Below are 137963 nucleotides of genomic sequence, written 5' to 3' on the forward strand. Positions count from 1 at the left end.
TCATTTATATATAGCTCTTTGTCTCCCTTATAAGGGCAAGGAAGTGGGTGTATCTTTTGTGGGTGTATCTTTTGTGATTGGTTCTACCAAACAGCCAATAGGAATTTCAACCAGGCTGATTGGACAGAGGCAGCCACAGGAGGAGCAAAGGGGGCTGGATTAAGGGAATATAAGTGCTGGCCAGGATGGCAAGAGGCCAGGCCAGAGCTTGGTAACCATATACCACTGAGCCTCTCATTTATTTGTCTGACAAATAAATTATTATTTTAATTTCTCTATTGCTGCGTTGAATATTTCATTCCAGCTAAGCGTTAACCACAAGCAGGGTGCTACATTTTATGGTGCCACTGTGACTCGGATAAGTGGTCTGCTGGAACGCAGCCCCTTCGCCCTACTGGGCAGGGTACAAGAGAGAGGACAACTGCTTACCCAGCGCGCACTGGTAAATTTTTCCAGGGGGAACGCAGAAGACTCGTCTGTCTGATACCCTGCTCACTGGCGGCGACGGACCGGGGGAAACAGGGAACCAACCAAGGGTAAGTGCACAAAGGGATTTTTGGCCCTCCAATTAATTGGGAGGAAGAGAAGTCTTGATCAAACTTCTGCGTCTCAGTAAGGGGAAACTGAGTACGCTAGGTGGTTGGGTACATCAGATGTTGGTCTGGTGGAGGAAAAGGGAAAATTGACAAAGCGTGTGTGTGAGTGACTGAGTGGATACTTCACAGGGCCATACAATGGGAGTTGGGGGTTCAAAGGGGGAAAATACACCTCTTGAGTGTATGTTAAATAATTTTAAGAAAGCCTTCTCAGGGGCATATGGAGTCAAAATGACGCCAGAGCGCTTGAGAACGTTATGTGAACTAGAATGGCCGAAACAAAATACTGAATGGCCATCTCAGGGAACTTTTGATATAAATTTAGTAAGCAAACTTTGGTCTAATATCGCCAAAGAAACTGGAGGGTGCCCAGAACAATTTCCATATATAGATTCCTGGCTGAGCACATTAAATAAAAATCCTCCATGGATAAGGGAATGCAAAGTCAAACGATGCAAATTATTGGCTGTAAAAGCTGAAGCTAGGAAAGGAATCTTGCCAAATAAACTCAAACCCATTTTTGAGGGACCAGAGGAAGAGGTGCTTCCACCTCCACCCTATGCTCCACATCGAAGGGAGCTTAATTCAAACACTCCGCCAGTTGTAACCCCAAGGCAAGAAAGTGGAATGAATAATGGGAGTGGAGTCACAGAGCTTGATTCCTTGATAGATTATGATAAATATCTTCAGGAGGCATTGGAATCCTATAATAAAGCCCAAGCAGAAGTGGTTATTCCACCTGTGACTCCTAATAGACCTGCATCTACAGTCTCCTTTAGTGGAACAACTGATTGCCCACCCCAAACCCCTGTACATCCAAGTCCTAGAGAATTATTACAGAAGTTACAGGGAGACCTTAATCGGTCAGCAAGCAATACAGCCAGGCGTATAAAGCTGCTAAAAGAACGCCTTGGGACAAATACCATCCCCTATGATTTGAGGCCCCTAGAGCAAAGCGAAGAGAAAGATCACGTAGTAGCCCCTCTTAGAAGAGTATTTGATGCACTTGAGGAGCCTGCGCTGGTTAACGGGCAACCCGGACCACGGCCACCTCGAACTTCGACCCTGCAATATATTCCATTCACAACTACAGATTTGATGAATTGGAAAACACACACCCCATCTTTTGCAGAAAAACCTCAGGCTATGATGGACTTGGTGACTTCAATAGTAAATACTCATAGCCCTACTTGGACAGATTGTCGCCAGCTCCTAAATACTCTTTTCACCACTGAGGAAAGGAGAGACATAATTGAAAAGGCACAGATATATTTGCGTGAGCAGGCCAGAGTGGGAAATATTTTTAATATTGACCGTCATCTCCAAGATAACTTTCCCTTGGAAGATCCTAATTGGGATCCAAACAATGGAATTCACCTGGCCAGACTTACCACCTACCGCCAGACACTTGTGCAAGGTATCCGCAGGGCATGCCAGAAGCCCACTAATATGTCTAAAGTCTCAGAAGTAGAACAGAAACCAAAAGAGAGTCCAGGAGACTTTTTAGAGAGGCTGCAAGAAGCCTATCGTATATGGACTCCTTTTGACCCTGAAGCCCCTGAAAACAGCAGAATGATTACTGCTACATTTGTGGCCCAGTGCGCTTCTGATATTCGTAAGAAAATTCAGAAATCAGAAGGATGGGAAGGGATGCTGATGAGCCAAATTATGGCCATTGCACGCCGAGTTTATCGGAATAGGGATGAGGCTGAGAAGCAAGAGAAGAAGAAGTGGCAGAAGGAAAAGATGGTAATGCTAGCCACAGCAGTGAAGCAAGACCACCGCCCCTTAAATGGAGGGAGAGGGCGAGGAAGGAATCCACCACTGGGAAGGAATCAATGTGCAAATTGCAAGAAGGAGGGTCACTGGAAGCGGGAGTGTCCTGAACCCCTGAGGTTGGAAGAAGTACGCCCAGGCCCAGGCCCAGGCCCAGGCTCCGGCCCAAGAAACCAGGGACGGGGACGGGGAATGATCCGAAATGGAAGATATCAGAGACCAGGACAAGGACAGAATAGAGACAATTTCATTGGACTGGCAGAAGAGGATTTTACTCAAGACTAGGAACGACCGGACTCCATAAAGTTAGGCTTCCAGGAGCCCACGGTCACGATTCAATTAGGGAGCCATTTAATAGACTTTATGATTGATACTGGGGCTGAATACTCAGTACTCCCAGAACTATTGCAGAAAAAGGCATCCAAAAGTGTAGTCATTAAAAGTGCCACTGGACAGTCAGCTAAGAGGTCTTTCCTCCAACCTTTGGAATGCCAGATTGGGGGACATCGTTTAACCCATCAGTTTTTGTATATACCTGAGTGTCCAATACCTCTCTTAGGCAGAGATATGCTGTCCAAATTGCAGGCCCAAATCACCTTCACTCCTCGAGGTCCAGAAATGAAACTGCCATCAAAAGCAGCAGGAATAATTACCCTCTCAGTACCTAAGGAACAATCATGGCGCCTAATGTCAGCCCTGCAAGTCCAACCCACATTGGATACAGAATTAAACAAGCTCCTCCGAACTCTACAGGTGCCACCAGGAGTATGGGCCGAAAATAGCCCACCAGGAATGGCTAAGAATATAGCTCCAATTGTAGTAACCCTAAAACCTATGGCTACCCCCGTATCTGTAAAGCAATATCCCTTACCCCGGAGAGCAGCAGAGGGCATCCAGAAACATTTGGACCGCCTATTAAAATATGGTCTGCTTAAGCCTTGCCAATCAGAATGGAACACACCCCTTTTGCCTGTTCGAAAACCTGGGACAGATGAATACAGGCCAGTGCAGGACTTGAGGCTCGTAAACCAGGCTATCGAGACCTTGCACCCAAATGTACCAAACCCATATACCTTGTTGAGTTTGATCCCACCAGAAGCAACATTTTTTACTGTATTGGACTTGAAAGATGCATTCTTCTGTTGCCGGCTGGCACCACAGAGCCAACCTATATTTGCCTTCCAGTGGGAAGACCCTTTGACAGGAACAAAAGGCCAGCTAACCTGGACAAGATTGCCCCAGGGATTTAAAAATTCCCCAACTTTATTTGGCACTGCCTTGGCGAGGGATCTAACAAGTTACCCCTCAATACCGGGAGAAAAGGTGGTTCTGCAATATGTAGATGATCTTATACTAGCGGCAAAGGATTTTAATACCTGTAAAGAAGGGACAGAGGAACTGCTCCACTTGCTCTGGGAAGCTGGCTACCGAGTTTCCCAGAAAAAGGCACAGTTATGTTTAGAAAAGGTCAAATATTTGGGCTTTGACATCTCACACCAACAACGAGCATTGAGACCAGAGAGGAAAGAAGCTATTTGCCTTATCAAGGAACCTACCACAAGAAAACAACTTAGAGGATTCCTGGGAACAGCAGGGTTTTGTAGACTATGGATACCTGATTTCAGCAGTCTGGCCAAGCCCTTACATGAAAGCACTCGAGGTGCAGAAAAGGACCCATTCGTATGGGGACCTGAGCAGAAACAAGCCTTTTTAGTTATCAAACAACGACTTATGGAGGCCCCAGCCCTTGGATTGTCTAATTCGGAAAAACCCTTTCAGCTGTATGTACATGAACAGAATGGGATTGCAGCTGCAGTCCTGACCCAGAGATTAGGAAGTTGGAACCGCCCAGTAGCTTATTTGTCTAAACAATTGGACTCAGTAGCAAAAGGATGGCCTCCATGCCTAAGGGCAGTAGCGGCCACTGCAAGCCTTGTCAAAGAAGCTGATAAATTTACCTTCGGCCAGACGATGTATGTGAATGTACCTCATGCTGTTCTGACACTCATGGAATATAAGGGTAGTTATTGGCTAACGAACCCAAGGATGGCTAGATACCAAGGCCTATTGTGTGAAAATCCCAGGATTCATCTACGAGTAGTGAATATGCTCAATCCAGCGACTTTGCTGCCCCTACCAGAGGTAGATGATGAGGAATCACATGATTGTCTCCAAATAATGGATGAAGTTTATTCCAGTAGACCTGATCTGAAAGATGAACCATTGAAAAATCCAGATGTTGTATATTATACGGATGGTAGCAGTTACCTTCATGAAGGTGCCAGACGAGCAGGATATGCTGTGGTCACCAATGAGGAAGTTGTGGAAGCTGAAGCTTTGCCTGCTGGCACATCAGCACAAAAGGCTGAACTTATAGGCTTAACTAGAGCTCTGCAATTGGCAGCTGGATGTAAGGCAAACATCTATACTGATTCTAAATATGCCTTCTTAACCCTGCATGCACATGGAGCTCTATGGAAAGAAAGAGGTCTAATAGGAGCCCACGGGAAGGCCTTGAAATATGGACCTGAAGTAGAAATCCTGTTAGAAGCAGTATGGGCTCCAGAACAGATTGCTGTAATGCACTGCAAAGGTCATGGACGAGGAAGGGATCCAATAACCAGAGGAAATCATGCTGCTGACAAAGCAGCCCGAGAGGCAGCCCAAAAGCCTGTGGGAGGATTTATAGCAGCCCTCATACCAGAGGTAGTTCCAGAAGAAGTTAAACCTCACTATACCCCAGAAGAGAGGAAGTGGGCTGAACAGGAAGGAGCGGTTATGAAGGACGGTTGGATGATCCTGCCGGACAATAGGATTTATGTACCTCATCATCTAGCAGGCACAATTGTAAGAAATTATCATGAATCTACTCACCTTGGCGGTACTGCAACCAGAGAGAGTCTCAGTCGGAAGTTGTATATTATTAATCTATCACAATTAGCAACTTGCATTTCACAGAAATGTGTTCTTTGTGCTAAAAACAATCCCAGGCAGGGACCGGTACAACCTCCTGGAATTCAACATGTGGGATATGTCCCCATGGAAAGTCTAATTGTGGACTTCACAGAGCTGGTCCCTTCTAAGGGATTCAAGTATCTCCTTGTGTTTGTAGATACTCTTACCGGATGGGTTGAAGCTTTTCCCACCCAAACTGAAAAGGCACGAGAGGTAACTAAGAGACTCCTCACTGAATTGATCCCAAGGTTTGGATTACCTAGATGCATTGGAAGTGATAATGGGCCAGCGTTCATTGATCAAGTAGTACAAGATGTATGTCGAGTCCTACAAGTAAAATGGAGACTGCATGCAGCATATAGGCCTCAGAGTTCAGGGAAAACTGAAAGAATGAATCGGACTCTGAAAACCCAATTGGCAAAATTAACCCAGGAAACGGGATTGGGATGGGTAGATGTGTTACCCATAACACTGTTTCGTGTTCGGTGTGCACCCACAAAAAGACTTAAGTTGTCACCTTTTGAGCTCCTGTATGGGAGACCGCCCTCCTTTGTTCAGGATATTCCAGCTGACCTTAAACAAATAGGAGACTATGTGACACAGGGACAAGTGCAATCTCTCTCCCGTGTTTTTGTTTCTCTTAACAGGTGGGCCCTCGAACGCACGCCGTGCAGCATTGCCGAGCCGATTCATCAGTTCCAGGCTGGCGATAGCGTATGGGTGAAAGAGTGGAAACGTGATCCACTTGCACCTAAATGGCGTGGACCTTACACCGTCTTGCTCTCTACTCCAACAGCGGTGAAGGTAGCTGAGGTGACCCCCTGGATTCATCACTCTCGTTTGAAGAAGTCCGAAGGCAGTTGGACGTGCAAAGGTGACCCCTCTAATCCTTTAAAACTAACTCTCTCCAAAAACCCCTGTATCTAGCCCTACCGGGAACGGGCTAGGTCACGGGCAACATTTGACGACCGGCCTGCTGCAGCCACAACCTGGAAGCTGGCTGACCTGCGCACGCCTGAAGCTTGAGGAGCGTCTGAACCAGCGACTGTGAACGGAAAGATTCTCTAATACAATTGATTGACTGCCCCCTTGTGGAACAATTATCAGAGATATTACTCATTGGGGATCCTCGGGATATATGTTTTGGTCTTGGTGGTACCCCATTTCTGTCACTGGGGGAATTATATTGGGGCTAATAATTATTTGCTATCACAATAAGGTAATCTTTTGTGGAAGGAATGCATATACTAGACATCAACATGATTTTATTATTAATCCTGATCCCTTGGGAAGGGGAAGGGTCCTTGAATCTGACCAAATTGGCTAAATATGGATTCAGCCATGACCACAATATGTGGGTAGGTTTAGCTGAAATGGTAGCCAATGTTGCAAATAGGACCAATTGCCTTGTTTGCTCTCTTGGGCCAGATGATTCAGAGGGAGGTATGCCCTTATTACCGATACCATTAGATGCCATTGGTATGGTAAGCGAAATGCCACACCAAACAGAAATACAGAATTTCCCCGGATGGAACTCAACTAAACCATTACGAGTTATACCTGTACAAGGGGAATTCTGTGTACATAAATCATCAGATGCAGCTGATTCTCCCATGATAGGCTCTTCTCATTGTCACTATACTTGGGATTATATTAAGAATAGTCATACCTGGGCACACGGTACTACCTATCGAACTCGGAATACCTTGCCCTGTGCACCTCCTTTTATTCACGCATGGAAAGTGGTGTGGAACATAACTGTGACAGAAAAAGGCAATCTAACATACTGCACTGTGAACTCTCTACCTCTTTTGGTATTTCGCCTTCTGTACTCCACGTACCAAAAACCTCAGACCCGATGGTTGTGGTGGATATGTGGAGAATGGGCATACAAAAAGCTCCCTTCCAAATGGAGTGGGACTTGTTTCTTGGGTTGGGTATTACCACCAATGTGGATTATGCCCACTAGTTCGGCCAGGCGAACACGAAGGAATGCTGATATTTCTCATATAGCAGGAGGAAGTACCCAAAGTTGGAGCGGTACTGATGATTGGCCGCCAGAGCGCATTATAGCCTATTATGATCCTGCCTCCTGGAATCCAGGTGAGCTCATACAAGGGGCACGGGATCCTATTTATAATCTAAACAGAATAATTCGATTGCAAGCAGTAGTGGAACTTGTAACCAATGCAACGGCCCAGAGTTTGAGACTTATTGCACAACAGTTGGATGAAAGTAGAGCCGCCATTTTGCAGCTGAAAATGGGAATGGATTATGTACTTGCCAGGCAGGGAGGCCTATGTGGAGTCTTGAACTTGACAGGGAATGCCTGTTGCTTTAACATTTCAGATAATGGTGAGGCAATCCGTGTGTTGGCCACAAAGATGGAGAATATAGCACATGTCCCAGTACAAACATGGGAAGGATGGGATATGGGATGGCTCACCAATTGGTTACCTAATATCGCAGGACTCAAAGGGATACTATTGTCTTGCTTGTTTTTCTTGACAGTAGTGGTAATGGTTTTGTGTATGATGCCATGTATCATTTCATGTTTTAGAAGTACAATTAGCAAGATGGTTTCAAATGAAACTCTACCTCATATCATGGCCCTATACAGAGCTTTACCTCAGGAATATGATGAAGGTCAAGCTATCAAGGACACTTGGGATGAAGGTCCTTGAGCTTGAAAGGGGGGAATGAGGCATCTAGTCATAAGCCTGCATTTTTTATCAGAGCTTCTATATTTTATCAAGGCTTGTATTTAAAAATGAGCTTAAAAAGATTTTCAAATGTTTCATGCCAGGCAGAAAGAACCTTGGCAAGAGGTTTTTCTCCTAAGACAAGGGGGCCCCATTGATTTATAGTAGAAAAACAATTCTCAAAGTCATAAAAAAGGGAGAATTACATATGCTGCCCTTGCAGACTGAGAAAACACAATTAAAGGCAAGGGTAAATAGTAAAATAATACCAATGTGCCTCTCAGTAAAATGAGCCAGATCTTCTTTCCAAGGTTAAAAAGGCCAAGAGCAATGGAGAGGCATCTAGCTGGCAGAAAAAGAGAGCATTTTAAAGAAATCTTTAAAAGCTGTTTCTTTTTCTTAAACTGAGAGAGTTAAAAGGTTAAATGTTGGGAAAGGCAACTGGCTTGGCTGGAGAAGAAGCATCTAGCTGGCTGGGAAAGGAGGGGGAAAGGGGGGAGGTGTAAACTGAAGAGGCTTCTTTTTAAAAGCTGTTTTTTACTGAGTTCCTTTTTACTTTACAAAGGCTTTATTCTTTTAAAAGGCTACCTATGATAAGTGAATGAAATATATTAGCTTAAATATATTGGCTTAAATGTAATTATGCAAAGGATTTAAGGAATGCTAGATTCTTATTTCATATGGTTGTAAGAGTTGTATTTATCCTGAAATTAAGTCAGCCACCAGCCTAGCCCCCCTGCTAGACAGAAGACGCCATCCAAGCACTCTCGATATATATGGTTGTCAGGCATTTGTTTAGAAACTTTCAAATGAAGGAAATCTTTCAATATTGATGTGAAACTCGAGATCCTTGACATCTGTTGAACATAAAAATGTAAGATTAAACATTTGTTTTAGAAGGCAATAGGGCAAGGAGGGCAAAGAGGTGAGCTGGTAATTAAGATTCCATGTAAGATATATTATTACTTATTTGTCATTTATATATAGCTCTTTGTCTCCCTTATAAGGGCAAGGAAGTGGGTGTATCTTTTGTGGGTGTATCTTTTGTGATTGGTTCTACCAAACAGCCAATAGGAATTTCAACCAGGCTGATTGGACAGAGGCAGCCACAGGAGGAGCAAAGGGGGCTGGATTAAGGGAATATAAGTGCTGGCCAGGATGGCAAGAGGCCAGGCCAGAGCTTGGTAACCATATACCACTGAGCCTCTCATTTATTTGTCTGACAAATAAATTATTATTTTAATTTCTCTATTGCTGCGTTGAATATTTCATTCCAGCTAAGCGTTAACCACAAGCAGGGTGCTACATTTTAATATTTGGAAAGTACAAAATAAGGTATGAAACAAGGTAATAATTTGCTGACATTCTTATTATAAATAATGCAGGGTAAGGAGATGTGAGGAAGTCCAATCAGTTATATAAGAAAAGTTGTACTGAATGGTTGGTTATATTTTTCTCTTTTTTCTTTTTTCTTTCTTTCTTTCTATATGGCTCTTTGGTATTTTGGTTCTGGCTTTTTGGTGTAGGGATCTTGTATTATGTATTTGAAAATTTAATAAAATATTTATTTTAAAAAAATGAATATTTTTATGGGTGTGGACAATGAGGAGCGTTTCTTATGCTTAATATCTGCAACACATTGAGTGCTCGTCCAGAAAAGTTGAGACTCACCCTCCAGTGCTATGCTCATGAGGCGCTTTCCTTCTCGTTGCTTAGGACTTCGTAGCAGCGGGGGAACCGCCAAAAAAGCCCCTTCGGGCGCGCGGGAGGAGCGAGCCGCCCGCTTTCCCGCCCTCACCGGCCTCCTGGGGCGCACGCAGCGCTCGCGCCCTCCGCAGCCCGCCCAAACGCTCGCCAATGCCGGGCGACTCGCCCCCTCCGGGAAGCGCGACGTAGGCGCCGCTCCTGCACCCGACGGCCTTTTCTGCAGGGCTTCTAGCGGCAAGCGAGTGTGCGCGCAGAAGGCGGCGCCTGAGGCGAGGTGGCGCGGGGCGGCGTCCTGCTCTCCCGCCCCGTTTCTGGGCTGCCTCCTCCGAGCCGGCAGGGCGACTTCCTGCTCTTAGTGCTCGGACGGGATTGGGGAAGCACCTGCAGCGCGCCGCCGCCGAGAGGGTGCAGCTTGCCGGGGCTTGAAGCGTCGCAAGGAGCCTGGGCTGGGGAGCTCACAGCCTCGTCCCTTCCTTCCTATCCATCCGCGGGGCAAAAGAAGAGAGAGGGGAAAGTCCGCGCACCGGACAAATTCTAAGTGTGCAATTTTCTTAAATTATTGGGGGGGCTGAGCCCCCCCAAACGAATTTTTGAGGGGGCTCGGGCCCCCTCAGGCCCCATGGAGTCGGCGCCTATGGGGAAGAGCACCAGTGACTGAGTTGTTAGGCATAAAATTTTACAGGAAAAGCACTAGGTTTATGCCTCTTCTCCCAAAGACTGGACCTCCCTTTTAGACTTAGCATCCTGTGTCTTGGGCAATTTCCAGATCACCAGGTCCTCCCTTCGCCCTCAAACATGCATCCCAATTTGTTTGCAGGAGGAATATAAAATGTTGCGTCATTCCACACTCCCCCAGTGCATGTTAGTGCAAAAGTCTCACCTTTGTTGTGTAAGAGCTGTGCAAACAGCTGCTGTTGCACAACCTGAATTGGCCAAAGTGCAATTATTATTATTTGTTGAATTGCTGCCAGGTATGCTGCAATATAGATATATTATTACAGATATATTATTACGGATATATTATTACATATATCTATATCTATCTATCTATATGAGAAAACATCCAGACATCCCTCTGTGGCTTCTTTATGAAGAAGGAGGGGAGATCCGATCACAATTCTTTGCACGGCATTTGCACTGGCTCTGCTATTAGGAGCTTTTTCTATGGAAGGGCCTGTTTGTTTAGGTTTACATCCCCGTTTCTTGGGGCAGTTTTATAATCTGCGCGAACATACATTGACCCTTATTTATTATTATTTTTTTAAAAAAGGTAAACAGAACGCAACGTGTTAACGCGTCGGTAAACTTGATGCGCATATCCGGATGATGCATTCGTACATTTGACGCCCAAACCTCACCGTTTCCAGGAGGCGTTGGAAATGGCCAACCTTTCCCTTGCCCAGCGGCGAAGGAAACGGGGGGGGGGGAGATGGGGAGGCGCCACTGCTTGGAGGCGCCACTGCGATGTACGACTGCTGTGTCACCTCACGAAGGCGGAGGCGGCGGAGGCCGCGCGGTGGAGGCCCTCGCCTCTGCCCTTCTGCCTTTGAGCCGAGAAAGAGCCGGGGAAAACCCGACGGGCGAGAGACGTTGAGCACAACCTCTCCGACCATCTCGGAGGAAGGGGCCGGAGCCAGGCCCTCAGCCGCCGACCAAGGGCCGCAGGCAAAGCGGCGCCTCAGCAGCCCCCCCCCCCCACGGCCAACCGTCGCCTCATGTTCAAATCAAGCGCTCGCGAGAGAGCGAGCAACGGCCGCTCCTGGAAGGGCCAGGGCTGGATGTCATCTGAAAATAGTTCCCACCTGAAAGCTCCCTTAGCTTCTGCATGAGCTTCCTCCCTTTTGCTGATGTCTCCTCATCGCTATACGCACACACTATTTGAATGGCAATGCCCATCAACTTGGGGTGTGGGGCTCAAATATGCCTCCCTGTGCCTCCCACTCCCTGGTTTGAGCACTCTTTGGACTTTGCTGAGGACATAGCTGTCAACTTTCAGATTTGAAAATAAGGGATCAGCAGCCTCACCTGTCCCGGGGACACTCTACGGCAGTGTTTTTCAACCTTTTTTGAGCAAAGGCACACTTGTTTCATGAAAAAAATCACGAGGCACACCACCATTAGAAAATGTTAAAAAAATTAACTCTGTGCCTATAGTGACTATATATATAAAGTAATTCTCTTGAATAGGAATCACATAAACAAAGTATTTTATAATTACTTTATTATGAAATAGTAAGTAAACAGAAATATGAAAAATTATAAAATACTTTATTTTTAAATCTTTCAAATTTTTCAATTTTTCCCATGGGACACCAGGCAACATCTCGCGGCACACTAGTGTGCCGCGGAACAGTGGTTGAAAAACACTGCTCTACGGGATATCTAACAATACGGGATAGAAGCGGGAAGCAGCGGGAAACGGCGCTGGAATAAGGGAATTTCCCGCAAAAAAAGGGAAGGTTGACAGCTATGGCTGAGGATGGCCGTGACGTTGGTCACCGAGCACAGGACCACCGTGCACATGACCAAGTCCATGGAGCCTTTGGGAACGGCACACAGATCCTCTCCGGGGGTGACAATGAAGCCCTCAAAGCGCAGGCGCTGGTTCTTGGGGATGCTCTTCAGGAGATGCCTCCCAAAGTTGGGTTTGGGGTCGCTGCAGGTGATAGTCTGGCAGCCCGGTGGGTAGAACAATGGTTTTAGACAGTGGTTTTCAACCAGAGTGCCGGGGCACCCTGGGCTGCTTTGAATGATAGGGGTAAAGGTAAAGGGACCCCTGACCATTAGGTCCAGTCGTGGTCGACTCTGGGGTTGCGGCGCTCATCTCGCTTTATTCGCCGAGGGAGCCGGCATACAGCTTCCAGGTCATGTGGCCAGCATGACTAAGCCACTTCTGGCGAACCAGCAGCACACGGAAACGCTGATTGCCTTCCCGCCAGAGCGGTACCTAGTTATCTACTTGCACTTTGATGTTCTTTCGAACTGCTAGGTTGGCAGGAGCAGGGACCGAGCAATGGGGGCTCATCCCGTCGTGGGGATTCAAACTGCCATCCTTCTGATCAGCAAGTCCTAGGCTCTGTAGTTTAACCCACAGCGCCACCCGCGTCCCTAATGATAGGGGTACTGTGCACAATACTTGCCTCTGTCCCTTTCCTTCCTTCTTTCCCTCCTCTGATGCCTTATGTACCTCCCAAAGGCTTGTGTGACACACACACCCCACCCTATACCCGGAGGTCTCAGGGTGGTTCACAGAACAAAATCAAAATATAAAACCACAATATATGTAATCAAAATAAAAACAACAACCCAATAACACCCCCCCCACAAGAACCATGTTTCAAAAGGGCATAGGATGTCAGTCAAAACAACAAAAGGCCTGGTTAAAAAGGAACGTTTTTGCCTGGCCCCTAGGCAAACTTCCCTGGGGGGAGCATTCCACAGATGGGGTGCCACTGCAGAGAAGGCCTGTTCTCAGGTCGCCACCCTCTGCACCTCTTGAAGAGGAGGCACACAAAGGAGAGCCTCAGAAGATGATAACAGGGTCCTGGTAGGTTCATGTGGAAAGAGACGGTCCCTGAGGTATTGCGGTCCTGAGCCATTTAAGGCTTTACAGTACAGTGGTACCTCGGGTTAAGAACTTAATTCGTTCTGGAGGTCCGTTCTTAACCTGAAACTGTTCTCATCCTGAAGCAAAGTTCTTAACCCGAGGTACTATTTCTGTAACCTGAAGCGTCTGTAACCTGAAGCGTCTTTAACCTGAAGTACCACTGTATAGGTTAAAACCAGCACTTTGAATTGAGCCCAGAAACTAATTGGTAGCCAGTGCTACCAATTTGTGTAATATGCTCAAACAGCCAGTGCTACCAATTTGTGTAATATGCTCAAATAATACACCAGGATTTGTGTAATATGCTCAAACAGTCTTGCCCCGGTTGGCAACCTGGCCCCAGAATTCTGCACTGGCTGAAGTTTCCAAACTGTCCTCAGAGACAACCCTACATATAAGGCATTGCAGTAATCTAACCTTAAGGTTACGAGAGCCTAGACAACAGTAGTTAGGCTATCCCTGTCCAGATAGGGATGTAGCTGGGCCACCAGCCAAAGCTGATGGAAGGCACTTTGGGCCACAGGCCACCTGAGCCTCGAGCGACAGCAAGGATCCAGGAGTACCCCCAAGCTACAAACCTGCTCCTTCAGAGGAAGTGTAACTCCATCAAGAGCAGGTGACATCCCACCCATCTGATTTAGGGAACCACCAACTCACAGTGCCTCAAGTCTTATCTGGATTGAGCTTCAGTCTGCTCTTACTGTCACTAGGCTAATCTGTTAGGTTCTTTTCCTACAGTCACTTGATTGGTTTATTGGGTTTCTTGGAACATTGCAGCAGACTATAATGGGTGCAACCATTGTTGTGCTTTTTATTTTATTTTTCACCTTCCAGCTGTTGCAAAACTACAATTCCCATCAGTCCCAGCAAGCATAGCCAGGTGACAAGGGGTGATGTGGAGTTGAAGCTCAGCAATGTGAAGGGCCTATAGCATGTTTTTGTCTAAAGACCCTTCTCTAAATAACTTTGATGCTTGGAGCAATTTCTGTAGATTCCTTCAAAGTGTGCCCATGCTATGGATGGAAATAATGCACAAGCAAAGGAAGAGAAAAGCAGGAAGGAGCCATTTCTGAGCAGCATGCGCTAATGTTGTGTGCAGCTTCCATGCAAAGCAACAGGAGGCAGTGTCGGCATCCGAGTTTTTCCCAGTCAAACCGTCTGAGCTCTGCCCGGTACTGTTTTACCAATTACCAGCAATTAGAACAATCCATGTTAACAGACTGGTGTGTCCGGTGATGTTGCTGGGCCTCTCCTTTTTTGCTCAGTGCGCCGTATGTGAGCAGCACCATCAGAAGAAAATGTGCCCCTAACTGATGTGGCAATCCTCGGAGAGGCTGAAGAATTGCGTCATCCTTGCGCAATGGAGAAGGGACCAAGGCTCAGGCTGACTTGCATGTGCCCATTAGCAGCATTTCCACTGCAGTGCTGCACTGCCCGCAAATGTTGAAGCTCTCCTGAATGTAAAAGGCAGCATGCAATGCATGTGGAAGCAGATTCTACAGGAGAAATTGGACAGGATGCTCTTAAAAGCAAAAAGCTTTGTTGGACACCGTGAATTTGCAGCTCTCTGGAATTTCAAACTATTACTTTAATTGAGGGCCAGCATGATGTTGGGGTTAGAATCCTGGAGACCAAGGCTGGGGAAACTTTGATTCAACACCCCCCCACCAGAAACTCAGAAGAGTAAAGAAGCCACTTTCTCTAGTCACCCAGTCCCATATTGTAGTCATCAGGCTGCTTTGTTTGAGACTAGTGAATTTATTGGAATCTGCTGATTTTTTTTGGATGGTGGGAGGGGTCAGTTTTTGGATCCAGGCTTAGCTAAATGCAGTCAAGTCCCGTTGAAGCCACTGTGAAAACGTGGTCCCGATTTCGGGCTTCCATTGCAAGTGTGGCACTGAAGTTGAACTAATGGAGCCCAGAGCCAACCCTTCAGAATTGCTTGCTGCCTTGGGGATTACCGTGAACACGGATGGGAAGGAAAGCTAGGATGACAGCAAGGAATGGCGCTGACCGCTAAGTAAGAGGGACAGATGACATTTCATCCAAGAGAAGAGGTTAAAACAAGATGGACATACCTTTTTATTGCAAATTCCAAAGTAAAAAGATGTACAGTACAAAGGAAATCAAATAAGTCAGATGGTATTCATCTTTCATCCCAGCTATTTTGTTGAAGTAGGTATTTTTTAATATAAAAAAACCACACACATGCTCTTTCTCCCCTCCCCAAAACTCCTCCTTTTCCTCATTTGCTTTGTTTTGTTTGTTTATTTGTGTGTGTCTTAAAGCAGAATAAAATCTACTGGGTTAGGGTCTAAAGGGGCTGAAAATAAAGACATTATTGAGGGGTAGGGTGGGGAACAAGCAAAGTGCAGCAAGAAAATAGTTGCCCTGATATCTGCTGGGGGGGGGGAGGGAGGGAAGAAGCGATAGCAGTGACTTTCTTAATTAGCAGCATTAATGGCACCATCTCATTATGCTTTCCCCTTAGTCCATGCTCTGCCCTATACACACTTAAACAGCACTTGCAGTTGTGAATCTCAGAAAAGCATTTGAACAGACGTGAATTAAATTAAGCCTCACAACACCCCTGTGAGGTAGGTAATTACCCGTTTTACAGATGGGTAAAACTGAGGCACATAGAGAGGTTAGGTGACTCTCCCAAGTTTGGGGACACACACGCACGCACACACACCAGATCAGCCGTGGAGCTGAAAACAGTAATCACAATAGTTCTGTTTTTCAATATTCAGCTCTTAACACCTGAAAAGCATCAGTTTCTATCCCCCCCTCTACAAAATGCACTTTCTAGAGACATTCACACCCTCACACCCCTCTATATACAAATGCAACATGCATCAACCTACAGCAAAATTTGGATATATATGGTATGTATCTGCAACAACACATAATTCCAAGCCAATTTCAGCCACTTTGGATATTTGGTGAAATTTTCCTTGTTGAATTACTCTATATGTGCTTCCAGATAGGGACTTACTATTGCAGATGGGATGTTGGCAACAGATTTGTTTTTTAACATCACATTTTCCTTGGAAAGGATACACCAGAATGAAAAGGGGGTGGAGAGACCATGGGCTAGTATTGCACTGTGAAAAAATTGTCAGCATGAGGAGCACTCATCCCATAATAAGAACCTGTCTGGAAGCGTCCTACATCACAAAAGTCCAAACTTGTTTAATAGTATAGTCTCTCTCTCTTTCACTACTAAAGGGAGACTCACAATTTTTGGATTAATGTTTTGTCTTTTTTTTTTTTTAATTAGGGTGTGGGATCTCTTCTAATGAATAACGATCCATTCACCTTCTAGAGCTTCTTCACTCTGGGTAGCCCCCATCACCCTCACATGGAGGTGATCACTGTAACTTTTGAAACACAAAATGTTTATTTTGCTATTCATTAGTACAGTGAATTCCTCTGCCTGCAAGTGTGCCTGATCCCATATATTCTGAACTGTGGGAGGAAAACGGGGGTAAACATGTAACCCAAACCACAAAACTATGACAGGAGAAATGAACCTGCGGCATGCACAACTATCCACAACCACAGCAAACGAGCCACTTTCTGAGCAAATTTCAATGCCCCAGTTCCACCTCACTTTTTTAAAAATAAAAACAAAACAAAGCCTCATACAACAGACAAGGAGATTGGTGCATGGGTGTGATTCCCAAAATAATCTGTGAGCTTGTAGAAACACAATAATAATACAAAATTGTTTTCCTCTTAACCACCTGGCAACCGGGGAGTCATAGCTAGCGGATGAAGGAAAGGTGTCGCATCTCAGCCCTTTAAATGGAAAGATTTAAAAGTGGGGGCGGGGAGAGAGAAATGTACAAGCAGCTGATTGGAACAAATTATTTAAAGTGCAAAGCATAGGCATATTACTTTCGTCCGGTGGATGGATTCAGAACTGCTATAAGCCAAGGAGTGGCTTTTCACTGACCTATGTGCAGCTAAAGCCCTAGCACATACTGTTTATGGAGAGACTGTTACCGATATGCAAGAGACGGCAAAAGGAGGAGAGGACATGGAACACACAGGACCACAGAGCTACCCATTTCCTGTACCAAGGCAAGTGCAGTATCAACCTGAGAACCTTCTGGCTTGGAAGGAGTAATAACATACGTAGCAGAAGAAGGCCAAGATTGCGGACGGGACATGATTGTGAGTGCTTACCTGCAATCCCCAGGTAAGGGCCTCTTCATGCTGGTGCATAGTCTTGAAACTGAAGTCCTCAACATGGTGATGGAGACCAGAGGGTTTCAAACTACCATCTGTCTACGGTCTTCATCACCATGATATCTGAGCCCTTCACTTTCATGTCATTCTCCAGTTCATAAGAGCCAGTTCAGGCTATTTTCTCCATTCATCCCCCCAGAGGTGCATGTGAACTTTCATATGTTTTGACAGGCTTTTCGAACCAGCTGGTGCTTAGGAGACTGAGCAATGCTTCGGAGCCACAGTGGCACCGCAACTTTGCATGTGTGCCGGCAAACACATAAGAGGTCACATATGCCTCGTTTTCAAACATGGCTACGTTCATACTGAAAATACTTTACAACATGAAATATGAAGCGGCCCTTGGTCCTGTACAGGAAGCCACCTTTCAGTTCATCGATGACGAATATCAGATCACGCTGTTGCTCTGTACTGGTTGCCATGAGGCAACCAATTTCAAGCATCAGACTCTCGGCCCAAGAAAACATTCTCACTGGGCCACATTTAGGCCTGTTCATTGTACCTGAATGTACCCTGTACGACAGGGGATTTTGTATCAGAGTAAAAAATAAAATAAAAATAAAACCGAATCTCTATTTTTCAATGCTCAAGCTGGCGTCTTAACTAAAAATTATTGGCAAGATCGCACCCAGATGCCCAAGCTATCAAGATTTTGCCTTTGCTTCCTGAACTTTGAATTACAAAGTTTTGGAGGATAGCACTAGGTCAACAGCATTTTGCTTCAGAGAATCACCAAAGGTTTTTGTGCAGTCTATCAGTGCAAGAAACAAATGTCAACCATAACCGACAATTTCTGGATGGCCAGACCCTGCTTCTTTGATAATTGCCACAACTATCTATTTGAGAATAACTGCATGCTAATTCTCAACCTAGCAGGCCCAGTTCCTTTACATTCTTAGGAGTTAATATGATTGCTACAGAAACTTTTTAACTGCTGAAATGCAGAACACACACATCAAACCAACTTTCCCATGTGCAGTTGAACTGGGAATGTTCATGTTCTTTGGCTAGCAGCGGCAGCAACATACCATATTTTTCACTCTATAAGACGCACCAGACCACAAGACGCATATAGTTTTTGGAGGAGGAAAACAGGGGAAAAAAGATTCTGAATCTCAGAAGCCAGAACAGCAAGAGGGATCGCTGTGCAGCGAAAGCAGCAATCCCTCTTGCTGTTCTGGCTTCTGGGATAGCTGCGCAACCTGCATTCGCTCCATAAGACGCATACACATTTCCCCTTACTTTTTAGGAGGGTAAAAGTGAGTCTTATAGAGCAAAAAATACAGTAGTTCATTAAAGTGTATTTTCTTATAATGACTATAATGAGCCACCAAGCTATCTAATAAGGAGCAGCCAATTTATATGGGGCCAGACTATTTGCTCATTTAGCCCAGTGTTTTCTAGTTGGGCTGGCAGTAGCTCTCCAAGACTTTAGGCAGAGGGTCTTTTACATCACATCTTACCTGATCCTTTTATGTGGAGATGTCTAGGATAAGGTTACCAGATTTTTTTCAGTGAATCCGGGGACACTTTTCAACTTCAATGGATTTTGTATCGGGACTGATTGTACATCTGGGGACTGTCCCCGGGAAATGGGGACGTCTGGTAACCTTAGTCTAGGACTGAACTTGTAACCTTCTGTAGGAAAATAATGTACTTTACCACTGAATAATGGCTTCTCCCCAAGGATAATTCACTACTGGCAATCTGCACTTGCAAGACGGATTACGGCAGATATGCAAATCCTAACGGGCCTATGAATCTTGAGTTTAAGATTCCTCAGCATTTCCCCTTTATCTTAAAAGTTTAAATGGGAGGATTGGGTGTAGGGTGAAACTGGGGCAATATCATTTTTGCCCTATGTCTTTACAAAATAGAGAGACAAAAACAGGGATATACATATGTATCTCGATGCAACTTCCCACCTGAAGAGCAAAACATTTTCTGCTTTCTAACTTTATGAAAAGCTCCTGATTCCTCCTAGTGAAACAATAATATAGAGATTGGATTGCACATTTTTGCACTGTTAGAAATATTTGAAGTTAGGAGTAATATTCTAAACCCTCAATAATAAAATGTGTCGAGAGTAAAAGAAGCAGGATTTCCTTACATAATACCCTCCAGAAAAATTCCACAGATAAAAGTGACAATAGTGATCAGAACAATACTTCCTGTAACACTGGTATTTTGAATTCTAGATTTCCCCCTTCATGCACAAGTCAGTTTTGATTATCTTCTCAATTACATAGTTTTAGTAAGCATTTCTGCATCATAAAGTTGTCTGCTGGTTAAGGAAAACTTGAATTCTTGGAGTCTTCGTAAAAACAATCCAAGTAGTTGAAGAAGGAAAACAAAGGAAGTCGGTCATATTATTTTAAAATATCAAGCATTTTTGATATAGGAACTTGTCACAACCTGACCACTGTTCTAAAGAATATTGTCAGAATTATACGTGTTCAAAAAATAAATAAATGCAGACTTGAAATTATGTTTTCTTCCAAGGCCTATCACCATTTATACCATTCAATTGTATTAACAATAATACCCTCAAGTTCTGGTTTTGTTTTTTGTGAGGGAGAGGATGGTTGGAGTGGCATGAGTTTGTGAGAAGTTGCAAGCCCAGCCATAGTATTTATGCCAAATGACTTGATGTATGAGTGTTTTTCCCCTTGGTTGCGACTTGATTGAAGATCTTCCATGTCAGTTTCACAAAGCACCTGCCATTCATTGTTGGCTGATTAGAAATCTCCACTGCTCATTTAATCAGACAGCCCAGAAAACCAGATTGCTTTTTCTTACTAATTCTACCACTCCAAAAAAATAAATAAATGAACATAAAAGCAAAAACTAATTTAAATATTCTCAGAAAAACAACATTTAAACAAAATTCTATACAGCACCTTTTTTGGTGGTGGTGGGGAGTACAAAACATTGAGCTTAAAAATCAGCACTATCAAAATTAGATGTACATTTTCTAACTGTTCTCAACAATTTTGAGATTTCTCTAATTTCTAATTTTCTAATGCTTTCTCGAAAAAGCATTGGCCATGCCTGTTAAACTAATAGGCTCCTTTCTTTATTGCCAAATTCTTTGATTCTATATATCTTTATATGCTGTCTGTATGTCTCAAACTACCTTTTTGTGATTGTTAGAGTAAGATTTCCCCAATATTCTATGCTTTGCTTAAATTATGATGTATATAAAAATACGGAGCAAGTTCCACAATATCTGTGAAGTTTGGCCATTTGTTTAAACAATTGTCCCCAAAAAAGAAATGGAAAAAAAAGAAATGTAGTGTAGCAACTAGAAAAAGCAAAAATATTCACTTTAGTAGGACATAGCCCTCAGCTCTGAAGCTGTTTGTTAATAACTTTTATTTGTTAGTAAAGCTAGTGTAACGTAAGAAAGTTCAAGTATCGCTAAATAATGACCCAATGTAAATATAGATTGCAGGGCATTTTTACTAAAAATTGCTTAGTAAAATTTGACAGCACAAACACTACATGTACCGAGCTTTCCATATGGAACAATAGTCCAGCTAAAGAACAATTATGACATTTAGCCAAATCTTGCATAGAAGTGGTCAAAATATATTGCACCTCAGAACCAAAATATAGTCTAAATATTTCCGTTTGTTGTAAAGGTAACTTTGCAATAAAGCTTTGCTCTGTGTCCATTTGGGAGGCTTTATCTCTTCCCCCTGTGGGGATGTACATAAGTTGACATTGTCTCAAAAGTGGAAAAAAGAAAGAGAAAAAAATGTATTATATATAGATATAAAATTAAACATGGACAGTGGCATACGCCAGAAGCCATTCTATTTAATTTTTTGTAGTCCTTTGTTATTTACAAAAAGGCATGCCAATAAAATAAAATGATATATTACAGTATTTATAATATTCTTTTAAAAAGTTCAACCACATTTTTCAGCTTTTGTTGTTGTTGTGCTGTTTACAATGTTGCCTGTACATATGCATGTATTTTTTTTAATTTTTATTTTATTATACACATTGTAGGAGTAAGTGGGGTAAGTCTAACAGGATAGAAATGTTTTGTTCCTTGTGGTATCTGGTACAGCAGAATTCTTCCACTGATTTCATGATAGCTAGACTATGCATTTAAAAAGTCCAACTTGGCACAGATGTCTATCGAATGGCTTGCTTTCTACATGACCCTTGTTGCGGGCATCTAGGCTGCGAGATTCTATAGGTCAAGCCTCTGCCAGCTATCTAAAAGGCATTGCTATTTGTTTGTTTTGCTTTTGGAATATTTTGAGTGATTATTTTGTGTGTGTGTTTTTGCCCTTTTATAGATACAATTTATTTGGTCCACATTCAAACAGCTTGTTTTCTTTCATCGCGCCCTAAAAAAAGTTCAGTACACCTCCCTTTTTGCAACCAGGCATTCTAAATGATTCATAGCAGCCTATGCCTTCTCTTTTAAGCTGGATGATGGAACAGAGTCTTGGTTATAGTGCAATACAACCTTTGGCCCATCAGCGAGAACTTACTCCACAAGCCTGTGCCCTTAAAAAACAAAGAAAAACCCACACAACTGAATTCTCAGTATGATCAACTCGTTGAAGGTGACACAATGAAACAGTTCAAAATATTGAGATGCCCAGGTACTAACTAGAAACACAAAAATTATGTTCCCACCCACCCCCAACCCCACCCCCAGGGTGAGACTCCCGTCAATTTAGAGTTAAGACTAGTTGAGAGGTAGCTCTTTCATCCCTACCTGAATTTTGCAGGACTGGTTAAAATTATGACAACAATGTGGGATGAAATGCAAAGTTGGTGAAGGCACACGACATATAGGACACTTTCTCTCTCAGCGCTGCACCCATGTCGCACAGCTACTTTGCTCATCAACCGTGTGATGTTCTACTAAACGTTGGTTTTTAACATTATGGTTATTGTTGCTAGCATTTTGGTTTGCTTTTCCTGTAAAAAAAAATAAACAAACAAATGCAAAAAGCAAAGAAAACCGTGCAATGTCAAGACTGCAAGCTGCAGGAAATCTGTCAATGGAAGAACGCTAAGTAGAGGCCACTTTTCTGGGAATCAGCTTGTGCCCCATTGTCGAGTTCCTTGCATCAGAATGATCCCAAAGGACGCAACTGTCAGCATGTAAATATGGCACACAGTGCTGTAAACTTCCCTATCATAACCCTACCCTCCTCGATAAAATTGCTTTATAGAGCTGCTGAAAATTGCACCTTTGAAAGATAACGTGCTGTTTCCGATAGCACTTTTCCGATAGCACTTTTTCATCTCTAACGGGGGGGGGGGGGGGAGTTACCTACACTGTGGAATGGAGGCTAAAGAGTAATTGCGAGTATTGCAGGAAATAAAACTACCGGGTGGGTTTTCTTGAAGCCCTAAAGCACTCTTTGACAGCGACATTGTATTAAGAAACCATTGCTGCATGGTCTTTTTCCATCAGAAGGCTTTTAAGAGCAGCATTTCCCGTTTTTGCTGTTTCTTTTAAAAAGTGCAAAAAATATATGGCTGCATGGTTAATAAACATACACATAAACAGGTCTCCGTCGGTTGGTTTCACATTTTTGTTCTTCCTAGAAGAGGTGCATGGAAAGATCTAAGGATTGGTAACTTGGCAGACGGGCATAGATATAGCTAAGAGTAACTCTCCCAATGCAGTGTGCCGTAGTCAGTGGAGTGCCTCAAACATATGGCTTAACACAAGGCCTGGACAGCATATTGAGTGTCTTGTGATTTTATGATTCCTCATGCATGATTCCTGATCACAGCATGCCATCATGCAAATCATTTCTATGCATTGAAACGAGCACAATTTTATTTTATTTTATTTTTGGAATCAGCCTGAGCGAGTTTTGGCAGGCTGAAAACACCTGATTATCCCCATCTCCCAAACCATGGTGAAGCCCATATAATAAAGAAGTATGCAGATAATAAATACCAAAGGAACTATGATGCTTAAATGACATGGGCTAAATATGTGTCGTTTCATTTCAGCTTTTTGTCGTTGCTCAATTTGTCTTCCCCCTTGTTCTAATTTTTTTGTTCTTTTGTTTGTTTTTTTGGTGCTTAAACTAAATGTCAAGTATGAAAATCTAGTTTTGCATGAGCAACCCAATCCTTCGAAGTGATGGTTTTTTGTTTTTGTTTGTTTGTTCTGGGTTTCCTTTCAATAAAATGAGAAAAATAAAATCCATTTTGGCTGCTTCGGAAAAAATATATACGAATCCTAAAGCAGCAGGTTTCTTTGTTTTTCCTTAAGTGTGTGTGTGTGTGTGTTTTATTTTGCTTGTTTGTCCTAAGTTGCATTGACTGATGTGGAACATGCAGTATCCACCTGCCCAAACAGTATAAAATCCTTTTTTTTTTTTTACCCCGCCTTTGCATTGTTTCCTGTTTTTTTTAAATATATTTGCCTAGATGGGTCCGTTAAACAGGTGGTAGATCACTGCTTTGAGATGCAACATGGTCACACAGTAAGCAGACTATGTTTGGTATAGGATCTTCAGGTAAAGTGTCTCCACAGCTGTTCACTATTGATATATATTTTATCGGGAAGTTTGTAAACAATCTTTTCCGCTCATACTTTTTTTCCTAGAGTTATTAATGTTACGGATCATCTCAATATTTGGGTTCCCTGGTGTCTCTTTGCCTTTTCGCTCTTTCCCGTCTCCCTTCCTCAGCTCGCTGTTTCTCCTTTTCGGGCTTTGTCACACTGTCATAGGATGGGAGGGACGCTGTGGACGGGGTACCTTCCTTTTTCTCCCTGTTTGTCCCTCCGTTTTCCATCTTATTGGAGACGTTCTTTCGGTAAATAAAGCCCCTCCTTATTAAGCGAGCCCGGTACGCCCTCTGGATGACCAGTGCAGAGACCTCTTCCTGCTTGCGCCGCAGTGTGGTCGTGATAGGCTCATAAGACACTTTGGATGGATTCGAAGCCACAAACCTCTCCTCCATCTGCTGCCTCAGGATGTCCAGCTCGCCGCTATCGCCCAGCACCCGCTTGGTAAAGGCAAAGAGGATGTCCAAGCAGTGGATTCTATCCCCGCTCACCATCGGCAAGTCCATGGCAATGAGTTCAATAGTGTTGGGCTTCGGGACGCGGAGAGGGTGCTCCAAAGCGTCGGCAAAGTCTGCCAGCTTGCAGTACTCAATGAATTGCGTGGCGTCGGGGTCAAACTTCTCCCAGATCTCGTAGAAGGTCTCAAAGTCGTCTTCGCTCAGCGGGTCGGCGCTCTCCTCCGTAGCTACGCTGAAGTTCTCCAGAATGATGGCAATGTACATATTCACCACAATCAGAAAGGAGATGATGATGTAGCTAACAAAGAAGAAGATCCCCACCGAGGGATTCCCGCAGTCACCTTTGAAACCACTCCCGGGGTGTTCCTTAGTCAAATCACAGTCCGGTGGCCTGTTGAGGATGGGCAAAAGCAAACCATCCCACCCAGCTGAGGTAGTGATCTGGAACAAGCAAATCATACTGTTGCCAAAAGTCTCAAAGTTGAACATGTCATCAATGCCAGCCTCGTGCTTGACGTAGGCAAAGTTGGACATCCCAAAGATGGAAAAGATGAACATAACTAGGAAGAGCAGGAGACCAATGTTGAACAAGGCAGGCAAAGACATCATTAAGGCAAAAAGCAGGGTGCGGATCCCTTTGGCTCCTTTGATCAGGCGCAGGATGCGGCCAATACGGGCCAGGCGGATGACTCTGAAGAGAGTAGGTGACACAAAGTATTTCTCTATGATTTCAGCCAAGAACATACCTTAAATGAGATTGGGGGAAAGAAGGAAAAAATAATGTTACAATTCTTTCAAGTAATCACATACCATTTGCCCAGAAGCAGGTAGTACTGGCCATATTTGAGAGGGAAATGCCATACTAGGTTCGTTGAGACTGGCAGTCTTCCTATCTCCATATCCTTAGTATTTGAGTCTTTGCAAAATGCCCATGAGCCATATCAACAAATTTCTTTTTACAAGGGCACCTCATCTTTTTATTATGACCATTATAAAATGATAGGCGGTGCTTGTTGCCTCGTTATAACCCATAAATCATAAAATAGTATAATCTCTCTTCCCTTCTGTTTACTTTGCTCTGTTGTTTAGGATCAGGCTAGATGTAACATCCCGTTTTTTTTTTGTGTGTGTAACCCCCGCCCCCCCGTTTAACAACAACTTTTATACCTTGCTTTTCTATTCAACAATCCTCTAAATGGGTACCAATCGGTAATACAAAAAACAAAATGTTAAAAACGGCAACAATCCAAATTTCATGTTCAAAGTAGGCGCTGGCGCTTTGGGCAATTGCCAACAGCAGCAGAAAATATGGAACAAAACTAGGTCATCCAGAGAACCCCAAATGCTCAACAGAACTACTGGCCAATTGTCTAAAAGAGAGCAAGGAAGAAGCAAGGAAATCCCTAGAAAGAGATTTTCACACCTTTTGTGCCACCACCGACAATGCCCTGCATAAATGCCCACTGCATTAAAAATAGAGCCATCACACAGTGTGGGGCCTCTAAGGGAGCTCTTAATATGAAGGTGGGCTCATATGAGAGAAGGCTATCCTTCAAGAACAAAGATCATTCAGGACCGTAAAGGTCAACACCAGCACTTTAAATTGGGCCGAGGAACTAATGGCATGAAGTATGATTAATTGGTGCAATATGCTCCTGATAACACTTTCCAGTTAATAAAAATCATTACCAAGGCCTTTGGTTTGGTGGCTGTCTTCCTTCTGCATTGCTGTGTGCTGCTGGTTTGTTACTGTTTTGTGGTTTTGTTTTTGAAATATACTCAGAGTCACAAAGTGATTTCATGCTCTTTATTCAGCTCATAGTGGTGAGGAGGAATGAATGAATGTCCCCTCAAAGTATCTGCTTTATATACATTATTTACACAATGGGCTGCACATGATTGGCTAATTCCGGAATTCTACTGTAAGCCAATCAGGTTGTGGATTCACTTCTATCTGGAGCATGATTGGGTGGTTCCTGCTAACCAATCATACTGCTGCATTGTTCTAGGACCAATCAGACTGCTGCATTATGAATCCTATTGTTCTAGGACCAATCAGACTGCTGCCTTTTGGAGCCTATTGTTCTAGGACCAATCAGACTGCTGCAGTTTGGATCCTATTCAACTCAGTACATAACAGTTTTATTATGCTTACTGTATGTTAATCTGCATTTGTTTTTAATCGTCATATTTTTGTGATCCAGCATAGGACCATTTGGAGCAGGCTAGTTTATAGGTACAAATGCAATTAGTCAAATGAAAGCAACTTTAGAAATTTTCAGAGTTTAAGCAGAAGAACGTGTGTGTGTGTGTGTGTGTGTGTGTGTGTGCGGGTGGAAAGCAGCTATTTCCCCACTCAAACTTCCTTCCCAAACTATTTCCCCACAGAAATCTGACCGGCTCTGATTTTACAAGCTGGGAAGCAGTGATAAGTCAATGTGCAGTACAGTGGTACCTCGGTTTTCGAACACAATCCGTTCCAGAAGATCGTTCGAGTTCTGAAACGTTTGAAAACCGAAAACTCAATATGGAAGCCTCAATACTGAAGCCGCGTTTCCTGTTCAACTTCTCAGGCGCATTAAAAAACCGAAGCATTTACTTTTGGGTTTAGGGCATTTGAAAACTGAAACGTTAGTCAATGGAGACATTCGAAAACCAAGGTACCACTGTATTAATTGCACAATCCTATGCAAGTTTACTCGGAATCCGATGCACATCTACTCATTTTCTCTTCTCGCAAGCGCAGGCCTTTGCGCTGCATGCGCCCCGCAGAAAACACCCATATACTCACCCACGATGGAGAGAATGACAACCACAAAATCAAAAATGTTCCAGCCAATAGTGAAGTAGTAGTGACGCAAGGCAAACATTTTCAGCACACACTCGCATGTGAAAAAGATAACAAAGACCAGGTTGATCCAGTAGAGGATTTCTTCCATCTGTTTGCTCTGTGTGTCCGTCTCAACCATCATAGTCACCATGTTGAGGCAGATGAGCAGCATGATCAGTATGTCAAAGGCTTGCTGGGTGACAAAGTCGAAAACAGCTCCTTGGACTCTATTCTGTTACACCGGACAGGAAGAACGCACAGTTAGGGAGATGCATGTATTTGTAGTATGGGACAGTTCACTGCATACATCCTCTACTGCAGCTGATTTGTGTGTTTACATCATGTGGGGATGGGGGGTGGTTTGTTGGGTTGTTTTTATTATGTATTGCATGTTTTTATATTTTATATTTTTTAATATGTTTTTATATTTTATATTTTTTTGGGACGCAGGTGGCGCTGTGGGTTAAAGCCTCAGCGCCTAGGACTTGCCGATCGAAAGGTCGGCGGTTCGAATCCCTGCGGCGGGGTGCGCTCCCGCTGCTCGGTCCCAGCGCCTGCCAACCTAGCAGTTCGAAAGCACCTCCGGGTGCAAGTAGATAAATAGGGACCGCTTACCAGCGGGAAGGTAAACGGCGTTTCCGTGTGCGGCTCTGGCTCGCCAGAGCAGCGATGTCACGCTGGCCACGTGACCCGGAAGTGTCTCCGGACAGCACTGGCCCCTGGCCTCTTAAGTGAGATGGGCGCACAACCCCAGAGTCTGTCAAGACTGGCCCGTACAGGCAGGGGTACCTTTACCTTTACCTTTATATTGTGTTTTTATGTTGTAACTGCTCCGAGAGTTGTGGGTACAGGCCGGTGTGCAAATTTAATACATGATAAATAATAACAAGCATATCTGGCCTCACAATCCCATTTTGTAGTGAAGGGCGAAACCCACAGCACAATCCTGTTCATCACCAGGTATGTGTGGAAAGGTAAAGGACCCCTAGATGGTTAAGTCCAGTCAAAGGCGACTCTGGGGTTGCGGTGCTCATCTTGCTTTCAGGCCAAGGGAGCTGGTGTTTGTCCACAGACAGCTTTCCGGGTCATGTGGCCAGCATGACTAAACCACTTCTGGCGCAATGGGACATTGTGACGAGTGCCAGAGCGCACAGAAACGTCGCTTGCCTTCCCTTAGCAGCAGTACCTATCTGTCTACTAGCACTGACGTGCTTTCAAACTGCTAGGTTGGCAGGAGCTGGGACAGAGCAACAGAAGCTCACCCTGTCTCGCAGATTTGAAACATCAACCTTCTGATCGGCAAGCCCAAGAGGCTCAGTGGTTTAGACCACAGCGCCACCCACATGCGGGATGCAGATTAACGTTAAAAGGCTCTAGCTCATAAACCTTCTTCCTAAGACCCCAAACGATTAAACCACCTTTGAAGAGTACTCACAGCCCTGTTACGCTGCTTCAGGAGATTACCTAAACATAACAGAAACATAATATTGCTGAGTATTCAGGGCTGGCAGTGACTTAGGCAATGTGCCATGGTCCAAGAGCCCTAGAAGGGCTGCTTGGTCTTGCCATTTGACCCTCCTGCCTGCTCCCGGTCTCTCTTGATTATGTAACTGTGCCAGGGAAATTATCCACCATTTTGATTTTTCCACAGTGCCCTGATGTTCTTGATTTTTGTATCCACTCTGGAGCACCGCAGGGAAATTAAAATGATGGGTGGCTTGAAGCTCATAACCATGTGACAAGGTGCAGTGGGGCACTCTGAAGTAGGGGTGGGGCCTATAACCTGGTTCCAGCTCTGGGTGTTATTATGTGCATCACAACCATGTAAGATAGATGCATGTTGTTATTCCCACCAGCTTGGGGATGGGGGACTGAGGCTAAGAGATTGCAGCTGGCCTAACGCTATCTGCTGGTAGGTGAGATTTGAAGCAAGGGTTTCCTAAGGTAGCTTTGTGCCTCAGCCATGACACCACGCCAGCTCAAAATAAGAAGGGATCAAACCTCAAAGAGCAAGAGCTGGATGCTGGAAAAGTGTGAAGACTTTATTTGAGTGTACAAGGAGCAGCATATTGGGAATAAGCCTGGAAACTCACCAGAGGCCTTGGAATTGGCTTCTGAGGTTTCTTGGAGCCCAGTTTTTTCATGGCGTTGTAGTATTTCTTCTGCTCCTCTGTCATGAAGATATCCTGACCTCCAAAGTAAAGGAAGGAAAAGGAAATAAAGCTGGTTACAATCTGTTCACCTTTGCTTAAAGATGAAGGTACAACTGAAGTAGACATTTCTTCTTACTCCATGAGGTAAAAAATAATAATAATGGAGAAAATTACATTGTCACTGGCAGACAATGAGAGAAGATACGCTAGTCCCTGGTAGTTCAGGACTTAGAATCTATTTAGTGGTTTTGAAGAAGCTTTTGGATCTAAGTTCAAAATGTGGTACAATAATTGCTTGAAATGGAACTGTGTGACGGCAGCTCTAAGTAGCAAGTTCTTTGTGTGAGACTGGTTTGAACGTTTTGTTCCAGTATGGTGAAAAATCACAGAAACAGAAACATTCATTTGAGGGGGACAAAAAAGTCCTCTCTGTGAAGAAGACACATTCATACAACCATGCCATGTGGCAACTGTAGTGGCAACCTGCATGTGTGAATCAGTTATTTCGTAAGCTGCAAGTTTCAGGGAATTCCATGGGCTATTTATTGGAAGTTAATTCAGAGAAAAGGGGGGGGGGGTTGAAGGTCCTTTACGCTAGTCAATATGAAACGTTGACCTATCTTTTTCTTTTGCTGATTGAAATTGTCAATGATGACACCGATAAAGAGATTCAAGGTGAAGAAGGATCCGAAGATGATGAAGATGACAAAGTAGATGTACATATAGATGTTGTCCTCATACTTGGGCTGCTGATCTTGCTGTGTGTATAAGAGAAAACAATATACATATTTCAGAAGCTGCAATCTGTAAGAGGGATTTAACAAAGGCTTGAGAATCTTTGCAATTCATTCATTCATATTTTTTTTATCATTAAATATGCTCTCTGAAGTTATTGTCCCCCTAAGGGGCAGACTTTGGTAACCTTTTGTAATATGGTGCCCTGTGCGAGGCCAAACTTGGGCGCCCCAAAATGGATATTCTTAATTATAGATCTTCTCAATTTTGTTCCCGTCAGCTCTACGCCCTGGTCAGGCTGTTGCCAGGGACATACAGGGCTGGTTGCCCAGGAACATACAAAGACAAGGAATATTCTGATCGTCCTTTTTTATTTCATTCTTTACGGAGAAAGGCTATAGAACCCAGCCTCTTGGATAATGGTGTTGTCCCAAGTGAATCTTCATGCCCCGTCTCTCCCGCTTCCTCATTCGTTATTACTATGGGTGCTGCTACGTGCCCTCTGTCTTTGAGCTCTTTGCTCTCCTACTTTCAAGGCTTGTCGGGTTCTGGGAGATGGACGGTCTGGAATGCTTTCTAAAGACACTGTGACCGTCAGCTGTCACCTCCCCTCCCCCCCATTTCTCCTCCTCCTCTCCCATTATTTCCCAACTTTTCCCCTCATCTGATTTTTGTATCCATTCTGGAACACCGCAGGGAAATTAAAATGATGGCTGGCTTGAAGCTCATAACAGTGTGACAAGGTGCAGTGGGGCAGTTTGAATGGGGCACTCTGAAGAAGAAGAAGAAGAAGAGTTTGGATTTGATATCCCACTTTATCACTACCCGAAGGAGTCTCAAAGCGGCTAACGATCTCCTTTCCCTTTCTCCCCCACAACAAACACTCTGTGAGGTGAGTGGGGCTGAGAGACTTCAAAGAAGTGTGACTAGCCCAAGGTCACCCAGCAGCTGCATGTGGAGGAGTGGAGACGCAAACCCGGTTCCCCAGATTACGAGACTACCGCTCTTAACCACCACACCACACTGGCTCTCGTAGCAGTGGGGCCTATAACCTGATTCCAGCTCTGGATGTTATTATGCACATCACAACCATGTAAGATAGATGCATGTTGTTATTCCCACCAGCTTGGGGATGGGGAGCTGAGGCTAAGAGAGTGCAGTTGGCTCAAGGCTATCTGCTGGTAGGTGAGATTTGAAGCAGGGTTTTCCTGAGGTAGCTTGGATAATGGGGTTGTCCCAAGTGAATCTCCACCCCCCGTCTCTCCCACTTCCTCATTCATCTATCTCATTGTCTCTCCTATGGGTGCTGCTAGGTGCCCTGTCTTTGAGCTCTTTGCTCTCCTACTTTCAAGGCTTGTCAGGTTCTGGGAGATGGAGGATCTGGAATGCTTTCTAAAGACACTGTGTCTGTCAGCTGTTGCCTCTCCCCCCCCTCCATGATTCCTCCTCCTCTCTCATTATTTCCCAACTTTCCCCCTCATCTGCGTCTGAGCTGTAACCTCCCTCAAACCCCTGTCTTCTTCTTCTCTGGAAGGGTCAGACTGAGAAGGCGGTCTCTACCATTCCTCCTCTGCCCAGTCCCTGACAGCCCTGTGCAGAGAAACTGCCAACACCATCCTAAAATTCGATGCTCGTCCTCTGACCCAAAGTTCCATAGTAACCCAGAGTGAACATAAAGCTCTGGCAGGATTGGGTTTATTCCACCCACTTCAGTGTTGCAGGATTCTGCGTCATATATTCCTCATATACAGTAGCAGTCCTTGGGGTCCCAGGGACAGCCAGATCACGATGATGGAGCAAATTTTTTGCAGCTATGACCTTGCAAGGTGGCATTCTTTGTACGTATAAAATGGCACAGAAAAACATTGTTTCAAATACCAGCTCTGTGATAACAGTGACAGAAGTGGATGTACTTTACCTTTCTAGAATCTACTGCTGCATACATTATGTCCATCCAGCCTTTAAAGGTTGCCTATAGAGGGAAACACACATTATTTTTAGAGGAAAATGATTTTTCCCATTAAAAAACAAAACAAAACAAAAACATCTGTATAGGAGGACTATATAAAAGAGCATCTCTCTGTAGGTCATTTGGCACAAAAAATATTCAACAATTTGTTTGGATATAGTCTGCGGGATAGTGACTGGCTCAAGGTGATCTTTCCTTTTCCACTTACGGTTTGGGTGAAGGCAAATTTAATAATATGGGCCCTCCTGTCGGCTGATGGTTCCTTCGATTGGTTATGCCATTTCTTATGAATCCATGTCACTCAGATTGTGGTCAAGTTTCTTTTTTCCTTAGGAGGGAATTTACTAATGTGCTCGGAAACAACTGATTTCATGTGCAAATTCTCTTGGCCACCAGACTCAGTTCTTTACAACAAGAGCCTTCTCTGCAAACTGTGTATAATATACCAGAACCAGCTTGCCCATTAAGCAAGCACCCTTCTTGCCGAGTTTTGGTGAGGGGGGTGCATTTTGGTGCATGGCAGAAATGGTGGGGTGCAGTGTGTGTGTGGGAGTCCCATTCCCATTTTGCCTCGGGTGGCAAAACAGGATGTGCCACTACTGCAATATACTGTATTTTTCGCTCTATAGGACGCACTTTTTCCCCTCCAAAAAATGAAGGGGAAATGTGTGTGTGTCCTATGGAGCGAATGCAGGCTCCTTGGCTTCAGCGATAGCAATGCGAAGCCTCCGAGGCGCAGATTGAGAGCCCCTGCAGGGAACTCCCGCTGCGCTCCGGGGGCTTCAGGCAGCTATCCGCAAGCCTTCGGCGCGCAGCAGGAGTTCACGCCATGCTCCAAAGGCTTGCAAATAGCCGTCTGAAGCCTGAAGCCCTCCTATGGTCCGGTGCGTCCAATAGAGCGAAAAATACGGTACTAACTACGAATGATCAATCTATCTGATGCCCCTCTTCCATAAATCTACACAATTCAAATTGGTTTTACAGTGATTTGTCTGTAGGAAAAAAAGAGCAGTAAAAAGGATTTATACGCAAAGCTGAGTTAAAGAAAGCAAAGTTCAAAAGGTTTATACATAAAAATGCTTTTGGTTTTGGAGCATTTTCCTTGAAATAAATATCCAGTAAATTAATACAGCACACACCATCTCGGCTTCTTCACTCCATTGAAGTACATTGCTGTGTTGTACCTCATATATAGATCAATATTGGGAACCACCCCTTGGGAGACTCCCTAGGCTACACCCCTTTCCCAATGTCACACACAACACACCATTCCTGTTCTGCATCCTCCCTGGGTGCTTCTGCCTGGCTGCAATGAGCATTTGAACTGTGATAATGCCTTTTGCTTTCCTGGAAGGTGGAGGGAGAGATCAAGACGTATTTGTGGTGTGAGTATAAGCCTCTGACATTTGCCCCACTGGAGTGTAACAATAAAACAACGAACAGGGTGGCGATGCAATGACTGCATTGAACTACTGACATATTACAGGTGCAGGTATTTGGGGCTTATTCTTGGTTTTTTATGTGAGAAGATAAAAGAGTGTAGTTTTCTCTGCCAACTGCGGAGTTGGGTTGAGGGGATCCAGGCTGGGAGGGTTTGGAATAGGTAGGTTAGTTTTGGGAGGGTGATCATTTTGATCATGGCTATTTTGTCTGAGAGAGTGAAATTCATGTTATTCCATCTCTTTAGGTCTTTGTTAATTTGTCGCCACAGGGGCTTGTAGTTGTGGAGGTATAATTTATTGAGGTTTCTGGTTATTTGTACCCCTAGGTATCTGAACTTGGTGTGGCAAAGTTTTATTTTGGTGACCTTAGTGAGTCACTGACATATTACAGGTGAACTCTTCATTTACTGCATTTGCTATTGTTTAAGATAAAACTGATTTGGGAAAGAAGCCACTTTTGCCATTTTCTTATAGACGTTTACAGATCATTGCCTTGGCGATGTTATCTTGTGTCAGTCACTGGAATGTACAAAGGTCACAATTTCACATTCATTGCTTGGCCCACTTTTGCCTCTGACAATGCCCACCGATGGCATGCAGCTCTCGGAAGGTTCTCCATGGCCCTTAAGGCAGAGAATATTCCTCACTCCTGATATATATTGGCTGGGATGTGTGAATGACTTGTTGGGCAGCACAGAGGGCTGCAGGAAGGCCTCTCCATGCATGAACTAAACTCACTTGATTGGATGGAAGGCATGCAAATGAAGTGGATAAAGGGTGACACCCAACTGTATTCTTCCACCAGCAGAATAGTCTTCCGCCCACACAAGGGGACTTTCACTTCCTCCTCTACACTCCCCCCCCAAAAACCTATTTGGTTGACACTCTGTAGAAGATACTGGGGGCACAACATGAAGGTCACGAAACCGGAGTCTCATTGCGTGAACTGGAAATTCGCTTGCACATCTGGACATCAAGCAAAATATCTGGAACAGTACATCTAAAATGGTCGGGCGAAATTCTCAACCAACTATTCTCCCGTTTCCTTGCTGCCACATTCCTCTCTTCACAAAGTTTCCCAATCACCTAGCTCAGACTTCACCCTGCTCAGGAGACGATAAGCTGCCGCAGTATACAAGTGCTGTAAAGAACAACCCAACCTCTTGAATCCTGACTGGTAAATGGGAGAGAGGTGGTAATAGCTAAGATTCTCTTCCGTCCTTGAAACCTAACTAGCCGAAAGATTAAAATTGGGTCTTGTTCTCTCTCCACAGGCGAGAAGATACTGTTCACTTCATGAATTTGCTGTTAGAATTCCTGCTCCATAATTGCAGTCATGGGATTTTTGTCTATCACATGATGGTGTATGTTTTGACTCCACAGAAGGGGAAGTGACGGAGACAGGATGTTTGTGTTACTGTGTTCTGTGAAGTGGGACTATTGTCCTTTGTTCTTTCTCTTTGCTGTCTGATGCTAGAGAGAGAGGGAGCCATGTTGCAGTGCTCCGTGTGTGTTTATATGTAAATAAAGTAGATTAGCCAAAATGCTGAGTTGCTGAGGTCTGTTACACAAGCTGCGAAGACTCTGCAGATTCCTAAGTGTGCCGATGTCTATTGGCATCGGTCGCTGTGATGTTCAGGCTGAAGAAAGCTTTGGAAGCTCCCAAACAAACGACCAGGAGGAGAAAACATGCCAGTCGGGCATGTGTCTCTACCAGGGTCTTACTCGAGTGTAGGACGAGCTCCTGACATTTGCATGGGACTTCTCACGGGGAAGCCAATATTTGGAACCATCATACATTGAACAGAGATAACCCATTACTTCTAGGAGACGTAAAGCTATAAAGGCAGAACTTACAATTTGCAGAAGGGCCAGGTACCCTGCACCAACATTGTCAAAGTTAATCTTTACGTTCTTCCACCGGATCTCCGTTTCGTTGGGATTCATGAGCTTCTCGCAGTCTGACTTGTTGTTGACTTCTTCTATCTCGAATCGATACTCGGACGTCTCATTAAAGCAGTAGTGATACTTCCCAGCAAAAAGATTAACCCCCATTATGCTGAAAATCAGCCAGAAGATAAGGCAGACCAACAACACATTCATAATGGATGGTATAGCTCCCACCAAGGCATTCACAACCACCTGTATTAGAAGTGGGGAGGAAGGAGGAGAAAGTTTCAGTACAGAAGAGAGGATGAATTAGAAGCAAAACAGACATGCCTAGTTTTAACGGGGGGAATCAAAAGCTAGTTGCAATAAAAAAAAGATACCCTCTCTGTCCACTGTAATTTTTAAAAGAAAGACTTTATATTTCAAGAGATTGTTTGGCAACATATTCTTTTGGTTTTGCCGTTCAGTAAAATATGTGGTGGACAAAGAAAGAGATTATACCTTATCTTGATAACAACAGGACTCCATCAGCTAAGTCAGAGAATGTGGAATTGAATAGGCTTAAAGAATTTCCGCCAGCAACAATTTCCCCCTTTAAAACCAGACTTATGGAATTTATGGGCAAGGTATATCCTACTCCCATGTAGAAAAGTGAGGGATTTTGAGCCATTTATTTCAAATGGGAGTAGGAACGGGTATCAAGGTTGCTCTAAGGCTTAGCAGTGGCTTAGTGTAAAAACAATCAAGGCTATATTTATTGTTTGATAAGCAAGGCCAATCATATCTGAAGAGCTGAGCATGCATGTTTGCAAGCTCAAAAAGAAAAGCCATATTCCCTCCCCTGAAACAAAGCAAATGAAATCAATACTTTTTCAACAGGGCTTCCCTCCCTTTTTTTCCCCTTTTTTTTTTGGTCCCTGCCACTAGAGATGATATTTGTGAAAATACGAATAAAGTCTAATGGAGAAAAGTTAAGCCATCTTTAACAGAGCCAGGTGAGTTGTCATTTATTTATTTTTATTAGGATTTCCTATGTTGGGAATGAATGAAGAGTTTAGGCTGCAATGCTATACACACCTGGGAGAAAACCTTGTTGAACTGATTGCACTTTGAAAGACTTAGAAAGCTGACTTACATTAAAGCTGACTTACATTAAGTCAGACAGTTGGTCCATATGGTTCAGAACTACCTACTGTTGACTGGCAGTTACTCTTTTGGGTTTCAGACAAGAAGTCTTTCCCAGTTCTACATGGCATTGCCAGGGATTGCATCTGGGGCATGCAGAGAAAGCGTGTCCTCTACCACTGATCTACTTCCTCCCTTTCCATTTTTCTTTCAAAACTGTCTTCAGTCTTCTCTGGGTGCTTTGGACTCAAGGCTCTTATCCTTTGATTAAGATGTATATATTGCTCCTCCCAGCGTCTTAAATGGGGGATTAAAAAAACCTGCATGTGTATTCTACAATGTTTGACATGCATTTTGTCACACAGATTTTGAAAGCGTGCCATTCTGAATCTATGATTCCACAGGATGGGGAGCTATTAAATGCTATTTTGGGGACCAAAGCAATTTTTTTTGCTTCCTTTCAGTTTTATGGTTTCTGTGCAGTAGCTATCAAGTCCCCATTACCAAGCAATTACAGTTTCTTCCAAAGCCACTCACACCTCAACCAGCAGTCTCTAAGGCTTCTTTTGCAGTGAATTAGGATTAACTGGATAGCACTGACACTGCGTGAGCACTTATTTCCTTGCCAGCAGATGCCACTGTTGCTTTACATACGGTATGGAAAAGGCAACCGTTTGCAGTGTCACACACCGCAATCTATATGTATGTGCAGCACTGCCTGCAGAAAAATACGTCATGTGTAAGGCAGAATGCGTAAAAAAATCATCACACCCAATAGTCAATTGATTTCTCTGCATATACTTGCAAAGTAATAATAATAATAATACTACATACACTTAAATTCAGAACCTTCAATCTAAATCTCAGATCCTGATATGAGCTTCAGAATTTGTCCCTTCTATAGCCACAATTTATCTGGAACAGGGCAACTAGTGAAAATGTAAAGCAGTGCAATTATTGGCCAGGCATTGTGACTTTGAAACTGCTTTGACATTTGGGGTTGCTCTATTAATCATAAAATAGGACCTAGGTTTTCTCGCTCTTCTACTCATTCACTTAAATATATGTAACCAATATATATACTGTATATATGCTTTACCTAAACAAATGGTAAAAAAATCATCATCAAGTATTATGAGAGGGAACATGGCTTTTTTCGTGTGATTGTGTGTTAGAAATTGTCAAGAAGTACATGCATGTTTCATAGCAATACTATCAACCTCCCTCCCCCAGGAAAATACAGCTGAGTACATTCTTTGAAATGTAAGTTCTTAGAGCATAGAGGAAAGCAAAAGACCTACATTTAGTGCTTCTTAGCAAGATCATTTCAGCTCTTATTTTCTTTCATTTTGGCTCAGATTATTCTTTTTTATTGTTTGAGGGGTATAAGACTGAATCAGTGCTAATAACAAGGATGGGGAAATGCTGTAAAATAGCTCAGTAAGTGAATTTTGATTTGCTAAACTAAGAAAACAACACCTTTCCAAATCTATATGGGTGTACATCATTTATTGCTATCTTCAGATTATCTGGCAGAAAATGAAAAACCAGTCTTCATCATATCTGTGATCCATCTAGTTTATTAACCTTTCTCCAAATATGTCAAATATCTAGCAGTTGAAAGGTGACAGTAAACTGAAGGTGTCCTGGGCTCCCTGATATTTCTCAGATTTTACATCCCTTCAGACATGGGCTACATTTGTGCTAAAGATGGGTTTTCCACTAGAAACACCTGGTCCTGCCTTGAAACATCTAAGGAGCCATACTCCCTAGTAAATGGCACTGCAATCCTAAATGTGTACTTACTAGGGAGTAAACCCTATTCAAAAGAGCAGGACTTATTTCTGGGTAAACATGTGAAAGATTGCTCTGTAAATCTAGTTCAGCTTCATGTCTAAGCGGGCATGGGGACTCAAAGCCTAAACACAATTGGTTATATTATGGAGAAGCTTTAAGCCGTACTGAAATCCATGGCATTTAGGCAACCACAACTTCCTTAGGATTACCCACAATTCAGTGCATGGTTACATGCACAGATCTCATCTGAATCAATGGGGTTTAGGCACGATTAACCCTCTGCTGAATTATGAAGGCGCAAGAACAATCTATACTAGGAAATAAACCACGTAGTACATAGTTTCTGGAAAGCCACTTTCCGCCCAGTGGCGGAGCTTCATGCTCCAGCACTGGGGGGCAGAGAACAGGCGGAGACGGGGCTGGCGCACATCCCGGGGCATGGTGCGCATCCTGGGGGTGGGGCATGCATCCTGGGGGCAGGGGGGCAACTGCGATGGCACCCCACCGGGATCGTGCTGCCGGGGGCAGTGCGCTCCCCCACACTCCTCTTCCTCCGCCAGTGCCTCTGCCTTAGGAGGAGGTGGAGTTCTGGGCACTCATGATGCCTTCACATGCTCAAGGTGTGGTCAGCCCTGCGCGATTGGGGGGGGGGGGATTCCCGGCTGCGTCACTGCCCAGGCAACCAAGCCGATTACTCTGGGAGTGTGGCCTGCTTGATTTAAGCAGGACGCAGCAGGAATCTCACCCCTTTCCATGCTTCCAGCTGCTCCGGATTCCCCACCCTCCTGCCCTTTAGGTTTTTTCATCTCTTGACCTTGCTATGGACTTCAGTTGGTTGCTGTTGAGGGGCCTGGTAGGACTTCTTCCACTTGGCAAATTGGCACCGGCCACTTGGTTTTCGCCTACCTCATGGCAAATCGTCCCAACTTTGTAAGGTTAGGCATTGGAATATTGCTGGAGAAGACAGGAGGGGAGGTAGCACCATCACCTGCTCTGCACATTGAAGGGTATTCTGTTAAAGGATTCTGGGGGCGTGGCCCTGTCCGAAGCCTGGGGAGGCTAGGGCCTAAGGCACGACCCCTATCGGTGGCCCCGGGGGAGCTCCTAGGTGGTGTGCATAGCATGTCTCCCCCTACTGGTGGTTAACCCTTCCCGGACTCCACGCAGATGGGCGGGAGTCAGATATAGTCAGTTAGGTCCAATGCCTAAGCTAATACCGCTCACAATCTGTAGCCAATAAAGCTGTGGCCTTTTTTAGCCCATTAACCTAAAATACTGTTGTCAAGTGTCTTATTTAACCTTGTGGGGGGTCGGGGTTGGGAGCTTGCCATGATTCCATCCAGGGAATGTTTTACGTGGAAGGCATATTACATAATATTTAGGATGAAAAATTCAAATAGAGAATATCTGTGGTTTCTCTGAATGGTCTGAGCTACCTGTTAATAACTTTTTTCCCCTTATAGAAGTTACCTATACTCTTTGAGGCTGCAATCCTATAAACACTTACTTGGGAGAGCAAATATTCTTGAAATCAGCAGGACTTAATTTGCAACCCTAACTCCACTTATCTGGGAGTAAGCCCCACTGAATTAAAATAGTACTTACTCCTGAGCAGACATGGTAAAGATTAATGTCTTAAACATGCTGAGGATCATGCTAAACACTGCATCTTTCTAACCCCATTTTGGGTGTGAATAGCTCAGATCTTGAACTCTGAAATCAAACACATTTGTTAGGTCTTTGCATAGTAGCTGTAGTTCTTCATTACGTCGTCTCCCAATTCTCTCCCCACCTTTATCCCATTTCTACTTTTAATGATGTTCTTGCTTGACTTATAATACAGCAGACACCCATAATTCAATGCATGTTTACTCAGAAGTAAGTCTCGTGATGTTCAATGGAGCCTATTCCTTAATAAGCATGTTTAGGTTTGAAGCATTATTTCCTTTGCATACAGACCAAGATGGGTAACCTTGGGCTGGTTTTGCATGAGATTATTTCACACACAAACATTTTGTTTTAATACAGCAACATCAAAATGGCCATTTCCCATTAAAGCCTGGAAATTACCAGATACACTTGGCAGCGGAATCTTCTAAAAATTTCAGGAAAGTTCAGGTTCTGTGCTTTTACTTGTGATTTGTTGCTTACATCGCCGTGACAGGACAAGGGGACCATAAAGCATGGTAAAAGGGGAAAGGAGAATAGGGAGGGAAGCTGAACTACCAGTCAAGGCTGCCAGTCACTGACGACTGGACTGAGAACAACGAGGTGCAAACGAGAGGAATTAAACCAGTACTCTTTTCTTTTGGGATGGCTAAGCTCCTCCACCAACCACCAGTGCTTTCCTACCGCCATGAATAACCCCACGCAAGAGATAGAAGCTATACGGGTTTTCAACCTCTTCTGATTGATACCTTTGGCCGTAGCCTTTTTTTTATGGGGAAGGGGAGAAGAAAAAACAAGGGGCGGTTCAAATTCTGCTTCTTTGCACCTAGTGATTCTCCCTGTTTCAAAATTACAGCCAGAAAATGCCCCCCTCAGATGCTAGAGGTATCAGAAGCCAGGCTAAATAAGAGCAGCCAAGTGCCAACAGAGAATCTACAAATGACATGTGGTTTGGGCCAATAATGAGGCAGCTTGATATATCTCCCTTTTTTTTTCTTCTCTTCCAATAAACCATTTAAAAAAAAAAAAGGGAGAAGTGTGCAGCAGGGGTGAAGGTGAATCATAAACAGAGGGAGGTGATCAAGTCAGCAGCTGCATCATGATTCTGTTTGTTGTTATGTCTTTCTACCAGTTTGATCAGTTCTAGCATGCTTTTAAAATAAAAACCCCGGTAATCCACAGGCATGCAGAAGGATCAGCTCGCTAATGGCATCTTACCCTCATCCCCTCAAATCGGGACAACGCTCTTAAAGGCCTCAAAGCTCTGAGTGTCCTAAGGGATTTAATGGCACCTAGTTCCGAGTAGCCAAGGGCATTAGCTACAAGGCTGACTAAAGAGACCTACACAGAAAACAGAAAAAAGAAAGAGAAAAAAAAAGGAAAAAAGGAAGGAAAAAAAAAAGAGGTTCCAGACTGTTAGAATAAATCCCCTAGCACTGAAGGTTTTTTTTTTTTTTTAATCCATCCCCCAAAGTGGACTGCAGGCAGGCCCAAAGTCCACCCCCGTTTAGATTGATAGCGAAGACATGACCACACCAGCTGCCTACTTCACTTCACTGAAACGACCTGGAAGGAAATAATGCGGTTGAGAGAGGCATAAGAATAAAACAAAAGGGGGAAAAATGTGTGAGATAGAGAAAGAGAGAGAGAGGCAGAGACACACAAGACGGAAACGGGGTCTGTCGGAAGGTTAGGAGCCCAAACGGATGACAAGAACCTTACCCTCGCCCTCTTAACAGTCTGCAGGATCCCAGCAGCTCCCATTAAATTAAGCCAGACAAATTTTTAAAGGTACCTATGAGAAAGAATACAGATAAATACACACACTGCACAAGCCGCCTTAGTTTTCTCATTCAGACGGGGCAGATGAGCCTTGCTCATTTCCACTGGCGTGACACGGCAGAGATTTGAGGGGAGAAGGGGAAGCGTCTAGGTTCTCACCTCCTTTGGGGGGAAAATAAAAGCCAACAGCGAAACACACTGAACAGTGTGCAGCGGTTAAGGGGTAGGGGTGGGGGTAAATCATTTTAAGTTCTTTATTGAGATGCTGGATTGCAATTCAGTATTCTAGGGGGACCAGTCCTTCCAGTAAGATGCTATACATTATGGTGAATAAGAATGGTGGTGTACAATTAGAGAGACGTATTTCCTTGCGCCCCCAAACCCACTGCTAAAATGATTGGGATGGAGCAAACCTTCATGCACTACAGAATCAGTAGGCAAAGCCCACGTATCCCTGCTATATCCTCAAACATTATCAGAGGATTGTTTCTGACACCCACTTATAACAATTTTGATTAGGCAAGCCTATCCAGAAATGTAGAAGTTACATGTGTTTTAATCTCCTTTTAGCTATTGTTTATTTTCATTGTCTTTTGAAAGTTTTAAAATACCTGTTTTAAACTGTTTCATTTTTAATGGAGCATTTTTGTGTTTTATTTTATACTTCATTAAACCACCTAGAAAGGATTATTATTATTTTTTTGCAGTCAAATGGTATATAAATTGTGTTGACTCAGTCAATCAATAAAGTAACATATATACTTTGCAACTGCATGCATGTCAGTTGGGGGCCGGTGTGTAGATTACCATTTGCAGTGTGGCTGTTGCTTATGTGTGGTTCATTCCTAAAAGGTAAAAAAGGTAAAGGACCCCTGGACGATTACGTCTAGTCCAAGGCAACCATGGGGTTGTAGTGCTCATCTTGCTTTCAGGCCGAGGGAGCCGGCATTTGTCCACAGACAGCTTTCCAGGTCATGTGGCCAGCATGACTAAACCGCTTCTGGTGCAATAGAACACCGTGACGGAAATCAGAGTGCACAGAAACGCCGTTTACCTTCCCGCTGCAGTGGTACCTATTTATCTACTTGTGTCGGTGTGCTTTCGAACTGCTGGTTGGCAGGAGCTGGGACACAACAATGGGAGCTCACCCCGTTGCAGGGATTTGAACTGCCGATCTTCCAACTGGCAAGCCCAAGAGGCTCAGTGCTTTAGACCACAGCGCCACCCACAGTGTTCATTCCTACACTGCTGTGGTACAGTCTATATACAGGAACCATGAGGGCTGGACACACAATGGGGCTACTTCCCATCTTAGCATTGTCAGGACTCAGCTGCAACCACGGTTGATGTGTATGAGTGTAATTGGGTCGTTCACCTGTCCCATGAGGTCCTAATGGTCAGGGGTCCCTGTACCTTTATTAACAAGTATAGGACCTGATCATGCCGATAGAGTGACTATGTCTATATGTCGTCTATGCCCTATGGGCCTGGAGTGGTTGAAGCCTACTAGACACATCTTACTATGCTTTGAAGATGTTAATTGGATGTTTTATTTCTGTAAATAACAGGTGTAGGGGACTGGCTGTATGCACCAGCAGAGGACACCCCCCCTCCTAAGTGAACCCCCAGGGGAAGAAGGCTCAGTGCCTGGGGATTAGTGATGGAATGCTGATGAATGGTCAGAAGGAGAAAACTGGGAGGAGGAGATGTCAGAAGCCAAAGGGGCAACAGGGTTTAGTGAGCAGGAAGAGGCTGTGGTAGAGAGCAGTTCAGACTCAGAGGCAGACTCAGAGGTTGGAGAAGAAGGGGGACAAAGAGGCAGAGATCAGGTGGGCTGATGATGAAGCCAGGGGGTCTCCCCCTCCTGATGTGACCAGCTCCCACCCCCCACCCTGGTCTCCCCAGAACCTGTGGAAGTATAATGAGGGTGGAACAGACAAGGCAAAGAAGTTTCAGGTTGCTTGGGACAGACCCAGGGGAGGAGGAGAGTTGTGGGAAGGCAGGGACCTTCAGTCCTCACAACTGGAGCAAGACCTGCTGGGAAGAGTTGCTGTGTGTACTAGGTCTCAGCTCTTTTGTTTCTTTGAATAAAGAGTTAACTTCACCGACACCTTGTGAGTTATCCATGACCAGATCCTGACTCTTGCCTTGACAACAGATATGAGAATGAGGGGGTTTTTTGTTTTCTTTTTTAATGTAAGTACATTTAGAATGGAGAAAGGTTGATTTACTAAATCCTGGTTAAAGATTTTTTTTATGCTGTTCTATGATAGAAACAATCTTTGCTCTCCTTCTCTCTCGCTCTCTTTTTAAGGTAACATAAAATGGGACTGTGTATGAACTGAGACCAATCTTGATCTCCCATGTTTCCCTTTCACATGTTATGGTGATGCTGCAAGGTACAGATCATTTACACACTAATTTTATTACAGTGGTACCTTGGGTTAACTACTTAATTCGTTCTGGAGGTCCGTTCTTAACCTGAAACTGTTCTTAACCTGAAGCACCACTTTAGCTAATGGGCCTCCTGCTTCCGCCGTGCCGCCGGAGCACGATTTCTGTTCTCATCCTAAAGCAAAATTCTTAACCCAAGGTACTATTTCTGGGTTTGCGGAGTCTGTAACCTGAAGCGTATGTAACCTGAAGCGTATGTAACCCGAGGTACCACTGTACTTTATACAGGTGGTAAACACACTAATGTTACAATTTTATACAGGTGATATAGCATAGCTGTCAACGTTTCCCTTTTTTAAAGGGAAATTCCCTTATTCCGAATAGGATTCCTCGCAAGAAAATGGAAAAGTTGACAGCTATGGTCATATAGACACAAGTTTTATATGAAGCATCTCTAAGGGGAATATTACTTTTGCTTACTGCCCCCCCTACTTTTCTCCTAGTTTAGGGATTGATAATTCAGTAGGCAAGGTATGCTTTATTAGGGAGATATTTTAAAATCCCACCTAACAATCCATTAATATTTATATTGAATTAACTGGTAGAAGAAGGAAGGAGGCCTTGGTTTTCTTCCTGTTTTGTCTCTTGATATATTAAAATAGACCTGTGGCTCTGGGGAGACAACAGTCTTCAGACGGCTGCAAAAGGGTTATGCCTAAAGGTACCAGCTCATTGAGGACATGTAACTAAGTCTGGGTAAGAGTGCTTTGGAACTGAAAGAATAAGAATAGTATGGGTTTTATTTAACCAATTAAGGAAAGGAGGAATGGGCTATGCAGTGTTTTGAGGGGGGATGAGTTACTGTAGAACTGTACCGTATAGTGAAGGCTAAAGTACGGGAATAAAGGAAGGATTTAGTAGAAGTTAAAGCTGTTTTGAGGACCTAATGGTTGAAAAGTGTGTTACATATCTAAATCAATACAAGCCGGTGGGTCTTAAGCTTGCATAAGCACGAGTTTAATGCAAATTAAATTAGGATCAGGCAGTTCAACATGTATATGTGATACAGACAAAAATAGTATTTGTAAGCCAGGGGTTGGCTGACCTGTGTCCCTCTAAATGTTGTTGGACTCCAACTCCCATCAGCCCCAGAAACCATGATCAATGGTCAAGGATGATGGGACTTATAGTCAAGCAAAAAACAAACAAATCAAAAACAAAATATGGAGGGCCATGGGTTAGCCACTCCTGCTTTAAAAATTTCCCATGAAATTATAAAAGAAGCTCTACAGTTAAAATAGTAAGCTTCCCAGAATTATATTTCAGCAATGTTTTTGTAATGTCTTTGAAAAAAACAACTGAAGCACAATATATTAATAGTCGGCCACATAAAAAATCTCCCCCCCAAAGGTGTGTTCACATAGGGCACGTTCAAGCCAAAATTAAGCCCTTTTAAGTTCCATGGAGTTCAGTGAGTGAAGAAAACATACATTTATCTCTCTCTAGCTGAAACAAATGAGAAGTAAAAGTGCTTAATAAATGGATCATTTTTGTAATTCGTGAAAAAATTGTGTTTTAGCCAGTCCTGAATAGATACTGGTAGAAAACCAGAACCCCTCCAACACTAGCATATACAGATTTCATTTATTAAATTATTATTGCTATTATTATTATTATTAATAGTAATAATTTCATTGATGAATTGCTTCCTATGAGGCATCTCAAGTGATTTACAGTAATTGTCCCTAAGTACTTGACACTTACACTCTTAAACAATGAGAAATTAGTTTAAAGGAAAGAATCTCTGCTTGACTTTTAACAGGAATTTTAGTTTTCCACTTGTCTTTTGAGACAATAGTAAGGGGAAGTGCAGTCGTGCTAGAGATAAGAACTTTCCCCAACATAAAAACAGACAGTCAACATTTATTACTGAAAAAAACATAACACTTTGGGGGAAGAAAAGACAAATAGCACTAAATATATCCAAGACAGTTCCTTCTAAAATTTTGAATGCTAGCAGTAAACTAACAAGAAACAAACAGATCATTTACATTGGCCTATAATGTTAATTTTCAGAATAATAATTTCAGGAAAAAATGCATAATGGTTGGGTTTCTGATATGGAACTGAAAAGTAATCACATTTTCCCAAACGAATCAAAACAGAACAGTAGGAACAGAACGTATCATTGCTCAGAAAAGGAAATGCACAAATATATCCCACAACTTCAGGAATCAGAAAAGAACTACATGGAATAACTTTTTTTTCCAAACCTCAGAAATACCACTTGCATATGGTTTGAAATAATGCAGCCATTTTAGAGATCTTAATATAATACTGTGAGCAAAAGTGGGGAAACTTTTGGCTCACCAGATTGTTCTGAACTATAACTCCCGTCAGTCTCTGAAAGCATTGCCAATGGCCAGGGATGATGGGAGTTGTAGTTCTGCAACATCTGGAGGACCAAAGATTTCAAACACCTGCTATTAAGACAGGATGCTCTTTGCAGATGTTTGTTTCACTTCATTTTAGCCAAATATCAAAATATTTTAGTCGCTGTCTTTGAAAGTTTCATTTTCTTTCTTTCTAATCACATAACAGTAGCGTCCATGAAAAAGGTATATGCTGGTTTTTTTAAAAAAAAAATACCTCACTTTCAGATCTTCTTTTCCGCGAAGAGAGGGAATGAATTCACAAGAACATTTTGCAATCTTGGTCCATGGAGGTTGCGGGGTATGGTCACAGAGACCCCTGCCATCCATTACAAGTAACAAGCCAAACTAATTGTTCTATTAAATACATATGGGCGGTTGCTTGTGTCTTTGTGTTGTTGAATGGTGCTGTGCTGCAGGTTTAAAGTTTTCCTTGCACTGCAGCCCTGAGAGGAAAATCGTCCCTGGTAGCTGCTGTTTTCCTAGGAGGGAAGTTTCAATGGACGCCAATCACAGCTACCCTTCTAGGGAAATAGCAGTGAGAAGGAGGGGGGTTGTGGGTGTTATGTACTGAAGTTCCCACCCTGGGCCAGCAGGGGGATACTGTAGATAGTTATGCAAATAAAGGATCAAAAGTGACGTTCAGTGATTGGATAGTTTTAGAAAATGTTACAGTTACGTTGTACTGGAGCTCTATATAAGCAGGCTGACTGAACCCTTCAGTTCAGTTCTGTTCTGGCCTGTGAATAAACAAGAGCTGTTTGAAGAATTGCTGTGTTGTCTGATATGTTCACCCACAACTTAACAGTGGGAAAGGGGGAAAGGGCTTAAAAGCCTTCCACCGATGCCTTGGTCCCAATCTGGACCCCTGCCCCCACTTCACGGCTGCTACCCAAATCAGGCATTGTGATGTGACACAGACATACTAATGCAGGTGCACCTTTAATTTAAACTTGTCGTTTGATACTAAGCTTCCTCAAAGCTTACACTGCAACAGAGGAAAGAAGACAAGGACATGGCCCAGAGCAATTGAAGACTGGTGCACTCTCCACCCAACCCATCTCCATTGTGAGCTACCTCTGTCTGTAATCTTTGCAAGGATTCACAATTGGACCCTATTACACGGGGGTATTTGCAAACATTACGGGACACGTATTTTTCGCTCCATAAGACGCATCTGACCATAAGGCGCACCTAGTTTTTAGACGGGGGTTGAAAGAAAAAAAATATTCTTTAAAGGAAGCGCTGAGCAGAACCTGTATGCATCCCAGGCTCTGCTCAGCGCTCCCTTTCACGAGCCCGTCACCCTTCTCCCTCCTCAGGGAAAAGCCCCCAAGAGTCGCACACAAGCTCCACGCGGCTCTTTAAAGAGAGCACAGCTCTTGGGGGCTTTTCCGGGAGGTGGGGGAAGGGACAGAGTGCAGGTAAGCCAGAAGCTAGAACAGTGAGTGGGAGCGCAGTGATCCCTCTCGCTATTCTGGCTTCTGGGATAGCTGCACAGCCTCTTCAGGGCAGCGGGATGAAGGCTCCCCACTGCCCTGAAGAGGTTGCACCCGGCTAAGCCAGAAGCTAGAACAGCGAGAGGGAGCGCTGCACAGCATTCCCTCTCGCTGTTCTGGCTTCTGGGATAGCTGCGCAGCCTGCATTCGCTCCATAAGACGAACACATATTTCCCCTTACTTTTTAGGAGGGAAAAGGTGCGTCTTATAGAGCAAAAAATACGGTAATTTCCAATTTTTGGTGGTGTCGCCCCAAGTAAGCCTAATGAAAGCTCTGTCCCTCAGCCTCATTCAGTGTGGGCTGGGCAGGTCAAGCGAACTTGGGTTGCTTGACACTTCTTACAAGGGAGGGAAAGAAATATTCCATGCAGAAAGGATACCATTCCTCCGCTGCCTCCCTGCCCCCACAGTACAATTAAAACATGGAGGGAGGCACATAGTTGAGCATCTTACAATACTTGAGGCAGATGGGTGGAGAGATGGAGAAGCTTTGGCGCAGGGGGAGTTTATCTATCATGTACCTGCACCTCCTCTGGCAACACTGAAAGAGAATCCTTGCTTTTGAGGAAGGTGTAATACTGAAGACGTGCAATTATGTGGTTCATTCTTGATCAGTACTGGGGTGAAGCACAACAATATTCACCCAGTGCTTTTCCAGCTGCACTAGCTCCCAGTGGAGTACAGGGTCAGATTTAAGGTGCTGGTTTTGACCTTTAAAGCCCTTCATGGCCTAGGACCCTCGTACCTACAGGACCGCCTCTCCCGGTATGCCCCACGGAAGACCTTAAGGTCCATAAATAGCAACACCCTAGAGGTCCCGGGCCCTAAGGAAGTTAGATTAGCCTCAACCAGAGCCAGGGCCTTTTCAACACTGGCTCCGGCCTGGTGGAATGCTCTGTCTCATGAGACCAGGGCCCTGCGGACAGAGTTGTTCTGCCTGGCCTTTGGCCTGGACTCAGTTTGATTCCCTCCCCCTCTTTCTTTTTCCTTTCTCCTCCTGTGAAGAGGCTGCATCTTAATGTTTTAATGTTGTATTTTAATCTTGTTTTTTAAAATTGTATTTTAATCAACTTGTTTTTATTACTGGTTGTTAACCACCTTGAGCCCAGTCTTGGCTGGGGAGGGCGGGGTACAAATAAAAAATAATAATTTTTTAAATTATTATTATTCCATGTTCTGGGTCTTTGGTTTGTTAAACTGATAAGATTGGTTAGATTTCCATTTTCTCCATTTTATTCCCTCTCCCCCCCCCCCCCCGAATAATGCAGCAATACTGGGTACTGATGATCCCAAAAGATTCTGTCAACTGCACCATTCACCAATACTTCAATTGTTGGATCTCTCTGGAAACTTATTCAATTATCTCTTGGACAGCCAGTAGCAGCAGCAGGCAGATTTTCTTGCAAAACTATTTTTGTTTGTCTGCTCTTTCTGTGCCCTTTTCTCAATTTCAGTCAACATTCCGATTCCACTGAAAAAGCAGGCCTGAAAGTGAAAGTATGGAACCGTGCAATTTGAATCGCTGGAGCAGAGAACATAGAACATTTCTATTTTGATGGACTGGTCCTGTTCACACATGTATACACATATCGGGGAACTCTCACCACTTGGTTCAGGAGTGGAGAAACTGTGACCCTCAAGATTTTGCTGGATTACAACTCCCATCATCCCTGACCATGGGACAAACTGGCAGGGGCTGATGGTAACTGGAGTCCAACAACAATGGGTGGGTGAGGGCATAGGTTCTCCACCCCTGTCGTTATTGGAGCCCAGATTTAGAAAGCTACAGGAACGGTATTGCTGGACCTCATTTATCTGTGCAGAGGAATGCCCCAGTCCTGCTAAAACAACAACCAATGCATGGATTGGAAGAAGCAAAATGATACCTACTGCTACAATGAGGAAATCTAGCCAGCACCAGGCATTAGTGAAGAACTTCACAAATCCATAGGCACACCACTTCAACAACATTTCGAGGATAAAGATGTAAGTGAAGACTTTGTCGGCATACTCCAAGACAGTCCGTATGGTCCTTCTCTGTTCTATGTAAATATCTTCAAAGGCCTAAGGAGTAACAAGGCAACAAGGATTATCACACTCTTTTCCTGGCAGCAGAGCGAGATAGAAATAAAAAACTGGGTCCAAAAACTTGTGGGAGACATGCAGACGTCTCAAGGAACGTACAGTTCACACATCTCCCAACGCTTGAAGCATTGTTGGAGAGGCACAAAAGCTGCTTCCATGTGGGTGAAATGCCATTTCCAGTCTATCTCTTGGAATGACACCAGCTGGATTATATGGGTTTTTTTTTCTTCCCATGCAAGTGTTGCCCAATCCTTGGGGAGGAGCAATATCGGCATTGGAAAGATGCAGGTAATTTGCTTGGACTTCATTGGTCCTTCGAGTAGATATTACCCTGTATGATCTGGCCATGCAAAAGTGGTTCCAATGCTTTTCTGGTTGTGTAGAAACTGGTTGTTGTTAGTATTTTCTTTTTCTTTTTTAAGTATTGTATCCAAGGCAATGCCAAATAAACGAAAGATCTGCTGGAGTCACTTGCTCACTGTGCTTGTCAAAGACACCTAGGGTGTTTTCACAAGTAATATAGTAAGTGACTCCAGAGCTGGCGTCAGCCCAAAGCATTCTCGGGCAGCTTTGGGGAGACCCAATACCCAATACTTACACTTGCTTTTCACCCTGTTAAAAGCAAACACCCATAGCAGCTCCATTTTAAGTTTTTAACAAATGTTCCTTTCAGTAGCTGTGTTTACTTCGAGAACATTGTGGTGGAAAAAACAACACCACGACCGCTACAAAAACATGATTGTCACTGGTACTACAAAAGTCCATAGGTCCCTTCATGAACACCAAGGGCCCCCGCATAGAAGAAGGGGGGAAAGCACTGGATGGTAAGGTAAAAGGTAAAGGTAAAGGACCCCAAATGGTTAAGTCCAGTCAAAGGCGACTATGGGGTTGTGGCGCTCATCTCGCTTTCAGGCTGAGGGAGCCGGCGTTTGTCCACAGACAGCTTTCCGGGTCATGTGGCCAGCATGACTAAACTGCTTCTGGCGCAACGGGACACTGTGACAGAAACTAGAGTGCACGGAGACACAGTTTACCTTCCCGCCATAGTGGTGCCTATTTATCTACTTGCACTGGCGTGCTTTCAAACTGCTAGGTTGGCAGGAGCTGGGAAAGAGCAACGAGAGCTCACTCCATTGCGGGGATTTGAACCGCCAACCTTCTGATTGGCAAGCCCAAGAGGGTCAGTGGTTTAGACTACAGTGCCACCCGCGTCCCTTGTGGATGGTAGACAATCTCAACTACTGTGCTGCCCAAGTGACTGTAACAGCAACAACTGAATTTCCTGAGTTTGTAAATTGAGCAAATGCACCAATAGAAACTTCCATCCTTGGGTGACCAGCAGCTTTGGGGATGGGTAATCTTCCCCAGCATGCAGACAAAGGGATAACTTCAGTGGTCCCAATCCTTTCCCACTCCTGACAGCAGCTCTTTAACTTTGAAAACAAACACACACTCAGCTGTTTGAAATGCCTTTTTACACATTTCGTGTATTGTCTAGCTTTACCCCCAAACTGACGCTAAGAGCATTACGTAGAGAAGACTCAATATAATATAACTCTGCTCACCAGGGCTCCACTGCTTAGCAAGATCATGAAGATAATGAACGTCTCAAACCAGTTATGCTCCACAATAAGAAAGCATGTCTTTCGTAAGTTCCACCAAGACTTGCCCCACCCTTCTTCAATGCTGACTTGGCAGCACTTGAACCGCTGAACGCAGCCTGCAAATGTAAAATTAGCACAGGTTTTCCGAGAACCGTAACATTTCCTTATTCCTTTTATAAAAAAATAATTAATTAATTCAGCTTCGTTACAAAAAAATAAAAGGTCAAAATAGATTATTTCCCCAGCGCTGTCATAATCATCAAGGACATTGCTCTACAAAATATTTTTATTTGTGGATAATACCTTAAATTTTTCATAGATAAGACCCTGTAGAATAGTATTGCTCAGGGAAGAATATTTAATTCTCTAATAAAAGGTTGCAGCGAAATTTGCTGCAGTCAGAACACGCACCGGCAGCTCCCTATCAACTGGTCCAAGAGTACCCTTCAAATTTCTTAATAAGACTTTTAAGAGATCAGCTGAAAAAATCTAATAATGGTTATTTTTATTATATTCCTTAAGACACTGAGGTCCAGCTCCGAAGGCCTTCTGGTGGTTCCCTCCCTGCGAGAAGTGACGTTATAGGGAACCAGGCAGAGGGCCTTCTCAGTGGTGGCGCCCACCCTGTGGAATGCCCTCCCATCCGATGTCAAGGAAATAAACAACTATCTGACTTTTAGAAGACATCTGAAGGCAACCCGGTTTAGGGAAGTTTTTAATGTTGGATGTTTTATTGTGTTTTTAATATTCTGGAAACCCAGCCAGAAGGGCAGGAAAGAAAGAAAGAAAGAAAGAAAGATTATTACAGTGGTACCTTGCAAGACGAATGCCTCGCAAGACGAAAAACGCGCAAGACGAAAGAATTTTCCGTTTTTTAAGTCATTCTGCAAGATGAATTTCCCTATGGGCTTGCTTCGCAAGACGAAACGGTTTGCGAGTTCTTGCGAGTTTGTTTCCTTTTTCTTAAAGCCGCTAAGCCGTTAATAGCCGCTAAGCCGCTAATAGCCGCTAAGCCGCTAATAGCCATGCTTCGCAAGACAAAAAAACCGCAAGACGAAGAGACTCGCGGAACGGATTAATTTCGTCTTGCGAGGCACCACTGTATTAATTTCAGGAAATGTTTAACTTGTTTTTGAATGTAAAAAAAAAAAAGTGTAATTAGGCACAGGAGCTCCGCTTAACCCTAGGAGCTTCTTAACTCTGCTGGATCTGCGAGAATGTCCCAGAGTGATGCCAAACTGGGGGCACTGAGATAAATTAATAGCCTATCTCACAGCAGCTGCCTAAGCAGCAGGGGTCTTAGGGGGCACTTTGCTGAAGGCCCCCTCAAACCTGAAGTCAGCCCTACCAAGGAAGGCTACGCTGCAGAGGTAACATGCCCTGAGTGGATGCCATATTGTTAAAAGGTCCATTTTGCCCCACTGTGTTCAAAATCACCTTCTGTGAAACATGCGTCCGGATCCAGGTATTCTTCTGGTGCTTCCACAGGAACCTCTTCTGCCTCAGGCTTTATATCAATGGTACTGCCCTCCGACGAACTCGTATCATCCAGTTTCTTGAACAATGGGAAAGAACATCACACATATATTATGAGCCGGGAGAAATGAAGAGCTCCATTTTTTAAACAACGTTGACATTCATGCCAATATGCAGCACAGGAAAGAAATAAAATAAGAATAAAACCCTTTCCCAGTCTAACCCCTGCTGAATATCGGCCCATCTTAATACGGCGGAAGCAGGAGGCCCACTAGCTAAAGTGGGGCCCTTTAAATGTCCAGCTGTCCTTTCTCAACAACAAATTTTCACTGTATTTTGTGTTGAATATATGCTATATGGCAATTTATGGACCTAATAGGTATCTAAAGCCATTTGCACATAACAAAATATGTACATCACAGGAGCCTACACAACACAGAACACTGTTGCTGTATGCAGGTTTTCTTTTATCTGTTTTTTATCTTATATTTTGGAAATATACATCCAGTTTTCCCCCTTTAATTTCTTTTGGAGGGGCCCAAGAGAGTGGGGCCCTAAGCTACAGCTTGTTTAGCTTATGCGTAAATCCAGCACTGCCCAGGAAGATATTTCTGCCTTTTTAAAAGTGGAGAAACATAGGCAGACAGATTGTGGTGTTAAGCCAAGCACACAATACAGAGAGCTTAGCATTCTGCTCCTGTGTAGAAAGCCTATGAACACATGAGGAAGTGACAGACTAGAAAGAAAAAGATTTATCTCCATTACATGATACATGATGGATCTTTGGGCTGATCCAACAGGTTCTTTGTATGTTCTTATTATGAATGACTTAGTCATACATACAACCCATGAAAAGTCTGTGCCTCCTTTGTTCTCATCTTTCCAAACAAAGTAAAGAGGACCTACTTTATTTGCACTGAGAAGATTGCTGGCTGCAAAGCCTCGCGCTCTGGCCAGAAGGCCAAATTTGCTTCCCTCTTGCAATGCAATGGGCCGCCCAAAACAAAGGCACGAAGGCGCGGCCTATGAGCAAGCAGGCTCCGTACCTCTTTGCTGCCATCGGGGTCGGTGTCACTGCTGAAATCTTCCGTGTTGAGGTTCTCAAAGTCCGACTCACCCACAGCTATGGGGACACGGACGGTGAGGTTAGGGTTGTTGATGAAAGACATGTGGTCTTCATCAATGATGTACTTTTCCACGCTGCTGCCAATGCCACTGGTGGTGCCATTGCCGTTCTTCTGGTAATCGATCTCCCGGTTGATGTCGGCGCCGGTGTGGTTGGCGATGCAGTTCATCTTCTTGTCATACAGCTCGTCCAGTGGCTTCACTTCATCTGCCTCCCGCTGCTTGAAGTGGGTCTGCACAAACTCGTGCATTCTGATCTTGGCCCAGGCAATACCTTTCTTGATCCGGATGACAGAGATCTGCAAGTTGTTCATCTCGCCGTCATCATCTGTCGCTGCAAGGTTGTCTGCGCTGAAAGAGCTCAGCAACAAGGCCAAGAACAGGTTCAATACCTGCAGAAGCAGAAAAAGGTCTGTAAGACAAGACTCCCTCTAGCTACTTTTTGCTCAGTGAATTGACAATATCGTCCTCAAAGTGCATCCTTCTACTTGGTGGCAGTGGGCCTTGCTCTGTTGGCTCCTCCCATCCCAATTGGCTCCTCCCATCCCAGAACCATTTCCTTCCGCAGCCATTCATGCCACCTGTTTAGCTATTTATTTATGGAATGTGTATACCACTTAATTGTAAAAACCTCCAAGCAATTTGCATTATAAACAACTGCAATTATTATGTAATAATCGGTACAACAATTTGCTTATTATCTTCCCTTTTCTTTTTGTGTCATCTCGGTTAGATTGCATGCCATTATTTTAAATTGTAAAACACTGTGAATGCCTTGGCATGAATGTGATATACACATGTAGTAAATAAATAAAACATGAGCACACATAGACAGCCCTGAGCTTACAGACAGCCCTGTAGAATTCCCACGTTTGTTACAAAGAAGAAATCTGAAATGTTTTAATTAATTTGACCACACCACATGAGCAAAGCCTTGCAAGTTTTTTGTTCTAAATATGGTAGGAAAGGGTACTGGTTAAAGAATCTCAGAAAGCAACAAGGAGAGAAAGCAAACATTGAGGATTTTGACTGAGGAAAGCATTTGTGCTGCAGTCATTATTCTTAATCCTGAAAGTTTCCTGAATGTGCGGTAACCCTTAGCATTGGTATGTAAAACATCTAAGCAAATAGGGAATATTAGCTGCAGAACCTGCCACGGAATAGAAACAGTGAGTTCTTGTCCCAGCCCATTACAAGACAGCCATCCACTTCCCACTCAAAAGCAACCACAGATAGATATTTACTGACCACCAGATTTCCAATGACCATCACCATCATGAAGACAATAAGGCACATGGCCTGTCCTGCCACTTCCATACAGTCCCACATGGTTTCAATCCACTCCCCACACAGTACACGGAAGACGATAAGGAAAGAGTGGAAGAAGTCGTGCATGTGCCATCGTGGAAGCTCACACTCGGGGTTGATCTTGCAGACACATTCCTTGTAGCTCTTGCCGAAAAGCTGCATCCCCACCACGGCAAAGATGAAAACAATGATGGCTAGCACCAATGTCAGGTTTCCTAAGGCACCCACCGAGTTGCCAATGATTTTAATCAACATGTTCAGGGTTGGCCAGGATTTTGCCAGCTTGAAGACCCTCAACTTGAAGATGTAAAAAAGAAAGAGAAATAGAGATAAAACAGATATATGATTAATGGGAACCCAGATTTTAAAAGAGAAATTGATCACAACATACCAAAGGGGCAGTGTTCATATGTGGTGTACCTGCGAAAAAGCTCAGGGATTTTGGGAAATGATGCATAATGAACTGAAGAAAATGTTAAAAGTGGTTACTCCTCAAAAACCTGAAGCTTTCCATCTAGGGATAATAGGGATGGACATCCCAAAGAGGATGATTAAACTATTTATGTACGCAACAGCAAGCAGCCAGAATCCTCTATGCGAAGAAATGGAAGGAAGGAGAAGTTCAAATCAAGGAAGAAATTAATGGGCTATATGCAGAAATGGCAAAATGAGACGACAACAGTTGTAACAGAGGAAATAAGTATGAGAGATATCTATGCTACATAATGCAGCAGATAAAAGGGGTGGGAATAAAAACATATTGGAGGTAAGGATGGGAAGTCAAACCGTCAAGGGAAATATGTACAGTGGTACCTCTGGTTACATACGCTTCAGGTTACATACGCTTCAGGTTACATACTCCGCTAACCCAGAAATAGTGCTTCAGGTTGAGAATAGAAATCGTGCTCCAGCGGGGCGGCGGCAGCGGGAGGCCCCATTAGCTAAAGTGGTGCTTCAGGTTAAGAACAGTTCCAGGTTAAGTACGGACCTCCGGAATGAATTAAGTACTTAACCTGAGGTACCACTGTATTAAAAGTTGAAGTTAATTTGTTAAAATTTCCAAAATTTAATAAAAATTCAGTACTGTACAGTGGTACCTCCGGTTATGAACGGGATCCGTTTTGGAGGCCCGGCCGTATCCCAAAAATTTTGTAACCGGAGGACCGCTTCTACACATGCTTGTGCCACTGCAGAGCACTTCTGCACATGCATGAAGCGCGCAGAGCATTTCTGCACACCTGAGAATGGCAAACCCACTTCCGAGTTTGCCACATTCACAACCCGAAGGTTACATTACCCGAAGGGGCCACTGTATATATAATAAAAGAAATACTGATCATGAACTAAACACTGAATGGGAGATTTCTAGAGGCAGAGCTGTCAATCTATGGATTTTAGCTGGAAAGTCAGGATCTGCAGATCGCCACTAGCTGACTTAAGAGCATCAGGCCATTGGTCCACCTGGTACAATATTGTCTATAGTGACTAGCAGAAGCTTTCCAAAGGTTTAGGGGGGCAGGGATGAATCCCAGCCCTGCCGGGAGAAGCCAGGGACATTGAACTGGAGATCTTTTGCATGCAGAGCACAACCTCTACTACTCTACTACCCGCTTTTCAAACAGACAGTCCCTTCATGTCCTCTTGACTAAGGCAGAAATCGTGGCAAGAACCCTGCATGTTCTTGGAAGTGACCACATAAGAGGTGCAAGCCTGACTGTGCTCTGCATTGGGCAGTTCACCCGCCACAATCACTTCCATGCTCCAACCCAATAGGATCCTACTGCTAATCCTCACTGCCATTTTTAAAGAAAACCATATGCTGAGAGTGCATTTGGGATATTAACTGCTTCCTGAAATGGACTTGTTGCTAAGGTCTGCATGTAACCTCTGCAGTTGTTGCTTGCAGCAACTAGACTTCAGATTCTAGCTATTTAGAGGCAAATTTAGGCAGAATAAATGGCAATTGAAAGGGGATAGAAACCAACTCTTGGACACGGAACAAGTCTTTATTTGTAATACTGGCCAGTAAGGATTTGGCAATTATTCCTCTCGTGGACCTTTGCTGTGGGTTCTGATATATAACCTTATTTAAAAAGTTGTATCGGGTGAAAGGAGAGGAAAAGTGCAGTAGAATAAGCAAATAGTACCAATCGGAAAGATCGCAACACCGAAAGCCCTTCCACATCTGCCAGCATCAGTTCCAGCAAACTGAGAGAGACAATAAATCCATCAAAAATGTTCCACCCTTCTTGGAAATAATAGTAGGGGTCCATTGCTATGAGCTTTAGGAACATCTCAGCTGTGAAAATTCCAGTGAAAACCTAAAAAGGGGGAAAAGGGATCAGAATGTTCAAAGGTCTCACTGAACTTGACTTAATACTTTTTGCCTTCAATTGAATTAATGAATGAACAGGCCACAGTATATCAGCAATTTGGATGAAGAGACAGTCTCCCCCCCCTTTTTTCCGTATAATCAGAATTTTTGCCCCACTGCTACTTTTTCTTAGTATTTCACTGAATTACCGTATTTTTCACTCAATAAGATGCACCAGACCATAAGACGCACCTAGTTTTTGGAGGAGGAAAACAAGGGGGAAAATATTCTGAATCCCTCTTGCTGTTCTGGCTTCAGCGATAGCTGCGCAGCCTGCATTTGCTCCATAAGATGCACACACATTTCCCCTTACTTTTTAGGAGGGAAAAGGTGCGTCTTATAGAGCGAAAAATACAGTACCTCAATTCCAAAACTGGCAGTGGCACCAGCTAGAGCCCCCAAACTCTAGATACCTGTGGGCAGCAATGGTTGCCTTCTTTTATTTATTTAAATATTTATAAGTAGGCCTTTCTAAGTCTATCCTGATATTCAAAAGTAGCTGGCAATAATTCAAGTCACTGTTCAGTTTATTGGCTAGTTTTTCTAATAAGGCTGTTTCCCATACATAAGGCTGAGTTCCCATAGGCACTGGGAACATTTTCACGCTTACCAGGTTCCCTACGGCCAAGACATGCTCAAACTGTGGGGTCATGGGATGGTGCTCCATTGCCATGAACAGAGTATTCAAAACAATACAGATCGTAATGGCTAAATCCACAAAGGGGTCGAAGACAATCAAGTTGACAATTTCTTTCAGCTTCATCCAGTATGGGTGGCACTCCCAAATAAGGAAGATGTTGGCAAATTTGTACCAGCAGGGAGGGCATTTTCTTTGGGATTCTTCTAGTTCTACAACAAAACAAGAAAGTGGGCAACTTTAACAAATTAATGTAGACACGCCCAATGAAATTTTATGCAAGGTTTAAGTCATTCTCAATTTGTTGGGCCTTGCAGGCTGTTATGTTTTAGGTTTAAGAGGTGGTCACATTTCACAAACAAAAGGAATCAGGACATCTGCAGTGAGACAGGAAAACAAGCTATGCGTGCATAATTAATCTAAGAATCCATAAAATTAATATTTGGGGGTGGAGTGGAATAAAGAAAAAAATCTGTATCTTAAATCATGTATATGTTACATTTTAATCCTGACCTTCCTTCAAGGAGCTCAGGGCAGCATGCAGAGTCTGAAAAGTAGGGTCTATGCGATCTTAAGAACAACAACAACAACAAAAATGTAGGATGGTTTTTAAAATTAAAGCATAGGAAAAGGAAAGACAAATACTAACTTCTGAAGTGGGTAATCCCTTGAGCTAGTGGGCACAGGACCACAGCTTTCTAACACACATACCTTCTACAAGGGTATTTGTGATTACTGTCATTATACTGTTGGTTCGGTCCTTCCTTCCATAGGATGCATTCAGCTGGTCCATTGATACCAAGAGTGACCCAGTAGCTTTCTTTTTAATCTCCACCTCAGTGGTTCCCTGCAAAATCCATTAACATCCCGTTAGTACGGCCTCTTTCATGTCGGCGCGGGAAAATGTGATGGGCTCTCAGCTGCAAAGGCAGAATTTGTTTTGAGTCAAATCTTTATATATGTGGAAGATGGTGGTTTTGCCAGATAATAATAACCTGTTATAAAAAATGAGGTCTATTCTACTTAACACCTAACTTTTTAAAGTCAGGGATATTCTGAAGCGCATTTCAAAAACTATTGCAGTGGGTGGAATTCGGGTGTAAAAGGAACTTAGATGAAAGGCTGCAGAAAGCTGATTTCACATTAATGCACAGGATAGAGACACCCTGTATAATATTTTATGAGCTCTTTATTGGATATGTTCATCTACTCTGAATTCTTCAAGTTCTGCTGCTATTCCAGCCAAATTTGGAGTCCCTGGAAATCACATTAAACAAAAAAGTTGGAAGAACATGTCTTCTGTGCCTACCTTGATTGTCCAAAAACAGCACTAGCTAATCCTTTAATATGGTTTGTCTAAAGCTGACTTTCCCTTTGGCTATTTAATTGTGACTGGTAAACATAAATAACTGAGAATCTACTCCCTTCTATGCTTCTTTGTAAATGGGAGCAGGGACAGACCTATGGAACGACAAATGCTGTTTGCTTCAATCAAGCAAAACTCAGCATTTGCTGGGTCTGAGCATATAGAGGTTTGAAATAATATATTTACTCTGTGAAAAGCCTGAATGGCTCATGTGGTCTCTCAGATGTGATGATGAAGATTAGGTGTTTCTATTGTTTAACAACAGAGTATAGCCACTGTCCCAAAGAACTATCGGATGACAGGCTTCACGCAATACAGATATGTATCTTAGGTTGCCTTTCATGCATGCGTCATGCTAAAGTTAACAGTCTGTAACATTTCCATGCTGTTAGAGGACCAAGTCTGGAAAGAGCACAGTAGACTAGCATGCTAACTAGAGAAAGTGGTAGTAACTGAAGCTGAAAGTAACTAGGAAGGGTTTCAAACATTCTTAAGGAGGGAAAAAAAGGACTGGGAAGGAGTACTTTCATTTAGTTTGCAAGAACCTAGAGAAAGAGGGGTTTTGTTTTTTTAAGGAAAAAAAAGCTTGGAATTTAAGGACACAGGAATAAGGCTTCCGATGTGCACTTTGGCCAAAGACGGTGATGCTATTCATAAATAACACTCACCCTGGAGCAACTTCCTTTGGCCATAATGGGAGCAAGTGTGTTTAGGGTTGGTGGCAATGGTTTTGGCTTACAGGTGACCCTGTATCTTTTGTTTGCCTATATTCTCTGGCATAGTTCTAACCTAACTGAGCCAGTAAACCTGAACCTGGGCTGTATCAGTTCAGATTAAAAATGGAGAGGGTGTGTCAGGGAACTGCCATCGGAGAGTCAGGTGGTGGAAGGGCTCAAGGAGGCTAGGAGAGCTTCGGATGCGGAGGAAGGAACCAGTAGGGGGAGAGGGAGAGTTCCTGCAGAAACTCAATCGGAGGAATGGCTCCAAGATGTTTCCAGTGAGAACAGCGGAGAGGGCTCAGGACCTCCGCTGGGGACGCCCACTCCACGGAGGAAACTGTCACGCAGAGAATCCAGAAGGAGAGTTTCCGTCAAGGAACTCTTATGTTGGCGTAAATTCCGGAAACGCCCACTGACGGATTCTGCCAGCGATTGAGGTAGCCACGCACCCATGGCTCCTCGGACTGGGAAAGTTTAGGAACTGATGGTAAAGCTTGGAGGATTTAAACGCTTACGCATGAGCAGCCCCCTTTTCCCATTACAGGGTGCAAGATGGGGGTGCAGGAGGATTTTGATTGGTCCTGTAGGAAAAACCAAGCCTCGCCCCAGCTCCTGTTCCAGCTATTCATATATGGGGAAATTCACCTCAAGGCCTGTCACTTCACACAAACAACTGTCCCCCATGGAGAAAACTACAGTCTCTTTGACATCTATGGTTTGTTTTTTGGTAGTATTCAGTGATCTGAAGTCTCTGAAATGGTGCAGCTCAGTCACAGGTTTACTGCTTTTGACTCTGCGTGGAGAAAGTATTGTTTCTCACTACCCTAGAAATTCCTAAACGATTTGGGTTGTGTGTGGGGTTTTTTTTGTAACTTCTTTTTACACTAGAACTTGCCTTATTCATCTCGTTTCTAAAATGCGGACTGAGATGTCCAAAATAAAAAGCAAATAAACAGATAGGATATTAATATGCCAAGCAAGATTTATACAAAATTAATCCTAATTGCATGAGTGGGATTAAGAAATTTCTGGCCTAGCCCATTCACGCCCAGATGTTCCTGCACGTTTTGAAACTTCTGAGGGATTTGATTTAGCAAACAGTGTACTTGATCACTTCTCATTCCTCAAAAAGATACATAATTTCTTTCCAAGCCATTTTTTCTTAGAAGCCAGAAGAGAAAAGAGAAGGCAATATGTGAGTAGGTTAATCTGGGAAAGAAGGGAAAGTGAAGAAGATTAAGAAGCAGAGGAGCCTGGGATAAGGGTTCAGACTATAACATCTGTTGGCTAGACAAACCAAGTTTCATTCCGTCAAAGGATCCATTTTGGCGGCATACAGGAAAGCAGAGAGAAGGGTGGGCCTCCATGCCTAGACTATCTACTCATTGACTTCCTTACGCTGTCATCAGTAGCTGCCTTATCTATTTTCACCTCAGGCAGAAGCCGTCCGCTGGGTATGTTGGAGGTTGGGCCACCAATCAGGGAGACCACGCCGTTGCAGTCCACGGTGCTGTTCCGCTTCATGTTCCGTCGGATGCTGGGAAAGATGCGGGACGATCTGCTCCCCTGGCTGTAGCCGCTGTAACCGCTGTAGCTGCTTTTCCTCTCGTGGCCCCGGATCGGGATGAAGAGGGAATCCCTCCGGCCCTCGCTCTCTTCCACTGTGCTGTGCTCGTCATCGGCAAATTCGTTTTCTGAACCCGGGTCGCGGAAACCTCTCTTGAAGCTGAAGATGCTGCTTTTGCTGTTGTGCCGGGAGAGATAGGGAGATCCTGGGATGCTGAGCAGCGACTGGAAGGAGAGAGGAAGCAGGAAGATGGAAGAGGAATGCGGACAGGAAGCTATAAAGCACTAGCAACAGGCAAAAACATAGAATTTACCGCGCAATCGGATGAAGAAGAAAAAAAGGGGGTGGCGGCGAATTCTCCATCGTGAAAACGCTAGAAGTTGGTAGCAAAGGAATCAGCTGATTAGTTTCAATTAATATATGGATTTAATAGCACATGTCACCCTCCACTGCTTCGTGGTCCTCATTTACCCCTTGGATCGCCCAGAGAAACCCAAACTGCCATTTACAGTGGTACCTTGGTTTACAACCATAATCTGTTCCAGAGGTCCAGTTGTAAACCAAAACAAGTTGTAACCCCAGGCGTGCTTTCGCCAGTGGGGCCTCAAAGAAAAGAGAAAAGAAAAAAAGGGTTGTAATCCAAGAAAATGGGTTGTAATCCAAAAAAAGGGACACTTCCAGGTTTGACGTGGTTCTAATTCAAAATGGTTTGTAATCCCAAACGGTTGCAAACCAAGGTACCACTGTATGTATCTCTACATATTTAGATAGATAAAAGTCTTTGGTAGAAAATGTCTACAGTTTTGATTTGACCAATACATGTCTCTCCTCCATTAAACCAACTCTTTTCAACAAGTTTTCAGCCTCACCATGGGAACTAACTGCTCTGAACATGTCCCCTTTGGGGTATTCATGGATTGTTTAAAGAGCAATAGGGACTTCTCTAGAGCACTTACTACTTTCTCAAGACAAAATAACTGAACACCTTTGCTTTTTAGCAACGGCATGAAAACAAAGAGAATGTCCACCAAGAGATGCAATGAAGTGGTCAGTCAGGCAACTGATTGTACCAAAATTGATCTGGAATGCATTTGATAGTTTGCAATCAAAGTTTTTCAATGGAAGGTAATAGGCAATAGCCAACTAAGTTTTGCTCAGAGTAAACCCATTAGAATTAGCAGAGCAATGTTTTACCTTATGCCTAAAGGTGCACTCCTCCATTGTCTCCCAAGACAGACGGATGCAAACAACATTAGCCATGTCTTAATTTCAGTGTGTCTACTCTGAGTATGACTAAAGTTGCATATAACCCAGTGATTTCTTTATTTTGGAGAGACTGGTGCTCGGTTTAAGCAGAGGCAGTACAAATGAAGTGGAATATGGCATTACTTCCATTCCACTTTACAGGAAAACCTGTCTTCCTGGCATTTTGAATTACATCATTCCAACTGCACCCCCTTAGTGAGGGGTAGGAATGAAGGCTGGCGGGCAGCTTTAAGGCGCAGAGGCAGCTAGGACATATTGTGCCAAACGCTGATGTATATACATGTCTGCAATATAGCACGAGAAAGACTGAAAGGATGAAAATAGTGCTATCAGGGAAGGTGAGGAAAGACTCCAGTCCAGCCATTCCTCTGAGACATTCCACCCAACACCAAGTTTTCACTTGCAGGGCCTGCAAACTGTACCTGGTTCATGATGGAAAGTTTCCGCCCCAACCTGTTGTCTGGCAAGCGGAAGACCTTCCTCCTCATGCCATCTTCCGACTCTGACTTAAACACCTTCTCAACATCTCCCTTCTCTTCTCCTTCCGACAGCTCCTTCTGCTTCCGCTTCTTCCTCCTGTTTCGCCTCTCCTTGGCACTCTTAGAGCTGAGCTTGGAGATCTCGGAAGAGCTCTGGGACATCCTTCCTCCGCCATCCTCTTCCACAGCATCTTCTGAGACTGTCCCTGCTGAAGTGGCCATGGCTGCAGCCTGCAGTGGGGGGGGGGGGGAATAGGAAGAACCAAGATAACCAAATTGAAGCACCTTGCATGAATTCCTTCAGCCTCTAAACAATGTGATTAATTAGACTCTAGCCATGGAGAGAACAGCAAACTCTCCAATTTCCAATGGAACACAGATTGGATTATGTGTTTATTATTAGGATTACATTAGCCTGTGCTCTCTATAAAACGAGAAAGCACAATATGGTGGGGCACATTAGGGAATAACCTGAGCTTCCTCCTGTTGCTTTTTCAGCTGTTCCAACATGGCCTTGAATTCTGCCTCCTTCTGCTCTGCCTCTTCCAGTGTTGCCTGGTTTTGTTCTTCATAGGCCATGGCCACCACAGCCAAAATCAAGTTTACCAGGTAGAACGACCCAACGAAAATAACCAGGACGAAAAAGATCATGTAGGTTTTTCCCGCTGCTCGCAAAGTCTGCGAAGAAAAAGAGGTCATTGTGAGGTTTCCTATTTTGGTCGCTGAACCCAAGATTGGTTTGTGGCATGTTAGTTGTTAGAAGACCACTTGAGGTGCTGCGAACCCCATAAGGCAAGCAGAAACCCAGGGGGTGTTGAGAGAAACTTTTACCAAGCAAAGGGTAATTTGAATGAAAGTACCCCCTTCCTCCTAGGTAAAGGACCCCTGGATGGTTAAGTCCAGTCAAAGGTGATAATGGGGTTGCAGAGCTCATCTTGCTTTCAGGCAGAGGGAGCTGGTTTTAGACCACAGACAACTTTCCGGGTCGTGTAGCCAGCATGACTATACCACTTCTGGTGCAACAGGACATCGTGATGGAAACCAGAGCACATGGAAATGCAGTTTACCTTCCTGCCACAGTGGTGCCTATTTATCTACTTGCATTGGTGTGATTTCAAACTGCTAGGTTAGCAGAAGCTGGGACAGAGCAACGGGAGCTCACTCCGTCACGGGGATTCGAATCGGCGACCTTCCGATCGGCAAGCCCAAGAGGCTCAGTGGTTTAGACCACAGTGCCACCCATGTCCTCTTATGTGCATGTGAAGGTATGACACCTCTGCTCATGACCGATGCAGTAGTAGCTACAGCACTACTATGTGAAAGGGTGTGTCTTTTTTTCTGAATGCTCTTTGATTTTGTATACGTTAACCATAACATCTCTCCTGTCATTGCTTTCCTAAGCTGAAAAAACTGCAATCACTTTTTGCCTTTCCTAATAGGAATCCCTTCTCTCTTTGGATTCTTTAGAAATATTGAGGTAACCAGAACGGCAGCATTTATGATGCTGCTGCAGTATGTACAGGAACATGGGAGTTCACGTATTGCTGGGCTGAAATATCTGCCCTAATTATTATTTTTGGCCCTTTGGTGGGGTAGCATGAGGCAGAAAGGGTAGGAAAAGAACAAACTACTTTTGTGGGAGGATAAAATCTATTCATAATTGGTGGCAAGGGACTCCCCATTAAGAGAAGAGCCATAATGGCTGGTACTAATTGTCCTCTGAGACAATAGTAACAATTTCCTACCTATTTGTTGGTTTGTTTATTGCCTTTATACCCCACCATTCCTCAAGGTGGAATACATGTTCCTCTTCCTGCCCATTTTATTTTCACAACAATCCCGCGAGGTAGGCTGGGTTCAGAAACTGAGACTAGCCCAAGCTCACCCAATGAGTTTCATGGCTGAGCGGAGATTTGAACCCTGGTGTTCCAACTCCTAGTCCAACGCTCTAACCACTACACCACGCTGACACTTTACCTTACAATGTAGCATTATTCCCATGGGCCTGAAGGAAGGGGGGAAGACAGCTGTTCCCTTTGGCCAGTAAAAGGGAAATAACTAGAAACCTCTGCCGCATCTTCTCAAAATGGTAAGCCTTCCCTCCTGCCCCACCACTCTCTGAAAATGTAAAAATTACCAAAAAAAGAACCCTGCAAAATATGGGGTGGGTGGTTTATGATTCCAAACTTACAACAAAGCAACACAAAGCAGTCCTTGTGTACAGAGGGAGTATCAGCTTCCTGCCTCCTTTCTCCATCTCTGTGTACCTTTTTTTTTTTTTAATAACCCACATGTTCCAATCTACAACAGGAAGGTATCATTTTAACCATTTTCGCTTAGGGTGCAAAAATGTCTAAGACCGGATATTTCAACACTGCATATAATATTCTATCCCTTCCCTGAAAACCCTGCTGCCATACCTATGGTCCCTCCCCTTCCACTCATTTGCACTTTTGTGAGCAACACCATGCATATGTTTTCTATCCATCAGCACAGGACAAAGGGAATCTACAAAGCTATAGCGCAGGCAGATCCAGCTCCCAAGAGACTGTGATCTACTCCCAGTATAAAAAAACTGGTGGTGATCTACTCATTGTCATTGGAGGGAGCAGGAGTGTGCATGGGGTAGGTGGATTGCCCAGAGTTGTTGAGCATTTTTGGGGAGGATTGCATACAGTTTTTAAGCTTCCCACCCCCATAACTTTTTGTACACAATAAGGATCCCGTGATCTACCTGGATCAGCTGGAGATCTACTGGTTGGACACCCCTGCTATAGCACATTGGTGTCAGGAACTGGGCAGAGGAGGAATGGCGGAGACCGCCTCCCCAACCTGACCCTTCCAGGGAGGAGGAAGATGAAGACAGTATAGATTTACAACAAGGGGTTTGAGGGAGGTCACAGCTCAGAGGCAGATGAGGAAAAAAGTTGGGAAATAATGGGAGAGGAGAAGGCAGAACCAGAACAACACCTGGCTGACATGTTGTCATTAGAAAGCATCCCAGACCCTCCATCTCCCAGAACTCGGTGAGCCTTAAAAATAGGAGAGCAAAGACCTCAAAGACAAAGCACCCGTAGAAGTAATGAATGAGGAAGTGGGAGAGATGGGGGGGGGGGTAGAGATTCACTTGAGACAACGCCATTATCCAAGAGTTAGCTGGGTTCTATAGCCTCTCTCTGTAAAGATTGACATAAAAAAGGACGGTAATAAATTTTCCTTGTCTTTATACTTTCCTGGGCAACTAGCCGGGAGCCACTGACAGCACCCTGACAATTGGGCTGGGCTGGTGTAGATGGTTCTGCATTCCCTATGTGTGTTGGTATTCTTTGTTTGGTCATGGCACACACAAACTTGCAGTCACCTGGAGAAGGAAACATGGCCACTTTGATGCTCCTTCCATTCTGCTGCTGCCCTGTTGCTGTGAGCTAAACCATGGTTTGGCTCAGTGTGTCATCTGAACCTAGGCTCGTGGTTTGCCTTGCTCCAGACACCCCACAAGCTGTAACCAAGGTTTGTTCTTGGCTTACGGCTTGTGGTTTGTACGAAGGTGACATGCAAACCATAGTTTTCGGATGACATGGAAACCATAGTTTAGCTCCCAGCAGTGGGACTGGAGAAGCAGACCTCCTCTCTGGGAGGCCATACGCCTGCATATTTGTATTAAGCCATAGTTTGGCTTAGGGTTACATTCAAGCTGAGCCAGTGCAAGGAATGCTTTGTACTCAGCCGAATCGCAGCTGCTGTTTTGATGCTAATTCATTTGATGCCAGAAAACGCTTCTGTCATTTTTCACAGGCATAATTACATACAACTGCACCTTTCATTTTTTTTCCAGACCGCTAGGTGGCCCCTGATGCAGGCCGAAGGAGACTCTTCACACATAAGTAAAGGATAGGAGATGTAATACTTACTAACTGATACAAGTTTTCCCAGAAATCCTGAGTCATGAGGCGAAATAAGGCCAGGAAAGCCCAACTGAAGGTATCAAAGCTGGTGTAGCCATAGTTTGGATTCCTCCCTGCTTTCATGCATGTAAAGCCCTCGGGGCACTGGCTGCAGACAAGATGGAAGAAATTTAAGCTAGTTGGCATGGTAGGAGCTATTAGACCAGAAAGAGGAAGACTCACGGTGAATGCCTTCGCTGCCCCCAATTCAACAGTCTGCTTTCAGCAAGCCTGATGTTACTACTGTATTGTGTTGGTTCCTTACTTGAATTGTAAAAGTTTCTCATTTAAACTCTTTTACCTTCTATCTTTGTGTGTGTGTGTGTGTGGGGGGGTGTTATTAAAGATTTCTTGGTTTACAAAAGTATGTGCTGTGTCTCTATTTCCAAGTTACATTTTCTGTAGGCCAGTTTCATTTGTTGAGACATTAGGGTTACATTAGAAAGAAAGGGGGGGGGGAAGAGGTGAGGTGGAGGGGAGAGTGGTGAGTGGGGGTGGGGAGGGATGGGAATGTTTCTAATTTTATTTAATGTATGTGTGGGGTTTTGTGTCAGTGCCGTTTGTGCAGGTTCTCTTTGCTATTCGCTTGTGCTCCTTTGGTGGTGAGAGAAGTTGGGGTTGGCCTAGGGTGTGTCTTCTCGTTTGTGATTGGCTGTGATGAACTTGGTTTTCATGTGTGAGTGGGGTGTGTGTGTGTTTTTGAGTCAGGTTAGCCATATTGATTCGTATACTGTTGGTGGATTCTTGTCGTTGTCTTGTTGGGCTGTGTATGTGATAAAGGGGAGCCATACCCGGGTAAAGGCGTCTTCTTCTGTTTGTCCCCGTGTCAGTTTCAGTTTATTGGTTAATTTTTCTAGTAAGGCTGTTTCCCATACTATTTGGTACCATTGGTCCCTGCTTACTCCTGACAGGTCTCTCCAGTGTCTGGATATGATGTTTCTGGCTGCTGAGAGTAGGTGGGTTATGAGTTCTTTGTGATGTGAGTGGACATTATTGTCTTTGAAGATGTTTAGTAGGGCCAAAACAAAAAAACTAGTAGGGCCAATTCTGTAACTAGTAGGGCCAATTCTGGGATGATTTCTAATACTTGCTTAGTTATTTTACATATTTCTCATATGGCTGTTGTCCAGAATGGTTGGATTTTTGGGCATTCCTACCACATGTGGAGGTATGTGTCTGTGGAGGTGCACCCTCTTCAGCATTTTGATGAGGTTACTGGGCGTATTAGCACTAATTTTAAACTCTGTTACCTGAATTAAATGTATATTGTTGTCGGACCTTGCACTGGAAACCTTACAGTGAAGGGCAGGTCAGAAATCCCATATTAAGTAAAACAAATGTGTGATGGAAGAATAGACTTTCTGTATGACTTCATGGATTTTCTTTACATCCATGGAATAATTTTATTACAAGAGTGATTCATTCACCCATATACAGTCCCATCTGTGCAATTCATAGGCAAGTACACAAATGTAGCACACAAATGTGAATTTCTGGAATGCTAAAACAAAACACAAACTTGAATTGAACTGGCAGCTTCTGCAGCAAAAATCAAGAGTTCACAATAGAAGCACTTTTGATTGCACTTGCCTCTGCATAAATACTGCATAATTGTTCTGCAAGTGTTAACCTGCATATTCTCCAGCAAACAACCACACAGCAAGGCATTCAACCAGTGTGGTTCATAGATGGAATATTGCAGTTTAAGATGCACAGGAATGGGTACATCAGTCAGGATTGGTTCTGCTGGTGCATCTGTGCAGCCCTGACCTTGCATTCTGCCTTGCCCACTTCCTTTCTGTTGGTTATTGCTGCAGCTCTGCCCTACAGGTTGAACCACTCCTGGTATCAGCACTGACCTATCAATGCTGATGTGCTCACATGGTGGAAAATTAGGATTGTAGACAGCCCTCCCCCAAGCTTGTAATACATCCACACATTTTAATAGGCTAAAAATCAATATATGTAGGAATGATTATACCACTTTGCCTGAGTTGGGGCAGTTATAACAATCTGGATCGGGCCTAACACGTATTGTTCCCTGTTCCAACACTGAAGTCCATTGTGTGACTCTTAAGTGGACTTGGGTGAAAAAAGAAGGTAGAGTCCAAGTCCTGTATCATGTATAAGCTCTGTGCACATCTGCATGTCTGCTTAATGTATACTTTAAGTAAGATACAGTAGGCGTCGCCATTAAAAAAAAGTTAAATAGTCGGGAAGACTTAAGGTGACAAGGTACCAGGTAAACCAATTGCTTTACAAATGAATTTATTTAAGTACTTTTGGAGTGCAATCCATACCTATTGACTTTTTCTCTCTTTCAAAAGTAGTTTGTCAAATTGAGAGAGACAGAGATAATCTGAATTGAGAACTTACCCTGCGTCAGAGCTGTTACCGCACAACAAAGGATCAAGAAACCCAGGTAATGTGTAAAAATTGGCTACAGGAGGGAGAGGGGGAGGAAGAAAAATAGAAGAAGGAGAAGAAGAGGAGGAAGAGGAAGAAGAAGAAGAAACAAGAGCACAGTCAGTTAATGTGATCCACAAGCTGGGATATTAGCATTTCACAACCACAGTACCATGAGTGCAAGGTCATTTGGGACTTTACTATTCCACAGCGCAGGTGTTTGGGTAGGGAGGGCAGTTGTCATATGATTGAATTATCCTCCCACTTTGCAGAGTATAATTCTGACACTCTGTATGCTAGCGCGATAACAACCGCTTATGTCAATTGCTACATGAGGCAGGTTTATTCTCTTACAGGGATATGGAATTCCTAAGTATTTCCCCCCCAAGAAAAAGTCATTATTGAGACTTTAATTTTTTAAACAAACACCCTTTGCAAAACTGAACAAAAGATTATAAATATGAGAAGAAGAAGAGTTTGGATTTGAGATCCTGCCTTTCACTCCCTTTAAGGAGTCTCAAAGCGGCTAACATTCTCCTTTCCCTTCCTCCCCCACAACAAACACTCTGTGAGGTGAGTGGGGCTGAGAGACTTCAAGGAAGTGTGACTGGCCCAAGGTCACCCAGCAGCTGCATGTGGAGGAGCGGAGACTCGAACCCGGTTCCCCAGATTACGAGACTACCTCTCTTAACCACTACACCACACTGGCTCTCATGAAGCCCAATTCATAATAAACACTGGGGAGCAGTCTGCAGGGCAGTTTTTTTGAACAGATAATAAAAAAAGGACTCTACACAGAACCAGATTTTAAGTATCATGGCAAAAGCACAGGGGCTTTTCTACGAAAGGGAAAGAGGGAAGCATACAGTGCAAAAGAGAAATACTGGTCAAAATAAACACCTTTCCTCCAGAGAAGAACCATTTCTGGCTTTAGTAACATTTTAAGTCATGACGGTTAACCCAGCACATCTCACAGCCATAATTATTTAGACAGAATTGTGCCAGGAAAAACCAGCCGCACACACTTACAAACATTGTTGGTGTATTCTTCCCAATCAAAGCCCTTGGTGCCATTTTCCAGGTAGGTCTCATTGAGATCAATGGGCCAGATGACACACTTGTTCCTTAGATTCCCCATGAACAGCTGTAGCCCAATTAAAGCAAATACGCTGAGGCAAAACACTGTCAAAATCATCACATCTGACAGCTTCTTCACAGACTGGATCAGGGCTCCCACGATGGTCTTCAGGCCTGAGGAAAGGGAAAGCAGTCTTGGAATTCCTGTGGAATCTTAGCAAAAGTAGCTACCTATGGGCTACATACTACATTTTCTTGACAACAGGGAAGTCAAGGAGTATTTTGCTATGGTCCTCTGCCCACCCATTCCACAATAAGTCAACTGTATTGCCTTCTGAACCTTATTTACCGGATTCATAGTCCTCACTATACAGGTATCGGGAATGTAAGAGGTTCATTAAACAGGGACATGTGCAGTTCCCTGGTCTGAGGGGAAGTTTTTCCTACGTTAAGGTGAGGCTGAAGGTTGGGTTACGTTAAGGGGATAGCACACAGTTAATTCACTGTCCCTGAACATAAACATCTAGTGAAGGCAGCTAGAGTTTGTGCAACTCGCTGATTTCATATGGTACCCTCACATGAAAGGGAAAATAAGTTTTAAGAAAATGTAGAGCTGGGGAGACTCAGTCTGCATTGCTGTGTCCCCATTCTTGGAGAATTTCCCTAATATTATATACTGATAAGAACAGCCGATTCAAAATCTTTCTCCCCCCACTGTGGAGAAATTAAAAACAACACAAACCATATCCTTTTTGCAGTTGTGGAGACTTTTAAACTATTCTCTGGTGGGGCATTTTGATTTTTTTTGTGTGTCTTAAAAAACGGGGAGGGTAGATCTTAGTAAAAAAAATAAAAACCAGCTGTTCCCAGTCCTAATCCTGGACTCCTGATTCAAATCCTTACTTGGTCACCAAAGTTCACTGGAGGACTTTGCGATAGTCACGGCCTCTCAGGGTAACCTATCACACATTGCTGTGGGGAGGATAAACTGGATTCATCCAGTGAGCTTCACTACACCAAACTAGTACTCACTTATTAATTATCACTGCTCTATTTCCAGAAAAAACATTGCTTTGAACCATTAGGGGGGGGAGCATAATCTTCCATAAAGATAAAATCAGTTTATGATAACGAACAAGGAAAATCTTTGAAATACACTCCATGCTCTGCCTCTTCTATGTGAAGCTTCAAGCAACATCTTTGCAAGATACAGCAAAGCACATCAAATGTATCCTCTACTATGAGAGCTTAGATTATAACTCAAAAGTAGAGCGTCTTTTATTGTGGGTCACAAGTTGTGATGAAAGCAAGCTTTGTCTTGTTCATGAATTTACCCAAATAGGCTTGGTACTTTGATGTTTTCAATGTGGGGATACCAATAGGGTTAAATGATGAAAGTATCACAAAAGATACCATAGCAGCAAGCAAGCATCGGAAGTATGAGGAGGAAGTTTCAAAGAACAACATATAACATGACTCCACAATCTCAGGTACTGGGGGGGTGGAGGGGAATCAGCCATTCTCCTAAACTATGTGGTAATAGTTTCTTAACATCCTGTTAATAAAGCCTTCTTGGATTGAATGCGCAGAAATTCAGATTATGAGGATTTGTTCCATTATTTCCCAGCAGCATCCAGAGCTTTGGGGGAACCCCTCGGAACAGATTTAAGGGGTGCAAAGAGAGAAGAGAGAAGGGGGAGTCCAGTTGCTCAAGTGAAAATCATTGTGCTGAATGGACAACTACTTAGTGTTGCGTATTACAAGTGCTGGTGACGCCACCATGTGTCTGTATGCTTGGAGTCCCCATAAATTACCAATGGATGAACTAGACCAGAAACAGCACTGAAGAGCACATGGAACAACATGCCTGCTATAACCTTTCTGAGTGATTTGGTAATAGTGCTAGAAGGATGAAGTCAGATAAAGAATGCACATTATTTTTTTGTTGTGGCCAGGCTTACACAAATTTCCATGAATTAATCTAATGCATGGTGGATTCCATCAGCAGTGGTTGCTGGAAGAGATGTAAAATTTCTGGAAATTTTGAAACCATGGGGGGGGGAGCAATTCCAGGGGGGGGGAAGCTGAATTTGAGGGGGGGGGATGGAAACCAGCAAAATGAACACCAGCAACATCTGGAGAACCAAAGGTTCCACAGGCATGCTTTGCCCTTTCACGCAGGTTTATTTCTTGATTTTATGTATTTCCAAACACAGAACAGTTTATTTCAGATGCTGCAGAAGATAAAGGAACATGAATGGGCGAGAAGCAAGAGGAATCAGAGGGTGTGTTGTGCAAAGGCCTTGCCATTGTGTTGCAGGAGGATTAAACTTGGCACAATCCCAAACTGCATTCCTGGGCCAAATACCTACAGTAAATATGTTCTGAAAGTACCTTTCCTACATCAAGCCATAAGTGTGTCTGTAGAATCAAAAGTTAGCATAGGAAAAGAATTTTTTTTGTCGAAATGCATTCTTGAGCTCCCTCAGACTTCTAGGTTTATTTTGTTTCAAATGCTTCTATCTGTTTTAAATCAATCCATTTTTCCTAGTCAACAACATCAATGAACACCCTCCCAATCTTAACTCAACAACACTGATTTTTAAAGTAACCCTAAAATGTGGTACAGCCAGCAACCTTCTAATCAAAGTAACCAGCTGCACTGTTTTCTCCCCAGCTAATACACCAACCCATTTAACTCACTCTCCTTTCCTTTAATTTATGCCCATTAGTGGCATCTAATGAGCCATTAAATGTTCTGACTTATTAATTTCTTGCTCCCCTCAATCTACCACTTGATCCAAGCATTTCCAGACAATTTTATTACTCCCAGTTCTGAAATTTCATCCATTTCCTGACTCAGAGCCCTGAGTCTCTTTCCCTCTCTAGCCCCTTGGTGCTTTCATGCAGCTGTAATTGATATTAACATCCCCCTTGTCGCTGCTTTCAAGCGTTCCCAAAGGGCTCCAGTTTATAAAGCTTTGGAAGGGGTGCTCATTCGTTCATTTTGTTCTAAGCTCATGACTCACCCCCTCCTCACTAAAGGCATTCCCACAAGTGACAATAAAGAGCACCTTCTGATCTATCCGGTGGGATTAAGGTATACAAATAAATAGCTTTTGTGGCAGTGTATTTTGCAAGCACGCTGTTTTGATACTCCAGTTCTGTGATGGATGAACATTTACGTCAAGCACTCGATGCACTATTCCTGTCACTTGTAATATACACGAGGTATCTAATTTGGCCCTCCAGCTGCCATCATTCCCAAAGATCACTATACTTTATTTTATTGCAATCTGCGTATGGGCCGCTCTTTTTTTGGACGGCTCAGAGCAGCTTGCAAAAAGCTCCTTGTGAGCCACAACCTAGGTATCGATCAGGTCCAAAATCCCTTAGCGGCAGCAGTGCCACAATATCAGTGCCTCTCAAACCATTCACTCTCTGACCACGCTAGCTGAGACGGGTGGTATCTGGAGTGCACCAGCACTGGAAGAGCAGCAGATTAGGGGTAGGCTGATATACAACGAGGAGGTGTAAGCAGCTGGATGAAAAGCAGCAATTAAACTAAACTAAATCAGTTTGAAACCTATCTTTGTCTGGCATCCAATACATCAAAGTTGGTGCCATGCAAGCCTCCTTGGGGGAGAGTATTCCATAAGCAAGGCATCCCAATTGAGACGGCTGCCCCTCTAGTTGCTACCATTGGGGGTATGGGGGAGAATATCATTAGGCATACATAGAGAAATGGGGGAAAGAATTTGTGAAGATGTCGTGGAGAAGTCTTTTGCCACAAGGGCTAGAAGCACACCAAGAGTTTGACAATCCCAGAGTGTAATGTCTAGCCAGAAGAATCATTCCAGGGGCTATACCCTGGTTCTGGAAAAACACACTCAATGGCAACCTTTGGCTTGTGTGTGGCGCAGCTATAGAAAGCATTGTCTTATCCATTCCTCGGTTTCAGGGAACATGTTGCATGTTATCACTATGGATTTTAGGACACACAAAACTCTACACTGGCATTTTGAAAGAACCAAATCTATACTGTGCCCCTTTAGGAGAGGTCAATCAATGTGGACTGCCTTTGAATACAGTCTATAGCCTAGAAGACAATTACCTTGGACTACAGCAGCAGTATATGACTAATATAAATACCGTCAATGGAACAGAGAACATAACCTTTCTAAAAGCTTTTTTTCCAGTGAAGTGATCATAGAACTATTCATTGTGACTGAAACACTCACTTCTGGGAAATGGGAAAAGGTTGATCTTACAAGTATTCAGCAGGCATTAGACAACGTGAAGCAAGCTGGATTATATGAGCCGGGCCCAAGCAAAGGCTGGAAATGTTACATCATGCACAGGATTCATATTCCAAGGCTAAGCAAAGCACATATGCTTCGATCCCAAATGTTTCCAAACATTTCCTCAAGCGAACATCGTGATTACATAACCAGAAAGGCCCACTTTTGCCGGCTTGTTTGCATGCTCTAGACCTCAGTTAACCCATTTCAGCAAGACATTAACTTACAGTGCATTTAACATATTTCTGCATACACCTACCCACCGAAAACTATGTTAACACATGAGGCGGAGGGATTAAGCTTGTTATTTTTAAACAAAGGAAAAGAGCTGCTTCATATGTTACATTGGGCTGCCTTTCCATTTCCATTAATCCACGAAAATGAGTTTTGGACCACAGAAGTCGCTGCTGCAAAGAATGGGTTACTAGGGTTTTAGCCTGCTCAGTGGGTTATCTGCAGAGTTCCCATGAATAGATGAGTTGCACGAACCTAATTTTTGTTGGTGGGGGGGGGCGCAATGTAACGTGTGACACAGTCCAAAATCACATAAAATATCTGGGGCAAAGCAGCCATCTGAAAGGAACAATCATATCCCAAGCAGACATCCTAGTCATTGTGGTAATCATCTTCATGAAAGGTTGCTTCCCACAGCAGAGATAAATGCAATGAAGGAAGACATATGTTTACTGTGTGGAAGTGTGATATGACTGGCTTTCATTATATCATAAGAAGACCAATCTGGATGCCAAATCAGGTACTCTAGGTCTACCTACGGGACCACCTCTCCCGGTATGCCCCACGGAGAGCCTCAAGGTCCATAAATAGCAACACCCTAGTGGTCCCAGGCCCTAAGGAAGTTATATTAGCTTCAACCAGAGCCAGGGCCTTCTCAACACTGGCTCCGGCATGATGGAACACTCTGCCTCATGAGACCAGGGCCCTGCAGGATCTGATTTCTTTCCGTAGGGCCTGTAAGACAGAGTTGTTCCGCCTGCCCTTTGGCTTGGAGACAATTTGATTCCCTCCCCCTCTTTCTTTTTTCTTTTCTTTTCTCCTCCTGCGATGAGGATACATTTTGATATTTTAACGTTTCAATATTTTAATGTTGTATTTTAATGTTGTTTTTAAGTTGTATTCATTCAACTTGTTTTTATTATTTATTTTTTTAACGGGTTCCAACTTCACGCTAACAGTTTAAATGAGTTGCACTTGCAGTTGTTTGAACTTGCAATTAAAAAGTTGCCCTTCAACTGACTGAAGCTCTTCTGTTTTGAAAACAGAAACACAAAAAAGCATGTGTTTTAAGAAGTTGAAGCTATGCGGTCAGTGGTACAGCACCACCGAGCTCAGTGGAGCTCAATTCCAGGAAACTAAGCATAGTCATGCTGATCCTAATAAACTGGGGGTTATGCTGTGTACTGCTGCTATGTGTGTGTGCAATTGTAAAATGGATCAACACAGCTGCATTATTATTTTTTATTCTTCTCGGGACTGTCTTATGGGAGCTGTCATGCTAAGCTCCCACACTTCAAAATTTACATATTTAAAAACACAAGCAGTTTCGCAATGTCACCTAGTGCCACAACTGGCAACAACTGATACTTTCGTTGTATACAGACAAACGCCCCTTTTTTCTTTTTTCTAAAAAATAAGTATAATCATGCAATTTGCACAGCGTGGGTGACGTTGGGAAATATTGTTGCAGAGTCCTCAACTGGTCTGGGTTTGAGATTTCATGGGCTATGTCCAAGTTCTCAAAAGTCGAAACGACAATGTGTAGGAGTTCTGAAAGGGAAATTTAAGTTCTTTGTTTCGCACCAGTTATAGTACTTAGGGGAATTGACTGAAGTGCATTATTGCTGTATTTTTGGTCCGTCTGTTTACACTGTTGTAAACACTACACTTCATGCAGAATGCAAGGCCTATCAAAAATGTGCCACGGCCATTTTTGAAAAGGCAAGTGACCAGGAAGGCAAGGGAGGGGAAATGCAAGGAGCGTGTATAGAAGCATTTCTCACCTGGAATGACAGAGATAGTTTTCAAAGCTCGGAGAACTCTGAAAGTTCTCAAGGCTGACACATTCCCAAGGTCCACAAACTCTGTGACATATCTGCAACGAGGGAGGTCACACACAAAGAGACACAATGACAATAACACACACGAAAAACGGGAATGGGGGAAATAAAACAACAACTACAGACAGCAATACATCACTCACAGGGAGCTGCGACCCAACACCTAACACCAACAGCCTTACCTGGAATTACAGAAATAGTTTTCAAAGCTCTCAGTACCCTGAAGGTGCGCAGAGCTGAAACATTGCCTAGGTTTACAAACTCTGTTATATACCTGCAGAATTAAACCAGAGTTAATGGCACCGATTGGGGTTACCTAGCTTTCAAAAATAAAAAATAAAATTAAAGTGTAACGTTCAGTTGGGGGCGGGGAACAGCATTCACAATGTAAACTGCTTTGGAAGTGGCATGAAAAAAGAAAAAAAAGAAACAAATCTAAGGTTGCAAATGAAACAGTTTTAGACGTCTGCATTATCACAGGGCTTCTTCTTCAGTTATGCTTCCCATTTGTGATTTCTCTTGTGGCAAAACAAGGGTAGGGAGGAAGAGGTATTCTGAGAGAGACACATTTTAGAGTTCCATTAAAGGGCAGGAAATTGTCAACTGGGGGGAGATGGCACTTGGATTTTCTGCTTCAATGGTACCAACATGTCCTAGGCCAAACACTGGCCTGAAAACGCTCCAATCGGGGAACAGCCTTTACCAAAGGTGTTATGGACTTTGAAGACGCTCAAACTCAGGACAAAAGGGAGAAACATGCTAAGATGATCAACTCCCGTCTTCAAACCTATGTCCCCACCGTGAAAGACATGTGGATCCAGAACTGGGCTCCGCAGTCACTTATGGACTCACTGTTAAGACCATGTTCATGGAAGACAATCTTACTCAGCTACGAGTGATTGCCAAAGAAGAAGGCCATCTCTGTCTGCTGGAAAAGTACTGCTAAGCTCTGTGATTTACCTTGAACACAGGTGAGTAACTTGCGGTCTGTGGGCTCCATGCAGCCCCCTGTGCCCCATGCAACCCCCTCCATTTTCCTATACAGAACTTTGGCTCTATCAGCCACCACTGACATGTGTCCCCTTACTTCCCCTACAAAACAATGTGGCCCTCAATCCCAAACAGGTTGCCTAACCCAAACCTCTACTTTCTTGTTTCCTCCTTCACTGCCCCACTAGAGTCAGCTCCACAGAAAAGGATACATAAGAAGTTAGTTCACAGTGTTTTAATGCTGAAATTGTTAAAAAGGACCTGGCCATAATTTCAAGGTTGACATTTGCCATCTTGGTTAATTTATCCCCAGGCTGTGCAAGGACTGAAAATGACTGGAATTCTCAGGGCTCCAACAGATTTAGCATAAAAATGATATTTGTATACCAAAAGATCATTTGCAGAACAACCCAATTTGTTGCTCCGTTTGCCTGTACAAGTGCACATAATCAATCTACTTGTGAACCTTTCCTTTCTGCTTATCGTGATTCATACTATAGGCAAACACATTGTCTGAAACACTTGCCCAATGTCCAAGAATTCAGCCAGCGTTTTAGAAGGATAGACCATCATTCCTGAAATTAGGCACTCTGGACACATATTAAAAATTGTCTCTCCAGTTCCTTTTCAGTTTTTTGAGCCAATATCATGGATGTAAATATGATAACTGCACCAGGCCCAGGGGTTGTTTTTTTTTTGGGGGGGGGGATGCTTCTACTGAGTTAAGTAAAACATTTGAAAAAAACAATAGATACACCAGCCAATAGATACACTTGAAAAGGCATATCTGAATTCTCTCTCTAGCTGGGCTGCTTCATAGTTTATCAGATCTGAAAAGGCAAACTGTCCCAGTCGAAAGATGTAAAATATAGGCTTCACATGAGCGAGCCAACAAACTGCCCTGTGTAGACAAGCCTGCTCATTCATTCCTCCTTGCTGATCAGTTGGAAAACAGTGCCCTGAAGCAGAGCCAGGATTCAAGTTCCTAAGGATATTCCTAGCTTTCCATTTTGTGCTGAAACCTTCAGCTCAAGACTAATTTAGAACAATTACAAAAATGATTATCAATGGAGAGCAGTCCAAAAATGTTTAGCTGTTTTACAGGAAAGGTTTTCGGTCCTGAAGAATTTCATATCCAATGTACGAGTTTACCAGTGATTAGTCAGGAATGATCAAAGGGCCCAGTTGCTTTGTCACCTTCCTGGACTTCCTTTGCAGCCTGCTTCTCCTTCTCCTTCCACTAACATATACAGTTATCTAGACACGAAAAGGAGCACAATACGTAACTTACGCCATCATGATGACACTGAAGTCTAGCCAGTTCCATGGGTCACGGAGAAAAGTGAAGCCGTCTATGCAGAAGCCTCTTGCAATAATTTTCACAAGTGATTCAAATGTATATATACCAGTGAATGTGTACCTATCAGAACAAGGAAAAGCAGTGGAGGAAAACAGAATACAGTTTAGAATATGCAGCAATGTCTTCATTAAGAGAGATGGCCAATGTTGCACATTAAAATATTAGATTCGGATTTATTTAAGAGTTGGTGGGATTTCTGCTCACAGTGGCTCAGTGCACAATTCATTGTGATGCATAATTAATAGCTGGCCTCACATCATGGCTTGCATGGAGTGAAACAAAAACACCTGGTTTGGATATAACGCTTAGCCAGGGCTTGTAGTTTGTTGCACCCACACGTGCTAGGAGCAGAGCAGAGCAGAGCAGCAGCTATCTACATGCAGCATGTCCACAGTAAAACATTAAAACTACAGTTACCATGATATGGGAATGCAGTCACAGATATTCTGGCCAATCACAGACTGCAGATAGATTCAGGTAGGTAGCCGTGTTGGTCTGACACAGTAGAAATATATTAAATAATAATAATAATTGTCCAATAGCACCTTAGAGACCAACTAAGTTTGTTCTTGGTATGAGCTTTTATGTGCATGCACATGGTATCTGAAGAAGTGTGCATGCACATGAAAGCTCATACCAAGAACATAGTTGGTTTCTAGACTACAGATAGGTTTTGGAATAGACTATTAGATTATTAAACATTCTCATACATATTTTCACAGGTTTTGACAGACATTTCAAAGTCTGATTGATCCAAGTTCAATTTTTAAGGAAAAACCTGAAGTGCCAACTTGCAGCAAATTATAGCATACTGTGAACTTGCTGCCTAGCATACTTTCCAAAAAAAGAGAGGCCGCCATCACTTTAAAGAATTAAGCAAGATTTACACCACCACCCACAAAACAAACAAATGAATTGCTACTTACTCCACCTGTTTCGACCACTCTGGTGGGTTACTAAAAGTCATGAACACACAGTTCGTCAAAATAGTGCACATAATGATCATGCTAAATACTGTAGAATAAAGTCAAGGAAGCATGAAACGTAAGAAATCACATATTCATTTCATCCCATTAAACTCCCGCTGAACCTTACTGAATTAAATCGGAAAACAATATCATCAGCAATTACCACTGCAACAGTTTTTCAGCAGGTGTTTGCGGCTGCAGTGGACTGTCCTACTATTCATCTAAATATGAGTGGTATATATACCTGGTTTAATATCCTGATTTGGAGGAAGTTCTTAAACCACAGTTTCTCAATTAGGACGTAATGGGAAACTGTGGTTTAAGAAAACAAGAGATTTGCTGAAGCTGTGCATGTGAGGTGAAGAGGGAACCAGAGAGGGGAGGAAAGAGAAAGTTGGCATATAGCTCGTTCTTCTCGGATGTCGCCCCTGAACTGGGTCTAACTCTAGTCAAGAGCCACACCATTCCAAATACTGGGTGCAGATTATGGATTCTCAAGTGTTGAATCATAAAGTCTCACAGTGGATACAAGAAATTGATATTAATTAATAGTGATTGCAGTAAAGAAGATCTGAAAGAATCTAATTCAAGTCTCTGTGTGCTTTAATTGTAAAACATATGTATATGTTTAAAATGCTTGCATACATGAGGAATAATAAATCATCTTGAGTCTCTATTGAATGTGAATGCATGATAGAACGTAGATGTGAGGGATTTCAAACTTGATGTTTATTCTGGCCCATTTTGGTTTCACATTCGCTTTCCAAGCTGATTTAAATTTCTTGTGAGAATACAGCCTGAATTAACTATTAAAGCATTAAAACGAAAACATCCCCTTTCACCTTTGAACATTAGACACACATCACTACTTAGCACCTAATGCCAAGGCTGTAAAACTGTAATGCAAGCAGAGAAAAGCTGATGCATAAATAAGAGCCCTCTAGGTTCTCAATGCGGGTGGCGCTGTGGTCTAAACCACTGAGCCTAGGGCTTGCCGAACAGAAGGTCAGCAGTTCGAATCCCCGCGAACGGGTGATCTTCCATTGCTCAGTCCCAGCTCCTGCCAACCTAGTAGTTCAAAAGCATGTCAAAGTGCAAGTAGATAAATAGGTACCACTCCGGAGGGAAGGTAAACAGCGTTTCAGTGCGCTGCTCTGGTTTTGCCAGAAGCGGCTTAGTCATGCTGGCCACATGACCCGGAAGCTGTCTGAGGACAAACGCCGGCTCCCTTGGCCATTAAAGCGAGATGAGCAACCCCAGAGTTGTCCGCGACTGGACTTAACGGTCAGGGGTTCCTTTGCCTTTACCTTTAGGTTTGTATTTCCTAATATTTTACAGTGGTGCCCCGCAAGACAAATGCCCCGCAAAATGAAAAACGCGCAAGACGAAAGGGTTTTTCGGTTTTTGCGTCGCTTCACAAGATGAATTTCCCTATGGGCTTGCTTCGCAAGACGAAAACGTCTTGTGAGTTTGTTCGCTTTTTTCCTAAAGCCGCTTGAAGAGGCGCAGTTGCGACGGACCGTGCTTCGCAAGACGAAAAACATCGTAAGACGAAAAGACTCGCGGAACGAATTAATTTCGTCTGGCTAGGCACCACTGTATAGTCAACTTTTCAGTCCAATATCCCAAAGAAGTGAAGGCAGGGACATTAAAAAGTGCACTGGTTTGTTGAAATAGGGGTGGGGAATCACCTAATTGTGTTAATTTCAGTGCAGGAGTACAGGGCAGGAATCCGCTGGGTGCCAGCAAACGCCTCTGCAGGCACATAACTCCTGGCACACAATGAACAACCCTTAGCAATCCAAACTTTTTGTGTCACAAATGCATATACATACACCCACCCCATTTAATTCTGTAACAATGTAATTCCAAATAAAGTGTCCTTCTTTAGTTGATCGTCCAGGGATCCAGACATTTTTTGGGTGTCCCCTGACTGTTTGGGTAAAAAACCCAAAAACATTGATGCGTCATGGGCCATAAACCCAATCCATATATTTTTAGTCAACACAGCAACCCTACATACCAGGAAACATGACTACAGAATGGGCAACCAATATTACCATAAAAAAGGATATGAATGTATCAAAATTTTAATAGCTATTCTCCTAAAGAGATTAAAAGGACTTAAAATGTACAAGGCAGGCGTGGCACTAAATCGGAAGAGTGTTTTGCCTCTGTTTAGTACTACAAAGGTCTGCAGAGAAAGAGAGAGAGAGAAAGAAAAAGTTATGCACATATACCTTTCAGCAGCAAACACACACACACATATACAATCTAACCATAACTTGAAACCAGGATTTTGGGTTAGCTTTAAGACAGCATACATATGTCTGATGTTCATATTGTGTTTCATTGTCTGTCGTAAGCAGGCCCTTTAAGAGCTGAAATGTGGCAGATAAATAAATACAGAAAATTAGTAGTACTTTAAGAACAACTACATAAATGAAGTTTGCAATCATCATACACACTTACCTGGAAGTCAGGCTCATTGATTTCAGTGGGACTTACTTCTGAGTAGATGTGCAGAGAATTGTACTGGTTTTGGTTTTATATCCATGTCTTAATTTTATATTTTATGGTTTGTAGACAAAACTGTACACAGCCCAAATAACTATTTAAAACATTTTATACATTACCTAGTCATTTATTGTTTCTAGCATTGAAAGACTACACACACACATCTAACACAAAAGCCAAATATTTCTCAAATCAACAAAGAGAAAACTTCTTAATAAAGGGTTGTGTTTTCATGCTGTTTTGACTATTCACGAAGTCACAAGAGAAAGAACGAAAACCCAAGCCTCCGTTAAGAAATTGTTCAAAGCAGCGCTGGTTGACTTTCATGAAAAATGTGTGAAACAACAACAACATGTAACATGTTCAACAGATAAAGCCCCATTTTAAAATATGCACAGGATGCTACCTCTGTAAGATGGACATATGTTAGAGGCAAGAAGCACCATCTGGCAAAGGCCTTTTTGCTTAAGTCTCAATGAATTGTAGCACACAAACCTAAGAAGCCGTCTTATACCACCATCAGTTTACACTGACAAGAAAGTGATTCTCCATGAGTTTAGACAGGAGCCTTTCCCCAGCCCTATCTGGAAATGATGTCATTAGCATCTGGGACCTTCTGCATGTAAACCACATGTTCTACCAGTGACTCCAGGCTCCTTACCTGTCCATTACTTTTTCTATACAGACCACTACCTTTCTTTCCCAAAGGAAACTCAAAGGACCAACTGCGTGCGAACCCAATGCAGAAGTCTAATAAATGAGATACAGAAATACCTCTATACATTTTGTGAGAGTGTTTGAAGCAAGTGTAAGATAATGTAGGGTATCATCCCACAGAACTTAATTAACCATCTTACCCCACTTTCTATTCTTTTGTCCATATGAAACATACTTGTCCTTATGGACAAATGAAGACCAGTACACTCATTTTCTGCCTTCCCTTGGTTTCTCCAGCCTTCTTTCAGGGATCTAGACCTCAAGTTCCTCCTGCCATACACCCAAAGCAACACTGTCTATCTCCTCTCCCTTTCCTCTAACTTTCTCCTCCCTGCAACATCTCTTTTTATCTTGCCTGGTTTGAGATTGACTTCACCCCCAAAGGTGCACTCCTCCATTGTCTCCTAAGACAGACGGATGCCAACTATCGCCAAGTACATAACGGCGTCAAAATGGAAATAAAATCAAGCCAACTCATTTCAGCAGTTTCAAAACAGGTAACTGTAAAACAACTATAGTTCGTATTAACAATTACTATAATAACGTGAAATGCATGCTTAGATAGAAACCTCGGAAGCAAAACAGGTCAGGCACCAACCCTTTGCCCATTTCCTGAACTTCTACAGTAAAATAAGGAAGGTAGGAATGCGGCGGAAGAAACCAGACTTTGAAACGTCTTGGAATTTCCATGTGGGTTGTTGACTGGTGCTGCAGTGCTTCCACCCCCATTTGTTGGTTCATTTTTAATTTTGACCTGTTGTCAGATATCTGTACTTTTTTTAAACGATCACCTGAAAGTCCTGAACATTTAAAAAAACCTCCCACAATAAAATCAAACAGCTAAACCCAAGAAAAGACATGGCGTGTAGCAAGCACCCCTGCTGGCTATTAAAAACATCTATTGAAACAGCAAAAGTCTTAAATGGGCTCCTAAGAGCTAACAGATAGTGGGCCTAAAAGAGAGGAGAGAATTCCAGAAAATGGCAGCAATGCTCAAAGGGCCCTGGTGCTCCTAGTCACCGTCCCAGTAAGGAGACTACTATGCTCGGAAGTGAGGGTCCTTAGATGGACCCACAGGTTAACCAAAGTGTTGATGCTAACTTTTAAAGCCCTAAACAGCCTTGGCCCAGTATACCTGAAGCAGCATCTCCACCCCCATCGTTCAGCCCAGACACTGAGGTCCAGCTCCGAGGGCCTCCTGGTGGTTCCCTCACTGCAAGAAGCGAGGTTACAGGGAACCAGGAAGAGGGCCTTCTCAGTAGTGGCACCCGCCCTGTGGAATGCCCTCCTGTCAGATGTCAAGGAAATGAACAACTATCTGACTTTTAGATGACATCTGAAGGCAGCCCTGTTTAGGGAAGTTTTTAATGTTTGATGTTTTATTGTGTTTTTAATATTCTGTTGGGAGCTGCCCAGAGTGGCTGGGGAAACCCAGCCAGATGGGAGGGGCATGCATAAATAAATAAATAAATAAATATTATTGCCACTTCTGAACTGAACCAGGCATGGGCAGTGTGGGATCCTGCGTGACCACAAAACCAACAAACAAAACAGAGTACCCGTGCATAGGACTGCGGCTTGACTTCTGGATAAACATGCATAGGATTACACTGTGAATCTCTTCTACGACATTTAAGAGAATTTGAACTATGGAGATGAAGCCAGTTTAAAGCACACAGTTCAATCCAGTTTCAAAATCGAGCTCACCCATCTCTTAGCTTTCCGTGGCTATAGAAAGCTATCTATAAGGGGTAATATTCAAATATGCAATTCACTACTTGGGATGTGAAGTGTTGCAATCCAAGGAAGGGTATACTCTGTACAGTTCCTGCTCATTCAGAATAGTGACAGGGAACACCAGAATAACGTCCGCCATTTTGTTCAAGCGATCAGGCCCCTTGCTTGCTTATTCCTGAAATAAAGCAAGTTTACTGGCTTCCGTTCCATTCACTCTTGGCACAGGGTGCAAGGTGTTTCCAAGTCCTCTCCTAGCTGGCTAAGCCTTGAAGGTTATGCTCAAGCTCCAGTTGCTGCGCACAAGTGGGGAGAGGGCTGTTGTCCTCAACTCCTGTTTGTGGGTATCCCATAAGCACCTGGTTGGCTACTGTGAGAACAGGAAGGAAGCTGACTAGGTGAACTATTGGCCTAATCCTGCAGATTTTTTTATCTTATGTTATTAGTCTTTACCACAATGACAAACCTAGACAGCATCTTAAAAAGTAAAAGCTATGGTTTTCCCAGTAGTGATGTATGGAAGTGAGAGCTGGACCATAAAGAAGGCTGATCGCTGAAGAATTGATGCTTTTGAATTATGGTGCTGGAGGAGACTCTTGAGAGTCCCATGGACTGCAAGAAGATCAAACCGATCCATTCTTGAGGAAATCAGCCCTGAGTGCTCACTGGAAGGACAGATCGTGAAGCTGAGGCTCCAATACTTTGGCCACCTCATGAGAAGAGAAGACTCCCTGGAAAAGACCCTGATGTTGGGAAAGATGGAGGGCACAAGAAGAAGGGGACGACAGAGGGCGAGATGGTTGGATAGTGTCTTCGAAGCTACCAGCATGAGTTTGACCAAACTGTGGGAGGCAGTGGAAGACAGAAGTGCCTGGCGTGCTCTGGTCCATGGGGTCACGAAGAGTCGGACATGACTAAACGACTAAACAACAACAACAACAACAAATTAGTCTTTCCCAAGCACAGCACAGCTTCCCTTTGGCTAGGACAATAAAATTATCCTGTGCCCTAGGGACATTCTGTAGACACTGGGTGTCAAGATGAACTGTGCTGAGGGATGGTCTCTAAGAAATTCAAAACATGAGAAAAATACAGTGGTGCCAATCATTTGGTATGGTAAAGATAAAGGTAAAGGACCCCTGACAGTTAAGTCCAGTTACAAACGACTCTGGGGTTGAGACACTCATCTCACTTTACTGGCCAAGGGAGCTGACGTTTGTCCGCAGACAGTTTTTCTGGGTCATATGGCCAGCATGACTAAGCCGCTTCTGGCAAAACCAGAGCAGCGCACAGAAATGCCATTTGATTTCCCGCCAGAAGCACTTTGACGTGCTTTTGAACTGCTAGGTTGGCAGGAGCTGGGATCGAGCAACAGGAGCTCACCCTGTCATGGGGATTCGAACCGCCGACCTTCCAATTGGCAAGTACTAGGCTCTGTGGTTTAGACCACAGTGCCTAGTGAATATCACTAGTATACAGACATTCTCAACAAGACCAAGGGAAGAGACCAAGGGAAAGAATGACAATCTGAAAAATCAATTATCACCCCCCAGAGAAAAACTGAAACTTGGACTGGGGACACCTGGGTAAATGTTCTCAATGAGCTGGTCTATATTTAAGACCCGCATCTCCATGGCAAGTGTCTCTGTTCCACATTATACTGAATTAGTACAGATCACTGTCTAGAGCTCGGGCTGTCATGTAGTGAGTTTCTCTGCCAGTGGTCCATATTGGGGGCATTTGCTTGGCAGGGGCAGCAACTGATTCAGTGAGTTCTAATTAAGTATTTGGCCAGGGGCTGAGGAGTTCCCAATGGGGATGCCAATAACATATAGAGCAGCAGCCCAAGCAAAACCCCTGGGTTTACCAAGATGCCAATTCATCTTACTTACCCAACCTGTAAAATGGAAGTCATAGCAAAAGGGAAAGGGGAAAGGCTGGGGGTGGTGAGAGGAACAGGATTGAACAATTGTCCATCTAGATGAAAAGGTTGCACTACTGGCTAAGATAGCTGGCTGGTTTCAGCAAGAGAGCTTTCCTAGGGCTATTGGGGGGTGTTATTGGGTTGTTGTTTTTATTTTGATTGTATGTTTTGTGGTTTTAAATTTTGATTTTGCTCCGTGAACCGCCCTGAGACCTCCCAGTACAGGGTGGCATATAAATTCAATAAATAATAATAATAATCTAGAAAAGCTTGAGAACCTGTGACTTTCATAAAGAAGCTCTACCACTAAGCTTTGGCCTGGTTTTGGCCTTCAGTTGATGACTCTGTGTCTTATAGTTGTGATGAGGTTCACTGGAATAAAGAAACACTGCCATCTTCCCTAAGTATTGGGGGATAAGGCAGAGACAGGTGCCATCCTCCAATTCTGGTGCCAGTCAGGCCACGCCTCTGCACTGGCATTAAAAAGAAAGAGCCAGGACTGCTTTTCATATGCTAGAAGCTGGCATTTAAAAAAACATGGCAACATTCCAGCTGTTCAAGCAGAACTGCTGCTTTTGATGATTCAGAGAGGTGTTTGTGTGTATGTGTGTGTGCATTTTAAATGGATTTGTGGGATGATCTTGAACCACTGGTTATTTGGAGAAGTAATGCACATCCTTTCTGGTAAAACACAATGGAATCAGGAAATGTGCCATTCCAGGATTTGTGGGAAGATGCACAAGGCCTCGCTATACAGAACAGGAAGCTGGGGGAGAAACTGTTCATCAAAAACATTTCCAATGATGTCTGTAGCTCACTATTTCTAAAAAGAAAAAGACCCAACCTTCTAGGCAGTCATGTTGTTCTCTGCACAGCACACAAGATGCGCTGCCAGAGGCCTCCCACATATTTCTAAATGGGAAGCCTTCTCTGGGGAACATAAAGGGCTTTCTTCAGTACAGCCTTTAACACACTCGGGCTTGCACAACTGGATGGGTGGGTGGGGGAACCTAAAGGTGCCCAGTGCTGTACACAAAATAAATTCTGCATTTCCTCATATGTGTTTGGCTTTGCAAACAGCACCTCTTAGCTCAGTTGACCCCCGCATACCTGCCAAAACAGCCTATCAAAGCCACTGTCAAGAGGGTGTGGTACTAAGTTGTGGCTATGCTATGTGCAGTAAAACTGTCATGCGGGCAAAAGAGAAATTCATGCCCTCCAACATTTCTCCGATGAAAATAGGAACGTCCTATTCTTTATTACTCTTATTCTTATTTTACTGTTTATAAGCCGTGAATCCGACTGGGTTGCCCCAGCCCCTCAGGGAAGCTCCCCACATTTTTGAAAACACAATAAAACCTTTTAAAAAAATCTTTCCCCTACAGGGCTGCCTTCAGATGGCTCGGGGGTTGGATAACTCCATACCCTCCAACATTTCTCCAATGAAAATAGGGACGCCCTAAGGAAAAGTGGGACATTCTGGGATCGAATCAGAAACTGGGATAGCTTCTGCAAATCCAGGACTGTTCCTGGAAAACAGGGGTACTTGGGAGGGTCTGGAAATACCTCCCTGGGTGGGTAGAGAAGGATGGCTAAAAACTGTTTACCCAGCTCATACAAGCATCAGAAGATGCCCATTGCAACAGACCCACAACCCATCTCTAGCTGCCTGCACCCTGTTCTCACAACGGCCTACTAAATCCAGAAATCGGTGCTCAAAAGATCCTCACAGCAGCCATGCCTCCTGCCTCCCCCTGCCACTCGCAGGCCCAACCATTCTAAACCTGAAAGCGCAAGCTTGTGTTGTCCCTGAACAGCCGTACAACTGCAGACTCAGGCAGCCTCACCTTCTGCCTGCCTGCCTGCTATTTTCCTCCTGCTCGCTGGAAGGGACATCGCACTCAGAGGAAATCTCCTTCCTTCCCTTCCACACTGACTGGACCCTGCAAATCCACCTCAGCTAGCTACCACACAAGGTGCCTCTTCATCTTAAAAGCTCTCTTCCTTGCCAGCGGCTCGGGCGTCCTGCTTACCGCCGAAGGCAGATCCAAATAGATCATATTTTCAAAGGGAGAACAGCCACGACGTTTCTGAGTCCCAGAATCCCTTGGTGCGCGATGAAATCTATTTTGCACCCAGCCTAATCTAACCTAATTAAAGTCTGCACGACACCTCCTGCACTACCTCCAGTTCTGGGAGAATGGATGCTTCTCTCAGAGGTAGCAGCAGCTAGAGACCATCAGTGGAGGAGGTGAGCTGTTCACCTGGCTCCCCTTCACAGCTGCTGGGATTGCCCTTTTTGCACCTTTGGCCAGCAGAGGGTCACCCCCTTTTTGGGGAGCAGCTTTGGGGGGACGGAAGCAAGGACAAGGGCCACCCCAGAACATCATCTTCTATGGAGATTGGCTTGCCCTAAATTGTTTTAAGTGCTTTTTAACTTGTATGCTTTTAATTTGGAGTTTTCAAAATAAGGGAGGTAAAATGTGCCTGGGAAGAGAGCAACTGGATAAAGCAGGTGGCACCCCGATTGCAGTGGTTCTGGGCAAGGTGGAGGTTCTGGGAAAGTGGGTGGGACATGTCCGGTAAGGGACATGTGGCACAGGGAGTTGGTGACTGTGCCATGTGCCAGACCTCCCTTCAACCTGAGGAATTGTGGCTGTCCTATCAGCCAGCCCTGGGGTCTGTGGCTGTTCAATGTTAGGTTGGTCCTGCCTCACCCATGATGTGATTGTGGATAAGGAGGCTGATCTGATCTATATTATTGAGACGTGGGTGGTTGAGCAGGGTGGAGTTGGTGCTGGCTCCTTGGTACAGCTCCAGGGCAGACTTGAGGGTTGGGGATGAGGAGTTGCTGTAGACCACAGAGATTCCATCTCTGTCTCCAGGCTTTCTGGCCAGTTGGGTGGGGATCCAGAGTGTTTGTTCCTGGTGTTGGTAATTGGGACATATTAGGGATTCTGCTAGGGACACGGGTGGCACTGTGGGTTAAACCACAGAGGCTAGGACTTGCCAATCAGAAGGTCAGCGGTTCGAATCCCCGCAGTGGGGTGAGCTCCCGTTGCTCGGTCCCTGCTCCTGCCAACCTAGCAGTTCAAAAGCACATCAAAGTGCAAGTAGATAAATAGGTACCACTCCAGAGGGAAGGTAAACGACATTTCTGTGTGCTGCTCTGGATCGCCAGAAGCGGCTTAGTCATGCTGGCCACATGACCCGGAAGCTGTATGCCGGCTCCCTCGGCCAGTAAAGCGAGATGAGCGCCGCAGCCCCAGAGTCGGTCACAACTGGACCTAATGGTCAGGGGTCCCTTTACCTTTACCTTTAGGGATTCTGCTGGTTTACCACCCACCTGACTGCCCAGAAGTATCCCTGCCTGAGCTGACAGAGCTGGTCTTGGAGGGAGTGTTGAGGACTCCCAGATTGCTAGTTTTGGGGGCCTTCAACATCCATGCCGAAGCCATTAGCTCTGCCATGGCTAAAGACTTCACGGCTGCCATGATGACCCAACATGTCATTGGCCCAACATATGTGGACCTTGTTTTCTCAGCTGGGCAGGAAGTGGGTGATCTGAAAGTGGGGGTTATTGACAACAGTCCCTTGTCATGGTCAGGTCACTTCCTGTTGAGATTTAGGCTCTCAGCATCCTTCTACCTCTGCAGAGGCAGGGGACCTATGAGGATGGTCTACCTCAGAAGCTGATGGCTCCAATTGGTTTTCAGACAACCTTGGGGGATTTCCCTGCTGATATGACTGGTGCTCCTGTTGAAACCCTGGCCAACTTGTGGAACATCTGGATGGCTTGGGCCACTGACATGATCATCTGAATGCCCTCAATAGCAGGCTATTGGTTATCACACAACCACCTCCATTTATGGTACCAGTTGTACATATAGTTAAAGGAAGCACAACATAGGAGCCGGTTGTGAAACAAGCTCTTTTGCTTTCTTGACTGAGAGCATAACAAAACTGTTAAGAGTATATTAGGTAAAGTAAAATGGAAGGGCTTTCAATGTGCACCATTAATTTTCCACGCAAAGCATTATGGCAAAGTTTTAAGACCCACCCCCTTCCACTTTAGAGGGAATCGGGCTGCCAAGTCCCACAACCACTTTGATGCTTATGCTCAATATGTGATGGTGGTGATGGTCTTTTATTAGTCTAAATGGTACACTGAGGCAGTGAAAGGATGGAGGAAATGTCCCATCACTACCACAAACACAGATCCAATAATGATGCAATTAAGTAAGTCAGGTTCTGGGTTATATGGTGGCACACCACACCCATCTCTTTGTCAGGTCTAGATACATTTCATCTCTGTCCAAGACGAATTTTTAAAAGTCACCATGGATAGAAGACAAGTCTCCAAATGGTGTTAATTGGCCTGGGAGACACCGGACCTAAAACACCATGGTTTTTCTCTTTTGTGACTGAGATGGACTGACTGCCACTCCTTTTCTCAGTATCTGTTGCCACTCCCCCCTCTTATTTATCTGCCTCCTCCCTACTAGATGTGCTGACTTCCAGAATTACTTAAGCTACGTGTCGAGCTGTGTGCAGATTTTGCAGAGCTATCAGCTACCCCAACAAACGATCAGACACACTTCTTCCCCAAACCTGAAAAAAATGAAGAGGAAGATTCGTATTTGAAAAGCCCACAGAAAAAGGTCCCCTTTCATATGCAGCAAGAGACTCTTGCCACCCCAAACCTGTAATTCCTCCTGGGGACAAAAAAGACTTGAGTTTTTAATAGGCTGGGTCTTGGTGACTCACTTTCTGCGTCAAATAGAAAGGGTCAAAGTCCTCCAGTGGCACAGCAACCAGGCCTTTTGGGATATCCCCATAGATGAAAGGCAAATTCTTCCCTGCCTCCAGGTCACTGTTTGGTTTTGGTTTGCTCTCTTCGTCGTCATCTCTGTGACTGCTGTCTTGCTTGGGGCGCTTCTTCTTCTTATCTTCTGCGATGCGCTTCTCGATGTTAGCCAGAGATTCCGGAGTGAAAGGTCGAAAACTATCAGGGCCTGGTGGTGCAAGCAGCCGCCCTGCCATTTTTTCATCCTGCAGAAACTTATTTAGTTATGATGCGCCCGGGATAGGTCAGCTCTGTAGAGGAGAGAATAGGACAGACGGTCACAAGTCAAATCCTCAACATACTGGTGGGTGAATTGAGTATTTTGGGAGGGAAGAATGAATGAGTCATGTTGAGCCACATCCCCACTGAGATACCACAACTGTTGCATTGGTTTTACCATTCACCATTTGCATCTTCTCAAGGGGAGCGTTAAACAAAGCTGCCTGAGACAATGAGCTCAACACATTTCCCAAGTATCTCACTTAAACCAGAGCTAGCTGACATGGTACCCACTGGATGTTGTTGAGGGTTGCCATATTCCGGGGATCAAAAATCCAGACACCCCACCATCACCACTGGGGCACCTCCGCCACCATCCTGCACCTCCCTCCCTCACCCTCCGTGCTGCTAACCCCTTCCTCACCCACCTGTTCCCCCCTCTCTCCCCTCTCTTATCATTGCTGTCTTTGGCCTCCTGCTCATGAGGGGAGGATGAGCGGCCACGAGATGGTCACACAAGGCCAGACGACCATTGGGACTGTCTCGGGACCTAGCGCGGTCCTGGGACTCCAACTCCCATCAGCCCCAGCCAACATGGTTAATGCTCAGAGATTATAAGAGCTGTAGTTCAAGAGCATCTTGAGGACCACAGGTTCCCCATCCCTGTCTTAAACTACTTAAGGTTGTCAAGTTCACTGGTCCATTATAGAACTCATGTAAAATGGCAGATAACATGGATGAACTCTCTACTACTTACTGTATTTTATGATACTTAGTACTACCCTGACAACTCTACCTCTTCTGGAGACAGCCTTTTAATATTAAGACTGGCCAACCACTCCAGAACTTTTAAATCCTATGGTCCTCCTATTACTGTTTTCCTTCTGAGCAGCTTAATTTTGTGATGCCAAAAGTTCACTGGTGTTTCTCTAAGAACCGCTAATGCCTGAAGAGAAACATGGCAAAGTTTGCAAGAGCAGATTCCTTAATAAGAAGATGCCTAATGATGGACAAGTTACCCTGATCTTCCAGGACAGTGTCTAGCTACAGGGTAGGATTAGCAATGTTCTGTGTTGTAGTCCCAGTTGTATGGGCCCAACAAACTTAACCAGAGTCCAACATGAATCAAGCATGCCCCAGAATTCACCACAATGCACAGGAGTTCCATGGCAAATGCCTGTGTGGTCCTCAATTTGGAAACACTTCCCTGAAAGCAGAAAGACTGAGCACCACTGTGTCAGATTTAACCAAAGCTCCACATATGGACCCATTTCTTTTTAAAGTATATTAAGGTAGGCATCTTCAGCTTTGCATGCAACAGTTCAGCACACAAAACCAGTGGCTCATCACTGTAAACCACAGTTAATGATTCACTATGAATTCCCCTACATGGGTTGTTTCGCTTCTCCCTGCTAGTACACAGAGGAAACAAACCATGATCACTGGCTTAGTGTTATGTTCAAACCAATGACCATGGTTTGCTTCACTCCAACAAAGCACAATCAGTAAGCCAAAACAAGCCTTGGCTTCAGATCATGGTTTGCTGAAAATGAAACAAACCACAATCCCTTTTTCAAAAGTAACTCTAAGTCAAAGACCTTGGTTTGATTCATTTTCCAGTGCTAGCAGGCACCAAAAATCAGGGTGGGATCAACTCATACACGGTAAACCATGGTTTATGGCTTACCATGATGTTTGAACATGGTCAATACAACATTAGAACCATAAAACCCCAACACTATAATTTTGGCACGAATGTATGTCAATCAATGGTTTAAACATTATTCTTATTACTTTTATGTTGAAGTAATGGCAGGAGGGGGGACGCAGGTGGCGCTGTGGGTTAAAGCCTCAGCACCTAGGACTTGCCGATCGAAAGGTCGGCGGTTCGAATCCCTGCGGCGGGGTGCGCTCCCGCTGCTCGGTCCCAGCGCCTGCCAACCTAGCAGTTCGAAAGCACCTCCGGGTGCAAGTAGATAAATAGGGACCGCTTACCAGCGGGAAGGTAAACGGCGTTTCCGTGTGCGGCTCTGGCTCGCCAGAGCAGCGATGTCACGCTGGCCACGTGACCCGGAAGTGTCTCCGGACAGCGCTGGCCCCTGGCCTCTTAAGTGAGATGGGCGCACAACCCCAGAGTCTGTCAAGACTGGCCCGTACGGGCAGGGGTACCTTTACCTTTACCTTTTAATGGCAGGAGGATACAATTTTTGGCCCTGACACAAATGCACATGCACCACATGCTAACATCTGCATGTGATGGAGCTTTTCTGAATGCCAATGTTAAAATACATTTCAGGGATTAGTGAGTTTGATGGAGATGGGGACTGAGGAGGAACCCATATCCATATGAAATATCTTCAAATGTTGGCTGATTTGCTCTAGTATATTTCTCCTCTTCCCTTTTCGTCAAGCTGCCTGCCTGAAATCCTATAGGCCGCTAAGCAAGAAATCAATCTCTGCCACCCACAGATTCAGCTAGCATTTTAAACTAGCAGATTATCCTAACTCAGCACCTTCTTTTTCACTTCTCCCTTGAACAGTACAATACTGTTCGCACAAGGCTACAAAAAGCCACACAATCTCTTCATATTACTCATGCCATTGGAAGCCATAAGTATTGGTGTTAATTTCAGAGTATACAGGTAAAAGAAACCATGTGTCCCAGGTAAAATTTGGACCAGTAATGCTTTGATTTTTAACCTTTAAAAGGTTTTATGGGTTTAGTTTGTTGGCTAGGGCAGGCATGGGGAAACTATGGTCCTCCAAACATCATTAAAGACTCCAGCTCCCACCAGCTGCAGCCAGCATGACCAATGGCCAAGAATGTCCAACAACATCTAGAGGCCACAGGTTCCCCAGCTCTAGTCTAGGGACCTGCATCTTGCTTTGGGTGCAAGAGGGATCCTGAGTTTACAAGCCTTGGAAATCAGGGAAAGAAGGGCCATGCCAAAAAAGATGGATAGATGGCAAATAATTCTCACTATTCGGCATCCATACAGTACCAGGCAAAACCTGAATGCAACAACCTCCTGCATTGTTGAAACCTCCTGTATTATGTATTACATGCAAGTATTTACTGGGGGGGGGGGGAGAGAAGTGGCTAGCTGAATACCTTTTCTAGGATTGCCATTAAAAAAGAATGCTTGTTTCTATGCCTTAACTGTACAGGTTGGGGTTAACAGCAGGCTGATCTTGCCGACATGAGCAGAAGATGATAATCCTTATCTTCATGCACCAAAAAACTTCATCCGCTGCCGATTTCTGCAGATAAGCTTTCTGCTCCAAGGACAAGAGCAGTTCAGGCTTTTTACTGATCAGTTGGCAACCCTATGTCTGATCTCAATGGGGACCTATGCATATGAAGCCAAAACTACCGGTAGGTGTTTTTTAAATTCAAACTGAATTTAATGCAAACCTTCTCCTCCCCCCCCCCAAAAGCCAACCAAATTCCATTGCCAGTAAGAAAATACGTAAGATTTTAAAAACAGAGATGCTACTAAGAAAATTTCTTCTTTTTGGCAGGCATCATGAAAAGCAAACAAAGACATATTTGTTTGAAGGATGAGTCTAGAGAAATAAGTTTGCATTCTGCAGGGACTGCACAGTGTCCCCGGCAAAGAGGCCGCCAACCAGGTATGACGTGCTGTCAGACCAAATAATAAGTGTGAGTCAGAAAAACAGAGTTTGTCTGCATCTGGTGCTCCTATGTAGAACAAACACACACAGAGATGCACAAGCAGAGCCCCCCCCCCCCCATCTCTGTAGTTTGACACCTTTGCCGGAGAAACAGGAAGGAGAATGAAACCGTGATTCAGGACTGACGATTCAGAGCTTTTCGCTCCGAAGGAAGGGGAGTGGAATTCTAGAAGCTGTGCACTGATGCAACGGCACTGCAGCACTGCAGACTGAAATACAACAGAGCACACGAGCTTTGGCACTTAAGGGAGCCGTCTAACTGCTGGATGGGCAGAGGTTTTTTTTTAGGTGCAGAAATAATCCCATTGCTTCGTGCACCAGACACAGAGGGACTAACTTGTAGAAACAAACAGAGACGATACAGATATATTCAGCAAATAAGAGAAAGGCACATACAAACACAACATGCTTTTTCATGTACAATTCTTACAGCAGAAAACAACTGGCTAGCAAGGACCCCTTGAATAAGGAATGATGACTCAACATATTCCTTGAAGCCAACGATCCCCTACGGGGCCAAATCATTACGATGCAGCTATAGCCGCATGGAGTCAGTCATCACCATCATTAAGAGGTCTAGTTTGCCTTCCGTACCCCTCTTAGCTCCGGCGCCACTGAAGACACCTAAGATTAACACCACCTTAACAGGAGTTTATTACTGTAGTGTAGCGAGCAGACTGCTAGGATAACCCAGGCTGAAATCCCCACTCAGCTATGAAGCTCACTGGATGACCTTGGGCAAGTCACCATCTTCTAGCCTTACCTACCTCACAGGGTTGTTGTGAGGAGATGCCACACTGAGGAAGGGTGGAAGCAATACAACACCCCCATAATCAAATGGTTGTGTGAAGAGGTGCTGCATATTGGACTGTCTGAGGACACACAACTGCAAAACGAGTAAGGCTGCAGCCTTTAACTGGCAGATCAGCTGGCTAAAGTTTTTCTTGATTCATCAGAGGGAGTAATTTTATTTGATAAGGCTGCGAAGGCATTACCTGTTTGCTTTAAGGATATTTTAGCTCTGGTTTGTTACTGCAACAGATAAGAAAAAAAAGGAAAGATGACCAGTCCTGGCTAACAAAGAATGGCAGCTTTCTTCTTCTTCTTCTTTTCCATTAGCTCCTTTGGCATATTAAAAAAGGCATCTATAATGAGGTTTTGGTAATATGCCCATGTGTTTAAATTTGACTTATTAATAGTTTAATCAGTTAAACATCATATGATTAATCAACCAAAACTTCTTTAATTGGCTGATAGTGCTAAGCATGAGACAGTGGAATATTTATTTCTGCAGTTTATCCAGAGCAAGCATGCAGTACTAGTCAGTTGAAGCACGTTTCATCTGCAGTTATAGCATCACCGATAAACCTCACCTCCAACCTTATAAAGCCAACAGAGCAAGCAATCAAAGAGAAAGGCAGAGCGGTTTTGCCCAAGGCCACACTAGCAGAACTCTAATCAGGTCAACTACGCCCTGCAGGACCATTCTGCCACCTGAGATTCTCAATGTCTCCCAGGAGATAGGGAGGTTTAATCCTATAATCAATTTCCAACACTACACAGATACACAATGCAAGGAAATGAATAGGACAAGCCATTTTAAAAAGTGCAGGGCCTTATGAGAAATTTAATAACAACAACAACAACATCACCCTTCATCCATAGATTTCAGGGCAGTTCACAACATAAAATCACAATATAAAAACCACGAAATAAATAATAAAATTAAGAACAACCACAAACCAATAAACCAATTGTAGCCTAGCCATCAAATTATATAAAGACTGACTCCCACCCTCAAAATCTGCTGTCCCTATTTACTCCCAGTCAGTGGATTGCTTTTGACACTGGGGAAGGACAGGTTTAAAGAGGCCTTTGCCCTTGCTGTAATCTAAATACCCGTTCCCTGCAAAAAACTCCAACCCCAGTCATTGACCAAGGTTTTAATCTTGTATTTTTATGTTGTGAACTGCCCCTGAGATCTATGGATGAAGGATGGTATACAAATTTAATAAACACATAAAATAAATCTTGTGTGATGTTCTGGCACTGCATAGGGCCACTTTATGAGCCTTATAGCTGCAGGAGTCTTCAGTCTACTCCACGGTTATTTTGACTGGCACAAATGAAATGGGAAGTGATGATGGAATTATTGGGATTCACTCAAGAAAACACCAAGTAAAGGCATAAATACTGGCGAAGACTCACAAGGGTCTAGAGGAACTCCTTTGGGCACACCCACATCATTTCCTCAATGGAGAGCTGGAATATTCCTTAAGCATGGGGCAAAGATCCAACTCAATCACACAGAGATTCTTGCTACAGCCTTTGATGGGACCTCTCATGCTACCTGTGTGGAACCCACACTAGGAGGAGCTACAAATACTTGAACCACAATGCCTCTTGGTTGCTCTGAAGCAAGGGGGAATCGCTCTTACATGACAGTGTTCTTTGTGCAATTGTGGGGACTTGTCCTTTCAAACGGGGCATCTGGTTCATTCATCGTGAGTGGAAGTTGCTTAACCCACAGTGAGCATTCTTTATGGCTGCACACAAACGCTTACAAGTTTTCCTTGGAGTGAACAGATCAAACAACCCATTGGACATAAGGAAAACAAAGGGGTTTGACACAAGGAAAATAAACCCACCAACTTCAGGATTCCCAAACTCCACAACACCACGGACCACTTGAAAATTGCTGAGGGTCTTAGCAGATCACTAAAAGATTTCTCTGCCTGGTGTAGCAATTGTAATATGCTGTACTAGATGCTGTGTGATCTTTAAATTCAGTTTTTACTGACATAGTGTGAAAGAAGCTTGCTGGCCCCTGAAAGTTCATGGAGCAGAGTTTGGAAACCCCTGCATTACTATGTTAAAATAAAGAGCCGTTACCCCAGGGGTCCAGTCCCAATGACATTTGAACAGCATTTCTTAATTCCAAGTAAAATGTAGCCATTTGGGTGGTGGTGACCAATGCTAGCCAAATAGGGAAGTGGCCCATAGCAGTGGTGTATGCCTGGGTTAGCGACTTTTTCTAACTGTGTCCTTCCTGGTCCTGCTACCCAAACAGCAGCTTTGAAATGGGAACATTTTGAAAATGTGCTGCTCACATTTTAATTTATCTCGCAGCTGTCCTTGCCCTGAGTCGATGGTAAGGTGTTGCATATCTCCTCCTGATCACTACCCCAACAACCAAACTGTTCACTTAGAAATGAAATAAAACCAACTGAATAATCAGATAATGGGGGACCAGAGGAAGACGTCTGCACCATGAACGAAGACTGTAAAATTTGGCTAAACCTCTGGGAGGTTTAAAAAGCAAACATCTGGGCACTTCAGGAAGGCTAGAAGAGAGGGAATTCTGAGTCAAGGTCTGGAAGTCGGGTCCTGTGACAGCAGCCTTAAAGGAACTGGGAATCTAAGGTTTCAGTCTTGCGAAAATAAAATGGCGGAAAGAAGGACATATGCTGACGAGACATAAATATTTCAAAGGATGTCAGAAAGAAGGAGGAAAGCAAGTTGTTCACTGTTCCCACAGAGAGAAAACAATGGATTCAAAAAGGCTTAAGATGGGCTTTAAGAAGAGATGAGGAAAGGAAATTTGCCCGCAATGCTATCCAGCAAGGGAGCAAGAATGTGGAATCCCATTCCCTGGGGAGCACTGGTAGTATAAGGACAGCACATCTGGACTAAGAGCACACGTTTCAGTGACTCATGGGACCCTTAGAAGATTAGACCAGTTCATGGACAATAAAGCTATCAGACCCAATGGCTATATTCCAATTCCATGGGTGGAGACAGCATGCCTATGGGATACCAGAAAGCAGAAACTGAGCTGAACAGCAGTGTAATCAACCAGTTGTCTCCAGGAAGCCCAGCAGCAAGACTCAAAGGTTGTTTTCCTCTCCTACTGTTGTAGTAGCCACATTGTATTCAATGAATTGACGGGACGCAGGTGGCGCTGTGGGTTAAAGCCTCAGCGCCTAGGACTTGCCGATCAAAAGGTCGGCGGTTCGAATCCCTGCGGCGGGGTGCGCTCCCACTGCTCGGTCCCAGCGCCTGCCAACCTAGCAGTTCGAAAGCACCTCCGGGTGCAAGTAGATAAATAGGGACCGCTTACCAGCGGGAAGGTAAACGGCGTTTCCGTGTGCAGCTCTGGCTCGCCAGAGCAGCGATGTCACGCTGGCCACGTGACCCGGAAGTGTCTCCGGACAGCGCTGGCCCCTGGCCTCTTGAGTGAGATGGGCGCACAACCCCAGAGTCTGTCAAGACTGGCCCGTACGGGCAGGGGTACCTTGACCTTTTATTCCATGAATTTGTCTTTGTTCTCTTTTCAAACAGTCTAAACTAGTGGCCACCACATTGCACAGCTTCGATAGTTAACTAGTGCTTGTTTACACATCACCCAAAAAAAGAGAATGTGTATGTATGTGTATTTGCATAAAATTAGTATAAAATAGAAATTCAATGCATATTTCTATCGCATGGAAGCTGAACCAGGCACCCTGTGTGGCTCTTCAATCTGGTGTCTGTTCAGGGGCTGTTGATGGGCAAATTTAAGGCCCTCCCTGCTCTCCCTTCCTATTGCACTTTATCTTAAAACTGAACTCAAACTACGTAAGCAGCCTTGCAAAGACAGAAGATAGAGGGCTGCCCCCGATAAGCCCTCCAAACTGAGGGCTTCCTTCTGCAAAGCCGGCCACCCAAACTCCCACATACACAACGATCCACCAGAATGGGTGCCAGGTCATCAGTGGTGACCCTAACACTTTTTTTCCTGGTGACCACCTGCCCTTTGATCTCAAGGATGCAGCCTCTCATCTCTTGCTCCCTGGATATTTTTTTAACATTCCTCACACACATGGAGAAATTGCCTGCTGATATCAATACCAACATCATTTGCTTCATGGCCTAAGATTTCTCTCTGTCCCCTGCAGATTCCAATAAAAGCACTTATCAGAGAACATAATATCTGGAATGCCAAAGAAATGTTGGTTGATAAAATCAGATTGTTGCAAATGTTTCATCTTGCACTGATTATCGAGTGAATCGATTTATGAATTGTAGAGTTTGACATTTAAAATTTCACTGCCCCAAGGGTGATTCTTCTTGCGCAAGCAGCTAGTGCAAGGAAAACCAAGGTGCACGCTTCTAATTGTGTGGGTGCTTATGCAAAGCTTTGCATACCTGTAAGTGGAATTATGATGTTCCTGCCAATGGATCAGCATTTTTGCGCTCTTTTTCCCACTTGACTGTACCACAAGAGAAGAAGAAGAGTTTGGATTTGATATCCCGTTTTATCACTACCCGAAGGAGTCTCAAAGCAGCTAACATTCTCCTTTCCCTTCCTCCCCCACAACAAACACTCTGTGAGGTGAGTGGGGCTGAGAGACTTCAGAGAAGTGTGACTGGCCCAAGGTTACCCAGTAGCTGCATGTGGAGGAGCGGAGACGCGAACCAGGTTCACCAGATTACGAGTCCACCGCTCTGAACCACTACACCACACTGGCTCTTTATGTTATTTATTTATTTCAGAAGATTTATAAACTGCTCACGCTATAAAATATCTAAGCAATGTACAAAAAGAAAAAATAAGTATGCAACAACACCAGAAATAATACATTTAAATGACAGAATAGTCACAGTAAATGATTGGTGGAGTATTATTATTATTATTATTATCATTATTATCATTATTGGTCAGGAAAGCATTGGGCAAATTAAAAAGAAGTCTGAAAGAGTGCATCTGAACAAAAGATTGTCGGAGCATGGCCTCTCTCAGAACTTGATCCAGTTCTTTAATTCCTACTCCTGCTACCTTATTCCTTGCTGTGGCCAGTAAAGCAGAGGCTGTTACAGCGCTTAGGCATAAATAGTAAGTGTTCATCTACTGCATCATTGCTCAGGACTTCCCTTCCATCTGTCTTTTGTCCTGTTGCATTTTGGTTATACACAGTACTGTGTGATCGTGATATATTATGCAGATTAAGGATATTTGCATACATCTCCTCAGTTCTTCATAATATAATCTGTTTCTATCATTCAGGTTTTCAAATATCACAGGAACTGTCAACAGCGGAAAGGCAGATAAAAAGGGACAGATTTTTTTTTTGGGGGGGGGTGCTTTGAGGGGTTGCAATGACAAGGACTTGCAACTTGGACATCCAAGATTCTAGAGGTGCTAATCTCTGTGCCAGATAGTACCTGGCCTTGTGCAACAAACCAACAGAGCATCTAACCTTCTAGTTACTGTATGTACGACTCCAATCTGGGTGCATACCTTTGTACTGTACTTGAACAGTTATAAGAATCATAGGAAGCTGCCTTATAGTGAGTCAGACCATCGGCCCATCTGTCTCAGTGCTGTTTACACTGATTGGGGGATGCCAGATATTGAACCTGTGACTTCCTGCAGACAAAGACGTTTTCAGCATACATCCCTAGTGCAGCAATCCTGGGACATGATATTGAGAATGCCAGGCTTTGCTGAAATCAATGAAACACTACCAATGGACAGGACCCTCTCGTCTACAATGTCTCCTGGGAAGCACGGATTTGCAGGGCCAGCCCACCCATGGGGCAGAGTATGGCAGCTGCCTTAGGCAGCAAATTCTGAGGGGCAAAAAAGAGCTAGAAAGGTGTGCCCTGCAGCCCTAAGCTAGCTTGCTGCACTAGCATGGCTGGCACACCAAGGGGTGACCTGAGTTAACCCACCTCAAGTGACATACTACACCCACTCCACTGGGGTGTGGGTCCTAGATCTGAGGAAGAGGGGAAGCATCGGTGGCACTTCTTGCCTCAGGCACCAAAGTGTCTTGGGCCGGCCCTGTGAATGTGCCACTATCATTCATAAAGGTAAAGGTAAAGGGACCCCTGACCATTAGGTCCAGTTGTGGCCGATTCTGGGGTTGTAGCGCTCATCTCGCTTTATTGGCCGAGGGAGCCGGCGTACAGCTTCCAGGTCATGTGGCCAGCATGACTAAGCCGCTTCCGCGAACCAGAGCAGCGCACGGAAACACCGTTTACCTTCCCGCCAGAGTGGTACATATTTATCTACTTGCACTTTGAAATGCTTTGGAACTGCTAGGTTGGCAGGAGCAGGGACAGAGCAACAGGATCTCACCCCGTCGCGGGGATTCGAACTGCCGGCCTTCTGATTGGCAAGTCCTAGGCTCTGTGGTTTAACCCACAGTACCACCCACATCCTATCATTCATACTTTATCTCTTTATTTCTGGAACCCAATTGCTTTTTCTGCGCCGGCCGCATGAGCAGACACCATTCAGAAAAAGAGGTCGGAATGTGTGTGTGTGTGTGTGGGCTGTCCCTGGATCAAGTGACTTTTCTTCTTTAAGTTCTCAAAGTTCCTAATCTAGTTCAAGGTCTAGAACAAGCCAGACACTTATCCGAGAATCCGTCACAGTCAGTCCATCCTTTACGCCAAAATGGCAACTAAGGATTCTGTTTTGGCAACTGCAACCTTGGTTTAAGGAGCCATGTGGCACCTAGATGATATACAGTGGTACCTTGGGTTACATACGCTTCAGGTTACATACGCTTCAGGTTACAGATTCTGCTAACCCATAAATAGTACCTCAGGTTAAGAACTTTGCTTCAGGATGAGAACAGAAATTGTGTGGCGGCGGTGTGGCAGCAGCGGGAGGCCCCATTAGCTAAAGTGGTACCTCAGGTTAAAAACAGTTTCAGGTTAAGAACAGACCTCCAGAACGAATTAAGTACTTAACCCGAGGTACCACTGTATCTGAGTTTCCAACACTGTTCACCATATAGAAGTGAAAAGTGCCTGGTGAAAAGTGCCATCGCATACCCTCTGACAGGAAAGGGGTGCATGCAGCATGTGACTTTAGTGCTCAGGACTGTCCCAACACATGTTGCTGCTTGAGGCAAAGGACAAGATCCCCCTTCCACTATTCCACATACAGTAGCAGACTGGGGTCAGCAGGCTAGTTTAGGAGGTGCATGAGAAGCTGTGCAGCACATAAAGGTAAGCTCAGCAGCAACAGTTGTAGGCAGGAGGCTTCTGCTGTTTCCCCTGACATCTGCCACCTGAGGCAACTCTGCCACTCTGCCTTATGGTAGGGCCAGACCTGCCGGTGCTGTTTGCTTTTCCCTTTCAACCCCAAAAGGGCATTCAGGACAGCTTACAAGAACAGCGCACACAGGCGCACACGCAACAATCCCTCTCGTTAAAATATGAACACTATAGATTCATCAATCCAATTAAATCCATCAACAGAATAATCAACAACCTCACCCAAATAAAATAAAAAACAGTGTGTGTGTCAGAGGGAGAAACAGGGCAAGAGTGACCCTACATAATTCCAGTTAATCTAAAGATCAACCAGATAAATACCTGTAATAATGATCTCTGAATTTAGACGAGGGCAAGTCTAAATACTCTCCATGACAATTTCACATACTGATATACCACTTGCACATGCAGCTCTCTCTCTCTCTATATATATATATTCCACACAAAATTCTTTGAAAAAATATAATAACATTTTAGCCTGAGGCTGCCTCTTTCCCTCCCTCCTTCCCATTTTAGCTGGAAAGTGCAGAAACTGTCATATATGTGTAAAAATGTGGCCCCAAATACCTGTGATGACCTGTCATCCCTTCCAGGTAAACTGTATGAGGTGGGGAAAAGATGTCTGCTCCCTTAGAACACCTTTCCAGCTGTTCCAAGTGACCTACGACCTGAAAAAACCGAGGCAGGGTAGAAGAATCTAAAAGACAACTCTCAAACCAGATTCCAAAGCAGACCACATTCCAATCCATTTAATCAGGGTCTGTGAATTTGGTGAGTTTATGTTAGAATGCAGACCTGCCCGCGCTCACCTTCCTAACTACTGTACACTTTTTAAAAGATATATTTTTTATTAAAGAGTTTCTTGGTTTACAAAAGTGTGTGCATTGTCCTTTTTTCAGGTTGTCAAGTCTGTTCTACAGCTCAGTTACGCTTGATATATGCATAGCTGTCAACTTACAGATTTGAAAATAAGCGATCAGCAGCCAAAATAAGGGATTTTAGCCAAACAGCTCCTTCCCTTCCCCCCATAACAGTCAATCGAGGGAGCCTCCAAAACAAATCCAAAAGCCCCCCCTCACACGAGATTGCCGCCTTCCCATTGTACTCAACCAGCTCCTTTCCTTTTCCCCCACCATGTGCCCCTGCTCCAGACAGACCTTTTCCCCGGCAAGGGTGAGTGGGCCGTCGATGATGTATTCATCCGATTCCGAGCACAGGTATGTTCAACTTCTGAGCCCCTCCGAGCCAAAGGCAGAAAGCCCAGCCAGCAGCCAAACGAAGCCTCAAGCGGTGGTTCCCACAGCGCAGCAACCCGGCAAAGGGGATGCAGCAAGGAAAACCACCGTCACCTTTCCGCTGGGAAGCACTGAGCAAAGGCGAGTCCCCAGGCAACGCGGCCGATTTGATCGGCACAAGGCATGCAAGCTCCACCCTGCAGTCATTCTTAGACTCCTTATTGGGTGAGCAACACAGCCAAGCAACACAGTTGGAGCCTCCCTCCTCCTTGGCCGGCAGGGAGGGAGGGAGAGGAGCTGCTTCCTTTGAAACCCAGGAAATGTAAGGGACATCATCAATAAGGGACAGCACCGGGAAACGGTGCAGGGATAAGGGAGTTTTCCGCCAAATAAGGGACGGTTGACAGCTATGCATATTGTTTCCAGGTTTTGATTGTGTCAGTAGCTGCATGTATTTAACTGGCGGGTGCTTTCCTTGGGTTTATCAGGAGCGGCACATTTCACATACAGCTTTATCCAATTTACCTAATTGTGTGTCCTCTAGGAAAGACGGTGCTGCCATTTCTCAAAGTGGTATTGCCATTATTTACCTGCAGAACGTTATTAATCAAGAAGGCTGAAAAGGATAGGTCCATCAATACTTTTCAGTGCCTGTGGAGCAATGGCAAGAGGAGGCTATTGTCTCCATACCCTGCTTAAAGTCTTCCGGATGCGCCTGGCTGGCCACTGTGGAAAACAGGATGCTGGATTTGATGGAGCTTTTGCCTAATCCAGCAGGGCTCTCCTTAAGTGCTGAGCAAGAATGTAGGAGGCTGAACGTCTCCAAATATCCTGGCTCCACACCGAAGCACCACTGGCTGAAGCTGATCCAAGACGTTATGACAAGAGGAGCTTCCAGCTGCAGTCCTATGCACATTTACTTGCAAGTATGCCCCCACTGAATACTCTGGGGTTTACTTTTGAGTAAACGGGATCAGATTGCAAGGATACAGTTGCAATAAACCCTAACAATTAAAAATATATATAAAGTAAGCAGATTAGCCGTTACTTGGATCTAACCGAAATGAATTTAGAATCTGGATGTTAAGCAAGAATTGAATCTTGCCATACAAGTAGTGCTTTAACATCCAGAATTTGCCAAAGGACTGTTCCTAAACCCAGACAAAGCTAGTAAAAATGTTCCATTTGCAGCAATCTTTGTACCAGAGTTTGGATTCTGTATGTGTACCTATAGCTGCATACTGGGAAGTAAACACTCTTGATTTCAGCGAGACTTACGGTACTTCTATATGGGTATTGCCAAGGACCACAACTTATTGGCTTTAAAATGTGGCCTATTGATTTGATTTTGAGAAATCAGATTTTTAGTTATCAGCGACTAATCCGTGTAAAGGTCTATGGCAGGGATGAGGAACCTGTGGTCCACCACATGTTGTTGGACTACAGGACCCAACATCCATGACCATTTGCCATGCTGGGGCTAATGGGATTTGGAGTTCAGCAAAAACTGCAGAGCCACAGGTTTCTCACCTCTGGGGTCTATTGCAACAACCATTGTAGAAAGCCATGCACTGCAGTACGACTGGAGTAAAGGAGATGTGTTAAGAAGCTGAGTTAGAAAACCGCTGATTAAGGTTTGATAGCTTACCTAGATGCCTCCATGATGGAATTGTGGGGTTCAGGAAAGCACTATCCATGAACAGATCTGCGTATATGCCTGCTTCAATTATTTAATTTTCAAAAGGGCACTGTAGCAAGGCCTTCCTTCCATTACCAGCATCACATTATTTTTTCAAGTGTTCCCTACAGTCCATTTAGTGCTGCATTATGAAGTTATTACCATCAATAATTAAAAGTCCATTGTTCAAAATAAATGAACAGATGAAAATTTTGAGGTCGGATCCATGCTTCAGTGAGGACACACGTGTGAGTGTCTGTGTATGTGTTTTGCAATTCTCCCTTGGGGAGAATCTTACATATGCAATGTACATTTCACCACAGAATAAATAATGATCAAATGCTCATGTCTCTAAGCTGGCTGTGTGTTTGTGTGTGTCACATTAGATGCTCATTAAACAAAATTAATACATGTAGTTTTTTATGACACCTTTGAGTAGGCAAGGCGATTTATATTCTCAGACAATTTCATTCATTCTCGCAGCATCTCTGTGCGTTGGGTAGGTCCATTTTATTACATTTCTTCAGTGCAAAGACAGAGAATCCCACAAAGAAATGCTGGAATTGGATCCTGTTCCAATCCTAAGCCTCCAAGTATGCAATACTTTCTTTTCCTCCTTATTTCTCTCCTTCTGCCATGTATTTCCCCCTTTTAGAAATAGCAGGCATATGATACCCCAAATGTTCTCCCCTTGTCCTCACCTGCATAGGAACAGATGACCCCTGTTGGTTCAGACCAAAGGCTCGTCTAGTTCAGCATCTGTTCTCGCCGTGGCCAACCAGATGCCACTTGGAAACCCACAAGCAAGACATGAGCACAACAGCGCTCTCCCCACCTGTGATTCCTCGCATACTGCCTCAGCATACCTAATGCCCTAATTAGAAGTAGCACAGTGCTCACAGCTTCCTATCACGCAAGTTCACCTCATGTCGCCCCCACCGTTATCCCCTATTAGTGGACACATTCTTGCTTAGCCAAGGGATTTTGTGATCTGCCTTGCATCCGTGCCTCGAAGACTCATCTGCAGCAAGGGCAAGTGAAGGGGCTGGTTGGATGAGAAAACAAACTCTTGCAAAATAGGAGGGGTTTTCTACCTTCCGCCTTCTCTTCTTCCCTCTTGCCCAGGGACAGCACACCCAGAAGCAGGCATACCTTGGGGTACACAAGGCAGCCAATGTTAGAAACTCGGATCTATAAGATAGGCGCCACATGGCTCCATAAACCAAGGTTGCAGTTGCTAAAACAGAATGTCTAGTTGCCATTTTGGGGCAAGACGGCTCAAGTCTTATTTTTCAAATGATGGACTGACTGTGATGGATTCTCAGTTAAATGTCTGGCTCGTTCAGACGACAACCTTGAGCTAGCTTAAGAACTTACAAGAAGAACCATCACTTGATCCAGGGACAGTCCACATATATATTGGCCTATTCCCACCTCTTTTTCTGAATGGTGTCTGCTCTTGCTCATGCTCCACAGAAAAAGCGACTGGGTTCCAGAAAATCATCCCGATTGTGCACATAAAATAGATAAAATCCTACAGGATGGGGCATTAGTGTGTGAAAACAGTCCAGATCCAACGATCCCCAGACGGTGGAGATAGCAGGCACCATCCTGGAACCCAGGCATCTTCATTTGGTTGCAAGTGGTTGAAAGCCGGGAGCAAAATGCGCCTGGCGTCTGGCTAATTTCAAACACTGCAAGGCACAGGAGTGACAGTGTGTACTAAAACCTAGTACACTTGCTTCTGTGCTCTGAATGCATGTGCTACGTTTTAGACTGAATGGGGATACACATACCCAAAGCCTCAATTATCAGGGTCTTGGTGCCTTCAGGATGGATGTTTAAAGGGAGGGTTTATTCCCAGCTCTATTTTGTGTGGTACAAGCACTCTGCAAAGTCAGGCTTGTTGTCCTTGAACTGGAGAGGAGGAGAGCGAGTGAAGCTTGGACCTTCTGCCAATCCCACTGAGGTTAGACTCTCTCCCCTAATTGCCTGGGCATGTCTAGGAAGTGAACCCAGGACCTTTCACACCTCAAATGCCAATGATTCCCCTAAACCTGTGGCCCTGCAGGTGCAATTGGGCTACAGTCCCTGTCATTCCTGGCAACTGGCAATGTCGGCTAGGGCTGTGGAGTTGGGAAGCCCAACAACTGGAAGGCTATCCCTAATCTAGTGGAATTCTTTTCATGTTGGGTGGGAGATGTCCTGGGCTCTCTTCCTAAGCAAACCCATGCAAATTGGCTTGGGGAAGCAGAATGAGGGCCATAGCTCTGTGGGATTGGCCATGAGTCCTTGCTTTACATGCAGAATGTCTCAGATTCATTCCCTCATGTCTTCAGTTAAAAGGATCTCAAATGATACAAAAGACCTGTTCTTAATAATCCTGGAGCGTTACTGCCATTCAGAGTAGACAGTGCTGGGTTTGGTGGAAAAAATAGTCTCACCTGTGCAAGAGAAAGGGAGGCATTGGGCCTCCATTTGCAAAAGTGGATGCAGGTACTGGTGTCCAGGAAGTGATGTAAAGGGGTGTTTAATCAGGAACACTTGAGAGGTGGGGATGAGCCTTAACTTCCACTCCAGGCACAGACTGCTCATCCAACAAAAGTACGGATCCAACATCACTGTTATCACCAACTGTAGCCTGTTGCTATTGCTGTCACCATAACCGAAAATAATCTTAAAATACTGACACATGTAAGGCAGCCTTCCAAGGGTAACTGATACTGGGAGATCATCTCTTGAAATAATTGTGGTCAGCTCATCAGAAAACTCCATTCATGGTCACTCAAACATGCAAATTATACTGGGAATTTTTAAGGAAAAGAAATGAAATATTGCTGGATACCACAATCCCATTTTTATAAGTCTGCATTAAGAAGTATCTAGTGTTACAGAACTGCAAAGCAGAGAAGCAACAATAAAAAGAAAAGATTATTTATAGGCTTCTGTATGAGCAGTGGTACGTAACTTGAACCCAGATTCTAAATCATAGTATGCCTTTCCCATGGAATCCCCTACCAACCCCTTCTCCTGTAGGCTATATACAGAGCACGAATCCCCTAATAATTCTTTCTGATAACCAGGAGCCACTCTCCAGCTTGTTCTGCAGAAAGGTTAGAAAGAGCAGAGGTAGGGGAGAAAAGAAACCTAGTTACAGCACATGGAGAGGCATTTCCTAAGAATCACATCTGTTTCTCTTGCTTGATTGAGGGTTCTGCCTCTGAGCATGCTAAAGCCCCCTGCCTGCTCCACTGTACAAAGAAATGTTTGTGCAACTTTCTTCTGTCCATGATATTCCATAACTGCTGTGCCTTGACTTTAGCAGTCATTGGTCAAGTGTATCTTCTACTATCAGCATCTCCATGGAGGAGCCATATCTCAGTGGTGCAACACACATGCTGCATGCAAATCTGGTATCTCAAGTCAAAAGAATCAGGTAGGAAACGATCAGCAAAAACTCTTTCCAAGACCGTCTGAAGAGTTGCTGTGGGACATTCCTGGGCTAGATGGGCTGATAGTCTGACCTAGTCTTAGGCAGCTGAATGTGTTCTCAATGGTTCTTCAAAGGTTTATATATATTTTTTGCATTTTCTATAGATAGAAAACAATATGACTGGGTTGGATCAAGGCTTAGCAATCAAAAGAACTGAATTAGGTCACTGTCTTGGTCTCACTTATTTCAGTGAGTCTACTTTAAATAACCTGGATCCAACCTATAATACTTACTAGTGTTGTTGAGCCCCTGCATTCTATGGAAGACATCAAGTGAGAAGTGTGAGAGGACACCTCCCACTGCCTCAACATCCCTATGCTTGCCAGACTGGGCTTCTTGTATGTCCTACAGGAGAGGAAGAGCCATGTGAAGCCCTGCATTTCTGCAAAACACCAGTGAGCAGGTATATAAGAAATCCATGTTAGGAGCTGAATATGCCTTAGCCCTTACCTTTAGGTTCCTATCTTTGTTGGCCAGGCAATGGTCCCACATAAGGTCCCACAACAGTTTACAGTTCTTAGGGACCCATTGTGAGGTTCCTTCTGAAAGGCTCTTCAACAATCCATGCAGAAAAAGGTCTGTCTATCAAAAACCACAGACTCGCCACTATCCATGAGATTGAGAATTCTAAGGAATCGTCAGCAAAGACTGGTGAAGCCCAGTTTTCCTTGGCAAAAGTCAAGCTGACTCTCCTTTAGCATGTTTCCTCATGTCTTTTGCATTGGCCAAGATGCTCAATGGATGTCTCTTTTATGGGAGGCCATAGAGGGAATGCATGAAATGTGGCAGCTATTTGGGAAAGGCGACTCATCTCATCCTTCTCTATTCCTGGAGTGGGGGAGAGGGCATGCTGACTTAAGATCTGTACGTGTAAAGGGAAGGGGAAAGCCATTTGGAACAGAGGCAGAGAAAGGGCAAGTTGAAGGTGAAAGCAGACTGGGGGTGGGGGTGGGGGTGCTGTGTCCTGCTCTCTCTGGGGGCTTGATGTGAGGCAGCAGTTCTGTTGCCTTGTTACTAGAAGTGTTTAATAAGCTGCTTGCCTCCATCTATGCTCTGCTTGTATATTTGTAAATAACCCAAATACTACAAAACAGCCTAAGTTTCCAGTGATTTCTCCTTTCCAAAAGAAACCAAAATCCAGACAGCATTTGCCCCCGCAATATCTCAGTGACTCAGACAAGGTGGGAGCGCTTCACTTTTCTGGCCTATCACTTGCACCAACTTGGTGTATATATACTGTATTGGCCTGAATATAAGCCTCACTTTTTTCCAAATTCTGACCGTGAAAAGTTAAAGTGCAGCTTAAATTTGCGACCTTACAAAAATTGGCTTTTACAATATCGCTGCTGAAACAGACATACAGTAAAAGGGAACGGGTGTGAGTACCTGCGGAATTTAAGGGAGAGGCTTATATTTGGGTCTTATCTCCTCCTCTCCCCCACCGTGAATTTTAAAGGTGCAGCTTATATTCGGGTGCGGTTTATATTTGGGCCAATACGGTATATATGTTATACTAAAATAGGACCCCAACAGATCTCACTTTTAGGGAAGAACGTCATGAAAATGTGTCCCATAGTCTTAAAAACAATAGTAGCTGAAGACTTCGGGAGGTATCTAGCAATAACTCCTGTAGCAGTTGGCTATCCAACCACTTCAAGAACAAAACCACAAGCAAAGCATTTCTAACAGCTCAATCTTAAAAACAATTGCCCTTATCAAAGGAAATCCATATGCACAGAGGCAACTTTCTGACCCATGTTTTCCCATCTGCATTGTATTGGCCATCCAGCCCCCCCCCCCGACCTTTGGTTAAAGAAATGCACATCTCCTGTCCTAGGCCACTAGTTGTTTTCATGCATTATAAGTTGCCTATGATGAGAACCATAAGAATCTAGAACCTTGCTCTCTTACTTTGACAGGGAGCCCCATTGAGTTCAATGCACCTGGCTTTCAAACAAGCAGCTTAAAAATCACACTTTGAGCCTTATAACGTGCTGGGCGCTATTCTGGATTTCTCCCCCACAAATTCCATACGTCACCAGGGTGCCCATCTGCTCCCAAATGGGCATCAAAGCTGAAAAAATGACAAAAAGAAGGAGAACAAATTCTCTCCGCTCCTACATGGAAAAAATGCACCAGTTGCTCATGAGCAACCAGCAACTCCTCTTTGAGGGCAATGTGGGGAGGGAGATTCTCATTGGGAGAGATATTGAGTTTGTGTATTTTAAAACTAATTTGGGCTAGACATATTTGGACAGGTCCAGACACATACATGAGTATTAAGATGGCAAATGGGGTGAAAGCTGTAGCTCAGAGCACGAGCCAGTATAAATTAAATTGAAGCCAAATCAGGGAAGGAAATAGACCTGGCACACACGTACCCTGGAATTTGTACTGGTCCCCTGAGACACATTTTGTGCGTGCACAGCTGTCCTTAAAATCAATATAGCCACTGTAGAAGTAGTTATAACGTGCACATACACATCCTAAAGCAGCAATTCTGAAATGGTGTGCAGGGTTGAGCCTTGAGAGAAATGCCAGTATGCTGCAAGAAAGAAAGAAATTAAATCAAGGCTCCTGGGAACTCAGAACACCTTGGCTGCTCGCTGTGTCTCTGGGTGAGTCACTGGCCTGGCCTGGCCTGGCCTCCTTCAGAATCAACCTCAGCTAGGGCTAAGTAAATCTGCCACATCTTCATTGGGTATGATGGGACCATTTGGTCACTAGCAAGGAGAGGCCCTTTGCTGTAGCAGCACCCTGACTTTGTGCCCAAGAGAGACCTACCTCACACCTTTTTTTACCATCTTTTAGGAACCAGTATAAGACCTTGTCGTTTACTTGGGCTTTGGTTGGTTGATTTTGGTAGCTTACAGCAGAATCCCCTCCTCTATTCAAAAGCAAATCCTATTGAGTTCAACAAGGCTTTACTTCCAGATATGTGGGTACAGAACTGCATCCTTAATTTACTGCGGTGTTTGACTTTAGTCTCAGTCATGCTGCATGCTCAGTCTGGACTGCAGACACGACCTATTGGTTTCTGAATTTTGTAAATTTGTGGTGGTGTTTTTATTTGTTGCTATGCTCTCTTGTTTGTTGCCGTTTTCGTTTATGGTGTTTTTTAATGAAACTTTGCTAGGTAGCCTTGAATACCATTATGGCAGAAAAAGTGGCATACAATTCTTTCAAAATGAATGAAGGCATATTATTGTCCAATATAATTATTCTTCCTCAGGGAAATTATTCTTTACCAGGGCTGAATGTACTCCTCATTCAATCAATAAATCCCTATTAAAGGCAACCTTTGAAAAAGCATCTATATATTATGCAGTTTGAGCAAATGAGTATAATTTATTTTTACTTTACATAGAGTTTTCTGAAATTATTACTGTTTTCGTTTGGGTGCAGTGCTCACAGGGCAGAGACAAGGATCTATGCAGAGCATTGAGTTTTATCAGGAAAATTATTCAGCCCTCCCTCTGTCTTCTGAGATTTTAGCAGGCTTTGCCCACAACATCTTGATACCCCTTGGGGCTATAAACTTCTAAAATAAAACAAAACGAAAACAAAACCCTAAGGATGTGAAAGCTGACACTGTCATTAAGCTAGATTCTGAACACAGTCTCCCATTCTACACTTTTGCTGTGATTCTTGAGAACTGTGGCATGTGTATGCACACAGTCCACAATATACTTTTATGCACATATGATGTTGCCCAAACTGTCTCCTGTTCCTTGTAGACAACCTTTGAAACACTTGGTAACGGTTGCTCTTTATTCCTGGATACTGGGCTAGACAGAGTGTTGCTTAAGCTGCTATGGCACTGTTGGGTATTCTTAGCACTTTTCTTTATTTTGTATGTGGCCCACTACATTCTTTAGATGAGAAGAATGCTGTGAATGAGCACCTGCATCCTCCACCCATTCCTGTCCTGGTCCAGGACAGATTTTTTTGCTAAAGGGCCACTGAGGCAGCAACAGGTGATGGCTGGTCTACATACCAATTGCTTTACAGATAATCTCCTCTCTAAACGAGCTTCCTTTGGCTTCCTTAAAATCATAACCATGAGACATGCCAGACTGGATTATCAAACTGAGTTTCTTGACCCTGGCACTGGTATCATGTAAGGGTTAGACCAGTAGTTCCCAATTAGGGGTCCGCGGAAAGCACCCAGGGGGTCCACAACCCATCCCTTGCCCTCCCCCCAACTAATTTTTTGTCATTTTTGCATGATAATATCCCACATTTTATGGTTTGTGTTGTTGTTTTTATATAGTATACCTAAACCCTTTGCTTTTTTAGGGGCTACCCCACATTTTGTTCAAAAAGTTCCTTTGAAGAGGTAACTACCATAGAGTTATCACCATTTTCAAAAGTAGGGGGTCCCTGGCTTGGCTTTTGAAAAATAGGGGGTCCTTAGTAATTAGCTAATTGGGAACCACTGGCTTAGAGAAAGGTACTAGAATCCCACAGGAAACAAATGTAAGATAACATGCCCTTATGAAAGCCTCATCTTAGCACAGATTCTAAAGCATATTATCTCCACTGTCAGAGAAAATGTACTTCTGAATATAAGTTGCTGGAAACTGCAGAAGGTGAGAGCGCTATTGTGGTCACATCCTGCTTACAGGCTTCCCATGGGCCACTGTGAGAGCAGGATGCTGGACTAGGTAGACCACTGGTCTGATGTTCTCTTACGTTCTTATTCTTGATCTGGGCAGCCTTGTTATCCCCTGAGATGCAAAACAAACAAAAACTTTCAGTGTACTACATATTAATGTTTAGCTAAGTAGCCACTATGCTCAGGAAGTTCTTACCAATGCACCAAGTTGCAAAAAATATATGTATGTGTCAGAATGAGTGTGAGAGAGACTTAGCCCTTATTTCATTACTGAGGGCTATTTGCCTAAACACCTTTAAGTGGGACATATTTTTTTACTTTAAGAACTGGGTTGGGATCACCATGCTGCACCATTGGGTGTAGATTAGGCTAGTTTCCTATGCCTTCTAAACAAAGAGAAGGAAGAACTGGCTAGCAAGGAGGCTGATAATCAAAGCAGAAGACAACATGACAGAACCCCAGTTAAATGGGTGAATCAACATAAAGCTCAGGTTGTAGCAGTAAGGTGGAAAACAAGTACTGAAGGAGGCATTTATTCCAACGCTTATGAATAAGGCTCAATGTTTCAGCAGATAAAATGAACCAGGACTGTGGCTTTGGAATAGTAACAGCAAGAGGACAATCGCTGACATGTGATATGGTGTGAATGGGGGGGGGGGAGAATGGAACTGGTCAATGTTAATCTCTTTGATTATATTAAAGCTAGTATTTTAAAGACAGTTTACTTTCTATCTTGACACTAAAACACCCGAATCCCATCAGACCACCCAAGACCACTGTCATCATCCCTACCATCATCTGAATGCCAATTTATGTTCATGGCTATTTGGACATAAGAAAAAATCCTTCATGATTCAGATTAGCTAGTGGCCTCAACATTTGTCTTGTTTTATCACATTTTTGTATTAAGAAACTTATTTTCTAATGCTAGAGTAAGCTGAAACTGTATGTTTCGAAGGCATCTGTTCAAAATTGCTTTCTGCTTGTGTCACAATGAGTTTGGGATTATGTGGCTTATCCTACATCGGTGGGGTCTTGCCTTGAGGCAGGACTTAATGATGACCCTGTCTTTGGTAGTTCTATGGTTCAGAAACGCCATTTATGACAGTGTCATTAACCTCACTCCTTACCTTGCAAAACTCCTCTGAGCAAACCACTGGATACGTCTATTCCAGTGTGTTCAATATATTTCAATGGTCAGGGAGTGTAACAGGAAGGTAATCAATAATGAATGGAAATTGCATGATTGGCATGGATTGTGTACTGTTAAAATGAGCCTGGTTAATTAATGGATGATTGAAACTTTAAAGTAACTGGGGAAAACCAATATATATTAGTACCATGTTATAGAAAACAATATATTAAAACCAATCAGATCATGGGGATAGAAAGTTGGCCAATTCCACAAAACATAGCTTCTCCAGGTGCTTTTGAGCACACTATGGAGCAGTTACACATGTCTCACTGAAAGCATCATTTTCCTCTAAATTGGAATGAAAACCGAACATGTTTGTAAGCCAAATTCTTAGCGACACCAAATCACACTACCTACTTCCAAGCAACTGAAATCCAGTTCTATTTACAATGATGATTAACCATTGACAAAGCTGCCTAAGAGGAACCAATTTATCATCATTTCCAATCAGAAATAGATTCTTTCTGAAAGAAAAAAAATTAGTCAAACACAAGCGAGTGGATTTCATCTGGCAGTAACTGGAAGAAACTTACCAGTTGACGTTACCAGTGATTTCAGCAGGGAGATTCTTACTGACTAAATATATCCATATATTATATCATTCAATGTGGAAATCCGACTCTAAGGAACTGGCTTAAAAGAATGGGTTTTAAAGTCTGAGGGCAGACCAAACAAGGATTTCATTATCATGTGAGGTTTGGGTTAACCCCACACAGTCAAACATCAACATGTAAGAGAATGTCAGTGTCCTGCAAACACGTGCTACTAACCATCTCCTTGACATGTTAACCCATTGGAGAGCATTGGAAATACTAAGTCCTTGAAATAAATTTGCCGCTCCCTGAAGCATGCTGCAGTAACACAAAATGATAGTGTAAACCTATAGTGATATCTAGTTACAAAAGATTGGGCCACTGGCTACACATTCCACCCTAAAACCTATTCAATATGAACTGCAAATAACTTTTCAAATAATTAGAAAACTAATAAACTATGTTTACATTGTCTAGAGGGATCAAACACCAGGCTGGTCCACCAAGCAGAATGGACCAACATAGGCCTAAGATACCATTTTAAAGGTTTAGGATGAAAGAGGAAATCATCTGGCTAGCACCACATGACAGCTGTTGACTTCCAGCTGGACAGATCAGATGCCCATATGTCTGTTTGTCATGAAGTATACTGGTGATGGCTCTTCACTATGACAATGATGAAGGGTCATTATATCTCTGGGGCTATAACAAGGTGCTGAATGCATCTACTCTACGACAGAAACAGTTCATTTTTCTAGATGCTTAACGCACTCCAATGAGCATTTCTCAATGTGATAGGACCACGGAGGCTATTCTGTGTGGCAGTTAACTCCACGCAGCAAACCAGGTGATGCTGGTTGCTCACTACATAATTCAGCCCTGACCGGGGCTGAAATTGTGCTGCCACTGCAATTTCTTGGGGCGGCAGCTTGCAGCGACACGGAGAGAAACTATACAGTGGGGCCTGAGCCACGTGGCAAACCAGTACACACAGCACAGCTCACCATACAAAGTCACTGCTACCTGGAGGCATCTTCAAGAGGCCCCCACAAGGCATATTGCACATCTATAACAAAGGTATCTGTAATTTCCATTTCTTATTAATACTTGATATGGAATCTTAGCTTTGCACTGTGATTTCATATCTCACTGGCCCTTACAGTAATTTTGCGAAATGGGTTATTGAATCATTTCCATTTTGCAGATGGAGTCTTGAAGCAGATAGAGAGAGAGAGAGTTACTTGCTCCAGCAGAGCACCCAATGGGCCCATGACTTTTGAAACCGTTTTTCAAGTCCTCGCCTTTCATCTCTACTGGGCTTACTGGGCTTCATTATGTTTCTTCTGTGATGTAATCATGCAACCGTCTTTTACAAGGGGGGGGGGGGAGAGATTCCTATGGACATGCGGGTGTTTCCTTTTGCTACCTCCACGCTAGAATCAAACAGACTTGAAATTCTTTCATTTGATAAAGACACTGAGATCGCTTTGAGGATGCTTTTCAAAAGCAACTGCACGCAACCACGTTACTAAATAAAGCCTGGCTTTCTTAAGGGGAATTGCTTCTCTTCCCTAGCCTAGATGATTGGCGTGAGGTCCTAATGGATAGGCCCAAGCGACACAGAGAAAACACACAGCCCATTAAAGACAGAAAAAAAACAAAACAAACTATAACCCCCCCCCAGCAAGAAAACCTGTCCTGTAAAAAATCTGCGCGCTTTGTAACGAAGATCTCTTCCCCTTCCCGTCGTAGTCCAGGGAGCTGTCCGTTTCAGCACCACGCTCCTAAACCGCTCTCCCCTTTAGTCCAACGCCGCAGAAAGACAGAGCGGGTGGGGGTGGGGGGAGAGGAATAAAAACCTCGAGCAAAAGCGGGGGGCCGGGAGAAGATCTCAAAAATAAAATAAAACACCCTAAATAACATTCCTTTTCTTCCACCGCTCCCGGATTTAACACTTTCCCTGTAAAACACAGTAGACAAGCATCCCCCCCCTCCAATGACGGGGGGACGCCGGCGACAGCCGAGAGCGAAAGCTAATCACCTCCCCCCCCCAACCCCATTCAAAAGGAAAGTCTTTTGGGGAAGCCGCTGTAACTCCTCCCTCTCCGCCTCCCATCCCCACACCCGGTAAGGTGTCTCCGATGGAGCGCAGGACGACAGGGTCATGAGTTCGCACGGCGGAGGAGAACGCTGCAGTGTGACAAGAGGCAAGCAGCGCTTCCCGAGGAGTCGGCGGGCAAGAGACGAGAGCGCGAAGCGGCCACATCTCCAGGCCGTCCACCCCCAACCCCCGCGCCCCACACCTCCCTATCCCACCTAAGAAAGCCAGATGCATCCGTACCCATCACCCTGGGCTCTTGCAACACGCTCAGCAGATGTAGATGGGGAAGGCAGGCGGGCGATCTCTGACTCCTGCAGTCTCTGCCCAAATCCAGAAGGGCTGCGCCGCCTGCGCTCCTTCTCAGCACCCCCCTGCCCAGCCCTTTGCAACACAATAAAACAAAACCGATGTACCTTTGATCTCCAGCAACGTGGATCCTCTCTCTCCCCCACCGGCCTTTCCAACTTCCTCTAGTCCTCCACGCCCCCTATGTCCTCCCCACATCGGCTGAGTGGACACAAGAGGCACAGCGAGGCGGCGGCGGCGGCGGGGGTAAGGGTGGGGGAAGAGAGAGCGCCTCCCCCACCCCGGCTCCAGCCAAGGAGATTTCCAAATAAGACAACCCCCTGCTCCTCCTCCAAACTCAGGAGAAAACTTGCCGTCCTTTCACTTCGTCCACTGGGAATGCGTTGGGGGGGGGAGGGAGGGGAGGTAGAGAAGTGTGGGGGTGTATAATGACAGCTCTAAGTTAGTCCCCTAATGGGAGGAAGCCTCGTTCTCTGTTCCTCTCCCCCAGCCCTGGGACGAAGAAGAAAAAAAGATCAGGGGGGAAGAGATCGAGACTGGGAGCATGGGGGAGGGAGGGAGGGGTGAAGGAGGCTCTAGACCCGGAGTTTTGCGGAGGATCTGGGAGGGAGGGAGGGCTTTGGGGTTATTTGTTTTTCAATCTGGGGCTGAAATGAGCCCCGTGTGAAGGCCAATACAGACTAGAGGGCCCGGATTCAAGGATGAGGGAGCCTTGCCAAGAAAAAGGTGGCCTGCTAAAGGATAGGAAAGGAGATTGGAACGGGGGGGGGGGTGGAATGCACCAGTTCCACCAGCCCCCTCACCGCCGCCACCTTCACCTCTCTCTCTCTCTCTGCCTCCCGCCCCAGATGCTGGCCTGCCTTGCCTTGCCTGCAGCAGCGGAAAGTCGGCGCCGCGCTCCTTCTCCCAATGCAGAAAGAAAAAAAAAGACGCTCGAGAGGTTGCTGCTGGGCTATGGGGGAGGCGGGGGGAGGCAAGGATCGGCTTCCCTCGGCTGGGGAAAGGTAGGAGTTGGCCAGCAGCCCTGCAGAGGAGAGCGCAGGGCGAGGGGGGCGCAGCAGACCCTCCACCCAGCCTCCAAGTACCCAGGAGGAGCCCGTTCTTTGGAGGGCTTCCCAAGTGGGGAGCAAGAGCAGCACCGCTCTGAAATCCGGGGTGGGGGAGCAAGAAAACGGGGGAAAGCCTTCTATACGGCGCGGGGAGGGGGGTGATGGGAAAGGAATAGCACTAGGAAGCATTCCCCCACCCCCGCGATCTGGGGAACTGCTTGAAAAGGCTGGGGGTGGGGGGGAGAGAGAGAACGATCTCCCACTGTTGGACTTGGGGCCATCAAGGCTCGGGCCCATGAGCCCCCTTCCCCACACTTCTTCCCCCAAGAGTGGGGAGGTGGGAAAGTGTGTGCGTCTGTTTAGGCGGGGTTGGAAGAGAAGCACCGGCCCCTGCTCCGGGGAAATCGCTCTGCGGCAAAGCCCCAGCCTGGAAGTGGAGGGCGGTGGGGTGCGGTGGGGGGAATGAAGGAGGGAGGGAGAAAAGAGGCAGGTTCAGGGTTTTTTTATTTTTGGTTTTTTTTAAAAAAAAAAATTCTAATCCCAACCAAGGGGAGGAAGATCTGTTGGGGGTGGGATTCCCGCGGGTCCCCGTCCCCCCACCGCCCACCCCCCGGTCCCTGCGATCAAGCTGGAGTGCCCCCCCCGGGCTGGCGGTGCAACTTACTGTGGCTTCGGCGCTAGCGCGACTCCTGCAAGGCGTTGCTGGACTGCAGAGGTGGGGAGGCTGCAGGAGAAACTGCGGTTGTCGCCATCTTGATGCGCTGCCTCCCCTGCCTTCCCCCCAGTGCAGCGCGCCGTTCCCTTGCATAATTGATGACTCTCAGCAGAACGCTTAGGGAGCGTGGCAAAACTCCGCGCCCCCGCCCGCCCGCCTCCCACGCAGCCCCGCTCCCTAACCCAGGGTCCCTAACCCACGGGCCGGGCCGCAGCCCCCAAGCAAAGTTGGCGGGAAGAAAAGTTGGGAGACCTCCGGAAGGAGGCAAGGGTCTCTTTCTCTTTCCGTCTCTTATCTCTCTCTCTCTCTCTCTACCTCCCCCCCCCCCGCGAGAAGAGAAACTCACTTTGGAGAAGTTCTTGGGAGTTAGAGCAGCAGGCCCGACGGCACCCGCGATGGGCGCAGCGGCAGGGGAAGCCGAGCTGCACGCTGGTGGGGGGGGGGGGCAGGTGGGCCGGATCTCCCCCCCCTTCGCCCATGTCGGGCCAAACTGGGCAGAATGGAGAGAGGCTCGGGCAAGCCCCACCATGTGCCGGGGGGTGGTGGCGGTGAGTTCCGCTTGCTAAGCAGGCCAGCTATTACCGAAGGAGCTGGGGGTGGGGGCGCCCACACGTGCAGCGGAGGGAGGACTTGTCATCTCTGCCCGGTGCTAAGTACACTTGGGGCAGTGTCTGGGGATTCGTAGGTATATACGCTGGGCACAAATTCAAGAGGGCTGATGGGGGAAGCTGTTGATAAAGTCTGCTGTGGTTTTGTTTCTGTTTTTTAAAAAACGCACACTTCCATCACAATTTGTCCACCTGGTTTGGAACGCTCCGCACACACAATGCTTCATATATTAGGAAAGGCTTGGGGTGCTGAAGTCATATCGGAGAGGAACAACGGACAGCACCTATTGCCTCTCAGATGAACAAAATGCTGGAGGAGCCAACACTTCCCTTTCCACATATATATATATATATATATATATATATATATATATATGCAGGTTTTGGTGTCCTCGGGTGTCTTCCCGTGTAAAAGTTGGGGTGTCTAGGCGACGTTTCGACGAGGTCTCACTCGTCATCTTCAGGCTGGTGCTTTCGGCTTCTTGTTACTGGAACAGAGCGGGATCTCAATGTTTGAGTTCCTATAAATACTGTAGAGGGGGTGTGGTGTCTAGACTCCAATGTTCTGGGCAGAGAGGAAGTTGGGAACTAGCCTGGGAACTTCCTCTCTGCCCAGAACATTGGAGGCTAGACACCACACCCCCTCTACAGTATTTATAGGAACTCAAACATTGAGATCCCGCTCTGTTCCAGTAACAAGAAGCCGAAAGCACCAGCCTGAAGATGACGAGTGAGACCTCGTCGAAACGTCGCCTAGACACCCCAACTTTTACACGGGAAGACACCCGAGGACACCAAAACCTGCATTCCTGTACCCGTGAAAATCTACGAAAGCATATATATATATATATATATATATATATAATGTTAATTATTTCATTAAGAAGGTTACAGAGAGTTAAAGTAAAAAGAGAGAGAAAAAGAATACATTAAAAAAAAACATTTTAAAAGGCAGAGGAATACAAAAATAACAATATGGCCATAAAATATAATTAAGATTACAGAACTATATAACATTTATGTATGTAAAAGGATGAACTTAGGTTTTCCCTCAAATATACATTGATTCGTGCGGGACACGCTTTTTAGGATTGACTCCAGTGTGAATGACCAAAAGAGATCTCCGATGCAAGCAGGTGGGTCACTCGGTCTGAACACTGAAATTTATCAAAGTGACATAGCAAAAGAAGGGAGGGTGTCTGTGCTAGACGCAGCAGTTCAAATAACTTGTGTGTACCTCTGCCAACAGGAAGCTGGGCCACATGGTCTCCTGGTTCCACCGTGTTTATTCAGCTATAGGTTATCTGCTAGAGCTACAGCCTAGCCCCTGATTCCTGATTCCCACAGTGTAAGACTGAGCTTTTAATGAAAAGGTTTGTTGCTGTGCTCATGCCAAAAAAAGTCAGGGGAGAGGATGTCTATGACTCTACAAAGGCTCCCTGGATCACAGATTCATCAAACTGAGAAGGGATCCAAAGGCCATCTGTTCCAATCCCTGCTCCCTCCTCTGTACACGATCTCGTTTGTGCATTAACCAGCATTGATATGTTCTGTCGCTACTTGTAATGTTCTCAAAGCATAAGGAAATAACATCAATGGTGCATATCATAGTGGGGGAATGATATGTGCATCAGTTATGTATCAGAGGATCGCCAAAGCATGTGCCATCAGGACGCAACATCATCAAAGCTAGAAGTCAGGTTATTTAGATCTAGAAATTCCCCACATTACTTTCTCATGCAAGGTAGGGAACGGTAAAGGACCCCTGGATGGTTAAGTCCAGTCAAAGGTGACTATGAGGTTGCAGCGTTCATCTCGCTTTTAGGCCAAGGGAGCGGGTGTTTGTCCACAAACAGCTTTCCGGCTCATGTGGCCAGTATGACAACAGCTTCTGGTGCAATGGAACATGACGGAAACCAGAGCACACGGAAACTCCATTTACCTTCCCACCACCGCTGTACCTATTCATCTACTTGCACTGGTGTACTTTCGAACTGCAAGGTTGGCAGGAGCTGGAACAGCAATGGGAGCTCATTGTTGCGGGGATTCGAACTGCCAACCTTCTGATTCTCATGCATGCACTCTTGGGTTGGGGCAACTGGCTAAAATGTTTTAAAAGATTCTAATTTTGGTTCCTCTGTTTTGTTTTTGTCGGGTTGATATTGGTTAAATATTTAGTGGGGGTTGGCGGTTATTTTAATTTGGATATAACTGTAAACTCTTTATTATTGTTTATTGTTGTTGTTATTATTGGTTTCTATTGATTTATTGGTTTGTTTGTTGCTCATTTAGGATATTTTGTTTCTAAATGTTTGGTGTTTTGTTGTGTTTTTATATATGTTGTAAGCCACCCAGAGTGGCTGGGGAAACTCAGCAATCTGGGCAGGATATAACATTTTATATTATTATTATTATTATTATTATTATTATTATTATTATTACATTAAAGAAAATGATGGATGGCTACCTGTCAGGTGGGTTTCCTGCATTAGCAGGGGTTTGATTAGATGACTTTTGAGGTCCTCTCCAACTCCTAAGATTTGATGAGATCCCAAAAGGTAGAGAAGATACCTTGTGGTGGGCAAGTACCACTGAATCACACCAGTGGGGGCTGGTTCATTTGGGCAAAAAGCCATCCCCCCAAAATTGCCAGTCCAAGAGTAGCACTGTCTGTCAGATTCCTCCTCCTTAATTTCAGTGCTGCCCTTATAGAACTCAGCAGGGAAGAGGATGGGAACAAAACGAGAATTAGTTGGCTCTGCCTTTTGGTAGTTTCGTTTCCACTTATGGTTTAGCTCCCTGACTTCCATCCCATCAACTCCAGCAGACAACATCCACCACTGAATCACTCAACATCGTTTCTCAGGTAGGAATGAGAACATGGCAATTAAGAAAAGGAAATATAGGAACTGGGCTGGTTTGGGACAGTTGGTTATTCCGTTTTATCCTAAATTTTTAACTGAATGAAAGTCAAAGGATAATCTGAGCATGACTATCCTAGTTGACTGAACAAGAATTAGTCCCCTGCAGGGAAAATAATCCTATGTTTCCCACATTTAGTTATAAAGAACACACACTGTTTGGATTACGCAACGTGATGATGTGGTGGTTCGTGTGTTATGGCTGGATGAGGAAAGCCATGGTTCAGATCCTTGAAGTTTAACAAATTTACTCAAGCAAATCACCACCTGTGTTGCAGGAGCCAATCTCACAGGTTTGTTATTGAACCCAAATAAGGGTCTGGCTTTCAAAGGAGAAATTCCTTTGGAGAGGCTGCATGCAAATTACCGGTAACCCTTTTAAAGTACTTTTAATTTAGCACCTTGTGCTTGCAAGGATTTCCTACAGAAGAACAAGTGAAAGCCACAATGCCAAATCATACCTGTTTGTTTGTTTATTTATTTATTTGAAGCCCAGCTCAAGTACCTGAACATATTACCTGGAGAAATGTTCCTAGTGTCACAGTTCAAGAAAGATGACAGCAAACTAGAAAAGATCGAAAGGAAACTTCTAAACGTAAAGGGATTAGAACGAATGTCTAGAGAGAAGACAGTTTAGCTAGAATATGCCGGCGGTTTTCAAATATTTACAGAATGTCTGAAGGAAACCAAGGACAGAACTGACTCAATTATTTTAAAGTATAGGAAGGTATAAGATGGTTAGGAACCCCCACAAGTAGAATTGACTCCACTTGTGGGAATTATCTGGCATTATAGACAAGATATCATGTCATAGAGCAGGGAACTGAACTAGCTAATCCACATTAAACCTTATGTGATTTTTGGGTGCATCCTTCAATCATAGGCAGGTGCAGAAATTGTGTGCAATGCTTGTGTAGCACTTCAGCAATGTTTAACATGCTTTCCTCAAAGTACATCAACTGAGTCTTCAAACACTTCACACAGGCTACAATTCAGATTTTTTTTTTAAATCAAGAGGTTACTTCGGTTCCATTCATTTCAATGGGACTTCCACACACCAGTGGTGTAGCGTGGGTAGCCAGTACCCGGGGTAGGGCAAGTGTTGCACCCCCCCCTGGTGGACTGGGCAGCTGGGGTGGGGGCACGCACCAGGGGGGCACGCTTGGAGGATGAATGGAGCTCACCTTCAACAAGCTCCTCGCCCGCTGCCTCCGCCCACCAGCCCACTAGACCAAACTGACTGCTGCCATGACTCAGCTGCCAGGGCCCCTTACCTGTTAGGTCACCTAAAAATATGTGCTCCTGGAGCCATGGCCCTCTCCCGCCCGCTAGGCCTCTGACACACACATAACATTTTCTGCACTCCAGACTTGATTGTCTCCCAAGACCGAATTGCCTTTATTCCTCAAAATGTCTGAAGCATTAGTCTGCACCATCCGCTTGCAGGGTGTGGTATGAGCTGGTAGATCACAAGACTCTTAATCTCAGGTTTGTGGGTTCAAGTCCCACATTGGGCAAAAGATTACTGCATTGCAGGGGGTTGGACTAGATAGGCCTTGCGGTCCCTTCCAACTTTACGATTCTATGATTTGATGAGTCTGCTATGATGCCAGAGGTGCCTGGCAGGTAAAGAATGACCCCCAATATCGACAGGTAGCTCAAACAAGCAAGTTGTGCAACACGGTCAGTTTAGATGAAATATGCACACACAGAATTCACCCCTAATGTGATCCAAAGGAAAAGAGAACAAAGAAATAGCACAGAAGACTGTGAAACAAAACGAAATGAAACGTTGCCTCTCAGAGTCAGTTACAACATTCTGACACAGATGGTACTTTCTTGTGGGATTTAACATGTGCAGGCTGTCACATCTGATGACCATCCACTTCCCAAGCTGCATGTGGATGTGAGAAACTGAGACTGGCTACTGTTTCCTGTGCATGCTATCATCACCCCTTCTCAATGTTCAAGAAATGATATGCGTGTGGGTTTCATGCCAATTCCTACACAGGAGAACATTCAACATATGCTTTTTTTTTTTTTTTTTTGGCAATGTGTGAGTCAGTTTTGCTCAGCATTCTTTCTCCTTATGGGGTCAGCTGAATGGATGTATCACATGCTAGGAAGATGTATCATTTACCTCCGGCATGTGATGGTGCAAGATATGCAATTTCTGCAAAGGAAGGTTTCACTTGGTGTGTCAGAATTAATCCAGTTAGGACGGTCATTTGTATTAACACAATATCCTGTGGCAATTCAGTTTGGTAGAACCAGCATGTGCTTTTCAAAAACAGAACGAAACCTTAGTTTTAGCGGATGACTCCAGCATCTGTATTATAAGACATGGTCAGGCTGTAATTTTGAAATTCCAAAGGTCAGTTATATCCATCCACTTAAGGCTACACTGCACTTGTCTTTAACTCAGTTCCATCCTTTGACTGCCTGCTCTTAGACAGATGCATGAAGATGAATGGGGCCCGGTGCAGTAGCTAAAATCTGCACACCTGGGAAAGTGATGATGATATGAAGTTCTTAACAGACACCATTATTCTATCATTTCTGCTCACCTAGGAATTGTTTCAGCACCAGTCTCTTCCCCGCCTCCACCAAATAATTCCACCCCCCCCTGGAAAAAAAGATACAGCCATCTCTGATAACTCCAGAAGAAGAAAAAAGATTTAGGGAGGTGGGACTTATTTGTTTATTCATCACTGAGCTACCAATAGGAATTTGCTTTATGATCTCCATACTGCCATTTTCCGGGTTTGTTTTAAAAACCAATGAAGTTCCTATTTACCATTCCATGGAAGTTCAGTCCTCTGGTATGCTATGACAGGAAGAAACCCCAGAAGGGGATTGGTGGTGAGCCCCATGAGCCCAAAAACTCGTGTTGAATTCATACATATCCCAGGGGGGTTTTCACTGCAAACCTAAGCTGAAGACAAACATTAAGGTGAGTCTAAAATGAAGTAATGTGCCTACTTTTTTGCAGTGATTTCATGTCAACATCATTTAGTGGTTGAATATTTTTTTTTAAAAAAAGATATTTATTAAGGTTTTCAAAAAAATTATAAAAAATAAAAAACAGAGAAAAAACAGAAAAAGCAATAAAACACACATACAAAACACATACAATAACAAGTATAATTTCAATCCCTTATATTCATAAAACTTACTTTCCCGACCTCCTCACACCTCCCCTTTCTGTATTCCAATCTCTAATTAAGTCAATTCAGCAAATTCTTCCCCTAATTTCTGTTTAATTTTTAATCTTTCTTTTCTTAATTGTATAATCATTACAGCTAAAAACCCCTTAATTTCTAAATCAACATCATTCTAACATTCAATAATCTTACAATGTTTCTTAAGATAGTCCTTAAATTTCTTCCAATCTTCTTCCGCCGTCTCTTTTCCCTGGTCTCGGATTCTGCCGGTCATTTCTGCCAGTCCCATATAGTCTATAACCTTCATCTGCCATTCTTCCACGGTGGGTAAATCTTCTGTCTTCCATATTTAGTGGTTGAATTTTAAATGTGTCTCCTCTCTCCCTTCTGCCATCGGCCCCTCTGTCTAATTTCTGACACGCTGCTCATGGCACTTGGAAAGACCCCCTCCCGCCCTGCTCTGGTCACCAAGCTGCCTCTTCCAAGTCCCATTGTGCCAACAAAGCTCACTCTGGTCCACCTTAGCCTATTCTTAGTTGCCCCTTCAGCACCCTTTAAGCCTCCCACTCTCCCCGCTACCTGATATTTCTCCCAGTCTTGCAAACTTCAGCGTGTACAGTACTCTCAGTCTCCTAGGCTGTGATCATGCCGTTTCTGTGGGATGTGCATTTAGTACCATCACTGATGCTAAATTAAAGTTGCAAAGCAATAGTAAACTACACATTTATCTTCTTAGCTATCAGGTGGTTTTTGTCATGTAGGGGATCAGCATTTGGGTCCTTAAGGTCCAAGAGCAGATGGTTCAGCCTCTCAGTCATTTCAGGAGAGCTGGCAAGCAACAGACTCTCCTTGCCCTTCAAAACCCCTGCAGGCATTTCTCAGGCTCTCACTGGTCCCCAGCCTGGCATTCTGATTGGCTTATAGAAATTTTCTATGTCTGAAGAACCTTCAGTGTTGAACCTTCTACAGTCAACCTTCAGCCTGCTTCCTGTGAGCTGTCTTGCAGCCCTTCCCAGTGGTCTCAGTTCCTGCTTCCCCCTTCACTTTGTTCTCCTTCAAACTGTGCTGCAGCACAGTTCCTAATGTTTGGATTGATTGCCTAATCATTGCCACTGCTTCAGTTCAGGTCCCCACCCAGGTGAGTTTTGATTTTTTTTTTGACCCGAGATTAATTGTAATCTATGCCATCCTGTTTTGAAAAATTGCTTTAACCCTGATTCCTGTTCCAGTAATAGCTGTTTGTTTATACTGTAAATGTATACGTGGAGCACATGGGAAGAAAGCACACATCACTGGCCCCTGATCAGTATCCATTCAACTCCCTACATCTTACGAACAACGGAAGCCTCTTGGCAACTTACTCTGGCATCCCTCCAAATCCATATTAATTATCTTTCTTTTTCCACATTCAGATTGAAGATGTGCTTCTTTCGGTCTGCATCCAAGCTGGGAGACACAAAATAACAGGGGCCTAGAGTAGCCTCTGGCCCTTAGTCTGGGTTTTACTGTGCATCAAATGATGGAGCCATTCAGCATAACCCAGGAACATGCTTGCAGCATTATAGCACTGAATGAGTTTCTGTTAGACTGACTGAAACTTTCACATGCTCACGTAACCCGCCTATATAATATCTGAACCTTCTGAATTCTCAAACCACGATTACATACAGCCAGTGCTTTTTTCTGGGGGTACACAGGGGGACACATACCCCTAAACATTTTGTGAATCTAAGTTTGGCCTCATTGAGGGGCAGTATTTCAATATGAGTAGGAAAATGAGAGTACCCCTAAACATTTTTTTAAAGAAAAAAAGCACTGCAAACAGCCATATAAAGGCACACATTATGTACACAGCTCATAAGATGTATTTCTGTGATGGTGCCTTGTGTTAGACATCACCCACTAGAGACCCTTCAAGGAGAATGTGACTTGCCTAAAGCCATTCACTGTATCCTTTCATACTTTAAACTATTCACTAAGCCCGAACATCTAAGCACAATATGGCATCTATCAAACTTCATATTCTAGTATATACCCATGTGAACGTGTGTGCATCTGGAGGACCAGGGTTCAGCTCCCCACTCAGCTATGAAGTTAACTGGGTGACCCTAGGATAGTCACTTTTCTCCACCTCACCTATGCCACAATGGGGAGAGAAGAACCATCTACACGACCTTGAGCTCCTGAGTGGAAAAGGTGGTATAAAAATGCAATAAATAAATGAAGTAAAGCCCTGGGGCTTTTCGTGGCTGGGCTACATGCAGTGGTGTAGTGTGGGGGAGCCACATGGGTAGTTGCCCTGGGTGCAAAATTGTTAAGGTAAAGGGACTCCTGACCATTAGGTCCAGTCGTGGCCGACTCTGGCGTTGCAGCGCTCATCTCGCTTTATTGGCCAAGGGAGCCAGCGTACAGCTTCTGGGTCATGTGGCCAGCATGATTAAGCTGCTTCTGGCGAACCAGAGCAGCGCACGGAAACACCGTTTACCTTCCCACCGGAGCAGTACCTATTTATCTACTTGCACTTTGATGTGCTTTCGAACTGCTAGGTTGGCAGGAGTTGGGACCGAGCAACAGGATCTCACCCCGTCGCGGGGATTCGAACCGCCGACCTTCTGATTGGCAAGTCCTAGGCTCTGTGGTTTAACCCACAGCTCCACCCGCATCAGGGACACAAAATTTCAACACCCAGTGCTGCCTTAATATGGCTTCTCCATGCAAACTAGGAAGTGACCTCTCCCAACAATTTTTTTTAATCTGTGTGGCTCCAATCTCCTGGGTGAATGTGCATGCATACTCTGTCCACTTCTCTCCTCCCCACCCACCCATCCCCTCTGCATGGCCCTGGGTACTGGCATCCCATGCTATGCCACTGACTACATGGGGTACAGCTTTCTTCTTCTCTTGCACATGCTGGGAAGCAGCAGAGATGAAGCTGCTTTATGCTAAGCTAGATCTCTTGTCTATCTAACCCTTGGCTATCAGAAGTTTTCCAAATCTCAAGTACATGTCCTCCCCAGCCCAGCTCTCTGAGACCCTTTTAACTGGAGATGGTAGGGATTGCCTTCATGTGAAATGCATGCTGTGCCACTGAGCCACAGCCTCTCCCAATCTCACATCTTGTGCCTCAAAGATGCTGCAGTAGTTGAGCATTATGCATGTGTACGTGAACCACATCTAGGATGTAAATGTGACAACTATGCGGCCAATAATGCCGAGTAATAACCACAGTCAGTGAATGTGGGTACTATTTTCACTGTGTCTCCTGTCGTACCTACCACATTTCAAAGAAATGTGCCTACTGTGCACGGCAAGTGGTCCTTTGAGGTTCTCTGCAGCATGAGCACTAAAAGAAGATGCAGCCCACAGTGAAGAGGGAATAATCAATAATCTAAGCATGCTTTGAAAACGCATATTGGTGGGCAAAGTTTTTTTGTTTATTTTTTTTAAAAAAGATATTTATTAAAGTTTAATACAATAAAAAAATAAAAAATAAAGAAAAAAATAACAAAAATACAAAAATAAAAATAATTAAAAGCACACAAAATTTCCATAACTTATTTTCCATTAACTTATTTCCCAGACCTCCTCATACCTCCCTTTTTTGTATTCCAATTCAAATTGTTAATTCAGCAAATCCTTATCAATAAGTTTTAACCTGCTTCTAAACCTTTTTTCCCCATATTCTCTTAAAACATTACAGCTGGAAACCGCTTAATTTCTATCCGACATCATTCTAACATTCATTAATTTTACAGTATTTCTGTAGATAGTCTTTGAATTTCTTCCAATCTTCTTCCACTGACTCTTCTCCCTGGTCTCGGATTCTGCCAGTCATTTCTGCAAGTCCCATATAGTCTATCACCTTCGTCTGCCATTCTTCCAGAGTGGGTAGATCCTGTGTCTCAAAGTTTTTTTTGTTTAAACCACCTTGAGCAAACTACATCAAACTCTCTGGAAGCATTTTCTTTTTGAAATTGCACTTAATTAGACAGCATCATTACGCAATTGGAATTATGAACCGTTGCCCACAACCAGCCATCCAATAACGCAAGGCTGGAAGGTATGCAAGAGTTATACATGTTCTCAGCCATAAGCTTCAGGGAAGGAATATTCAGACTGACCCTTGCCCAGGCACAGAAGATGGCTTAAAAATAAATCCAGATTGTCATGTGCCACGAGCAATGGGCATGGAGGGCTACGGAGCACCCTACTGTTGATGCTCAGGGAAGAAACACATTTTAGTTAAGATTAACTCTGGGCTCCTACTGCTGGGCCAGCCTAAGACTTGACAAGAATTGCCTGTGCTAAATGATCCCTCAACATCACTAGATTTGTTGACTTATTGTTTATTCCTGGAACATGTGAAGCAATCAATGAGAAAATGAGAGAGAGAGAGAGAGAGAGAGAGAGAGAGAGGGAGAGAACCTGCACAGAGGTTATGTCATTGTTCATTGAACATTCATTGTGATTTGCTTGCGCAGAGGTTATAGAACATTGCTCAACATCATTTTTATCTCACACATGCTGGTGTACTGTCCCATCACTTTTCTTGCCACAAAAAAAGCCATGGTTTTCTTTTTCTTTTGCAAGCAGGCTTGATATGCAAGAGCCCAAGAGCATCAAACCAACTTTAATTGTGCAACCTAAATTTGCCAATATAAAACTGAACTGCAGCTGCAAAATAGTAACCAGTCAGAGAGGCTTTATACATATTTTCCCTCCCTTTTCTGTCTAATCATGTATGCAAATGCCGGGGTTACTCTACACTTTTTGCTACTCTTGGGTCTGATTCATGCATGCATGGTGTTATAGGTATAGGTAAAATTAATAATAAGATTTTGAGTAATTGGGACATGGCTTAAAGTGCAAAACTGTGCCAGACAGGGAATTCAGGAAATTCCTGGGTTAGCTCATGCAAACCAGCCTGGCCAAGCTAGGGCCATTAAGGGAACAATAATGGACCATTGTGGAGAGGAATCTTTTAGCCTAGGCTAGGGGGTGAGATGTTACAAAGGTGATGGGGTGTATGTTTGAGGGGACAGGAAAAGGGAGCTTGGAAGCAGGGTTTTCTGGGAGAGAGGAGGAGGAAGTGAGGCTGAGATACATCTTTGGAGTGTGCTGGCTGCAGACAGCTTATGCTGCTGCCTCTTAGAATGACCACTCCCCACATCAAATGGGGGGCGACTTTTACGTGGTTGTGCACAGCCCCCCCATCCCAGGCAGCTCCTGGCAGTATGAGTTGGCTTTGCCCTCCCCCAGCTGGATACCTGGAGGTCTCCACCTACCTCAGCCAATTGTCTAATCCCGCCTGGGGAGGCGTCGCCAGGGGATTGGCCAGGGAGGAGGAGGGACCGCCCTGCCCACACAACAGAGGGTGGATCTTACCTGGGAATCTTCAGTTGGCTCCAGAGCTTCTCCCACCCTGCCCTCCCTCAGTTTAGCCTTCTTTTGCATGCTAACCTCTTCTCCACAGGTACGCGGGTGCTGTTATGTCATGGTCGCTGTTGAAGGGCTGGAAAGGAATTTTCCTGCATTGGTAGGTTTTGCCTTCCCCATAGCAAAACATCACAAATTTGGCGGTTTCAGGCCTTGGGTGGAATCCTTTAGTCTATCTTCCCTAAATGGGGGGGGGGCATGAAGTGGTGACCCACACCCCCTCATGTGGCAGCGACCCCAGCTTTCCGTGTTAAAGGGGTCTTGAGGGGAAGCATTGGCCATACAGCAAGAGGTTCTCATTGCTTTCCCCTGCAACGACGGCGAAATGGGGGGGGGGGCAGGCTCTCTGCTTGAACATATGTTCTCCAGAGTCAGCCCAATCCCCACACATTCTGGATAACCCTGATGTCCCCCAGATCCCTGGCTGGGGATAAACGCCCAATGCCTGAGCCAAGGGCTCCCTACATCTGAAACTTAATAAAGTTGTGGACAATTTTAATCCCATAGCATGTTGTCTTGAGTCATTTTTCCACTTGGGAGTCACCTGGGGTTGGGGGGACTCCTTCTGTCCACGCAATGACTATGCCATAAGATATGGACCCCCTCCATGCAGACTGAAGGTGTAAATAGGGGAATAAACCATATTTCTTAAAGCACGACAGTCTCTGCCATGTCATCTATTCTCCAAAGGGACACAGGCCCCATGTGTGTGTGCCTGTGGTCCCATGCACTCTTGCCACTGCTTGGCACTGGGCTTTTGTAACGATACACCCCTCAGCACTGGATTACTGAATACTTGCTGCTGGCATCTGTATCTGTGAACTGGCTCTGCTGCAAAACATTGCATCTGAGATTATGTGGAAGTTCTATTTGTGATGTGAGGTCTGAAATGGTGCAGACATACATTAAGTCATCACTGGTTGGCGCAGTCGCCAAGTGGTGAATATGCATATATGAACTGACTCAAAATTACCATGGACAGACACATCTGAGAAAAGGGTGCAGGCGCATGGGGCAGAGTCTGGGTATGCTTGAGCTGCTGTATCTCCATTCTTGGAAATTTATCACTGAGTGCAAAGCACAATGTGCTGGCAATTCAAAGGAAAGCACATTTTTGCAGGCTATGGAATTTATTTGGCTATCTATAATTCAGTGCATCTTCCAAACAAGCTCCACACCAATCCAATCCATTATTTACAAATGTGGCTTTCTAGTGAGGCCCAGTTTCCAAAATGTGTCCACAGACAAATGAAGAAGCGTCATCTTACACTGACATTATTTTAAGGAAGATTAGCTTGTGCAAAAGGGAGGAGGACAGTTGACCTAACTCCTAGTTATCTGTTAAATTAATTCTCATCCTTTTAGGTTAGTGAATTTGATTCATAGTGTGAGCTATTGCAATGTTTCCATTTTCCCCCTCAAACTGAAGGATCCATATAGGATCCATATATGGATATCATAGCACATGCATGTACACATATATGTATGTACACAACCACATGAAAAACAAAGCCTATCTGTGCAATCTTAACTCAGAAGTAAGTTGCATTGAGTTCATTGGGTTTTACCCCCTATTAAGTGTGCTTTTGACAGCAGCTTTGGTAGTGCAATATTTATACGTATTTCTATGTATTATACGTGCTGTTCCTGTTGCTCTAGTTTCTCTCTTTCCTCCTGTTGTGTTGCAATTTAGATCAAGAGTTTCTTCAAAGACCTACAGTTCCCTCAGTGGTTTAAAGTTCCCTCTTCCCAGGGAACTCTGGGAATTGTAGCTCCGTGTGCGGAATGCAGGCCTCCTAACAATTCTCAGCATTTGTAGCAGACTACAGTTCCCATAATTCTTTGGCAGAAGCCATGACTGTAAAAGGGTTTTAAATGTATGCTGTGAATGTAGCATAAGATTAAGGAGCAGGAAGCTGACAGGCAGTACCATCCCTTGGCCTGCTTCCAAGTAAGGAGGCAGGTTGGGAACAATGAGGGCAGATTGAGGTTGGTGGGACAGTGCCCCATTCATCAAAAAGGACCAGCCTCCACTGCACAGACATACATGAACATGCACAACCCCCCAATAACCACACTAATCCTCCATTTGTGTGGACTGCCATTTTACCCACCAAATGCATCACACCCCAACGCTGATGAATATGGGAATCAATAGGATCAACTCAACTGTGACTATACAGTGGTACCTCGGGTTAAGTACTTAATTCATTCCAGAGGTCCGTTCTTAACTTCAAACTGTTCTTAACCTGAAGCACCAGTTTAGCTAATGGGGCCTCCTGCTGCCACCACGCCGCCGGGGCACTATTCTCATCCTGAAGCAAAGTTCTTAACCCGAGGTACTATTTCTGGGTTAGCGGAGTCTGTAAACTGAAGCGTATGTAACCTGAAGCGTATGTAACCCAAGGTACCACTGTATACTTTAGAAGGTAAAGGTAAAGGACCCCAACAGTTAGGTCCAGTCGCAAACGACTCTGGGGTTGTGGCGCTCATCTTGCTTTACTGGCCGAGAGAGCCGACATTTGTCCACAGACAATTTTTCCGGGTCATGTGGGCAGCATGACTAAGTCGCTTCTGGAGAAACCAGAGCAGTGCACGGAAACGCCATTTACCTTCCCGCCAGACCTGTAACTATTTATCTGCTTGCACTTTGATGTGCTTTCGAACTGCTAGGTTGGCAGGAGCTGGGATCGAGCAACGGGAGCTCACCCCTTCGTGGGGATTTGAACCGCCAACCTTCCGATCAACAAGCCCAAGGCTCAGTGGTTTAGACCACAGTGCCACCCGCGTCCCTATATACTTTACAATGCACTTAAATTTCCCGTTCCTCATGGATATTTAAGAGGTTTTGGCATCATATATTGTAAGTAAAATAAGGTTCACATTCAATTTAATTAAAACATTCATTAAATATATACATTTTGCTCCTTTAATATATTCTATATTGTTGACTCTGTTTTTGACCTTCCAAAAAGAATCCTAGAAGCTTGATTCTTACACACATTTACTTGGAAATAAGAACATTAATATATAAAGGTTTGTAGAGCTATTTGCCTGCATATGCATTGAATTCTACATCACAGGCCACAGGAATGAAATTCATGGCATGTAATGCCCTAAGAGAAAATTTAATGAAAATGATTTATAGGTGGTACATGACACCAGTCAAGCTTGCAAAAATTTACCATTTGCCCGAAAATAAATGTTGGAAATGTAATGAGATTGAAGGTACATTCTTTCACCTTTGGTGGACGTGCCCAAGGATTAAGACATTCTGGGAGATGATTTATAATGACATGAAAAAGGTATTTAAATATACCTTCCTGAAGAAACCAGAGGCCTTTCTCCTGGGCATGGTCGGCCAATTGGTGCCAAAGAAGGATAGAACTCTTTTTATGTATGCAACAACAACAGCAAGAATACTTATAGCGAAGTATTGGAAGACACAAGATTTACCCACCCGGGAAGAATGGCAGATGAAGTTGATGGACTATATGGAACTGGCGGAAATGACTGGCAGAATCCGAGACCAGGGAGAAGAGTCGGTGGAAGAAGACTGGAAAAAGTTTAAAGATTATTTACAGAAATATTGTAAAATTAATGAATGTTAGAAAAATGTGGGAATGAAGTTATATGGCTTTAGTAGAAAGGTTATAAGGAATTAAGTATAAATAGATTATTAAAAGAAAAAATAAGGTTAGAATATGTTAAGATAATTATAGGATAGAAAACAGAGGAAG

At 44.2% G+C, this 137963-nt stretch overlaps 2 protein-coding genes and 1 long non-coding RNA gene across 3 annotated transcripts in view; 1 reads left to right on the forward strand and 2 right to left on the reverse strand.

Annotated features, from left to right (window-relative positions):
• The window catches only part of LOC310839247 (thiol S-methyltransferase TMT1A-like), a 19524-nt gene extending 8032 nt beyond the window's left edge, over positions 1-11492 (reverse strand). The window contains exon 1 of the mRNA XM_083727835.1: positions 11095-11492. The gene's annotated coding sequence lies outside the window, so the exon portion shown is untranslated. The remainder of the gene's footprint in view (positions 1-11094) is intronic.
• A 1257-nt stretch (positions 11493-12749) lies between these two features.
• Positions 12750-16862, forward strand: LOC310839313. Its single transcript, XR_014561423.1, has 2 exons — positions 12750-13573; positions 13634-16862. It is a non-coding gene; the product is annotated as an uncharacterized lncRNA (long non-coding RNA).
• Positions 16863-23648: 6786 nt separating this feature from the next.
• Positions 23649-120586, reverse strand: SCN8A (sodium voltage-gated channel alpha subunit 8). Its single transcript, XM_083727357.1, has 27 exons — positions 120438-120586; positions 93126-93455; positions 83541-83660; positions 81425-81513; positions 80430-80558; positions 78092-78183; positions 71725-71946; positions 70666-70729; positions 68257-68398; positions 64817-65023; positions 64289-64576; positions 62465-62824; positions 59660-59795; positions 58922-59160; positions 58085-58258; positions 55878-56234; positions 54551-55021; positions 53466-53583; positions 51990-52144; positions 50230-50403; positions 41451-41573; positions 35610-35894; positions 32260-32313; positions 30227-30364; positions 29547-29651; positions 27415-27685; positions 23649-25369 (listed from the first exon to the last, which is right to left on the reverse strand). The coding sequence occupies exons 2-27, from the start codon at positions 93399-93401 to the stop codon at positions 24225-24227; spliced, it is 5934 nt and encodes a 1977-aa protein (XP_083583483.1). The 5' UTR covers positions 93402-93455; positions 120438-120586; the 3' UTR covers positions 23649-24224.
• Between the last annotated feature and the right edge of the window lie 17377 nt (positions 120587-137963).

This window comes from Podarcis gaigeae, assembly GCF_964106915.1.
Source record: "Podarcis gaigeae genome assembly, chromosome: 2".
Taxonomy (NCBI): Eukaryota; Metazoa; Chordata; class Lepidosauria; order Squamata; family Lacertidae; genus Podarcis; species Podarcis gaigeae.

Excerpts from the sequence above, each read along its gene's own strand:
- SCN8A (XM_083727357.1), bottom strand. The coding sequence starts at position 93,401 with ATGGCAGGGCGGCTGCTTGCACCACCAGGCCCTGATAGTTTTCGACCT. Across the intron at positions 50,404-51,989 it reads TGCTAAGCAGTGGAGCCCTG|GCCTTTGAAGATATTTACAT; the intron begins GTGAGCAGAGTT and ends GTTACTCCTTAG. Across the intron at positions 35,895-41,450 it reads CCCGATTTGAGGGGATGAGG|GTGGTTGTGAATGCCTTGGT; the intron begins GTAAGATGCCAT and ends CTTCTAATACAG.